The following is a 144,179-nucleotide window of genomic DNA, read 5'->3' as shown; positions in this document are numbered from 1 at the left end:
ACAGCAACTACTTCTCAAAGTTAGATGATTTTAAATCAGTGGTTCTGGATAACTTTCATCTTTGTGTTCTAAAGAACTTGCCAAATTGCTCTCTGGACCATTCATGGTAATTTAAAATAAATATTGGAACAACAGGAACATTTAAGAGGAACATGAAATTAAACGAAGCTCATGTTATACCAACACTGAATGGGACCAGATGGTCCCATTAAGTCTGACACCCCTCTGAAGCAAAATAATGAAATGACTGAAAGGGAGTCAATTAATAAACAATTATAGGAGGATAATCTGACTAATTCTTATCAACATAGTTTTATGGAAAATAAATCCTGTGAAATTAATTTGATATCTTTTGATAAAGGTAATAATATTGATGTAACAGACTTTTATAAAGCATTAGACAGCACTGCATGACATTCTGAATAAGAAACTAGAATGATACAAGAGCAACACAGCATATTTTAAGCAAATTAAACACTGATTAACTGAATTGGCCCCAAACTGTAATTGCAAATGGGAGCTCATCGTTGAGGGGTATGCTTGTATGGTGTTTGACCATGCATATTACTTACTTGGTGAAATATTATGTATGGGCATAAACATATGAACAGTGTCACATAGGTTAAGAGGGGATATGGAATTACCATGGCTTTATAGTTCTAAAACAACTAACAGTGACAAATAATTTCATCAGACACCAATCTGAAGCTGCTCAATACAATAAAATTCTCTCATTTATCCACCTCTCTAAGTTTGGTCAGAATTTACTGTTATGCTAATAAATATTTCTTAACATAGTATACCTTGCTGAAAATTAAACAATGACATTTCCCTCTCTAGGTCCTCAGAAGCTACTTTTTCATAAGATTTTATACCTGGAATGTTTTTGCTCTCTTTTTATTTCATTATTTATTAAGTATGATATTTAGAGATGTGCTCAAATAGGAGCACAGTGTTTTCTTGAACTGACTCTAGACCTGCGTGGCAGCAGTCAAACACATCACTTTCTTTTAAGTGTTTGAGTTTACTAGCAAATATTTCTTTTTCAGAAAGTGTGCCTTTCCCCACATGTTTTAAAGCTCCCTTTTTTCAAGGAACATGAGTCATTTTACTCCGAAAGTGACTTATATCAACACAAATTTGTTTCCTGCTCCACTCTTTCTTGTAAAAAAAAGTATTTTAAGCATGATTTTAGAATTATGAAATGGAAGATATGAAAAGAGCTATTTACATTGAAAGTTAAAGTCCTAGGCACTAGATGTTTCCTTATTTCATTTAAGATGGGAACTGTAGAAGTAATGCTTGGGCTAATGAATAAATGAACCTTCTCTTATAAAGTGCTTAGATTAGAGACTTAGTCTGCTATAAAATTCTATACAGCTAGGAAAGGAATTTGTGATATTGATGGGCTCAGAAGTGCATCAGATTATTTTTTTCTAGAAGTGGGTTTTTCTCTCCCATCATCATTAACATCATCATTATTATTATCATCATTATTATCATTAGTGACTCTGCAAATTAAAATATTTTGTGGAAGGCAGCTTGGCTCCTGTGAAATATAATTCCATGAGTAAACCTGGTTTTATCTTTTCTGCTTAAGATCAGGACAATTGTCTTAAGGAGCAGGAGAATTCTTAGGGAAAGGGAATGCCCAGAGGACATGGTGCACATGCTGTTTGCTACCCTGTTTCTTTCTCAACCATTAATAAAGAGCAGAAAAGCAGTTGTGTAAGGAAGTATTATTGTAGAAACATGCAGCTTCTAGTGCATGTTCCTCCTTTCCATCCTGATTTAATATTTTGGATTCAGCACTGAAGAGCAATAAATGTAAAAATTCACAACAACCTGAAGCAAAAGCGAGCCTGAAAATAACATTGGTGAAGTAATAATTAAAGAAGACAGTATGGGAGAGGGGATATACAGTTAAAACAATTCCACTGCATCTCTATTACTATTTTTAATAAAATCATCTTATACTTTATTAAAAACAGAAGGGTATGTATCTGGTATTGAAGGAATGCATAGTGGAGATGGAAGCAAAATACAGGGCTGGAGTAGCTGTATAGTAGCTGTTAGCCACTCTGTCTGCATGGGGCAAACAAACATAAAATGGCTCAGTAAGCAGTCACTTAACTGCCAGAGTCTATGCCCTGGGTGTCATAGGCCTGGGCCAGTTATGTGTAGCAGTGATGGCAGCTGGGCTGGCAGCAGCTGCATTTGAGCTTACTGCACTCCCTCTAAGTAAGTGCTGGGGGCTGCTGCCTTAGGGCATTTGTACACATGATGGGGGAGAGGTTAGTCCTCAGGGTTTTATTATATGCCCCTAAATTGAAATGTTGGAACACAGAATAAAATTCTGGGGTGCTTGTTCACGTCATGCCATTACCATGTACACGTGATGGAAATTTCACTTTGTGTGTCTTAATGGTGTCACACTGTACACGTGCAAGAGTTGTGGGGTTTTTAAATGAGTTTGCATTGTTGCAAACTAAACTACATCCTGATTCAGTTTAGTTTGCAACACTGATTTAGCTTTTGCAATGATTTAGCTGTTAGCTCACCCCCTGGCCATGGGAGAGGCTGGTACGCTCTGCAGAAAAAAGGATCAGGCCCCTTGCTGCTTCTGCCTTCAGCCAGTGCCTGCGGAAGGTAGAAGCAGTGAGGGGCCCATCCTTGTTTTCTTCCTTTTTTGGTGGAGCCTACCCACCTCTCCCACAGCTGGGGGGTGAGTTACTGGCAGGCTGAGTGGCCCCTGAGCTGCAGGGGGCCCCGGGTCCTTCCCGCCTTGGCAGCAGTACCCCTGGGTCTGCCTGAGCAGGCTGCTAGCAGGTTGGGTGCTGCCCCAGCTCATGGTTGGGAAGAGTTTGATGGGGCTGGGTGCTGTCTCTGAGCTGGAGCAGCCCCTGTCCCACTAGCAGCTCAGCCAGGGAGCCCTGGAGGGTTCTGCTACCATGGAGGGAAGGACTGGCACCCCCCACACCTGAGAGGGCCACTCAGCCTGCTGGCACTTCACCTCTGGGCTGTGGAGGATCCTCTAGAAAGAAAGAAAGGATCAAGCCCCTTGCTGTAACAGAAAAATAAAGCTCCTAATTGAAATGATGGGTTTCTATTAAAAACCCACCATTTCAATTTAGAGGCCACAGAATGCAACCCTTTTTTTTCTTTTGGAGCTGGAGCCTGCCTGTGACTGGGGGGTGAGCTGCCGGTGGGCTGAGTAGACCCTAAACTGCAGGGGGACCATGGTCCTTCCCTCCATGGTGTCAGCACCCCTCAGGGGCCACATGGGCAGGCTGCTAGTGGGCTGGGTGTTGCCCCAGCTGGAAGACAGCACCTGGCCCAATCCAACTGCTCCTCAAGCCTGCCGGCTGGAAGCCTGCCCGGCATTGCTACTCGTGTGGGCTTGGGGAACAGTTAGATTAGGCCACATGCTGCCTCCAAGCTGGGGTAGCACCTGTCCCACTAGCAGCCCACCTGGGTGGCCCTGGAGGGTGCCGCCACTATGGAGAGAAGGACTGGGGCTCCCTGCAGCTCAGGGGCCACTCAGTTTGGCAGCTCACTTCCTGGCCATGGGAAAGGTGGGTAGGCTCTGCCGGCAAAAAAAAAGGGATCTGGCTTCTCACTGCTTTTACTTTCAGTGAGCTCTTGTGGCTGGCTGAATGCCTGAGGTTGCCTGGGAATGGGTTGGCTTGCCCCTGGGGCAGTGCAGGAAGGTAGCAGGAGGGTGGCTGTGTTTGCTGGTGGCCGGAGAAAGCAGCAGGGATGGTGCACAGGGTTTGGGGCCACCCAAGCAGGCTGCTAGCTGACCAGGTGCTACCCCAGCTCGAAGGCATCCAATCCAACACTTCCCTGAACCTGCCCAGGCTTCCAGCACCCTGGTACCATCCCTGCTGCCTTCTCTGGATGCCAGCAAACTCAGCTGCCCTCCTGCCCCCTTCCTGTACTGGCCCAGGGGCAAGCCAGCCTGTTCCCAGATGGTCCCAGCCATCCTGCCAGCCTCAGGAGCTTGCTGAATGCAGAAGCCATGAGGGGCCCGGTCCTTTTTTATTCTTCAGCAGAGCCTGCCCACCTCTCCTATGGCTGGGGGGCAAGCTGACAGTTGCATCATTGCAGTTTGCAACATTGCAAAGTAAACTACATTGGGATGTAGTTTAATTTGCAACAATGCAAACTCATTTAAAACCCCCAAAACTCTTGCACATGCACAGTGTGACACCATTAAGCCACACTAAGTGACATTTTCATCATGTATACACGGTAATGGCATCAGTAGTACAAGCACGCTTAGCCACCAAATTCTCAGTGGGCTACTGCAGTGATCCATGAGGTGCAGCTAACAACACTGCCTTTGCCAAATCCCAAAAGGAACTGGATGCTGTATTTCAGGTCACAGTTCTTTTTGGTCATTGTGTAGATGGACTAACAGAAAAGCATCTACCTAAATTTGCTTCCCTCAGTAACAATCTGCACAAAATGCAGGAGATTTTAGCCTAATATGGAATTCAGGTTACTCTTTCTTAGGAAACCAGCTGAATAGCAGTGAAGTGAGCACAACCAGGGGACCACCTCCTCCTTAATTCTTCCTAATGAAAGTATGGTACTGGCAATTTTACTTGGCTTTTAGCCAGGACCCCTGTACTCTTCTTCCACTGTTAATCTTCATAAGAATTTCAGATTTTATTCAGTCCATAATTTGACTAACATTCCTGAAAGCTTCAGAATATAGTCCACAGATTTTTCTTCTCTTCAGTATCAATGAGGCACCCCTTTCTCATTCCTCCAGTTTTCTCACATAGCATAGGTGGCTTCCTAATATAGAGCTATAGATTGTATTGTATTTGGCAAGCTACAGCTAGAGAGTTTAGACAGATATACAGATAGAGAGGGAAATTAGATATTAGATATAACAGGACTCTGGAGAAACAGAGGTTTTCACAGCATACAATAGTTCAAAATGCTCTTATTTTTGTGTCTTTTAGTGAAGAGACTGCAGAGTTTGATGCACAAGTATTGTATTCTTTCCTTTTCCTGCCCAAATCTTTCTGTTAAAGATTAAAGATGAACCCCTGCTCCCCTATAAAAGCATCTGTAATGCATTCATAACCTCTTGATATGAGGCCTCTGCAAGAATCAATTTTAAATATAGCTAATTCAGTCTTGGTAGGAGATCTTGCGAACTGCTGCAAATGGTAGTCTCTGCAGGTGCAAAAATGATGCTGAAAGTGTTTTTAAAAGGGAACTCTATGACTTAGGATTTCAATGGGATGCTCAGCTGTGACAGACATAATTCACTTAAATAACTGGAAAAATATGGTTATTGCCTTTAGCTAACAATAATTGTATAAAATCATATCTGTAGGTGAATGGGTATTTATAGTAATGCCTATAAATATGAAAGCTCCTTTTCTCTTTACATGTAATTAAAATACTCCAGATCACTCTAGGGCATCACTCTTTCCAAATGTTTAATAATTATCTTAGCCAGCTCCTTTAAATTAAAAAAATAAAAGTGGGACACTTTTGAATAACACTGCCAAAAATATAGAAACATAGCCAACTCTACCGCTTTTATTAGGTTAATAGTTCTAACCCAATTTAGTAACATACTGCTGCTTTTCACAAAGGTTTATACTATTTCATTGAAACCTAGGGTCAAGGTAGATTGATAAATGTTATTAGCATTATGAACAATAATATTTGTTTCCCTAAATGTTCAGGGTCCATTGATATGAAATGAAAAGGGCTTTAATTTCTATCTTTGAATTTTCTTCCCCAAGACAACTAGAACATTGCATAAGAATCCTTTATCTTTAAAACAAAAGAGGTATTTGCTCAAAAATATTCTACATCCTGTACCAACACTCTGCTCTGCAGTTAGTTCCTTCCCCCCTCAAGTTCTATAAATCTGCAGGTTATTACTTATTGACATTACCAATTGTTCCATTGAGAGACTTAATAAAAAAGAGAGAAAGGGCACCCCTGCCAGGCTGTATGATCTTACTCTGTTCTATTTAATCTCTTGTAAGGACTTGATTTGAAAATCCACTCATCTGTTACATATTCTGTGACTCAGTGGTTGTACATGTCTTTTTAGCTGTTATATTTTCTGTTTTATAGGGGAAGAGAAGTTTGGTGTTTACTCTGCCAGCAAGACTTGTAAAAAAGTGGCTTGTCAAAGTTTAGAATATTGACTTACCCATTTCATATTAGGCTTGGTGTGAGATATTAACAGTATTATAGTTTGCAACATTTTATTTTATACAGATTTCTTTGTTACATATTATTATTTATTTATTGGTCCACCACTTGGCCACTGAGGTACAATTAGAATCATATAATTACAGGGAAGTAGGACTGTAGGGGACCTCAGGAGGTTATCTAGGTCAACCTCCTGCTCAAGGCAGGATCATCCCTGTCTGAACTGTGTCTAAACCAAATCTTAAATATTTCTAAGAGCAGAGTTTCTACAGCTTGTCTGGGTACCCTCTTCCGATACTTAACTACTCTTGTTGTTAGAAAATTCTTCAAAATATTCAACCTAAATTTCCCTTGCTGCATTTTGACAGCATTATTCCTTTTCTACCACACCCTCCTGCACAGGGACAGATCTAGAAGGGGTTCAGTGGTATAGCTGCAGCCTGCTTTGGCTGTGTGCCACATGCACAGTGAGCTTTCAAAGCTCTTTAGCATCTATGTGCTGCTCCTGCTATGAACCCCACCTGTGCTGGTAGCTCTACCAGCATGCTGGCTGGTTGGCGTGGTGCTGCATGGGGTCCCTGCTTTCAAACACTATTGCTGCTCTTCTCCTCCCTCATCCCTCTTCACTCCCCACCCCCCAGAACTCATCAGCAGGGAAGAGGATGGGATGGGACAAGTAGCAGCACCAGAGCATCTCCTGGGCTCCAGTGTTGACAGTAACTCCAGTTCTGGCTTTGGCTCTGGTTCCAGCTTCTGAGCTGTATGAAAGCAGAGGCTGAGCTTTCGTGTGGAGTACTCCTCCCCTCCTCTCTCCTGCTGCTGATTTTGAAGGGGGAGTGGAAGAGGAAGACATCGGAGTTTTCTGGAAGCAGGAACTCCAGGTAAACCCATGCTGACTAGCCAGTGAGCTTGCAGAATTCCCAACACATGTGGAGCTCCCAGCAAGAGTTGTGCTGATGTACCCAAGACCTCTGAGAGCTTACTGTCATCCATGATTACAGCAAGGGGTTTAGCTACACCCCCTTTGGCTGTGTGCCATGTGTGGAATGAGCTCTGATCACTGTGCATGCAGTGCACGTGTGGCTGCACACCCCTGTTGTTGCAACCCAGCATCCACCCATGTTCTTTGCATGTAACACCCTTCAGATATTTGAAAACTGTTATCAAATTCCCTCTTAGTCTTCTCTTATCTGGACTAAATAATCCCAATTCTTTTAGGATTTTCTTGCAAGTCATTTTTCCCCAGACCTCTAATCATTTCAGTGCTCTTCAAAGGACTTTCTAAATTGTTCACATCTCTTCTGAAGTTAAGTGCCCAAAACTGGATGTAGGTGAGCCTCGCCACTGCTGAATTGACAGGAAGAATCACTCCCCTTAAGTTGCAAGTGACAGTCCTGTCAATATAGATGTTACTTTACTGAGCTGATTTTCTTAACTTTCTAAATATTTTCCAGCATTCCATAGTTCTTGCCTTTTGTTAAAGGAATTAAGCATATTCTGAAGTTTTTTCATAGATTTCACAGACATCAGGGCTGGAAGGGACGTTGAGAGATCATCGAGTCCAGCCCCCTGCCCAAAGGGCAGGAAGTCAGCTGGGGTCATAGGATCCCACCAAGATAAGCATCCAATCTACTCTTGAAGGTGTTCAGTGTAGGTGCTTGAACCACCTCCGCTGGCAGCCTGTTCCAGACCTTGGGGGCTCGGACAGTAAAGAAATTCTTCCTTATGTCCAGCCTGAAATGGTCTTGCAGGAGTTTGTGACCGTTCGACAAAGTCATCCCTTGGGGCGCTCTGGTGAACAGATGTTCCCCCAGATCCTGGTGGTCACTCCTGATAAACTTATAGGTGGCCATCAGATCACCCCTGAGCCTGAGCTTTTCCAGGCTAAAGAGTCCCATGTCACTCAGCCTATCATCGTAAGATCTGTTTTCCTGACCTCTGATCATGCGCGTGGCTCTCCTCTGGACTCTCTCAAGCTTCTCCACATCCTTTTTGAATTGTGGAGCCCAAAACTGGACGCAGTACTCCAGCTGCGGCCCCACCAAGGCCGAGTACAAGGGGAGAATGACGTCCCGGGATTTGCTCGAGAAGCATCTATGGATGCAAGCCAGCGTTTTGGTCGCTTTATTAGCCGCAGCATCGCATTGCAGGCTCATGTTCATCTTGTGGTCAATGATGACCCCCAAGTCTCTTTCTTCTGTAGTGCTATCCAACGTAGCACTGCCGAGCCTATAAGGATGCTGCAGGCTTTTCCTCCCAAGGTGGAGAACCTTGCATTTTTTGGTGTTAAACACCATGAGGTTCTTGTCTGCCCATTTGCTGAGCTTGTCCAGGTCAGCCTGGATCACCCGCCTATCTTCTGGCATGGATGCTTTGCCCCAAAGTTTGGTGTCATCAGCGAACTTGGCCAGTCCACTCCTGACTCCAATGTCCACATCATTAATGAAGATGTTGAACAGTATGGGTCCCAGGACAGAGCCTTGAGGGACCCCACTGATTACAGGGCACCACAATGAGTGACTGACATCAATTACAACCCTCTGGGTCCGACCATGGAGCCAATTTCCCAGCCAGCGGATCGTGGTGGAGCCAAGGCCACAACTGGGCAGTTTGGCCAAGAGGTGATCATGGGATACCAGATCAAAAGCTTTTTTGAAGTCAAGATATATGACATCAATCTCATCTCCCTCGTCCAGGTGATAGGTCACCTGGTCATAGAAGGAAACGAGATTGGTCAAACAAGACCTACCCACAACAAACCCGTGCTGGCTATCCCTTAGGATGTTAGCCTGGGCCAGTCCATCAAGGATGGCCTCCTTAATTAACTTTTCTAAGATCTTCCCCAGGATAGAAGTCAGGCTAATGGGCCTGTAATTAGCCGGATCCACTCTTCTCCCTTTCTTGAAGATCGGCACCACATTGGCCTTCTTCCAGTCTTCGGGCACTACACCAGAGTGCCAGGAGTTTTCAAAGATCTGTGCCAGGGGCTGGGCTATGACGCTCGCCAGCTCCTTGAGTACCCTGCGGTGCAGATTGTCAGGGCCGGCTGACTTGAAGGTATCCAGCTTCTCAAGGTGTTCCTTCACAAGGTCAGCATTTATGGAGGGTAGGGGATCCCCATTACCCGGATCTTCCTTTCCCATAGCAGGCATGGGCGTCCCATGGGACTGATGAAAGACTGACGCAAAGTACCTATTTAATAGGTTGGCTTTTTCCTGGGCGTCAGTTGTCAGTTGCCCCATCTGGTTTAGCAGGGGTCCAACATTGCCCTTCCTTTTCCTGAGGCTCTCCACATATCTGAAAAAGGACTTTTTGTTGTCCTTGATGCTTGAAGCTAGTTGGAGTTCAGTTGCAGCCTTGGGTTTCCTGGTTTGCTCCCTGCAGGACCGGACCAGTGCAGAATAATCCTCCTTAGAGGTGAATCCCGTCCTCCATCCTTTGTAGGCTTTCCTTTTTAGCTGCAGGATGTCCGCTAGGTCCCTAGAGAGCCAGGAGGGCTACTGTGCCTTCTTGCTGCCTTTCCTCCGTGTTGGAATAGATTTGGCTTGTGCATTGAGGATCGCTTCCTTGAGAAGCAACCACTCTTCTTGAACTCCCATCTCCCATCACCCTGAGTTCATGGTCCCTAAGGGCCTGACCAACAAGCCTCTTGAGCTTGTCAAAGTCGGCTTTTCTGAAGTCAAGGACTTCTGTGTTGCTGACTGACTTGCCAGCTTTATGGCGGATGGTGAAGGTGATCAGCTCATGGTCGCTGTCACCCAGCTTCCCATCGATCACTAGGTCGCTGATTAGGTTGTCCCCCATAGCCAGTACCAGGTCAAGCAGCGCTTTGCCTCTCATTGGCCCATAGACTTCTTGAGTCAGGTAGAGGTCATCCACGCACGAGAGAAAGCTTTGCAACCGCTCGGATTTAGCTGAGTGATCTTCCCACGAGATGTCCGGGTAATTGAAGTCACCCATGACAACCAAGGTCCTGGAGCAAGCGGCCTCAGTCAGTTCCCGGGTGAACTCCTGGTCAAGCTCAGGACTTTGAGTGGGAGGTCTGTAGTAGACTCCCACCGTTGTGTCCCCTGTGCCGTATTCCCCACGAATTTTTGCCCAGAGGGTCTCTAGCTGTCCATGCCGGTCGCCAACATCAGTTTGCAGGGACATGTAGCTTTCCTTGACATAGAGAGCTACACCCCCGCCCCTTTTGTCAACACGATCCCTCCTGTACAGGGTATAGCCCTCTGTACCCATGGTCCAGTCATGGGTGGAGTGCTAGTTAACACTATTACTTCACCATACTTTAACTCAACTAGATTATATGCATTTTTGAAATAGTCTAAAACTTCTATGGATTGAATAATTGGGGAAATAGAATACATTGTTAGCATACACCCTTGTTCATATTGCAACACTCAGATGTTTCATGGTTTATTTACATTGTTTCTTTCTTCAATGTGTTGTTTTTATCAGCTGGAGATCTTGTGAGCCAACATTACATTTTTCAAAAAAACTCTTACTTTATCATGTTGGATATTACCAAAAACCTTCTCAAAATCAACATCAAATTGATAACAACAGACAGAAAATGAAAAAATAAATGGACAGTTCATTGAAAAATTGCATTCCACAGCTTCCAAAACACTGCTATCATATCATTTAATTTTCAAATGGAGATTTACATTTGTGTCCAGTTGATCAGCATAGTTTTAAAGCTTGACACTTCAAACAGGGATGATTTTGAGCATTAGAGTTTGTGCTATAGAAGAATATGGAAAATAGCCACATATCCAAAACTACAAATGGAGAAGTGTTGAGAATAATGGACTTAGAAATACCACAGCTACTTGAAATACTGAATACAAGAATCATATCTTTTTTGTGAATCTGTTTTTGATGAGTGTCAAATAAGCATTTGTGCTATCAAGCAAAATAGAAGGAAAGCCAGGAAGCAGGAGAAGGAGCCAGAAATATGGAAGCATTACAAGGCAGAATGGTATCTATAAAGCGAGAAGAAATGGCACAGCTCAGTGATGATGACCATTAAAAGATGGAAAGTGATGGCTAAGAACCTTTGAATCAAAGATGATACTTGGACAAAATATTATATTATTATTATTATTTAGATTTGGGAAAAAATAATTACCAGAGTAGGAAAAGGGAATGTTGTTGAAACAGTAATTTTATCAGGGAAAATGTTATATTGGAAAAAAATTTGAACTTAAGCTTTTTTTTTATAACTGGATGCCAAATGACACATTTTATTTTAGGTCATCAGTTTCTGAGTCCTCCTGACTGACCATTATCCACTGAGATTCCTTGGCTCAGTTAAGGGGAGAGCTGTAGTGTATTATGTCAAATGTATGGCTGGAAAATATAAAGCATATGAGTAAATGGAAATAAGTTATCCAATACTACTCTTCTGAGCATCATACAACAGCCCCACCCAAAATGAAACTGTTTGTGTTGTATTAGCAAACTTTAGGAATGTTAATGATTGTATTTAGAGTAAAAATACTGAAGTGAAAAGTCTAGGTATTGCCAAATACAGGTTTCCACCACTTTATGCTGTACGTGCCTTCCTGGAAAACCACCATAGCTTGAATTCACATAAAGGGATCCCACTTTACAATGTAACAAATAGGGATACGTTCCAAGACCTTGACTATACTGACTCCCAGACCCATTTCTACCACTTTTACAAGACAATTTTGGCACTCGCCAACAGCAGACGGTACACACAAGCACAGGGAACTATCATAATGGGGATGGCAACTACAGAAACACATAGATTCATAGATTCATAGATTCATAGATGCTAGGGTCGGAAGGGACCTCAATAAATCATTGAGTCTGACCCCCTGCATAAGCAGGAAAGAGTGCTGGGCCTACATTACCCCAGCTAGATACACATCTAGCCTTCGCTTGAAGACCCCCAGGGTAGGGGAGAGTACCACCTCCCTTGGGAGCCCGTTCCAGACCTTGGCCACTCGAACTGTGAAGAAGTTCCTCCTAATATCCAATCTAAATCTGCTCTCTTCTAGCTTGTGGCCATTATTTCTTGTAACCCCCGGGGGGGCCTTGGTGAATAAATACTCACCAATTCCCTTCTGTGCCCCCCGATGAACTTATAGGCAGCCACCAGGTCGCCTCTCAACCTTCTCTTGCGGAGGCTGAAAAGGTCCAGTTTCTCTAGTCTCTCCTCGTAGGGCTTGGCCTGCAGGCCCTTAACCATACGAGTGGGCCTTCTCTGGACCCTCTCCAGATTATCCGCATCCTTCGTGAAGTGCGGCACCCAGAATTGCACGAAGTACTCCAGCTGCGGTCTGACCAGCACCCGATAGAGGGGAAGTATCACCTCCTTGGACCTATTTGTCATGCATCTGCTGATGCACGATAAAGTGCCATTTGCTTTTCTGATGGTTTCGTCACACTGCCGACTCATGTTCATCTTGGAGTCCACTAGGACTCCAAGATCCCTTTCCACTTCCATGCCACCCAGCAGGTCATTTCCTAGGCTGTAGGTGTGCTGGACATTTTTCCTCCCTAGATGCAGCACTTTGCATTTCTCCTTGTTGAACTGCATTCTGTTGTTTTCTGCCCACTTGTCTAACCTGTCCAGGTCTGCTTGCAGCTGCTCCCTGCCCTCCAGCGTGTCCACTTCGCCCCATAGCTTAGTGTCATCTGCAAACTTAGACAGAGTACATTTCACTCCCTCATCCAAGTCGCTGATGAAGACATTAAAGAGTATCGGTCCAAGCACTGAGCCCTGTGGGACCCCACTGCCCACACCCCTCCAGGTCGAAACCGACCCATCCGCCACGACTCTCTGGGTGTGACCCTCCAGCCAATTCTCCACCCACCGGACTGTGCAGTCATCCAAGTCACAGCCCCTTAACTTGTTCACCAGTATGGGGTGGGATACTGTATCAAAGGCCTTCCTGAAGTCCAAGTATAGGACATCCACCCCTCCTCCTGCGTCGAGGCGTTTTGTAACCTGGTCATAAAAAGAGACTAGATTGGTCAGGCACGATCTGCCTGCCACGAACCCATGCTGGTTTCCCCTCAGCATAACTTGCCCTGCCGGCCTCTCACAAATGTGAGCCTTGATAATTTTTTCAAAGACTTTGCCAAGGATGGAGGTGAGACTAACTGGCCTATAGTTGCCTGGGTCCTCCTTCTTGAAAATGGGAACCACATTTGCCCTTTTCCAGTCCTCCGGGACTTGACCCGTGCGCCACGAGCATTCAAATATTCCCGCCAGTGGCTCTGCAATGATGTGGGCCAGTGCCTTCAGTACCCTCGGATGGAGCTCATCCTGGCCTGCCGACTTAAAGGCATCCAGTTCTTCCAAGTGACCCTGCACCACCTCAGGGTCCACGCATGGAAGTCTGGTGCCTTGCTGCTGCCTCCCTACACTCCCAGTGAGAGACTTGTCATGCCTCTCGCTTAGGAACACTGAGGTGAAGAACTCGTTGAGGAGTTCAGCCTTGTCCCCTCTGTCCGTCACCAATTGTTTCTGCCCATTTAGCAGAGGTCCTATTCCTCCCTGGGCCTTCCTTTTACTCCCTATATATCTAAAAAACAATTTTTTATTGTCTTTTACTTGGGTTGCCATCCTCAGCTCCATGGTAGCTTTGGCCTGTCTAACTGCCTCCCTACAAGCACGAGCAGAAGAGGTATATTCCTCTTTGGTGATCTCTCCCTGTTTCCACTTTTTATGTGCTCCCCTTTTGGCCCTTAGTCTGCCCTGGATTTCTCTGGTCAGCCAGGGAAGCCTCCTGGCCCCTTTCCCTCTTTTACCTCTCACGGGGATCGTCTCGCTTTGTGCTCGAAGGATAGTTTCCTTAAGGCACAGCCACCCTTCTTGGGCTCCCATCATTTCAAAACTACTACTCTGTAGTGCGTCCTTCACTAATCGCCTGAGTTCACTGAAATCAGCTTTCCTAAAGTCCAGCACGTTCACCCTACTAGTTACCTTACCCACTCAACGCCTTATGTTGAATTGTATTTTTAGGTGATCACTGTCCCCCAGATGGCTACCGATCTGTAGGTCCCCTACTATGTCATCCCCCATTGCCAATACCAGATCCAGTAAGGCATTCCCCCTAGTGGGACCATGTACCTCCTGCGTCAGGTGGAGGTCCTGTACACAGGTTAGAAACCTGCGTGAGCGGTGGGACTTTGCTGTCTGTGTCTCCCAACAGATGTCCGGGTAGTTTAGGTCCCCCATGACCACCGCCTCTTTAGCTTTTATGGTCTCCGAGAGTTGCCTCAGGAGCCCCAAATCTATTTCTTCCCCTTGATGTGGGGGTCTGTAGCAGACCCCTACCACCAAATCCTTTTCTCCTTGCCCCCCATTTAGCCTAACCCACAGTCCTTCTACTTCCTCATCCTTTGATTCTGTCTTGATGAGGGTTGATGTATATTGCTCCTTAACATAGAGCGCAACCCCTCCCCCCTTTTTCCCCACCCTGTCCTTTCTGTACAATCTATAGCCCTCGATATGTACCGCCCAGTCATGGGATGAATCCCACCAGGTTTCCGTCAGCCCCACTAAGTCATAGGCGTTTAGTGCAACCAGGAGCGCTAGTTCATCCTGCTTGTTCCCCATGCTCCTAGCATTAGTATATAGGCACTTGAGCCCTGCGACTGGTGCCTTTGCTGCCCCCCCGCTCCAAGTCCCAAAGGGCTCTTTGTCTCTTACCTTCTCGTTCCTTACCTGTGCCGTATTGCTGTCCACCCCCTGTCTTTCATGTTCCCAAAGCTCTCTTTCTTCAGGCTGGGCTGTCCTTGTTGGTGCCACCTGGTTTGGTGGTCCACAGCTTCCCCCGCTCTCATCTTCCCCTCCCCCCAACGAGCCTAGTTTAAAGCCCGCCGGAGGAGATCCGCCAACCTGTAAGAAAACACACGCTTACCTTTGGGGGACAGGTGAACCCATCCCAGCTGAGCATGTCCCTCGTTGTAATGTGTGGGTCATTGTCCAGGAAGCCGAAGCCTGCCTCGAGACACCACTGCCGAAGCCGCCAGTTGGTCTCTCGGATGCAGTTCTCATGCCGTCTGCCGCGTCCGTTCACTGGTAGGATGGAAGAGATTACCACCTGTGCACCGAATTCCCTCAGCACGCTGCCCAGAGCCTGGTAGTCCGCCATCAGGTGATCGGGGGTTCTCCTGGCCGCATCATTAGTACCCACATGGACAAGGACCATGGGGTAGTAATCAGTGGGCTTGATCCTGGCCTGGATTACCTCCGTCACATCCCGAATCTTAGCTCCAGGCAGGCAGTAGACCCCTCGTTCTGAAGGGTCCTGGCGACAAATGGGCCCTTCCGCACCTCTCAGGATGGAATCGCCTATGACGAGCACATGTCTCCTCCTCTTCTGGGTCCTCTCGGATCTCTTGATCTGTTTGGAGTGTGAAGAATGTGGCGTTTCTTCCTGCCCAAGGGTTTCCTCCTCCCTTTCCATCTCCTGCAGAGTCGCCAAGGCCTCGTACCTGTTCTCCAGTCGGACTGGAGAAGCTGGTACCTGCTCGCTGCGAGCTGCTCCGGTCCTGGCTGTGACCGTCTGCCACTCTGCTGTGGAGGTCCTTCCCTGGGCTGCTTCTTCCTTGGGTGCCTGGTCCTGCAGGGAAAGGAAATAACTGTCAATTTCCTCCTCCGCCTCCCTGATCCCACTCAGCCTGCTAACCTCCTCCCGGAGCTCCCTCACCTGTGCCTCCAGAGCCCTAAGCCGGGCACCTGCCGGACAGGTGTGGGGGCTCCCAATCTCTGCCCCCCCCGGCCCTGCTGGGGATCCCCCGCAGGCCAGGAGGTAGGGGGACATCAGGCCCCCATGGGCTCAGTCTGGGTGGAGGCCTCAGACCAGCCCCGGTTAGCCTTGTCCCCCCGGGCAGAGGCCCTAGCAGCACTCCTCGTAGACACCATTCTAAGCTGCTGTTTGTAGACCTGTGTGGTGTGTACGTCCTACCCGTACAGGAGTCCCACTCCTGGCCCTCACGGCCCGCCCGCTGGCGCGAATGCCTGCGCAAACGCCGGCGCACTCTTACAGAGCGCGCCTGTTTGCGCGCTCTGTTCGTGCTGCGCGGCTCGGGAGCGCGGCTCCCTACCGGCTCAGCTATATGGGACCCGGGGAGCTTCCCCTCCGGATCCGGCTCAGCTGTGCCGAGGCCCTCCGCCCCACTTACCTTCGGGGGATCAGCTGCTGCTGCCCCCGCTGCCGATTCCTCTACTGCTGCTGCTGCTGCTGCCGCCGCCGCTGCCTCCGGTCAGAAGTTAGTTATGGGGCACACGTGCGTGCGGGACACACGTGTGCCTGATTCCTCTCCTTCCCGCTGCTGCTTCCCGAGTGAGGGAACTACGTCACCCTGCAGCTTTGAAACCTGCGGTTTGAATTACCCGCTCCCGCTCTAACGGCCAATCAGGCACCCTGGTCTACCCCGGTCTCGTTGTTGCAGACAACGAGCGAGGAGCACAGATCCACACAGGAGAGCAGTGCGTGTCACTCCCACAACGCATCACACAAAGCAGCTGACTGTAAGCTTCCACTACACTGATCACGTAAGAGTGAATTTATCTGGCATATAATGAATTTTTGGTATAAAAAGGGTCATTGCATAATAGCGAATTTGCACATACAAAACTCACATAAAGCAATGGAAATCTGTAGACACTAGTTTGCTCTTTCACTATGAAAATAAAATTTCTCTATTTTGACTTTTGGTTCTGCTTTCAGGCCTAAGCCAAACATCAAATTATGAGACTTTCTCATGGGACACAAACTGTGTTTTTGATCAGCACTATTATAGTTATATAGTAACTCTTAGGCCCTCTCTACTCGTTACAGGTATCACACAATTTACTGGGTAATTATGCAATTATCTGGAGATCAGCCACATGTGCAAAGTAGCTATCATGCCATAAAAGGCTCCAACCAGCTATGAAGTTAGACCTCAAAAATGTGTACTATCTTTGCAGTTGGTTGTACCAGGGACCCAGAGTCTCACAGCTGCAGTATACTGCAGATACCAGCAGCAGCGAGGCATGGCTGCTCTGGGGGTGCATGAAACTGCCAGGGCTGAGAGATTGCAGCAGCATGAAATCCCCAGGGCTGAGAAACTTGGGGAGCTCCCAGCCATAGGATTTTGCTTCTTGCTGGTGCAGGGGGAGCAAAGTATGGTGGATCATGCGGTAGATCCCATCCCCATTGTGCTTTCACCTGCACATGTAGAGGGGCCCATAGGATATAATGGCTACTTTCCAGGTTGACAAGAAAGTATTGTCTCTTCCCTGAGGAGCTCACATTTCAAGGATACACAGATAGACAAGACAGAGTTTATGAAGAGGAATTATAAGAGGTGCCTTTCTACACCAACCAATATGATTATCTCAGTTTTTTGGATTCTTGTTTAGAATTTATTGCTGAGTGAAATTAAAAAAAAAGAATGAAACATGAATGGACAAAAACTTGTATCTGTACTTTGTGGTGCTGAATTTGCAGGAATGCTATTTGCTTTCTATTCAAGAGTGTCATGTAAATAACTTGATATGTTCAGTCTGTTTAGGAAGTTCAGCACTTATCTGTGAGAGGCTGATTAAACTGAATAGAAACATTTAATCTGCCCTTAGCTATGGCTGCAACTAAAAATAAGTGTTTTTGTTTTTTATTTTTTAATTCACATTGTGTCAAATATTCTTTCTTTCAAACATGCCTGGTTGGATTTGATTTGGGTCCAGACTGAGTATACTAGGGAGTGATGATACTTATCAATGTAGTTCACACACTACTTAAACTGATTTCACTAAAGCACACACGTCTCCATTATTTTCTTTTCTCTTGTGTCAATATGTTTCCATAATAACTCAGAAATCGTAATACATCAGGCCTAGTTAGTATTTAGAAGATGCAAAGGAAGCATGAAGTTTGGGGTTTGTTTTGTATTTTTAAGATTGAGTCAGCAAAGACAAAAAATAAGCAGGAGAACAAAGCTTTTCTATCCTAGTCTTTTTAGTTCTCACGTTGTTAAAAGAAAAGAAAAGAAGTGAATCATTGCTTGTTCATAAATTCAATAAGTGAATTTAGGTTACAGCTCAGATAAAGTTTCATGAAATTGAGCTTTATCCTCTGATTTTGTACTTTTTTAGCATATTTTGACAAATCTAACAGGAAAGTTAATGCATAATGAATAATTCAGAGCTGTAGTGGCTGTAAAGTTGAGGGCCATGTGTATATATATACATTAAGAGGGAGACCAGTAGCAATGTAATTAACAATTAGCATTGATTAGGGTATGATGACTCAACAGCTCAAAGTGTAACTGTAAGGTGCTTATGGTTTTTTTCTGGTTTTTGCTTTAAAGTGGCTTATCATTTGCAATGCATACTTTCTGATAAAATGTGAAAGAGAAGTGACTGTTCCATCCATCTCTCTCCAGCTCCATCTTGAACTTGTCACTGCTACTCACTTGACCTCACATTTTACAAAAGGCTGCACATTTGGCCTTCATCATCATCATCATCATCATTGTTATTGTTATTATAGCTCCTTAAGATTTTTCCTTTCCATCTTTTGGTAATACCACGAAGGGAAATACTACTATTTATACTACAGCAGTGCCTACAACCATAATCAAAGCTTAATTGGCTCAAGGCATACTTTAAGCAGTAATCCCTGCCCCAGACTGCTTATACTATGATTAGAGCAAGATAGATAAAGGGAATATTGAAACCTATGGAGCCCAAATCCTTTGTGACTGGGAACCTTCTGAGAGCTGGTTATCTCTCCTTGAACTTAAAGGGAACATGCTGTAACCCTAACTGGGAGAATGCTTTCAGCAACTCGGGAATATACTAGAGGTAACCAGAACATTTCCCCTCCCCACAAGAAGAACTTGATGAATTTCAATTAAACTTTCTCCAATTCAGGAATATCACATAAAAAACAGAGTTCAACTCTAGAATAGCCAATAAATTATTGGGCATTCACTTGCAGTTTGACAGACTCATGTTGAATTGTACTGGGTATGAGGCAGAGAGGATCCAGGTTGACTGTCCTAATTACTAGGCTTATACCTACTTTGGAGAGGAGATTGGAGAATAGAAGCTCTGTTTTTCTCTCTGTCCAGGAAACAAATCCAAAGGTCTTAATTTTGTCCCACACAAAACAGTGATTTATTTATTTTTTCCTTATATCTCCATAATTTTTTCAGGATGGGGAAACCATTTATTTCCAAGTCTTTAAATGTACCACATAGCCTAGGCATTTAAGGAACCTTTAACCAGTGGATAATTGACATGGTGGTATGCTGTATATTATGCCCACTCCTTAGGTAAGTACAGCTGTTATATTTACATTGACCTAAGTAGGCACTTGGGAGGTTAAATCAGGCAATGATTTCCTGTTAGATCTAAGTTTGTTCACCTGAGGAGGTGAGCTAACTTAGATTGGGAACAGGTTAACCCAACCTGTCAAATATCTGTATGTATTTGGACCTCAGCTCCAAGTCTCAGAAAGCCCAGCTGCTCATTCCAGCCCCAGGCGGTGTTCTTCCTAACACTCTGACCCTGACCAGGCTACATTAAGAGCCCTGGCCCCCTCCCACCTCAAAAAGGACAACTCCCTGTGAACCCACCAACCTCCCTTGCAGACCTCCCAGCCCCTCTCAGACCTGCTAACCCTCTCCACGGACCCACTAAACTGCTTGATCCAACTTACCCTCCTCCCCACCCCAAGTTACTCTGTTTTTCCTGCTGCATGGCAGATGGGACTGGTGAATAGCTATGTTCAGTGGTCTTGGTCTGTATTCAGATGGCATAAAGCAAGCCATAGACCAGGGCAGTAAAAGCCTATATGCATCCCTTGGCTTTAATATACCCCTTGTGGCATCCTGAAGAAACTAGGTCAGATACATATATCCCTACAGCGGGGGAGTTTGCAGCCAGTATGGGGCTCCTTTGCACGCACAAAAGAGGCCTGGATCTCTGTTGTGACTCTGGACTTTTTCTTCTTGAATAATAAGCCTCTCTGGTTTTAAAGCCGCTGACACCTGCAGCTCCCTCAGGCTTTAGATTGAGTTGTGGATGCTCAGCTCAACTTAATGCTGTTAAGACATTGAACTGACTCTATATTCAGACATAACTTCAGCATCCGACAGCCTAAATATAATCACCTTACATTTTTGCTTGACTGCTAATGCTGACCTTCATCCTGTGGGTCATTTGCATAGAATTTCATCCCCCTAATAGAATTTCACCATCTCCTTTGGCTGAATCTGTGCTCTTTCCCTGCCACTGCCTTCACCTCTAGGTACTGGAGTACAGAGACTACAAGCTTCTCCAGCCGGAACAACAACAACACTAAACAGACTACTCCAAGATCCAGGCAAGACAGGGAAAATGATCAACATCCAGCTCTATTCTCAAATTAAAACAAACTTCATTTCTCATTATTCTCACGTGATTTATCATATGGGTTTGATGGGTCTGTGTGATACTTATCAGCAAAACTGAGAGGCAGTTGTTTGGCTCATTGACTTCCCACCAAGCACTCGGAGCTCTCATATATATGGAATATTTGTGGTTCACTTGGTTGCTATGAAACCCCCCTGAATCCAGGATGCATTAGGTGGCTGCTGGCTTTGTAACCTGAACCAGACCTGGCTTACAAGATCCAAAAATGTGACTATGTAACTGCAAAATAACACAACCTCCCCCTCCAGATAAAACCCAAAACACACACACACACACACACACACACACACAGATTTGATAGTGATCTAAAAATGCAAATGATATCATAAAGTTATGTTCGTTTCTCAAGTCAAGCAAGATACAAATAGCAGAACACACTTGTCTTCTTTTCATTTCACAGCCTACATAAACATATCACAATGGCAGTTCTCAAGTTGTTCAGACATTTTCAGAGTGACCTTTGGGGCTGGAAACTATAGACTACACTGAATTATAATATACAGTCAGTTCACTCCCCTGCCTTTTCAGAGATGCTCAAGGAGCAGAAACCACCCTGTTCCAAAGTGATGAGCACAGAACTTTGGTGGGCGATGCTAGGCATGTGGTAGGGAGCAGAGTGGGTGGACAACAGAGGATCATCATTGTGTAGATTGTCTGATCCTCTCTTCCTGTATGGACTATGTCTGTATGAGAAAGAGAGTGTATGTATGAGTACAAGCATGCCTTAGGGGTCATTAGGGTCTTTTCCAATTCCAGGCACTATGAACTGGCCAGAGAGAAACAATTAGCTTTTCCTCTACTCTGTATGTACTCCCAATAGTGGGGGCTAACTATTTGGCCTGATCTACTTACTCCTTAATGTTATAAAACATAGTCATTATTGGTTGAAATTTGACAGACATCATATTTTTGTTTATTGTGTCTAATGAGCCACATTGCTAACTTTATTTGTAACTACAGTAAACGAGCACAACAATTATAGCTTTCTAACTTTCACAAAGTCATGGTAATTTGTGAACCAGGAACTTCCTTTCTCTAAATCTCAGAGCTCTTTAAATAGCAGTGAATTTCTCATTTGTGAAGTGGTGATTGTATGCAAGGCAATGTCCTGGTCATTATGTGCTCAGCCATGTCTTACATAGGTGTTTGGATTTGTATTAGTGCCAGTTAGTCTGTGATGGGTGTTAATTTAAAGATTTAAATGTTGGCCAGATCGCTATACTTTAATTGAATAGTGCCATGAGACTGAACTGTTGATCCAGAGTGAGACTGCTATCCACAGAGCACAATATGCAAATATAAGCTGCAGTTTAATATAATAACACAAGTAATATTTTTTCTCTGTACATGCGTTTTTTATGAACCAAGATTTCACTTGTATATTTACACTTGGCATAGAGAGAAAGGAAAGAAAATCTATCCTTTTTCTAGTCCATCATTTTGGTGTTTCCAGAGATGTTGCTTAATAACTACAGGCATGGGAAGACTGAACACAGTAGATCTCTATTTAGAGTTCACTAAAATTATTGAGCAAATCACTTTTGTACCAATAATCTTTGTACATCTATTATTCCACCTAAATCAGTATTTACAGTGAAGAAAGGAGGTAAGTCTTGAACTGGAGATGGAAGAGCTGTGGGTCTCATCACCAAAATCCACATATTAATACCAATCCTACTAGCTTGAATCTTGTTCTTTTTCCTTTTCCCAGTAGAATATAATTTAAGAAATATCCCAAGGGCAATGACGTATAGGGAATAATGGGCAAGAACATTTCTGTGGAAACTTATAAGGAACCACATGAAAATTAAGGCAGGAACCACATGAAAATTAAGGCAGAATCCTATTTCACTTTTTATGCCCAAATGGTAGTTACCCACTATGCAACTGCCATTGTTGGTACTTACACATATTTTTCAATCTTACCACATGTATTGCATGGATACATAAATGCCCATGGGCTACTGACCATACACAAGAGGCTGTATACTGGTTGGGCCAATAAAGAGCTCTCTACACTGCCTGACTGCAGGTCCCAACATTATGGTCAGAAGAATGATCCTCCCATATTTTGGACATGGGACTTATCTAATAAGCAGGAGATTCAGGTTCTAGATGCCGCTCTAGATGGGTTCAAACCTACATCACTCTGACTTCCTAGAACAATGCTCTAAACATCAAATACCTCTTTTGAAGCTGAGCCATTGTACCTTGCACTGACAATTTATTAGATAAATGGATGGAGAGATTGGGGGTGGGGGGAGGAGTGGGGTTAATGTGCAGTCATTTAGTATTTGTATAAACTGGGTAGCTATACTAGTACTTGTACAGTAACTGCAATTACTGCATAGCAGCATTGCTAAATGTCTTTTAGGTGAAGCTGATATTTCAGGTGGTTTATTTCACACCCTGTAGGCTCCTCCATGGGACTGTGCCACAGACATTCTGGGCTACTGGCCTCCGTGGCACTATTGGCTATGCCCTGTTGCCCTGCCCTGACTCCTGAGGCTTAGTCAAGTACTGGAAGCCAGGGAAGGTACAGGCCCACCCAACCTGCTGCTGCAGCCAGTGACGGAGGAGCAGCGGCCAGGTGGGAGCCTGGATGGGGCCACATGTTAATCTCTCATGGTCACATGTAGCCCATGGGCTGCCAGTTGGACAGCCAGGGTGTAACCTGTGGCCTGGTAGTTAGGCCACTGTGCTGGGCAAGGGGGGCCTAGAACATGGATATCCTGCTTCCCTACAGACTAAACTAAAACATATAGGAAGATGCTTCTTTGCCTCCAGCATCTAATATCTGCTAGTTACAGACTTTTGTATCCACATTGCCCATGATATAGGATTGTAAATTGTGTTTAAGTGTCAAAAAGTGGCAGTAACACAGCTAAGGTAAATACTTTGGAAGCTCACAGTGAAATAGGGTTCTATTGTTAGTCTTTGGTTCCACAGTCTTAAAGGGCCCGTGGGTTTAGGTGGTAGAACTTCACTAAAGGCAAACCCTGCTTCCAAAATTAGAATAATTCAAGGTAGGTTCATGTGTCAAAATTCACAGAATTCCTTCATCCCTGTGCAAGATTCTAAGTCATCTGTAGTCTTCATTCTTAAAAATAAAGTTCCTAGAAGTTCTAAATTCTTTTTTAGCCCCCTCTTTTCCTAAAAAAAGCCCCTGGAATTTCTGTTAATAAAGACCTTGATTTCATCGATATTTTTCTTACCTTACGCTTGATGATTTAAGAATTAATTCCTGAATAGGTGTTTTCTCTATGTTTTTCAAATGAATGTTCAGTAGAAATGATAAGGCCAATCTCAGTTCTAATCTGAGTAAAGGGATTGTAATGAGATAAATAAAGTTAGCTTAGGCTATCAAAGGGTCTAAAATTATCCCTATTTTTGCACTTTGTCTCTACAGATAATTGAAGATAATGTTAAATGATTAGGTTCAATTTGGGGCCAGGATAGCTTTGAATAAAATCTAACCATTTTCCACAAGGTGAGAACTAGACTATGTTTGCTCTTTTTGCTGATTTTATTTTCTTTCAACAGTTATGTTTAGAGGAAGTAGCAACTAAAGTTGGAAAATACTCTACTACATTTCAAATTCACTTTAACATTTTAAACTGGAATTCTAATTACATGCCTCAACTTTCTGAGTTAAAAATTCTGTTCTTTAACAGAAGGTGGAAGCACAGCCACCTTGAAGAGCCACCTATCGAGGCCATGGTGGGATAGTGCCTTGAGAAGGATGAACTGATTAGCAAAGACAATAGATTTAGGTACCCAGTTTATACAGTGTTAATGGTTTTTCATGTCTGGATACAGGGCTTTTGGTTGTAGCCCTGCTGGTCTAAGGACATAGGCAGGCAAGGTTCTTTGGGTAAATGTGATATCTTTTATTAGAGCAACTGAATAGTTGGAACCTCCCAGATAACATGCATATATTTGCTGCAGTATGAAAAGAAAATCCCTATAGATCGCACACCATTAGTTATGACATAACCCACTTCCTTGGTACCTACAAAGAAAATCCTCAAATAGTTGCAACCCATACTACAAGAAGACCCAAGTCTTACAGAGAACTTTCTAGAACTACCCATCCTAGACATTAAACAAGCACCAAACCTTGCTAACCTTATCACCAGAAGCAAACTCCCTCTGACCCAAACCACACCAAATGGATCCAGACCATGGCAGGACAAGAAATGCAAAACCTACCATGACATCTCCATCACTTCCACAATAACCACATCCCACAACAGAACCATTGCCATTCCTGGATCTTATACCTGCACCTCCAGAAAGGTTACATATCTCATCCAGTGTACCAAATGCCCTGATGGAAAAGTGTAGGAGAAACCAAACAACAACTGCATACCAGAATGAATATACACTGAAAATCTATCAAAGACAAAAATATCCAATTACCTGTGGGTGCACATTTCTCACAAGACAATCACTCCCTGCCTGACCTCTCAGTTCTAATCCTCAAAGGGAACTTACAAGACATCTTTCATAGATGAGCCTTTGAACTTCACTTCATACATCTACTGGATACAAAAGATCATGGACTCAATATAGACATTGGATTTATGACACGTTACAACCTGCCTGACATCTGATTCACCAGGTACCTGACTGAACTTAACATTTACATTCTACACTGCCCCTTTTCCCCTCCCTGTCCCTCCTTCTCTACTCTTTGTTTTCTTAATTTCCAGCTATATACTTTTTCACAGATTTTCTACCTTTTTCTACCTTGGAGAACTCATCACGTAAGCTGGGTCTCCTTTGCTTACCTTTGGCATTCCTTCACCTATTTTCCTCCTTGTTTCCCCCTCTTTCTCTACCCATTGTTTTCCTAATTTCCACCTATTTACATTCTCACTGACCTTCTGCCACACTTCTAGCTTTTTTCATTTTTTGGAGATGTCAGAACAACTGCAGAGTCTCCCTATGCCTGAAGAAGGGTACTTGTGCCTGAAAGCTTTCAAAGAACTTTGTTCCAACTACTCAGTTGGTCTAATAAAACATGTCACATCTACCCAAAAAACCTTGCTGCCTATGTCTAGATACATGGATTCAAATAATTTTACCATTTCAAGTTTCAGTCAAAGCTTATCTTGGTAGTATACTTTTTATTTTTGTATATGCATTTTGATAATGATATCCCAGTTATATGAAAGAATGAGAAGCTAAACATTTCAAAACAATATCCTGCATACTGTGCTTACTGTGTTTAGAGGGAAGTCCTTAAACTGAAGCAAAGTTTCTGTAGTCCTCATTCAGTTAAGGTCTCTTTTCTCCCCCACTAACTCAGGTTAGTTTGATCTTGCCTACTTAACTCACCTACTTTGGAACCTGCCACATCTTATGGTTCACTCTGCGATCAAGTCAGTGAGAGAGTGTTTTGCCCCTGAGAATGAGGCATATCTAAGAGTCTGTAAGCCCTCCTTGAAAACTCTACCTTCTGCTTCACCTTTATATCCACCTCGCCCCTCACTATATTCCCTGGTCCATTGTCAGTCCTCCTGGGCATTGGCCTGCCCCTCATCCCTCGCTGAGTTTCTCCAGCACTGGCCTTTCCTTGGGCCTCCTTGTAGTCCTTAGCCTAGTCTACCAAGCCCTGGTTTTCTCCAAGCATATTAATTCTTAGCTAGACTTCTCTCAGTCTTCTCCAACCAAAACTCTTCTACCCTTTCTTGCTGTTTCTTGCTGTTATATCTCTGAAAAGGCAGGATTTTTTAATTGGAGTCATCTCTCTTACTGAGATTCTCATTTTGAGTCCCTTCCCTCTTTGTAATAGGGAGGGGAAAGAAATAGGGAAAAAAGGGGCCCCCATTATAGAATGTGGTTGTAATTGTTAAAAGATGCTAGATTGACAATGCATGTATTACATGCTTTTGTGAGCTGAGAGTGTTTACTGTCACCTACATAACTAGATTTTTGCTTTGTTTTTAATTAATGAGAAGTTCTGGTCTTCCTTCAGAAGTTTTGTATCTTAATATGAATACTACTTTAATTACAGTTGTACTAGACCAGTTATATTTACTGATAATTTTGAAAAAAAACTGTTTTAACCATTATCTACCTGTAAGAAGAGAGTGTAAATTATTCTCTGTGCACAGATTTTTGAATGGTCATTCCCCACTTTCTCCCCACTCTTCCCCCTCACCCCCCAATTGAGCCTATATTAAAAGTATACAACAGAGTTTTTCAATAAGCTTTTCTCCCATTATTATATGACCAAAAAAATCAAGAATGATTTGTAGGATCCTCTTAGTAGTTTTAGCAGTAACAGACAGTGTTACATTTTTTCCAAGGGGAAAAAAATACTGTGTTGTAATTTTCCTGAATTGACACATTGCAGCAGGAATGAAACACTACAGGCTGAAATTTAGGCTGTGGGCCATGTGGGTGGATACGATTATGAAACTGACAGTAATAGTTTTTAAAAGAAGATTTTGATAAGGTAGGTGACTACACAGATGACAATATTTTATCTTGTAAAACTTTGAATCACTTTTGAGACCAAGGGTAACATTTTCAAAAAAGCTTATTTAATTTAGGAGACTTGTCCATTTTTTTCTAAAGTGACTTAACCACTTTGGAACCAACTATTAATGAATGCCGGTGACAGTTAGATATGTAATATACTTAGGATCTTTAGATGATTTTATCAAATACATATTTGTATCTTTAGGTGTCTAAACTGCTTTGAAAAACTGGGACAAGGTTCTGAAAACATGAATATGTTTGAAAATATTATTTTCAAAACTTCCAAAGAATACTAGGCAAAGAAAGTCAGCTGCTGATGTTGTTAAAGACTTTGGTTTTCTTGAACATTCTTATTGAAATGAACAGAGTTTTAAAAATTGCTCTTGATCTAGTGGAAATGAATCCACATGTTAGAATTTTGCAGTCACAGTTTGACTGAGTTTCTTTTTCACTAGAGTTAGTGTAATTAGTCCCCATTTTTATGCTTGACTATTTTATATGGATTAAGTTAAAAATGGCTGTATGAGGCCTTCAAAAAAGTATGAATTCTTTGAAAGCCCTATAACACACATTCGGTACTTTGAAGATTAAGAGCATAATCTTTGACTGCCTTCAATCAGAATAATAGTTTGCACCAGCTAAGGATCTATCCCTGAATTATTTATTTGTTCACATTGATGATTTTCTTCAAGTTTTCATTGGAGGAGTGCCCTTCACGTCCCATAATTCCCCATGTCTTGAGGGGCCTTAGGGCCATCATATTTTAAGGGAACTTAAAGAAATGGACTCTGTCACTTAAGAACCCTAATTTTCTAGGTGAAAGTGTTTTGGAGCTGTTGCTAAAAGGCATTAAGTCACTGGAATATAATGTTTTATATGAAACATACACAGGTGGAGACAGGGCTGCCATTTAGAATCACTTTCAAACAACAAGATAGAAATCCTGACACCACTCAAGTTAGGCCCAGGATTTCACCACAAATATATGCTATCCATTTATCTTTTAGGGGTATGCATTAATAGCATACTAACATTAAAGAGGAAAATCATAGTGTATGTAACCAATAACTAGAAGTCCATATTGGATCGGCACCAATAAAAGGAAAATTGGCATGGACCATATAGATCCATATTGGATTGGCACTGATGAAAGAAAATCGACATTATTGGCAATTGGCTTTTTTTCACCAGTACAGCCAATAATGTCACTGATAAATGCTGCATGTATGCATGTGGCCAGGAATGCAGCCTGACCAGCAGCATTAAGAGCAGTGCTTGGCTTGTAATTCTTGCGGGGGGCGGGGAGAAGGCGTGCTGCTCTCCAAGCTACAGGGCTGCATATTGGCTATCAGATCAGTATTGGCCGATATAGCTAGATAATAATCGACCATTGGTATCGGCCAAACAAATCTGTATTGGTGCAACCTTATAAATAACCCAATAGGTTATTTATTGTTAACTGGGTGTATAGTGGGGTTACATCTGGTTTATGAATCTCTAAATTACCTAGAGATTTGTTGACTCCGGGTCCAGTTTATTAGATTGCAAACACACCACGTTGTATACAGAGTGGAAAGGGTAAAGCCAACAAAATTCTACTGAACCAAAAATGTCAGAAGTAAATGTAATTACTTCCAAAAATCATATGATACCCCTCTATTCTGAGTAACTATTCATGCCTACCAGCAGTAAAGCTGTTTTAAATTGGAAAACCCATTATTTCTTCAAACTTTCCCTCAACTCTTGTTTCCTTTTACATTCCAAGTGCACTAACGTTCCACTCAAATACACTCTTCATAGCTTTTGCACACTCTTTCCTATGCAGTCATTTCTCACTTCAGTGCTGTCAGGAGGCAATGGTAATTTACTTCTACTTCTTTGTAATTATTCCTCCCTGATTGATATTACTTATTATCAAAATGTTCAGAATGACTTCTTTCCTCGTTTCAGATGAGAGACACAATCAGATACAACTGATAGAAGAAATTAGCTCTCTTCTTGATTGACAAAATATTGCAATCCTAAAATTTTAATTTTTACTAACCACCTAGAATTCATCCCTCATTGGGGAAAAGGATGCTTTCTCCTCTTCTGCATGAATTGAGACTGTAATAATAGTCTTTCCCAAGCCATTTGTGAATACTTTAGCTAATAAGGGCTATTAGTGTAAACATACATCATCAAACATTTTAATCCAGATACAAAAAATATAGATTATCTCTGAAAGCATGCCAAAAAACAGCATTCAGTGTTTCAAGGAGGGGGTATGAAACAAGAGAAGGGAGGAGAATGTCTCTCAGGAATTACTTTCACACTATTATTTTGTTAAAACCTAAACCAGAGCCTTTTCAATTCCATTTTAGTCAATGGGAAGCTTTCCTTTGATTACAACAAGCTTTAGGTCAGGTCTAAAACAATCATGGGATTTGTGCGCATTTTCTTACCTAGAATTTTTGTTGGCAAGACAATCACTTTCAATGGTCCTTGTTAATTTATAAGGTTACTAATTTCAGCTCAGTGGTGTCACAGTTTGCTACTGTGGAAGCATCCCTGATGCTACTGAATTCATCAAGCAGGCAAAAACAAGACAATTGTGATTTTCCACCCCTGCTCAAAAACCCATCACTTGATGCTAACTTCCCAGCTAGTTATTGGCCCATCTCCAATCTCCCCATTTCGAGAAATGTTATTGAATGGATGGTTGCCTAACAGCTTCATGCCATCAGTTTTCTGGACCTTAATCATTCTGGATTTCATCTTGGATATAACACAGAGACTGAGCTCATGGGTCTGGTCAATGGTCTCCTGGAGACCAACAGGAGAAATTGTGCCCTGATGATCCTAGTAGTTCTTTCAGTGACCTTCAGTACAGTTGACTATGAGGTGCTGATAAAGAACAGGACAGTTCTAAATGGATTCTGTTCTTCCCTAGCAGGGAGGTCTCAGAGGAAAGAAATGGGTGAGTGCATGTACTACTATCAGGACCTTACCTGCAGGGTCCCCCAGGGATCCATCTTGTCTTGTCTCCTGATGAATATATATTGAGGTCACTGGGTGAGATTGTGTGGATATTTGGAGTGAGGTGCTGTCAGGGGTAGGCGCTATAAGGCCTGGATTCTCTCTGGCCTGGTATTTTCCCAGTAAATGATATCAAGATGGGGAGAGGTCAATGCTATCTCCCAGCTGCTCTCTGGTGTTATTTTTCTTGCCTGCCAGGACTTTGATCTTCTTTTGTTTAGGAATCTGTTTTTTTTGGGTGAGAAGTCCAGATCTGCTGGAGGAATTTCTTCATGGGGCTCTGCCTCTCCTACACCCCACTCTTACCACTTCCCTGATGTTAATTAGACTTCTTTTTTAGGGGAGACTTACCCTTTCAGCCAATTAAGGGGCCTTTTATAGGCTTCTGGGATCCAGGTCAGGTTCTCTGAATTGATTCCCTGGCAGACAAATCAGCAGGGTGCACCTATTCTACACCACTATCTGCAAAGGGCTTATTTTGTTTCAATAATGTACTAGCATCTTTCCAAGGTGAAGGCAGCTTAAGTCATTTTACACAACTCACAAATCATGTCATGAAGGTACATAGCTGACATCCCTTCCCACATAAGGCCCTAAACAGTATAGGTCCTATATACCCTATGTACCTTCTCCCTTATGCCCCATCATGATTCTTAAGGTCAGCCAAGGCCAATCTCCTACAAGTTCCAAGTTGTCTGGAAAAATGCATGGGATGTCACTCTTCAGCTCTGAAACTCCCACTCTCTTGAGACCTGTTAGAGCCTGAGCCTGGACATCTTTCAGAAGCTCTGTAAGACCCTTCTACTTAGGCAGGTATTTAGCAAACAAAGCTAAGCAGAGAGATTGTTTAGTATTGATATTCTAGTCTTTAAGTTGCTCTCCTGTTTTATAAGTTATTCTGTCCTCTTATTGTAAGTTGTCCTGAGCCTTTGTTGGGAAGGGTGGCTTATGAAGTGAATAAATAAATATAAATCAAATAAATTGCAGAGAAGAAAGCTGTTGCTTGTATGTAAATATCTCAGTGGTCAGTGATTGGAAAGGCAATTCAGAAAATGTATGTAAGAAAAGGATAGCAACAATAAAATATGAAACTTTGAGTTAATACTATGCACTTCTTATTTTTAAAGCACTTGGAAACGTTAACTACTTAATTGTCTGTAAGACATGTATTATAAAAATAGTGATTAGTTCTGAATTTAATAGCAGTATAATATTGCCAGACAAGAAAATAGCTTCTGAGATTGAGATATATTGTACAGAGGCAGTGGTGGCTATTTCTCCAGAAGAGATATCTTTTTTGCTGCTATAGTTCTGAGATCCAGTCAATATTAATTCTTTAGATTTTAGGAAATCTCTCTTCAGCTCACCACTCACCAAATTATCTCAGGAAGCATCTTCTGCTAACTGAAAGGGTTGAGAGCCCTTTGTTTTCTGTCTTACCTTTTACACAAGCAGTACTTTGGGAAACAACATTAGCCACAGAAGAAGTAGACTTCAAATTGAGGGGCAGTTTGAAGAGACTCACCTGCCGTTGGAACACTGTGGACACCAGAACTTTTCATATCTTGGCACTAATAAAGGAGAAAGTTAATATTGGCTCTTGTGGTTTGGTGTCAGGGCACTGTCAGACAGATGGCTCAAACTCATTTTGTCTGCTGTCGCTGGTGAGGGAGCAAAGCCAGGACAAGCAGAGTTGACATGGCTTGTTTTACTCTACGGAGGATAAAGACGGTCAGTGATGTATGACATTGATTACTACCATCTATTTATCCTATCTAGTTCCATGACCTCTAATACTATAGTATTTGGAGGGCAGACTGAAAAAAAAAAAAGGACATAGGTCCCGGAAAGTTAGGCATCGCAAAAACCTAACTTGTGGGCAGCTGGTTCCTGGAGTAGAATCCGAACAGTTCTAATATGCCATCTTGTTTGCAATCTGTAGTGGCCTGGTCCTACTGCTGTGTTTCAATTTCCATGTGAGAGAGATGTCTGGAATTGAATCCTCCCATGATGAGATCCAAGTTGGTGAATAGCTTAGTGAATAGTGTACCACTTTCATTTGGAAAATTATCAGGGTTTTTTGCAAATGGCTTGCTTTGCTATTAGTTTGCAGGGGATAAATGTCTTTCAGAACATTCCTGACATCCCTTTGACCAGTTCAGGTGCTCAGGGGATGTAGAGAGATTGATGTTCTCTGTCCAGTCATCTTCAATCAAGATAATTTAATTTAATCTGAAGGGACAGAAATCAATTAAATGGCAAGAACTCTCAGAACAATGACAGCTCTAGAATGACTGAAATCATGTTAAGTCAAAGAGATTTAAAAAGAGTTAATAAATTGCTTTATTTTAATAAAGCAGGCTTTGAAAGAGCCAGAAGGGTGAGAAGCTTTTTTGTGGGTGCGCCTCTTAAAAACTTCTTCGTAGATGCACAGATGTTTTAAATTCTGAAGGGGTTGTGATGAGCATGTAGTTTGATGTCCCATTGTATTTTGCCAAACATTTTCTGCACCAGGACCAGAACTTTGGGTATAGCTAGAGCACATCATTTAGAAATATTGCCATTTAACGAGCTGTCGGACTCTGAGCTGTGTGCCATTGTGAGCCCACCTGGTATGTTCATCACCTGAGAATCTGGCCCTATAGGTACGCCTCCATTGCAAGCATCAAAGAGCAAACAGTGAGGTATAGTGGGGTATGATAAGACAGCCAGTTATTCTCTCTGTACTGGGCAAGGTTTTTGTTTTTAAATTTCACACATTAAGTTCAACATGTCTCAGTAATTCCAAATCTTAACAAATGTGTACCTTTATACCAAAATCTTATACCAACTGTTGGTGGTACATGTGTTTTTTGTATCTGTGGGCATGCTCAGGTGCCTAAAAGGTGTATTTTAGACTCTTTGGGCAAACTGGTGATGAAGGAAGAACAGGAAGTCACTTATTCAAATAATTTAACTTCTAAATAGACAAGGCAGAGGGTGGAACAAGAAATACTATTATCCCTGGTTTGCAGGTAAGGAAATGAGGAACAGGAGGCAGAGAGCATTTGGATGGATTGGTCTGAAGTACAGATGAAATAAATATCTTCCCATGGCAGAAGTGCCAGTAGTATGTGCTAGTATATGTTTGTTCTATGTCCTAGTATCACTAACCCTTACCTTTATTGTGCTTACTTCTAAGTAAGAGTGAGCCAATCACTTTGGAATAGAAAGTGATATAAATCTTTTCCCCAAATATGAATTATCTTCACAATTAAGAGCTAGGTACCTACAACCCTCATCACCATAATATCTGAATATAGGCAATGAACTGCAGCACTTATTCAGCCACCCATTCCATGAATTTTTCATTAAAAATACTAAAGATGTCTCTATGATACATTTTAGAACAGCATTTTATGCGCTTTACAAAAGATTGCTGAATTTCTCTTGCTCTTACTTTTTAATATAAACCATCCTCCCGATCCATATACACTCTTCAGTCTTTTAGTATGTTTCAGAAATCAAAATTTTCAGAACACCAGCTTATAGGAGATTCCTCATTCTGGTTAAGTCACCTCTGTTACATAGTTTATTATATATTATGATTTAATTTAACAGAAAATTTAACAATGTGTGGAAAAATAAGAACAGACATTTGACAACAGCATTTTCTGAACTACGTGTGTTGGTTTTACTGGGTCTGTGCATCTCAAATATATATAGGTGCCAGCTAGTCTTACTATTTAATAGAACTCCATATCCAAAGGAATCATTAAATCTGAATCAGAATTCCCCTGTCTGTTTTCAGTTTTTGTATCAGCTTATTGACTTTGTAATCTGAAAACTCTTAATCTTTAATGATCTGTATCACATCTGCATAATACTGTCTTCTGAGCTTCTCAACAATACAGAAACATTATGCATATACTGCAGAGCTCTTTTCATACATTCTCCATGCAACAGTGATTTTGTCAAATGCAACCATTTTTACATAAAAACAAGAGTGTAGTGAATTGGGGTAATTGTATTGTTAGGCTGAGCTAATGAGTTTGACACCACTCAGGTACTTCACTGGTGAATTTAGAAACAATAGCCTCTTTCTCCTGGAAGCCAGGGTTTGTTTGTGCTTAGTGGGTATTAAAATACTGATTTGTACCCTTACAACATTATTTCAAGGATTTTCATATCATTAATGTAATCTATGATGTATTTGGCCAATATTGTAGATATAGAGCATGTCTACACATAGCGATTTAAGGCGCTTTAGCCCAATTTAAGGCACATTAAGGGCATGTGCCTACATCTATTCACCCTTAATGCACCTTAAAAATGCAGGTATCAAATTTAGGCACGGATAGCTAAAGTACATTAACACACATGTAGATGCATTAAACACTGCATATGGATTGACTTGAGACTAACTTTAGTCCCATATCAGTCCATGCACATGGCATTAACATGCTTTAATGTGTGAACTCTAGACATGAGCCTAAATTGCCTTAGTTGCACATTAAGCTAATGCACATTAAATTTAGGCACACCTAAATGCACATGTATATGTGCCCATATTGTAGAGCAATGTCATAATTTTAAGCAGCTGTTAAAACAGACTTAAACAGCCACCTGGGTTAGAGCAGCATAAAGAATCCCTAGTGTGGCTACATCTACATGTGAGCTTTACTATGCAGTAGACTGATCTACTGCCCAGTAAAGCATCATCTATAAGTATGTGGCAATTTGGTCCATGTAGACTAATTTACTGTGCTGTCAGACACAAGTACTGTCAGATGATGCAGTAAATTGCTGCATTTAAATGCATGTGTAGACAGTGACTGGCTGGGGCACAAGGGTGCTTCAGTGCAGGACTACCTGGGAGGCTAGCCAAGCAACCCCTCTGCAGCATGTGGAGCCCCAGGGCTGCTCCAATGAGGCTTCATGTGCAGTGGGTGGGCTGGGTAAGGCATGAAGATGCTTCAGTGGAGGGGCTGCTCATGCCTCAGTCAGCTGCTCCTCAGGACTTCAGAGCAGCCAGCCAAGGGCTGCTTGGATGGGGCTCCACATACTGGTCGGGTCCAACAGCTGGTTGGGTCACAAGAGAACTTCAGCACAGGAGCTGCCTGCTTGCTAGCCCTGCACTGAAGCACCCTTCCACCTGAGTCAGGCCCTCCACAGCACACGGAGCCCGGTCATAGCAGCCCTGGGCTGGTAGACTGACCCTCTGGGTCCCCTGCCATTCCAGGCGGCTCCCACTAGGCTTCATGTGCCACATTATCTGGAGTTTTTTGCTCCCATGTGCCCATTCAAATGGGGTGCCCGGGAACACAAATTGCCAAGCAATAAGCTCCGGAGTTGATTTTTATGTATTAATTGCACATGTAGATGTACCCTCTATTCAGGTTTGTGCCAATTCCCTCCCAGTGTATGGAGCTAAACTTTGCAAAAGAGAAAAACAGTCTATCCACTTCATTCCTATATCACAAAATGGACCCTTGGGACCACAAGTATGTGGGAATAATTTAGAGTGAGATCTCATTCCCTCAACTAATGTTCCAATCAGACAGGTTCATAATCAGAGTTTTCAAATGAATTTGGCTTTTTGGCTTCACACTTATGGGTCGTGTCCCCCCCCCCCAATGGCAAATGATTTTTTAGGAACTTTTTCTTTTCCTTTCATCTCATAAAGAATAAAGAATTTTCAGAAAGTAGAATTCTCCTGATGGTTTTGCATGGTCCTGTTGTATTCAAGAGAAAGAATGCTTCCCAAAATCAGGAAGCATGTTTTATGGTTATTCACATGTTTTTAGCAATTTGAGGCACAAGGGTTGGCCATAGATTATTCAGCACTGTTTGAATGTATGCTACACACCTCCAGACAACCCGCCTCTCCTTCTGCCTGACTTGGCTGTTGTTCGAGTTTCAGAAATTTGCCCTTCATTTCATGGGCAATAAATAGGCATTTCCATACAGGGAAAATATTGGTATCTTTATATAAGTGAATAAAAACCATATAGAAATGATGCAATGGAATAGCATACCAATTTTTTGTTTTATTCTTCATATAGTGAACTACTTATATTTAAAATAACTGGTTATAAATATAACATTTATTTTTCCAAGGTAAGAACTGAATATGTGAAAAAGAAATATCATCCACTTGAAGCTGCTTCTCTGTGCTACTGTTGTCTGACCTTACTGCTCTGCCTGTCAAGAGAATAGTGTTTGTTTTACTCTGTTAATCACTGATTTCTTGGGATGATCTTCATTAGATTTAGGATCCTGTGGCATCTGTTTGTGTGAGACCAAAGATCAGGTTGATCCTGTAGATGATCTAGAAGTTACAGTGCCTTTTTTTTTCTTGAATCATTTTATTTCTGTAGAACATAGGAAGAAATAAATAGCCAAAAGTTGCAGAGTAGCATCAAGAGTATGGATGTTTCAAAACCCTTTTTGCATTTGGCAAGAGTGGGCAGCACAAAGCAGCAAAGTATGCCAAAAATATGTTTACTACAGGCTGAGTGAGTGAAACTCTGCCTTATTGCAGCTGTTCCAGCCGCTCCTGAGACAGGAGTGCAAAGCTTGTCCAAACTGATCTCACAGAAAATCTGCAAGTTCAAAAAGGCCTTTCATGAAAAAGGGCCTGTGTGGTCAGAAGCTGCTTTCTTGTATCATATTATACAACAATGCTTACACCTGAAAACCACCCAGGATTGACACGGACCTGGCAGCCTCATCCTGGAACTCTTTCTGCTAGTAAGATGTCCTAGGAAGGAGGAACAAACAAGAACCTGAATTCTTCACAGCGTGCTGAGATAAGAGCTTCTTGGGAATTGCCAAGTGCTAGATTGCTACCCTAAACCCCATAATTTCATGCTCCCTTTCTGTACTCTATTTTTGTTCCAAATGGCTCCCTACCTTGGAATCCACGGCACACTGCTGGGTTAAAAGTGATGGACAGCCTGTATGAAAACCAATCAGTTATTTTGACAGTAGGCTCAACAGAAGTTAAGGCCACCTTTTTTTTAGAAAGCTGGTGTGCAGAGATTTCAGCTGTCAGAGACAAAAAGGATCTGTGGCTCTGTTTTTGATTAATTTATCCCTTTGTTTCATTCCTAGATTCCTAGGACCCTGGCACTTGCTGGAGCAGAATTTTCAGGGCATCTTAAATAACACTGATTTTCTTTTCCGTATGATAGTGTGATTCTGATTCAAATTATATCGATTATTCTATTAAATGCTATATTTCCAATATCTTCTTCAACATGTGAAGATACCATTATTTGATATTCAGATAACACAATCTGTCTTTTAATGGTAAAGTTGGATCATATATAATATAGACTGCTAGCTGGGCAAGTATTGTAATAGGCAATCAATCCTGCCCTAGCTTTTAAGACATTTAGTATGTTCTTAGTTTTCTTTCTTGAAGACTTGGAAATTTAAAGTGTAATTATCAGGGAAATAAAAAGGAAATTTAATTTTTTTAAAGCCAAAATCTGATAGGGCTTTACTGATGGTATAAAAATGGTATTTAAAAGTTTGTTTTATGGGAATTGGCTTATGGGTATATATATACAACTTAGAATGGTTCAGGATGGTTAAATGATAGAGTCTGGGGTTAAATGATTTCTAAGAGTCTGGGTCACATTGTCACACAGTTTCACATAGCCTTGGAAGCAGACAGGCTGTCTAACACAAGGCCAACAGATACTAACACAATCTGGGAACTGAGGACATGTACTGTACACTGCCCATAACACTAGATAAGGTGGTGCCAGCTCACATGGCCTAGAATTTTGATAAGGATATGCATGTGACGGGCTTGGAATGTATTGATGACACAGGACATGGACAGTGTGACGAACACAGATGGACCAACCAGTGATAGCCACAGATGAAGAGTCTCCAGGAGGGAAGGAGAATATAAAAGCAGTCTTGAGAGTAATAAAGGGTCCCTTCTCCCCATCTCCATCACCCAGGAAGGATCCCCAAGGCCACAAGGACAGAGGGCACACCACCAGCCTGTCTCATCCATCCCACTGGAGAGGGGGTGTTGGTCTCGGCATCCCACCTCCAGACTGCTGACATCTGACAGAGAGAAGACTGCATCCTGGCCAGATGTATTTTGACTCTGATGACAGCCCTAAGATTTGGTAGATATACAGAATTGCTTGATTACTTGTATTGCTTCTTTTTGTTATCCCTGTGTATCAATAAATTTCCCTGTGCTCAAATGGAAAGGTCACGGTTGGTCTAAGGACTGATCTAAGTCCCCTGGAACAAGGCCTCTGGGTCTTAAATCCAGAGCCAACATTTGTCCTACAAACACTTACCCATATGAACACCTTTATAGTTCTATCAGGCTCATTGTTAATACTTGGATACCTATATTTAAAGGTACAGATTAGGTGTTTAACTTAATTTAAGTAATGAAAATGTATTAATTACAAGATAACACCGCTCTCTGATCTTTCAGTTTATTCCTCATGGCCTCCAAGCAGTCATATCCCATGTTACATGCTCAGGAAAGGAGAACCAGTTTTACTCAGTGGTCAGTTCAAAGCTTTAGTTTCCTATTGTTTCAGAGATATAAATACAGTTTGAATATATGTTGTGGAGAAAAAGTTGCTAGATCAGTTATATCTTAGATGATGTAATGTGGAGCATGTGGAGCAAGTATATTCGGTGACACAGGAAATTAAAAGCTTGTTCATCATGCAAAAGGGTAAGAATATAGGGGAGCTAGTATCTTATCAACTTCGGTTTGAGATGCCATAGCTACTCATCTTTACTATTGTTGCCAAGTGTTGTTTGCTTGATTTTAAGGACTCAGTGACAAATATCGGTGGTCAGTGGGGCCACAAATGTATGTAAAGACTTCTTTAAATATAAAAAGACACGTCCATGCACTATGTGAACTGTTCACTCATAGTCTGGCACAACTGCTACTGACTGCAATGTACCCAATTTTGTAGCTCATAAATTCAATACCTGATTACAGTACTAATTGTGGCCATTATATCAGATCAGTACTAATCCATGTAGGCACCAACAATGCCTTCACAGGAAGCTCAAACAATGAAACTAAGAAAATCATCTAGTCATAACTATCTAATTTTGCCTCATTTAAATATATCTCAAAGCATTCAAAGGACTCTCAAGCTTTTCTAATCTGCAGATGACTTATTGAAACCATTGGGAAATGACACAGGTAATACAGCAGCAGTCAAAACACAGAGAGTGATGGGAGATACAAGCCCAGCACATTTTAAACTGGGAAAAATAGGTCATACTTTTAGAGCTTTGCTACAGAACTAAATGTGTTTTGTTACAGTTAATGTCAAGACAGTCCTATTATCAAAATTAATGTACTCAAAAATAGTCTTGTATGTTAATGTATGTAACGTACATGTTTAACCTGTATTTAAAAATTTGCAAAAATTAACGTTACATGCACCCCTATTTGTGTGTTCTAGGGCTCTATCACAGCCATAGTTAGAATGTTCTTCCTTATATTAAGTTTAAATTTGCCTTCTTGCATTTTAATCATGTTAGTTCTTGTCTAGTCCAGCCCAGCCCCCCAGGGAGCCCCACGACCGGAGCCATGCGAACAGGCTGTGTAAACAGGCGCTTGAGTTAGTATGGAGTTCGCGCAGGGGAGGGCATGGGAGGGCACGAGACCCTGCCTGCGACCCCCCAGAGTAGTCAGCCCCAGCCGTAGCCAGCCTACCAGAGGCATGACACGGATGGGCACGCGCCACACCCCGAGGGTCCCCTCAGGCTCTGCGGCCCCCCCCATCGGGCACCTCAGAGACGGCCACCCAGATGGAGCCCATGGTTCCGGGCTCCATGCAGATGGAGCCCCTAGCTCTTGGCTGCGGGGGCTGCCTGGCCCTTTTTCAGGCTCTGGGGCCCAGGAGCATGGCCACCTCCCCTTGCGGGGTCTGCTCCCTACTGGGGTCTCTGACGTGCCAGCTGGAGGAGCTCCAGGCCACAGTCCAGAGACTGCGTGCCATCAGGGACTGCGAGCAGGAGATAGACTCCTACTGCCAGGCCCTTCTCCCCCGGGAGCCGCAGGGGAGAGCACCGTCTCCCTCCATGACTAAGGAGGATGTTAGGGGCATGGACCAAGGTGGTCAAGGGCCCCAAGGCCCGCTGCACCAAGGCCCCTCCCTCGCCGGAGCTTAGCAACAGGTTAGCACCTCTTGCAGCCCCAGCAGAGCCTGCTCAGTTGCCAGCTCCCGCAGGCAACCCAGGCTCAACCACAGCTACTGGCCCCGCTCTCCCCAAGTCAAAGCGAAAGGTGTTTGTTGTGGGAGACTCCATCCTGCGGGGCACTGAGGGGGCAATCTGCTGCCCCGACCCCTTAGCCCGGGAAGTCTGCTGCTTCCCTGGGGCCCGCATCCGAGACATTGCGGAGAGGATCCCGCAGCTCCTCCGGCCCACAGACCACTACCCCATGCTCCTTATTCACGTGGGCACCAATGACACAGCTCGGAGCACCCCCAGCCAGGTCATGAGGCACTACAGGGAGTTGGGAGTTGGGAGCGGGGCTTAGGGGTCTGGGAGCTCAGGTGGTGTTTTCATCGATCCTCCCAGTCTCGGGCTATGGGCTGAGGAGGGAGAGGAGGATCCACGCAGTGAACCAAAGACTGCAGAGCTGGTGTCATCGGGAAGGCCTTGGCTTTCATGACCACAGCCCGCTCTTTGGCGAGAGAGGCAGCGAGCTGCTGGGAAGAGATGGCCTTCACCTCTCTCCCCTGGGGAGGAGGCTCTTCTCAGCCAGGCTGGCTGACCTGCTCCACCGGGCTTTAAACTATGACTGCCACTGCTGGCCCACTGAGCGACCCTTGCAAAACCAGCAGACCAAGGCACTTAAGGGAGCCCACCCCTGCCCCAACCCTGGCACAATCTGTGGGCAAGGCAAGAGCCCCTAAGGGCACACTTGCCTGCCTGTACGCTAATGCCAGGAGCCTGGGTAACAAGCAGGAGGAGCTTGTCCTCCTGCTCAGTGCAAAGAATTATGACTTCATTGGGATAACGGAGACCTGGTGGGACCCCACCCATGACTGGACCACCGGTATAGAGGGCTATACCCTGTACAGGAGGGATCGTGTTGACAAAAGGGGCGGGGGTGTAGCTCTCTATGTCAAGGAAAGCTACATGTCCCTACAAGCTGATGTTGGTGACCGGCATGGACAGCTAGAGACCCTCTGGGAAAAAATTCATGGGAAAAACAGCACAGGGGACACAACGGTGGGAGTCTACTACAGACCTCCCACTCAAAGTCCTGAGCTTGACCAGGAGTTCGCCCGGAAACTGACTGAGGCCGCTTGCTCCAGGACCTTGGTTGTCATGGGTGACTTCAATTACCTGGATATCTCGTGGGAAGATCACTCAGCAAAATCTGAGCGGTCGCAAAGCTTTCTCTCGTGCATGGATGACCTCTACCTGACTCAAGAAGTCTATGGGCCAATGAGAGGCAAAGCGCTGCTTGACCTGGTACTGGCTACGGGGGACGACCTAATCGGACCTAGTGATCGATGGGAAGCTGGGTGACAGCGACCACGAGCTGATCACCTTCACCATCCGCCGTAAAGCTGGCAAGTCAGTCAGCAACACAGAAGTCCTTGACTTCAGAAAAGCCGACTTTGACAAGCTCAAGAGGCTAGTCAGTCAGGCCCTCAGGGACCGTGAACTCAGGGAGATGGGAGTTCGAGAAGAGTGGTTGCTTCTCAAGGAAGTGATCCTCAATGCACAAGCTAAATCTATTCCAACATGGAGGAAAGGCAGCAAGAAGGCACAGTAGCCCTCCTGGCTCTCCAGGGACCTAGCGGACCTCCTGCGGCTAAAAAGGAAAGCCTACAAAGGATGGAGGACGGGATTCACCTCCAAGGAGGATTATTCTGCACTGGTCCGGTCCTGCAGGGAGCAAACCAGGAAACCCAAGGCTGCAACTGAACTCCAACTAGCTTCAAGCATCAAGGACAACAAAAAGTCCTTTTTCAGATATGTGGGGAGCCTCAGGAAAAGCAAGGGCAATGTTGGACCCCTGCTAAACCAGATGGGGCAACTGACAACTGACGCCCAGGAAAAAGCCAACCTATTAAATAGGTACTTTGCGTCAGTCTTTCATCAGTCCCATGGGACGCCCATGCCTGCTATGGGACAGGGAGATCCGGGTGATGGGGATCCCCTACCCTCCATAAATGCTGACCTCGTGAAGGAACACCTTGAGAAGCTGGATACCTTCAAGTCAGCCGGCCCTGACAATCTGCACCGCAGGATACTCAAGGAGCTGGCGAGCGTCATAGCCCAGCCCCTGGCACGGATCTTTGAAAACTCCTGGCACTCTGGCATAGTGCCCGAAGACTGGAAGAAGGCCAATGTGGTGCCGATCTTCAAGAAAGGGAAGAGAGTGGATCTGGCTAACTACAGGCCCATTAGCCTGACTTCTATCCTGGGGAAGATCTTAGAAAAGTTTATTAAGGAGGCCATCCTTGAGGGACTGGCCCAGGCTAACATCCTAAGGGATAGCCAGCATGGGTTTGTTGTGGGTAGGTCTTGTTTGACCAATCTCGTTTCCTTCTATGACCAGGTGACCTATCACCTGGACAAGGGAGAAGAGATTGATGTCATATATCTTGACTTCAAAAAAGCCTTTGATCTGGTATCCCACGATCACCTCTTGGCCAGACTGGCCAGTTGTGGCCTTGGCTCCACCACGATCCGCTGGCTGGGAAACTGGCTCCGTGGTTGGACCCAGAGGGTTGTAATCGATGGCAGTCACTCATCGTGGTGCCCTGTGACCATTGGGGTCCCTCAAGGCTCTGTCCTGGGACCCATCCTGTTCAACATCTTCATTAATGATGTGGACATTGGAGTCAGGAGTGGACTGGCCAAGTTCGCCGATGACACCAAACTTTGGGGCAAAGCATCCACGCCAGAAGATAGGCGGGTGATCCAGGCTGACCTGGACAGGCTCAGCAAATGGGCAGATGAGAACCTGATGGTGTTTAACACCGAAAAGTGCAGGGTTCTCCACCTTGGGAGGAAAAACCTGCAGCATCATTATAGGCTCGGCAGTGCTACGTTGGATAGCACTACAGAAGAAAGAGACTTGGGGGTCATCATTGACCACAAGATGAACACGAGCCTCCAATGCGATGCTGCGGCTAGTAAAGCGACCAAAACGCTGGCTTGCATCCATAGATGCTTCTCGAGCAAATCCCGGGACGTCATTCTCCCTTTGTACTCGGCCTTGGTGAGGCCGCAGCTGGAGAACTGCATCCAGTTTTGGGCTCCACAATTCAAAAAGGATGTGGAGAAGCTTGAGAGAGTCCAGAGGAGAGCCACACGCATGATCAGAGGTCAGGAAAACAGATCTTACAATGACAGCCTGAGAGCCATGGGACTCTTTAGCCTGGAAAAGCGCAGGCTCAGGGGTGATCTGATGGCCACCTATAAGTTTATCAGGGGTGACCACCAGGATCTGGGGGAACGTCTGTTCACCAGAGCACCCCGAGGGATGCCGAGGTCGAATGGTCACAAACTCCTGCAAGACCGTTTCAGGCTGGACATAAGGAAGAATTTCTTTACTGTCCGAGCCCCCAAGGTCTGGAACAGTCTGCCAGCGGAGGTGGTTCAAGCACCTACATTGAACACCTTCAAGAGTAAATTGGATGCTTATCTTGCTGGGATCCTATGACGCCAGCTGACTTCCTGCCCTTTGGGCAGGGGGCTGGACTCGATGATCTCCTGAGGTCCCTTCCAGCCCTAATGTCTATGAAATCTATGAAATCTAGTCCTTAGGGGGCATAGAGAACAATTGATAGCCATCTGCTTCATAACTTTGGTTTGTATTTACAGAATGTTCTCAAATCCACTGCATCCTTCTCTGGATAGAATAATCAGTTTTTCCAACTGAACTTGTTTCATGTTTTCAAGATCTCTAATAATTTTAGTAGCTCAGCTCTGGACTCACAAGCTTGCTTAGATCTTCCTTTGTCTGGCCAAAAGTGGGCACAATGTTTCTATTGAGGTTGCAGTGCTGACTGAAATAGAAACCCTTTCTGTGTCTTGCATATATGAAGTCACTTCAAAACAGTTTAAACTAGACTGAATTTCTTATCAGAACATTACAAGCAACAGTCACAAAAGACGCAATAACATTGAGCTACATCACATATAGTTTTACCTCATCCATTGACTCATCACCTTTCCATAGATGGAAATCAAATATATAAGCCATGATTGCTCTTTAACAAATCCATGTTGGTTGTTACTTAATGCACCTGATAGAAGTTAGTGGGGGAACTTAGCTAAATGTCTGGATAAATGCTAGGTTTGGCTCTATCTTAGTTATCTGGCTACCATAGGGATGACTCCTGAATGCCTACATGATGGGATACACAGCTAGACTGTGTTGTTTGTGAACCTTGTTGCACTGATGGAGTAGTCAGTTACATAACTGAAGTGGGCTGCAACAACATCCTAGCAGAGGCAACCTATTTCGGCAGTCTAGACAAAACCAGGAAATCGGGGGATGGGGTTTTGCCAAGTTCAGAGTAACAGGTGAGCCGGCTTACCGACTGTGATATGGCTGGAGGCTCCAGCCATGGCAAGAGGCATGAAGTCTTCCCATCAGCCTCATCCCTTCTTTCCCATGGGAGATGGCAGTGCTACAGCATATACAAGGTAAAACCTCTTACAGCTGCTGCTGGATTGTATCTGGAATGATACTGTAAAAGCCTCAGTTTGGTAGTGACTGTAAAAGCATTATAATTCAGCAGCTGTTGGTAACACAGCAGGGGGAGTGAAGCTGACCAGGAGACTTCTGCCTCTGGTCTGAGTCTCTAGCCCTTGGGTGGGTCTGTGCCAAAGATAGCCCCCTGCCACTACTCCAGCACCCCCATGATTCTGTTCTGGTGTCCCCTCCATAGTCATTCAACTAGGGTTTCATGCCCTGGTCACCCAGCCCTAGTTTTGCTGCTGTACCCTAGATATATCCTCAGGCATTCTGTTGTAGGCAGTATGGAAGATTGTGTTTGGAACAGTTATGATGGGCTATTGACATTAGCCTGAATTATAGTGAAGCCAGTTTTGTTAAACTCATTATATGTAATTACAATTATCATTAATTTTAGTTTAAAAAAAAATAGCACAGATGTTTACCAAAAACATAATGTGACCCCTGTGAAAAGTATAAACCAGTGAATACAGCTGGGGGTAAGTAATGAGAAAAGGAAGAAGAAGAGAATTATTTCTTTTCCCCTGGTGATTCAGTTAGCCTAGTAGACTGCCTAGGTGCAGTAGGATGAACTTGGCATAAATGTTTGTGTAGCCAGAGTAAAATTTGGATAAGTTATCTGCTGTTTGTTATTTTTTTCAGTAAAATTAGAGGCCAATAGAAATGTTGATAGTTGCAGCCATCCTCAGATTAATCCACCACAACATTCTCTCAATTAAGAATTTATGCTCTTTCTGTGTTTAAAAAAAAATCAATATTTTGAAGATATTCTCCAAAATGTGTACAAGTATCAAAGTTCAATTAATTGGTCTGTGGTTCTTTCCCCTTTTTTAAATAACAGCATTATGTTTAACTTCTTCCAGTCTTCCAGGATCTCATCTGTCCTCCCTGAATTCCCACAGAAAATACCCAATCACGTTGCTATTATTTCATCCAAACCCTTTACTATAATAAGACAAATACCATCAGGCTATGATAATTTAACATCTAACTTACATCTTACTTGTCCTTTCCCTACTGGAGGCCGAATACTAACCACCTCCCCCTTTCCTTAAAGGTAATTGTGCTAGTCATCTTTCTTTTTACATTCTTTTGTTAGAATGTTTTTTGTTACTTTAATGTCTGTTGCTCAGTTTGTTTTACTTTTCCTCATTTTACTTACACTACTACTTGCTAAAACTATACTCTTGTATCCATTTTGAGAAATGCAACTTAAGTTTCTTTTTTTACTAAGATTCTTTCTTAAGTTTCAAGTAATTGTAGAGCTCAAGGTTTAGCCAAGCAGGTCTCTTTTCACGTTTCCTTCCATAATATTGAAGTCACATGCTCTTACTATGGGCTTTTCTGTCTGTAATATTGGTTTTAGAAGTAGCACCAACTCTCCTCTATGCCATTTTCCTTAAATTTGCCTCCTGTGGAATGTTGCCTACAAATTCTTACCTGTATCAGAAGAATGTCTCATCAGTTTTTCCATCATTTGTTACATTTTAATATTTCAAATTATTTTTATGTTTAAATATGAGATGCAAATAAGGATTTGGAAAGTTACTATGGAAAAATGTTTTTTAGATTTTTATAAAAAGTATGGATTAAATAGGGAGAACTATTGCATTAGGTCAGAAGAATCAACTAATACCAAATGAATGCTGACTAGCTGGGCAACAGTTCTGCAGAGAAGACTCTAGAGATTATAGTCAATCAACAAATGTCAATGCCATACTGGACTGTTTAAAGAAGAGTGCCATATGTAAGACATGCAAAGGAAGCTGTCCATTCCGCTCAGTACTGGTAGGGCTTCAGCTGCAGTAGCATATCCAGTTTTCAAGAAATATATGACTAATTGGAGAGAGTCCAAAACAGAGCACCAAAAACGTTCAGAGGATGAGAAAATATGGCAGACACGGGGAGTTTGAAACCACTAGATTTTCCGCTGTAGAGAAGACTGAGACAGACATGATAAATGGTTCTCAATATTACTGCAAAGAGGGAATTTATTAACTGTTCTCATGTCCAGTGGAAGCAGAAAAAAAATAATAGGTGTAAATTGAAACAAGGGACAGCTAAGTTAAACGTTAGGAAAACTATCCTTACAGTTGAACAGTTTAAGTACATGAATAGATTTAGATTACATAGACTGTTTGTGAAATCTCCATTATTGGGAGTTGTCTATCTATTTAGGAGCAGCTGATCCTGCTTTTGGGGAAGGGGATTGATTTAAATTACTCTTGAGGTACCTTCCGTTCCTCTGAAAAAAGATAAAAATAAAAAGCGGGGAATGACAAATCAATTTAATTGCTGCTTTTAGGTTTTAAAATTGTTTTTGTCTTCTATATTGGAATGAAAATGAAAACCTGGAATGTTTTCATTAAAAAAAGAATTGCATCAAACAGAAACTAGCAATATCCCCAGCGTTATTTTGCAATGAAAAAAAAACTGTCAAAGCCAAAATACATGAGACAAACTTTGAGAAAATTAAAAGAACTAGTTAGTGTAGACCCTGGACTGAAGAGCATAGGGACTTGAAATGTGGAGTTAAAAGGTGCAAAACTAATCTGGAGTTTTCAACCCAAGTAAGGTGAAGGAAAAAAAATTTAGGGAAGGATACCATATTTAATTGTATAACTAAACACTTAAAACATTGTCAATGAACAGTCTTCCAATAAATAGGGAATTAATTGGTGAGTCTATAGATAACTGAGGAGGCCAATTTGAAATTTGCATGCTCAACTGTAAATGAGGCAAATAGTTTCAGGTGGAAAGAGTAGATCCTGGTGGTGCCAGGTCAGAGCTCTTTCCCTTTTTCTCTCTTGTCTATCTATCTCTATAGTGAAGCAAGTTTGCTTAAAATGATCAATACCTTGTCATTCATCATGGTGCCACTGAAGATGATTCAGTGATGCAGTCTCCCAGGTACTGATATTAAAATTGCATTTTTTGGATTGGCTTTCAAGGGCTGGATTCACAAGATACTGACTGCATAGTCATTACAACGTAGTCATTTACTAGAGCTGTTTGAGGCTTCAGATTGCGCTTCTGATCTGGGGCTGCTTCGGCATCCAAAGCAGCATGCCCAGAATGAAGTGTGGGCTCTTTTAATCTGTCCAAAGTGCTTCAGAAGCTCTGAACAGCTTTGGACCCTGAAAGTGAAAGTTAGAAGAGGTGTGTGTGGGGGGGAAGATTGACATGTGTAGGTGGCCAGTGAGAAGGATTTCTTTCTGGCTGCCTTTCCAATGACAGCGTCCGGGGGGAGGGACCTAGAAACAGCATAAAAGCCTCTGTTCGGAGGTGTGCTGTGCCTTTTGCTCACTTGTTCCCTCTCAGGAACTGAGTGAGAAAGGTATCCTGGCAGACTCAAGCATCTCCGCTGCTCCTTTTTGTTGTTAGAAAGGATTGGGTAAGATTTAGCTTATCTTATGTTAACTATTCAATTACTATTACTATTCATTTCTTTTAATTTATATTTTCTCTTGTTTGTTTGTTTGTTTGTTTTTTGCAAACTTTGAAAAAAGGAAGCTGTGTTTTCCCTGCCAGCATGATCCACCACTGTGGCAGGGAGGCACATAGATTGCGCGCGCGCACGCACACACACACACACACACACACACACACACACACACACTAAATAAGAAAAGTCAGATATTCATAGAAGACGACAGACAGCACACCATTTTTACATAACTCTTAGCACTGAAGCAAACAATCAAAGAAGAGTCCAGTGCATGTACGCAACAGAGGGAATAAATCACACAACACAAAAGGGTTGACAGAGACCTTTTGCAGCCCAGGAAAGATTAATATGAAGTGTTCTGGAAAGGCAGGTGCCAGGTCTTCTGGCAGGGGAGGAAGAAGGGGTAAGGGAAGAGCTAGAGCTGTTCCCCCTCCCAAACACAGGCACATTCTCTTCCCAAGCAGCCATGACATCAGCGCTGCCAGTGGAGGCCAGGAGGTGGGAGCAGTGTCTGCACCTGACATCCCTGCACCTGCTCCACCTCCCCTCAGTCCAGAAGGAGGCACCAGCAGTGGAATCACTGTCTCCTCCACTCCAATGTCATCTCTCAGTGTGAGTGTCCCACTGCCAGAGGAGGAGCTGGAGCTGGAACCAGGGATGCTGAGCGTGCTGGCTCAAGGAATTCTGGGACTGAGGGGGAATCAGAGTTTGTGCTCCACATCCCTCAAGTTTTCCCTTAGACCCAGGTCTCCTCCGGAAAGCAGCACCTCGGAGGAGGCTGAGGTTGTGGAGGCAAGTGGGTCACCTGAGGCAGCTCCTCCTGTTGTTGAGCCTCAGCCTGCTGAGGAGTAGGATAAGGAAGGATCCTAAGCCTCAACCCAGAAGCAGGGGAGTAAGTAGTGTAGTGTGACATCATTTTGAACTGGCAGATGATCCCAGGATTGCCATCTGCCAGCACTGCCAAAGGCACATGAACCTTGGCAAGGATGTGAGACACTTTTCCACCATGGCAATGCTGCTGCATCTGAGGAGGCAGCACCCTCTTGCCCTTCTTACTGCTCAGCCTGGCACCAATGTAAGCATGCTGAAAGAGAAGTCCCCCACTCTCTCTAAAGCCTCCTTCCCCCCCCAAAGCAGAGGCAGGCCAACCTGGACCAGTGGGGGAAAGGTGGACAGAAAAGGGGGTACATTCCCAAGGTGAGTGAGATCACCCAGAGCATTGGGAAGATGCTTGCTCTGGATAACTAGCCTTTCTCCCTAGTTAAGCGGCCAGGGTTCAGGCAGTTCGTAGCACTTCTGGGCCCATTTTACAAAGTTCCTGCATGCACTGCCTTTAGCAGGATGGTGGTGCCCTCCCTGTATGACGCATGCAGGGAGTATTTGAGGGAGGAGTTGCATAAGGCAGGGAAGCAAGTAGCCTTGCACTTCACCTCTGACATCTGGAACAGCCGGGGAGGCAATCATGCCTACCTCTCCCTCACAGGGCACTGGTGCACTCAGTCAGGCAAGCTCTATTGGTAAGCTCTATTGCAAGCTGAGGTGCTGGATGAGTCCCACATGACAAGGGAGATCATGGGGGCCATGAACTGCATCGTGCAGGTGTGGCTCGTTGGGCAGGCTGAGCTCACCCATGGGTTCATAGTCACCGACAATGGGGCCTATATGGTGAAGGCTATCCATGATGCCAACTTTGTGTGCTGTGTGGCACACAGGCTGTACCTAATAGTGAGGGATGCCTTGGAGGGGGACAGGGCTACCAGTGACGGCACCACCACCACTACTACTGCTGCAAGCCAGCTGATTTTGAAATGCAGGAAGGTAGCAGGATTCTTCCACTACAGCAGCAAGGGGGCAAGATGTTGTGGGAGAAACAGGCAGAGCTGAGCATCCTGAAACACAAAATCATGTAAGATATGGAGATTTGGTGGAACTCCAAATACCTGATGCCCAAAAGGTTGGTGGAGCAACCGAAGGCCATCCATGAGATGGCCTTGCTTGGGGAGATTGGGATCAGTGCCCCCCTGAACAGAGCTGAGTTGGGTACCATCTCCCAGATCTTGGTGGTTCTCAAGGCCACCAAGACCCTTAGTACTGGCGATGCCCTCCTTAGCTAGGTGATCCCCCTAGTGAGGGAACTGGAGAACCCAATGGAGAAGTTTCAGGGGATCAATGTTCCTGGCTGGGGCAGGACGCTGTCACCAGGCATGCAGGCACTGGTGAGGCAGCTGATGGAGGGCATCAGGAGACAGCTGTATCCCTTGCAGTCCAGTCCAGTCCACATGATGGTGGGCATGTGCGACCCGAAGGTGAAGGGGAGCATGTGCACTGGCAGCCCCAAAACCCTTGATCACTGGATGCACATGCTTGTGAACAAAGTCAGGGAGGCTGAAGTGCCGAGGCGAGGGGATGTGGAAGAGGGAGATCCACTTTCCCATGCCAGTACTCCCAGCACCAGCACTGGTGCCAACACCAGCACCAGCCAGTCTCCTCCATGCTAGCCACTGCCAATGTGGGCCATGGGCACAGGTTCAATGCTGCGGTCCAAACGCATCAGACCCCAGTCTCAGGGAGGTAGCACCAAGGCTTCAGTGGCTACCTATCTCACTGAGGATGTGGAGCCACTAGACTGCGACCCCTTGGCCTACTGGGCAAGCTGCAGCCAGATGTGGCAGGATCTAGCCACAGTTGCTCAGCAACACCTGTCCTGTCCACCAATCAGTGTTCCAAGCAAGAGGGTGTTCAGCATTGCTGAAGATGTTGTGACATTCCACCATACCTGCTTGGATCCTACCTTAGTGGAGCAGCTGGTGTTCCTAAAGGTGAACCTCCCGCTCCCCAAGCTCCACCTGTAGATGGACCAAGTGCTACCCTCCTTGCTCCATCTGCACCAATTTCCGTTGAGTTTTTTTAAATCTGAGTAATGCCCCGCTCTCAGCTGGAGGGGGCACTAACTGCATCACCAGCCAGCAAGGCAAGAACATGTCCCTGCTGAATTCATTCCCCTGCCAGGATGAACTTGGAGGTATGGGACTGGGCCTATAGGGAAGAAGGAGGCCCCAGGTCCTGTCCTGGGCATGACCACTAAAACTGCACCCTGCCAGGGTAGGGAGGCTTGGTGGGACTGCTGGTGGCACAGCAGCCCCATAAATGCCAGGACCAACAATCCCCTGGTGAAAGGTGGGTAGGAAGCACCATAACCTCCAGCTAATGCATGCATGCACCAAGTCCTGGCTGGGGAACACTCAGATCTGTCATGTCTTTTACAGGCCTGATGCTTGCTGGTTGCAGTGCAGTTGAGGCCCCCAGTGAGCTCAGCTTAGCTGCCTGGGATGCCAGCTTTAGGGTTGAAAACCCCTTTGTCAGGCTGAGGAAGTACCTGCAGTTGGTCCTGGATGGAAGAAATAGTAATGAAGCCAGAGGCTGGCCTGGCCTGCAATGCAGGCAAGAAATCCAGTCAGTGAAAATGGAAATGGAGGCATTGGGGGGTGAGGGACAGGCTGGGGTGGGGGGTAGGGGGGAAAGGGGGATGTAGCAGCACAGGTAAAAGTGCAGAGGGGCCTGGGGTGTTGGATGTCTGGCAGGTCGCAATGTCCCAGAATTCCACTGTGTATATTGAGTCCATGAGTTTCTGTACCTACTACCTAGGAGGCTGATGAAGTGCAGTTCATAGGCCCAGCTCTGAAAAGTGGTTTGCATTGTAATTTATTCTCTCTCAGGCTCAAGCCTGAGAGACTAGAGGCAGAGTGGTTTTTTGGTGAGAAATGTGCCCCCACAGGTAGTTGGGTTTTGTTGTTTTGGATAGATTCTGGCGTGCAGTTTGTGGTGGTACTGGAGATAGTTGGCAGGTTTGGCGTTTTGAACTGTAGGAACATGGCTTCAGTTCTGGTGATGAGGTTAGGTGCTTGTTTGAATGTACAAAGCACTTTTCAGAGCTGGGCCTATGAACTGCACTTCATCAGCCTCCTAGGTAGTAGGTACAGAAACTCATGGACTCAATATACATAGTAGAGTTCTGGCACACTGCAACCTGCTGGACATCTGACACCCCAGGCACCTCTGCACTTTTACCTGTGCTGCTACATCCCCCTTTCCCCTCTACCCCCAACTCCAGCCTGTCTCTCACCCCCTGACACCTCCATTTCCACTGACTGGCTTTCTTGCCTGCATTGCAGGCCAGGCTAGCCTCTGGCTTTTTTAGTATTCCTTCCATCCAGGACCAACTGCAGGTACTTTCTCAGTCTGAGAAAGGGGTTTTCAACCTTAAAGCTTCCAAAGATAATTTTTTAAGTCCTTTTTTTTTATAATACACATATAGACATAAAAACACAAGATAAGCCATCACACATCATGAATAATATCATTTGTCCAACACAACCGAACACCTTTACTTCTTGCTGCCAATTCCTTCATGAAATGACAGGCTCTGTGACAGTTCTGTGTGGGTAACTTGGATGCTGCTGCTGATGCCACTGGTGTTGAACCACTTAAGTTATTTTACCTGTTGTCACATAAAATGATGGACTGGACATGAGGCTGTAGGGAAGGAGACGTCCTCATTGGGGCACACTGCCATGTTGTGCAGAGGCCCCAGCGCCAGGAAGGGCAAACCTTAACGCATGCGCGCGCGCACACACACACACACACACACACACACACACACACAGTGTCAGCCACCCACATCATGATTTTTGCCTGTTAGCAGCTAGAGGTTCAGGGCCCCAGAAGACAGACTCACCTAGCGAGACACACGCACAGCTGGCAGGCTCTGTGGCCTCAGCAGAGGCCACCACCCCTGCAATTTTCAGCCCACTGGGCCTTATCATACACAGGGTCCTCTGTGTCACAAGTTTTGCCTGTCAGCAGCCTGAGGTACAGTTCCCCCCAAACCCCTTCACCTATCTTCTTGAAACTTGGCAGGCTTTGTGGTCTCACCAGGAGCCACTACTCCTGCCGTTTTCACCCCCTGTGGTGTAGCACATGGATGTGACAGGAGTTTTGCTTTCAAGAATTTGGGGTGCAGTTCCTCCAAACCCCTACACCCATCTTCTTAAAACTTGGCAGGCTTCATGATCTCAGCAGAGGCTACTATCCCTGCAAGTTTCACCCAAATCAGAGGCAAAACAACAAAGTTATTGATATTTCATTGACTCCCATAATACCCTATGGCCGGATCTCCAAGGGAGCTCTGAAGCTTCGGAGCTGCTTTGGCCGGATCGAAGCGGTAAACCAATCCGGAGCTCCAGATTGGATCACTGACATCTGAAGCCAAATCAAATGCCTCCCTACTTGCACAGGCCTTATCATTTACCACTTGTATAAACAGGTGCTAAATGACTGCAGTAACCTGAGTTACTGCACTGTAGCACCAATGAACATCTTTTTCATGATGCTACTGTGTACAGTAGCCTAATACTACTGCACAGTAGTGTCATGTTACGGTTGTCATGCAACACTACTGCGCAGTAGTATCAGGCTACTGTGCAGTTAGCATCTCGTGTAAATGTGGCCAAGGAGTCTTTGAATCTCTTTTGCCACCTCCAGAGCAGAGACCACTGGTGAGGTGGGAGCATAGGACTAATTTTAGAAGCCAGTTGTCAGGCATCCTTATGACATGTTGCATCCGATGGAGCTGGTACCATGTTAACATGTCTACAATGCTAGTGGTATTTTCTTGATCCAGAATGAAGAATTGTTCATCCATTGTTCTAATTGATTTGGGGGATTTTCTGAAGACACTGCTGATGGAAATGTTCCAAAGCTTTCAAGTTATTCTGACAAGTCGTCCAAGTTTTACAACCATGCAACAGGGTAGGGATGACAAAAAAATTGGTCTAAGTCCTAATGTCCTGATCATCGAAGATATGATTTTGGATATGTCAAAAGGCAGCACTAGCGGATTCTATCCTGCATTGAATAACATTGTCAATGTTTACTTTTTGGGAAAGGTGACTACTCAGGTAGGGGAAATGTTGAACATTCTCCAAAGATTATCTTCTGGTTGTAATATGTGGTTGGTTGGTCAAGAATGTTGTTTTTTGTGAAGTCGAAAGGAAGTCCAAGTATTTATATGCTCCATAGAAGCAAATCAAGAGTGACTTGAAGCTCTTCAGTTGAGTGGGCACACAAAACATTCATTAGTGTACTAATGGTCAGTAATGGAGGTGTTGATTATCTTGGATTTGAAACATAGCTAGTTGTTGTTAAAGAGATTCCTGTCCATACAATAGTGGATGCCAACTCTAAATGGAAGTCTATCAGCAGTAAGATGTTGAATAGTTGCAAAATAGATGGGAAAGAGTTTTTATGCAATCACTTATCCTTACTTTACTCCACTGAAGGGATCCATTTCCGAGCCATTGCTTAGGATGATTGTTATCATGTCATCATGAAGACGTCTGATAACAGTTACAAATTTTGGCAGATATCCAAGTGTATTAAAGGCACAGGCATTAAGTGTTTAAGTAAATTCTAGGCCTGTGCCTAGAGTGTTTAAGTAAACACTTAGAGCATGTCAGGATGAGTGTGGACGTTTGTTGCCCCAGAGACAAGCAGCAGTAGCACATTTTGTGCAGCTGCTACTTGTCCCCAGGGAATGCCTATGATGTGAGCTTTGGTGTGTAGTAGGTTACCTTGAGTGGGATAGTGGGGGCTGGAGTGAGCAACTGTGCTGGCCCCAGAAGCCTTACTTTAGGTCCTGGGTGTGTCCCAGGGCTCCAGTCATGACAGGAAGCCTATCCAGCATCCAAGGTGTGGCTCTAGCTGGCTAGGCTCTGGTGTTGAGCTGTGCACCACTCCACTTTTTTCATCATGGGATTGTTTGGATCCAGGGATCTCTCAGGATCAACCCCCCATCTGCAAAGTTGCAGCTGCAAGGTAGCAGCATAGGGAATGCCAGGTCTGCAGCACCACATACTACACATCTGCATTTGTCTGAATGTAGCCTTAGAAAGTATATTAGGGAAAAGCAGAGAATCTACGAGGACAGAAAAAATATAGCTCTATAAAGAAAGCTAGGTCTTAGAGGTTACTTTATAGACAATTGACCTCTATGATACAGAAGTAAATCCTTAGAGAGTTGATAAAAGTTAAGAGATACCCAAGTCAGCTCAGGACTGAAAAGCAGTATAATCATGGACCAGAGCTATCTCATTAAAAGCTAGCTTGAGTACCTCAGGTCTCTATATTATGCCACGTAGATAGACCCTAAATAAATACTGTGCCTTTTTTCCATAAGGATGATGATGGTGATGATTACTTGAATAACTACAGATCCATTAGATCAAACTCAATGACATGAAAGCTTTAGAAGAAATTTCAAAGGAAACAATAGCTAAAAACATGGAGGTAAATGACAAGAAGTAAAATGAAGATTTACCTAAGGGAGTTAATATTAGGTTCATAGAAACCTGGGAGCTTTTTTTAAATACTGATATTCATGACAAAGTAGTGAGGTAGACCCCATATATTGGCCTTTTATTACTGTATTTGATATAATGTTACAGGGAAGTTCCTCACAGGTCAGTATTGGGACTGATTTTACTAAATGTCCTTAATTATCTTGGGACAAAAATGTAGGTGTATACAAAGTTGTGTGTGTGTGGGGGGGTGTATAATCAGTACAGAAGAGGATCAGAATATCATACAGGTGGAGCTGGATGATCTTGAGAGCTGCACTAATCAAAATGGAATGAAATGTAATAGTATAAAGTGCAAGCTTTAGTACATAGGTCTTAATCTAAAAAATATTTAGATAACTAACTCCTGTTTTGGGGTTACCACCAAATGAAATTGGTTCGAGCTACATGCCTTTAATAAGTTTGAGGATCTAGGTCTTGGGAGCTAACCACAAAAGGTTTTGCTACTGCCTGGGTACTTATCAGTTGGAAATGACAGAAGTGGGAAAAAATGCAGCTGGATTAGCTGGTCACAGGGGGTGCCTATACATGAGTCTGGAGGCTGCTCTGATGCACAGTAGTTACAGTGAGTCAGAGCAGACTCAATTAAGCAAGTCTGCTGCAGCATGGAAATTACCACACTCCAGCCAGCCTCCACACCTCACATATCAGTGTTTCCACATTTCAAAATGGTGGCAGGGGTGCTTTAACTAAAGCTCATTCGGCAAGCTTTACATCCAATACCCCTGCCACCACAGTTTGAAGTCTGAGGACACTAATACACAAGATGCTCCAGGCACTTCAATTAGAGCAGCTCTCAAAGCTGCTCTAATTTAATTGCTCCCCCCCGCAGTCCAAGAGCATGTTTAAAAACACCCAGGATGATTGTAATTTACTGGTACAAAGCAGCCTTAAAAAGGAAAATGTTACCCTGGAATATAACAGAAAATGTGCTTCCAGTAAAGATTTGAGAAGCATTAATGCCTTTGTACAAGGTACTGATGAGACTGTATTTGAAGTATTGTGTATAATTCTAACTATCCATGATCAGGAAAGACAAAATCAGATTAAAACAGGTGCAGAATAGATTATTAGTGTGATCAGGAAAATGGAGAAACTGAGAGGAGATTAAAAGATATTGGCTTATTTAGGATAGCAAAATGAAGGATAAAAGAGGATATGATTTCTTTTAGTAAATAATTCTAGGAGGTGAACACCAGTGATGGAAAAGCTATTTAAGCTAAAGGAAATATTGGCATAAAAGCAGTTGGGCATTAACTTTCCATAATTAGTTTTAGGAAATAAGGTGCTTTCTAACCATAAGAGGAATGAAATTCTGGAATCGTCTTCCAATAGACAAGAAGCCTGATCAGTCCATTTAATGAATGGTAAAATGTTGCTCATCAAAGAAAAAGACTGCATATGATTACCCAGGAGATCTTTTCTGGTCCTATGCTCTTGTCCTGTGCATTGATTTTACCCCAGATGCCCCAATCTGTTCTAGTTATTTTTCATTCTGGTACTGGTTGCCCACAAATAATTTTCATATTAGCATACCTGCTATAGGCACAATCTCTTTAAGTAAGCAAATTTAGTTCCTTAATCTCTTTGGGTGTGTCTACACATGCAATTAATGTACCTGAATTTTATGTGCAGAAAATACAGGTGTATTAAACCGTGCCCAGGCATGCATTTGAATGTGTACCTATTGGGAGCAGTTCAGTCCAGGGATGCTTCTACCCTGCTTTTTCCCCTGCATCAGCCAGGGGGAGCTTCAGGGTCCCCTGGGTGGCAGCTCCAGATGGGGACAGCTCTCCTAGCCATGTGGGGATTGGGTCTCAACCCAATTTCTGCGTGGTTGGGATGCAGCAGTCCTGGCTGAGAGACAGCTTGACCGGCCACATGGAGATTGGGTCCCATGTGGCTGGGACGCAGCAGTCCTGGCTGCAAGACAGCTCTCCTGGCCATGTGGGTATTGGGACAGGTACTCTCTGCAGGTGGTGCAGCTCCCCCCACCACATTTGGGATTATCCAAGCACCACTTCCACCCCCAGAGCACATGTAAAAAAGTCCTGTATTTCCTGGTACTAGCAAATAGTGCATTGACCTAATTTACTGTGCAGTAAGTCCCACACACATGTAGATGGGGATGCTTTACTGAGCATTAGTTTAGTTTAATGTGCAGTCAAGTGTCTCTTGTTGATGTGCCCACTATGTAGGTAATTCTAAATCTTGAATAATTTTACTTGCCTTTCTTTAAACTTTTTTCTCTGGATTAGTTCCTTAAATGCTAATACAGGCAAATGAAGCATTTTTAATGTTTGTATTTTATGTTCAGTTCCAGGAGTTAGCATTAGCTGGATGTTCAAATAATCCTTCATAGCTGACATTCATCATAAACAAAGTTTCAAGTGATTTGAAGCTAAATAAGACAAAAAAGAAAGTGAAGAACAGTGGAGGGGAAGAGGATTTTTTACATGTGCTTTCCTTAAGATTTGGTGTTCTTTGTAGTTAGGAAACCTCACTACACAAGCACCTCTCTCTCTTCCCTGGCAACCCCTTTTTTCCTTTTAACTGGTCCCAGTACCCTGATAGTTAGCTCTGTCACTGCTTGCTATTAAAGGTGTATTGTTCTTTAAGTAACTATTCCCTGTACATTTAGGGATTTAGTATTGATCTTCTATGAGCACTCATTAGATATCTCTTTCTGTTCCGATGCAGCATCACTGTTAAAAACTTGTTTCTCTCAATCTGTTGCTCAGTGTTTCTCCATCTTATTTCATCATTATCTTGGCAAAAATGTCTTCAGTTTTGCCATATACCTTCTGTGTGCTACTCTATAAAAATCCTTGATAAAAAACACAGACAAATTATGTCCAGCCAGTCTATTTATATATTGAAAAGAGTTTGATAAGAATTGTATTTTCCCAATCCATGTTACATATAGCTCATCAGGTGCATCTGCCCTGGACTCTGTATCTCCAAAGAAAGTGTCTAAATAGCAATTTGCCACAAATTGAAGTCAGGTTGAGAAGTCAATAATTATAGGGTTCATTTATTTTGTTCACATTATGGGTGAGGAGTTGGTAGTGGAACGTAGCCATGGCTTTGTCAACACTCCTGGGTGCTCCATTTTTATGCACTGTGCAGCTTCAGCAGGAGAAATTATGGAGCAATCAGTACAGCTATTGCAATTTTGTCCAGCCCTTATGTAAGCTCTGCAAGGGAGTGTGAAGTCTTTACTTCCTGTGAACTACTGGCTGAAGGACTACAATAGACAGGCAGTATAGTCGAAGGCTCTTAGGACATATTCTATCATTGTGATTTTTACATGAACAGGTTTCAATCAAGACTTCAAGTTGTGCATAGCTCTCTATGTTGTTACAAGGTCATAGTCAGTTAGGAGAAGAGGCCTAGGCACTGCAAGTCCTAGTAGAATCCACAGCTCCAGGTTAGGTGCTTGAGTTGCTTGTGCAATGCATTGGGAGGATCAGCTGCCTTGTACTATGGCCCATGAAATGCAAGTGGTGTCAGAGCTACTAGGAAGTAGAGACTAGAAATCAAGGTTCATAGATACACCTCTTTATAGTCCTGACTTTCAAGTGCCTAAGGTCCAAAGAGTCCAGACACAATCATGGGTTTTCTATATCCAGTTGGTTAATTCTAGGTGGCTTCCTGCACAGCGTATGTGGGTTTATGAAGCACACCTAATTCCTTTAATAGACCATATAAGGTTCTTAGGCACCTATTACTGGATTTTAGATTGCACTCTGGAATTGCAGTGCTTCTAGCATTGCAGCATCTAACATGCTGGTGCCTAAATCTGTTACTTCAGTACCACAGCCAACACTTTTCCACAGAATGCAGAAGTTAGAACAACAGTTGTAACATTTATTTAAAACAAGACACGAGAGAGCAGGATTTGACACAGCTCATAATATGCAGCAACCAATGCTGTTCTTTTAAAGGCCCACCAGTGAAATGAACAAAGGAATTCCCAGGAGACTCCAGATACCTCCAATTAGGCGGCCTACTCCACCCTCATTCTGAGCTACCTAGCTCTCTGAACTCTTCCCCCTCTCAGGCGTTGTCCCCCCAGGACCTTTGGCCACACAGGCCCTGGCCTCACCTCCAAGGCTAGTTGGAAACCCCAGGCCCTCAGCTCTGGGCATCCCTTGTGGTGGGCCTTTTTGATCCTTCTGGTCCTAACCCCAGCATTGACCAGTCAAGGGTGTTTTGAGTCAGGCTTCTGAGCCTCTAGCCCACTCCCTAAATTGGGTCTGCCTTCTTGGCCCTACTATAGAGTAACACTCAGTTGTGGAAGCTGGGGTTATTAAGGCACCCTGACCCACCTTTCACCATGGTGGTGACTAACGTGGCATTTTCTGGGGACTCCTGCACCACTGAGAGCCCCACCAGGCCACCCACTCCCAACGGGGTACAGTTTTAGGTCATGCCCAGGACCAGGAGCCTCCAAACCATCCCCTAAAGCTCCTGCCCTTTCCTCCAGGGATATTGCATTCTGCCTTGCAGCCAAGCAATGTTTGGGCTTAACCTGCCAGCAGAGAATTGCTCTGTTTATATAGGCAGCCAGAGATCTAAAATGGCTGCCACAATCAAGCACCTGCTGGCTGTTTGGCTCAGCCCTTAAAGTGGCAGACACAGTGCCCTGCCACAGTCAGCAATAAGAAGATCAGAGAAAGTGTGGGTCCCTTGCTAAATGGGGGAGGCAACCTACTGACAGATGATGCAGAAAAGGCTGAAGTGTTCAATGCCTTTTTCACCTCAGTCTTGATAGGCAAGGTCAGGCTACCACACCTGGCAATACTGTTTGGGGAGGAGGTGAGCACCCATCAGTGGGAGAAAACAGGTTATGGGCTATTTAGAAAAGCTGGACAAGTCCATGGGTCTGGGCATGATACACCAAAGGGTGCTGAGGGAGTTGGCTAATATGATTGCAGAGCTGCTGGCCATTATCTTTGAAAACTCATGGTGATTAGGAGAGGTCCTGGATGACTAGAAAGGCAAACATAGTTCCCATCTTTAAGAAATGGAATGAGAAGTATCCAGGGAACTACAGGCTGGCCAGCTTCACTTCAGTCCCTTGAAAAATAAATGGAGTAGGTCCTCAAGCAAGTCATTTCTAAGCACTTGGAGAAAAAGAAGGTAATTAACAACAGTCAGCATGGATTCAACAAGGGCAAGTCATGCCTGACCAGCCTAATTGCCTTCTATGAAGAGATAACTGGCTCTGTAGACGCAGGGAGAGCAGTGGACATGATTGTCAAAGATCATAGTCTTTGATTTCAGATGCCGATGGCAAAAGGTCAGATAGCAAAAGGTCAGAAGCTAACGCAACAAACTCTGTAATTGTAATTTATCCCTCTGTATTAACAGTGCTGCATATACACACCCCTGTCTGTGCCTCATTTCAAATTACTTGAGCTCCCATACAAGAGAAAGAAACTGACCTTGACAACTCAGCACGAGAGATATTGGTACCCAAACCAATTTAATGAAGTTGTAAAATTAAATATACTATGCGCACCATCCTGTGACCAAACAGAACCAGTACTACCCAAGTAAAAATAACCCCCCTTTTTATGAAACCTGAGCAAACAAAGAAAGCACAAGTGCCAACTCATTAATTATTCGTGCTAAGTGTATAGTAATTGGTCACCTTTGCCAAATATAACTTTGAAAGAACTTCCGCCCAAAACAGAGAACTGTGTATACACTCAAGAAGAACAGATCATGCACAAATATTATCTATCCGCCTACGTATCTTTCTGGCGTATCCCCGTTTATCTCTTTATCTCTGTCGTAATCTTTCTTATCAAGAGCTCTCGGTAATCTGCAGACTGCAATGGCTTGTGTGAATTGCTCGGAATCTGTAACAAGCAACTCTCTTACCCACCCTGTAAATGCTGGGTAACGTGATATCTACATGCTGTAACTGAATAAATCAACTCCTCTGCCTATGCTGCAGCACATCAGTAGCGTAAGTAAAATAAACCTTTTGTATAACCATACACTGTGTTTAAACCCTCTGACTCCTGCTCACTGTTATAACCCAACTGTCCGGTTATAAATCCCCCTCCTTGCGCCAAGCCGGTCGTGCTGACCCAGGCTCGCAGGTCAAGGGTGCACTGGCATTAGGGGTGCCACAATGATATACCTTGACTTTAGCAAGGCTTGTGATACGGTCTCCCACAACATTCTCATAAGCAAGCTAAGGAAGTATGGGTTGAATTAATGGACTATAAGGTGGATAGAAAACTGGCTGGATCATTGGACTCAAAAGGGTAGTAATCAATGGCTTGATGTCTAGTTTGCATCTGGTATCAAGTGGAGTGCCCAAGAGGTCAATCCTGGAGCTGGTTTTGTTCACTGTCTTCATCAGTGACCTGGAAGATGGAATGCAGTGCACCCTCAGCAAGTTTACAGGTGACACCAAACTGCGGGGAGAAGTTGATATGCTAGACGATAGGGCTAGGATTTGAAGAAATCTCAACAAATTGGAGGATTGGACCAAAATAAATCTCATGAGGTTCAATAAGGACAAGTGTAAAGTCCTGCACTTAGGACAGAACAACCCCATTCACCCCACAGGCTGGGGACCGACTGGCTAAGCAACAACTCTGCAGAAAAGGACCTGGGGGCTACAGTGGACAGTAAGTGGAATATGAGCCAACAGTGTGCCCTTGGTTTGAGAAAGGCTAACAGCATATTGGGCTTCATTAGTAGGAGTGTTGCCAGCAGGTCAAGGGAAGTGATTATTCTCCTCTATTTGGCCCTGTTGAGGCCACATCTGGAGTACAATGTCCAGTTTTAGGACCCCCAGTATAGAAAGGATGTAGACAAATTGGAGGGAGTCCAGCAGAAGGCAACAAGAATGGTTATGGGGCTGGGCTACATGACTTATGAGGAGAGGCTGAGAAAACTGGGCTTCTTTAGTCTGAAGAAGAAAAGACAGGGAGATTTAATAGCAACTTTCGAGTCCCTGAAGGGTGGTTCCATAGAGGATGGAACTAGAAGGGGTGGGCAAAATGGGAGCCAGACTCGATTTCCCAGCAACTCCTGGGGACATCACTGTGTCTGGTTTCCACAGAGACCCCAGGGGGGGTGGGACCATGGCAGTGTGGTGCTGGGGTTTCCATGGAGACTGGCCCAAGCAGCTTTGGCAGGGCACACAGCTGGCAGATGAGCTGCTTTGGGGCTGGGCCTGGATTTTGCAGCAGTGGCAAAATGGTTTGAAGCCAGGGCAGAGCCGTGATCTGCTGCCTGCATGCATGAGTCCTCATAAATCTTGTCTCTGAGGCCTCTGGTATTTTTTGTTGCCCTGCACTAAACTGTTTTCAAATTGTCCATGTCCTTCTTGAAGTGGGGGGCCAAAAATGGGACACAGTACTCAGGGTTAGAAGTACTCACAAGTGCTGAAGAGAGAAGAAGAATTGTTTCCTTTGATTTGCAAGTGACCTTCCTGTTAATACTAGGGGTGTGTGAAGTGGGCTGTATTTGATTTGGATTCAGATTCGGATTCGGCCCAATTCAGGGGACAGTGATTCAATTAATTGATTTGGATCACAATTCCAATTCGATTCAGATGAATCTGAATCTGAAGATTTGATGCTGATTCAGAGAATCAGTGATTCGACCATAGACACAGCTTCAAATGCTTTTTCTGCATTGAGGTACCAGGCATGGCTCATCAACGCTGAGATGGTAGGGTGGATGGATCATCTAAAAGGAGCATGGGGGGGCCTCCACCACTGAGCATGCTGGGGACCCCCCACGCTCCTGTGGAACGCTCCATCTGCCCCATCATTTCATTCATGAACCACCTGATACCTTGAGGTATGTAGAAAAAAACATATAAAGCTATGTCTATGTCTGAATCATCAAATCTTGCCAAATCTCTCCAAATCGATTCAAAGGGTTCTGATTCAATCTGAGGAGCTTAAAAGGTCTCCCAATTCAATTTGGATTTGGAGATTTGGCTGCCGAAGCAGGCTGAATCTCTGCCAAATAGAATCAGTGACTGAAGCTTCTCACAGCCCTAGTTAATACAACTTAGTATGCTGTTGGCATGTTTTAAACAAGAGCACACTGTTGTCTTATATTCAGTTTATTCTGTTTGGCACCTGCAAAGAACAGACATTTTAAGATTACGCTGACTTGATGTAACTCGAGTTTTGTTACACTGTTCTGTTGTGTCAGTGTTTTTGCCTAAACCTGTCCTGTTTGACTTCATGAATGTATTTATACTGTGTGCTTATCCAATATGACAGAGTACATCCATCAGTATAATCTGAACCTGAAATTATGCAGGTTCACAAGTTTTATAAAATCATATATAAAATTTGACTTTGTCTTTTTACATGCTGATTTTTAAAGAATATATTTGTTACAGAAATACAGGTAAAACACACAAAAGCTTTCAAAGATACTAAAGGTGAAACTTGCTGGCCTGAAACATGGTCTTAAATTGGCTGGAAAATGTTCAGTGAAAATTCTCATCAGAAAATCTCCATTAGTCTGAGGGACAGGGTCAATTTCAGCACATTTCTTGTATAGTAAAACATTTGGAGAAAAAAAATTGCAGTTGCCAAAAAGTTCCATGACATTATCAAATCACAAGGTTCTCAGTTTTGTCCAAAATGACTGCTTGCTTTGGAATTTAACTTATTATAATAAAACATCAGCAAGGAAGGGCTATGGCTTCCCTTATACCACTGTGTGACAGAGTAGTTCTGGCTATGATCTATCCCCAGGTAAATAGATTCATAATAAGTCAGTAAAAGTGAAGAGAAGCTCTGGAAACCTGAAACATTAAAAAAGTAAATACCAAAATGAAATGTTTCCAATATATCAAAAGGAAACATTTTGAGATTGCTAATTTGTGAAAATTTTGGAGATTTCAACTTTTTGTTGCGATTCAGAATGAGTGTTTCTTTTTAGTTCAACATTACAGCTGTGTTTTATACAATATAGCTGTTTGTGAGTGTTTCTGAACATTCACATGTGCAGAACAGCTGTGGTAGAATCAGATATGAAAAGCAGCAAGACTTTGATGCAGCAAGACAATGAAGCTTGTGCCTAACTTTTAAGTACAAGGGTAATTCCATCTCAGTTGTAAAATGCTTAACACAGGTTGAGCCTTTCTTGATTTCAGTAGGGCTTAAGGCTAAGAATGTGCTTAAACCCTTTGCTTTATAGAGATGGCAATAAACATGCTAACATGTAAAATTAGGCATATGCTTCAATGCCTTTCTAAATTGGAGACTGACTAAGACCTGCTCAAGGAAACCAACACTAAAACACTCTGTGTGTGTGTGTGTGTGTGTGTGTGTGTGTGTGTGTGTGTGTGTGCACGCGTGTGTGTACGTGTTTTACCAAAATGAAAGGGAAGACACACAGCAGTGATCTGGGATTTTCCCTTCCTTCTTTTCTCCTTGCAATGTTTTCTTTATTAATCCACAGTAGAACAGGAGCATCCGCTGCAGCTTGAAAATGTATTCATGTGTAGGGCTTAAATTACTAGGAATATTTACTGTAGTTTGACAGACCATAAATCATGTGTGCTTGAAAGCAAAATGCACAGGTAACCACTACTAGGGGCAAATTCATCCCTGATAGATCAGATAACAGAATTATATGTAGGATGCATTTGACTCTTACTCCTTTATTAAGTGAGGATTTTATATAGAACAGATTGAGTACAATTTTTAAATTTCAGGAACGAAACTATGGTGCCTAGCTCAACAACTGAAGCACTTTGTAGTTCGTACTGATAATTGGGCATCTAAGTATAATTTAAATGGCTACTGCAAACTAATTTGTGTGACCAGTCTTGGAATTCATTGTCAGAATGAATTAATGAAAATGGCTCTCCGATTTAGTATGAACCAGTCAGTTATGATCGCCACAGACATCAGCTGCACAGGGTACAGCCCATTCACAGAGGAAATGTTCCCTTACTCATTTCCTTCAGGCAGGTGAGCCTTTAAGGTGTCATTACAACAGTAATAACTGGAGTATTGCGTTCAACCTACACATCTGTTTTGAATGGACATTCTAGATTAAACATCTTTATTGGTGATGATACCTGAATGACATCTAAAATAGTAACTACCAATTTGCTTGTTTTATGTGTTACAGGTGTGATGGCAGATATGAGCCATTTAAATCATTCAATCCAGATAATAATTTTCATTTCCTCTCAAAAACTATAACCATTAGAACATCAGCAGCAGGATGATGTATTCATGCCCCATGGGGAATAGGAAGTAGACTCTAGCTCCTTAGTAAGTAACACTGATGTTGAACAACATCTTTTGTATATGCAGGCCTAGATAACCTGCAACCTAGAGTCCTAAAATTGAAAGCATTGGCTGAAGAAATATCTATGTTAATTTTCATTTCATCTTGGAATACCAAAGAAATTCCAGGAGCTTGGAAGAATGTTCATGTTGTTCCAGTATTTTAAAAAGGCAAGCAGAGTGATCCAGACAACTGTAAGAGGATTAACTTCACATCAGTCCTAGCAAAATATACAAAAAGTCTGGCAACAGATTCAATAAATGAAGAATTAGACTTAAATATAATTAATTAAGTCAATATGGATTTACGGAAAATTGGTCTTGACAAACAAGTCTGACTCATGACATTACAGATACGACTGATAAAGATAACTACACAGCAATGATATGCCTGGACTTTGACATTTTTTCTTTTACTGAGTACTATAAAGCAGTCTTATCTTAAAAATTAAATTATAAATTATCAAGTACAAAATACATAACATGAAGAATTGTTTAAAAGAGGGTTTTCATGAATTGTTATTGATAGACAATTTTCACTGAATAGAGCCATTTCTAGTGGAAATTTGCAGGATTAGTAGGAAGCCTTTTACTGCTCATTATTTCGGAAGAAAATATAAAATATTTGGGAATAAAATGCAAGATAAAGATTGCTGGAATGATAAATGAGGGGCTAGATTCATTAAGATAACTTGCACATTTCAAAAACAGAGCACTATTTCCCTTCCTCTGGATATCCTTTAGATGGGGAGGAGAGGAGCTGGATGTACTCTGAGGATTCAAGTGAGATAGACAAATAATACATGTTTTCTGAATTGCTTCAGAGCTTAGACATGAGCCAGGTGCCTAGCTACTTGCTCTGTCATGATATAGTTCATTATGTTTATGCCCAATGCCTACAGTCCCCTGGCACCTAAGTTTAGCTAGTGAAAACTTAGGGGTAAGGGGACTGTAGGAACTTCTGGAGTTAAGCATAAATTTTGTAATTTATGTAGAGGGCATCTAGAGAATTGCCTTTATTTGATACTAAATACACCAAACTGACTTGTTAAAGGATTAAACACATTAACACAACTAATTAAAAAGGTAATGAAGAAATGAAAGAATTCTTCCATCTTAAGTCTTGCAGCCTTCTTTCATTTATAAATTTGCTTGGCTAAATCCACTGTGTTTATGGAAATTAAGGAGTCAATAGTATAGCCAACAGTGGGAAAAGGTTATTAAACTAGTAAATGAAGAAACAGCGCAGAAAGTGAGAACACCATACAAATAAAATTCTGTATCTCAGGAGAGGACCCATAATATATTGACATGTTTGTAGCACTGTGCTTAACTATAAGCACCTGCTTTACAGTACATGCCTTGCTATAAAAGGCAGGTGGCTTTAGTAATGAAAATGCCCACATACAAACAGCAAGGGATTCAAGAGTCACATGTGCTCTCCCTAAAAACTTATACAGAATCTAGTACCTACCTCATATTAAATCAATTTGGTCTATGCTCCTTCCTTTTTCTCCCTCTCCCCACCAAAATGTATGTCATTCAGGCTTGCCCAGAGACAAAGATTGTCTGCATTGCTACTGTTAACAGAGTATCTTCAATCTTGATGTTGACAATTGAAGTCACCAGGATATAAGTTTGTTGGTCATAAATAGGCAGGGATGGGACTGACAACATGGCAGAGAGTGGCATGTATATATTGACAATGATTATGTCATTGGACAGTACTCCATTCTATTGCACGCTGGGAGGTGTTATGTCATTTGGTAGTGTATGGCAAGTCATTTCTGATGAAGGCAGCAAGGCCATGGATCCTTCTGGCTACATGGTCTGCACAGCTGTAGCTAGCTTCATTGTCCACAGCTGCTCTGTATGTGTTTCTTGTAGAAGGATTGCATGGTTTCATTTTCCGGGTGATACATTCCAGAACTGATTGCTTGAGCAAGGTATTGCCTTCAACATTAAGTTGAAGAACAGTCAGATTTTCCTCTCATACACAGGTGAGATTGCTCTGCCTCATCCTTTAGTAGTACATCAGAATTGGAAAAATTGAAAGTCTGATTGCATTGGTAGTGACTTTTAGTTTCATGTTACTGTTACTCACAGGACACACTGCAAGAAGGTAGTTGGCTACTGTCCCAGACAATGCACCCCCAAAGGTAACAACTGCATGTAAAAATTCTCTTATGACTATTTCATCAGCTCCTAATAGCTGGGACAAGGAGAAAGATGTAGCATGATATGAAGTGTAATACTGGCAGTTGGATATCCTATGTGGACCTTCTTCTCCTTGCACTTATTATTACACTGAAATCTAACGGGACAAAGATGAGAAGCACACCCGGGGCATACGTCATGATCTATCAGAAATTCCATGGGGCAGAAACAGCTCCGCTGACAAGGTATAAAAGGGTTAGGGGAACAACTTTTTATAAATCTGGGTTTTGACCAAATCTTTATGTTATCCATTTGAATAGTCTTTTGGTCACTATTGTTGTTCTTTCTTCTTTTTTTTTGCCCCAAACAACATTTTTTCCCACAGATGTATCTTTTCCCCTCTCCTCAAAATTCAATTTTTCATACATAGATCCCAATTATTTTGGTTCAGATACCTTGTCATTGTGCTCCATGGGACTTGTAGAATGGTTACATTCTGTCCCCATCTTCTCCTGCAGAAGTTAGCCTACTCAACCATACTATATCTGCAATGTCACAGAAAATGGCAAGGGCCACAAAGTTCTTATTATGGGACGATAGTATGAGCCAGGTCTGATTAACTGTTTAGCGAGCCCTAGGCAAAAAACTCTTGGGCCCCTACTTAATACTATATATTTATATTACTTTTTCACTCAATAAATACAATATGTAAAATAAGCACAACTGGGCCCTTTCTTCATTTAGGGCCTAGGCATGCGCCTAGTTTGCCTATGTGTTCATAGATTTCATAGACATTAGGGCTGGAAGGGACCTTGGAAGATCATCAAGTCCAGCCCCCTGCCTGAGGCGCAGGAAGTCAGCTAGGGTCAAAGGATCCCAGCAAGATAAATGTTCAATTGAATCTTAAAGGAATCCAGAGTAGGTGCTTGCACCACCTCTAGCGGCAGTCCAGGTCTTGGGGGCTCGGACTGTAAAGAAGTTCTTCCTTATGTCCAGACTGAAATGGTTTTGCAGGAGTCTGTGACCATTTTACCTTGTCATCCCATAAGGTGCTCTGGTGAACAGGTGTTCCCCCAGATCTTGATGAACACCCCTTATATACTTATAGGCAGCCACCAGGTCCCCCCTGAACCTGCGCTTTTCCAGGCTGAAGAGTCCCGTAGCTCTCAGCCTGTCATCATAAGGTCTGTTTTCCTGACCTCTGATCATGCACGTGGCTCTCCTCTGCACCCTCTCAAGCTTTTCCACATCCTTTTTAAATTGTGGAGCCCAGAATTGGATGCAGTACTCCAGCTGTGGCCTCACCAAGGCCCAATACAGTGGGAGGATGATGTGTTAATCTGTCCCTGAATATGACGAGACAATTGCAACATTTTTAAAAGACTTAATTGATTCTGATGAAATAGAGCTTACTGTACATTTATTTGAACTAAACTCAAGAGCAGCAGCTTTATGTGCTAAATGCATAACTGTAATTTAGGATATAGTAGGTTGGTTTAGTCTTCCATTAATAAAATCTTATCCAAATCAGTGAGCTTACTTATCGTTTGGCCACTTACAGAATGGGTTTGGCAGGTTAAAAATTAATTCTCACCGAGTCTTCCTTGGTACTAATAGTGGAATCAATGCTTTGAGGACTTGAATGTGGGGAAAAACAGAAAGATCTGTTGAAGTCAAGCAGGGACACAGAGCTCCTTTACCCATGCCTCCGTTAGTTCTGAATAACGGAAGGAGGGAGAGAGAAATAATGGAATCAGAAGAGACCTTATGATAGGAGCTAATGGAAAGCAAGCTGTGTGACCTGTGTCTATTGAGAAGTAATTGAAGCAAATCTCTAGGCTGAGGTTTTGTGACATTTCATTTGCACATTGAAGGTTGTTTTCTAGTTGTCTTAAAAAAAATCAAACCATTGTATTGAGCTGTGACATAGTTCACTTCATCTACAGATCTCAATACACTTTAGAATAAAGAGTGTCATTAAGTAGATATTACAGTGGGAAACATGGCAGGGTAGAACACAAGGTAAGACAGAAAGTCCCAGGTCCTGCAGCAAGTCAGTTGCAGATTTAGGTATGGAATCCATGTCTTTTGACTCCCTTCTACTGCTTCTGATTCCATTCTGTTACTGTATTTACTGGGCCATAATGCTTTGTTACCTCCATAATAGCTGAAAATAGCCTGCCAATGATGAAGAGATATATAAAAGAACAGGATTGGAGGAGAATTTGAAGTATGCAACCTCCAACATGAATGAAAATTAAAAAGCTTTATTGCCAACATTAGTTTCTGTTTAAAATAAAAAAAGGAAAATGCCTGGAACCCACTTGCTGTCTCATGTATCACAATAACCAGTGGAGAAAAGGTCACCAATCTAATTCTTCATTCAGGCACAGAGAACATTAAAATGTAAGATGCAATGTGAGATATCGTATATAATAATTAGGAAGTAATTATGTCCATATATTTTCCTATAGATTAAGTGACTTTAGACACTATCTGTGCTTCCACTTTAAGAAATGACAGTGGACACTGTTCCTATGGTTACTGGGAGGTAGCATTTACAAATCTCACTAAAGACTATAAAAGGAGCAAGAATCAGTGCAGCTGAAATTGCTGGTTTTTAAAGTCACTTTGGACCACAATATCTATCAGCTACCTTGATGCTGAAGATTTTCCATCTAATCAGTGACAATGTGACTAATTAAACATTTTACATGAGTCATACAGTTTAATTAATTTTGTCAGCTTTTTTTTCCCCCAAAGGTTTGAGATTTAAGATATGTCAAAAGCATCAAGAGGATTTTAATATAGCAAACAAGAGTCTTACCTTAAAAGAAAATAGCTAGAAATAAAGCTTACAGTAGGTTGCTGACAGCAGTGTTAGCATCAGATCAAGACTTTGAGGTAGTTATCCCCATCTGAAAATAGATTTTGCTGAAGTATTATCACGCAGAGTGTGCTTTAATTATTTTCTGAATTTACAGAAACCTTTTTTTATCTTGGAAAAATTTCCATTGGGAAGGAATTGTTATTCCACCAGAAATTTTAATTTAGAGTCAGATTGTCATTCCATTACTTTAAGCATAATACGTTCCTAAGCTCCTAGGCTACCTGATTTGGGGGAACTATATATTTTGCCTATGTTGATGCATTACATAGACTACAGAATCTAAGTTGATTAACAAACTTTTTTGGGTGTATCTAGATTAAACAGGGGCCCTAAATTGAAGTAGTGGGTTTTAAAAAACACCGCTTCAATTTAGGACTGATTAAACCCCCATGTTGTGCACATACCCTGCTGACTTACCTGTCTCTCTGGCAGGGAGGGGAGGGTGAGCTGCCAGCAGGCGGAGTGGGGGCTGGTGCTTCCCTCCATGACAGCACCCGCCTTTAGGCACCCAGCTCAGGCAGTCCTGGGGGACACCACAGCCATGGAGGGAAGCACTGGGCCCCCATGCAGCTCAGGCAGGCTCCGGGGGGTAGGGGGGAGGTGTGGAGATCAGGCTTTCCATTCCTCTTGGGAGGAGCCTGCTTTCCCAGGCTGCTGTCAAGCTGCCTGCAAGCAATGAGAGACCTGGGACCAAATCCCTTTAATATATGGGAGAAGAGGCTTGAACCTAGGTCTTCCATGTGCTGGACAAATGTTCCAAATATTACACCAATGGTGTACATTACCACAAATAGTTTGGAGATGAATTCAGATCTATTAGTGTGACTTGGTAATGGGTTTTGATGGTATAATGGCTGGGGCCTCTTTAGGTCTGTGAGTGGAGCTTGAGCACTTCAAAAAGCAATTTGAATCAAAAAGGCACCTAGGCAGGAATCAGGTATGCAAGTGGCTGCTCCAGATTGGTTCTGAACACTCCCATGAGCTGGACTGGAGTTAATGAAATCCAAAATGGAGGCACAGACTGGATTAGGTGTACAATGGGTGCTTCTAAAAGAGAAGTTTACTGTGGGGTACGCTAATTAGCTCCACAGTAAATGTTTTGGCATCTATACATGCAGGGCTATTAGGATGGAGTAAACTAATAAACTCCACAGCAGTGTAGTACTTGTAAATACAGGTACTACCCTGCAGTAGAGCTTTTTAGTCCACTGCAGCACATGCAGAAGCTGACCTGGCTAGCTGGGGTATAAGGGTGCCTCCTTCCCCAGCCAGTCCCTCCACAGCTTACTGAGTCCCATCAGAGCAGCTCTGGCCTAGTGAGGCCATTCTTCACTCTTCCTCTTGGCAGTTGACAAGAAATTCAGGCCAAAAGAAGAGCAAGGAGAAGGAAACATGACTCTTTATTCCAGTGAGGAGGGCATGTCCTTGAGAGGAAAGGAGCTTGGGAAAAATATCACCTGAGGCCTGTCATTCTGGTGCTCCCTACAAATCTTCACCCAGGACTGATGCACTGCACATCCACTCCTAGCTATGCTACTTCTACAAAGGCAGGCTGCCTTTGGTTTGTTCCCTTAAGAGCCTCTGACTCATATTCTTGTCTGTTCAGTGTCCAAATGTAATAGTTCATTCTCTACCCTTGATGATTAGAACATTCTCTGGAGGAGTGGGGTCTATGGCTTTGAGCCCCTCGAAGGTGAATAGGATGGGCCTAGAATCCAGGACTCCCACATTTTGGGTGGATGCTCTAACCACTAGTCCACTGGACAAAAGATGAATGTCACTGCCATCCTTAATCACCTATCTTAAGAAAAACCAATAAACAGCAATCTGAAAAAAACAACTGTGTTACTGAATCACAGGTGAATGGATTTACCTAACTGAAAGTTTGAGGGAAAAGAGTTCAGGCACACCTCTGTGTTTTAGCATTTCGTACTAAGGTACTCTTTAACTGTGTACAAACTTTCTGAATTTCCCTTTGGAGAATGGCAACTCACCATCCTTTCTATGGAGTATCTCAAGATAAAATTGTTCTTAGGTATGTTTGAAGTGTCTCCATTCACTACGGCAATGTTAGATGCTTAACCCAATAGCATCCAAATACATTTGGTATGTCCCTCTTTTGAGAAGATAATTGCAGGTTAGGGAGTGAGTATCTAGGTTTAGAATCATAGAATCAATGAGTCGGAAGGGACCTAGACAGATCATCTAGTCCAACTCCCTGCCATGGGCAGGAAGCAGCACTGGGAGTGGCAGGGGTTATAAGACCCCAGTCAGGTGCCTATCCAGTCTCCTCTTGAAGATTTCCAGGGAAGGTGAGAGCACCACCTCTCTGGGAAGCCTATTCCAGGCTCTGGCCACCCTTACAGTGAAGTAGTTCTTCCTAATATCTAACCTAAACCTATCCTCCCTCAGCTTGTGGCCATTGTTCCTGGTGACTCCAAGGGGGGCCCTGGTGAACAGACTTTCCCTGAGTCCCTGCTGGTGGCCCCTGATAAAGTTGTAGGAAGCCACAAGATCCCCCCCTCACTCTCTTCTTGTGGAGACTGAAGAGATTCAGGTCCCTCAGCCTCTCCTCATAGGGCTGGCCATGGAGGCCTTCAACCATACAAGTGGCCTCCTCTGGACCCTCTCCAGGTTCTCCACATCCCTCTTGAAGTGCGGTGCCCAGAACTGGACACAGTACTCCAGCTGCGTCCTGACCAGCACCGCATAGAGGGGGAGCAAGACCTCTCTGGACCTGTTAGTGATGCCCCTGTTGATGTATGACAGGCTGCAGTTGGCTTTGCCTATTGCTTTGTCATACTGATGACTCATATCATCCTGGCTCCAAGATCCCTCTCTGCCTCTGTGCTGCCGAGATGGTCAGCTTCGAACCATAATGCTGGTTTCCTCTCCCCAGGTGCAGCACCCTGCACTTGTCCTTGTTGAACCACATCCTGTTTAGATCCGCCCACTTCTCTAACCTATCCAGGTCTGCCTGGATGTGGTCCCTGCCTGCCGGTGTATTCACTTTACCCCACAGCTTGGTGTCATCAGTGAACTTGAACAGGGTGCTCTCCACACCTCGTCCAGGTTGCTAATGAAGATGTTGAACAGCACTGGCCCAAGGACTGAGCCCTGGGGGACTCTGCTGCCTACACCCTCCCAGGTCGACATTGACCCATCCACCACCACCCTCTGGGTTCAACCCTGGAGCCAGTTTATCACCCATGTGACCGTGCATTCGTCAATGCTGCAGTCCCTCAGCTTGCCCACCAGAATTGGGTGGGACACTGTGGCAAAGGCCTTCTGGAAGTCCAAGAAGATGACATCGACTTTCTCCCTCCCATCTAAGCTCTTTGTTACCTGGTCATAGAAAGAGACCAGGTTAGTCAGGCAGGATCGGCCTTGCACAAACCCATGCTGGTTACCCCTCAACATCACTTCCCCTGCAGGGTTCTCACAAATGTGGCCCTTGATAAATTTTTCAAAGACCTTCCCCAGGATAGAACTGAGGCTGACTGGCCTGTAGTTGCCAGGCTCTTCCTTCCTCCCCTTCTTGAAAATAGGGACTACATTGGCCCTTTTCCAGTCCTCAGGAGTCCTCAAACAGCACCAGGAGTCCTCAAACAGCCGTGCCGAAAGCTCCGCAATGACACCAGCCAATTCCCTCAGCACCCGTGGATGAAGGTCATCTGGGCCCACTGACTTGGACACATCTAAGCCCTCCAGGTAATCCTTAACTAGGTCTGAACTAACAGTCGGGGGACTCGCATCCTTCCCGGGCCTCTCTACGCTGCCACCCGAGAGCACCCCATTGTTAGCAGACAGGAACACAGAGGCAAAGAACTTGTTGAAGAGTTCTGCCTTCTCTTGTGAGTCCATCACCAACTGCCATGCCCTGCCATGTAGGGGTCCAATCTTACCCCGAGACCTTTTCTTGCTACCTATATACTTGAAAAAGGACATTTTGTTATCCTTAATCCCAGAAGCTAATCTAAGCTGCAGTGCCTTCCTCACCAAATGTGTACTCCTCCTTTGTCCCTGCCCCCTGCTTCCACTGCCAGTACGCTTTTTTCTTTGCCCTCAGGCCAGCCTGGATAGCTGCGTTCAGCCATGAACGTTTCTTGGACCCTTTTCCCGCCTTCCTGCACAGAGGAATTGTGTCCTGCTGCGCCCCAAGGATAGACTCCCTGAGGAAGGACCACCTTTCCTGGACCCCCATACTAGCTACCCCTGGGCTCCGAGTGCCTCCCTGACTACTGCCCTGAGTACTTCGAAGTTGGCTTTCCTACAGTCAAGCATTTGCGCTGTGCTAGTTACCCTCCCCACCTTTCTTTGAATAGCAAACTGGATCATTTCATGATCAATGTCCCCTAGCCTCCCTTGTACTAGCACCTCCCCCACCAGGTCATCCCCAGAGGCTAACACCAGATCCAGTATGGAGTTTTCCCTGGTGGAGTCGAGTACCTCCTGCACAAGGTGTAGGTCCTGTACGCATGCCAGGAACCTTCGTGGGTGGCTAGACCTGGTCGACTGCTCCTCCCAGTTGATGTCAGGTTAATTCGTATCCCCCATAACCACAACATCATTTGCATGCACGGCCTCCCCCAGCTGCCTGGAGAATTCCAGATCCAGCTCTTCCTCCTGATGTGGTGGCCTGTAGTAAACCCCTACCACCAGATCCCTCTCCCCCTACCCTCCTTGGAGCTTGACCAATGGGGTCTCTGTTAAGCCTTCCTCTGGTCCCATTTGGAAGGTAGAACTAATATACCGTGCCCTAACATAGAGTGCAACCCCCCTACCTTTTTTCCCCTTCCTATCTTTTCTAAACAACCTATAGCCCTCGATGTCTACTGCTCAGTCAAAAGTTTCATCCCACCACGTCTCCACTAGGCCAACCAGATTGATTTTACTACTTGCAAGCAGGAGAGCAAGCTCCTCCTGCTTGTTCCCATCCTTCTTGCATTAGTGAAGTGACACCTTAATTAGTGAAGAGACCCTGGTCACCCCCCACTTCCTGAGAGACAACTGGTCCCTTGGTATATACCTTGGGCAGGTCCTACACCTGGTTGAGTTATCTCTTGCTCCTGTGGATCCCCATCCCCTGACGAACTTAGTTTAAAGCCTGATGGAGGAGGTCAACTAGCCTGTAAGAAAACAAAAGCTTACCTTTGGGGGAGAGATGGAGACCATCACGCCCCAGGATGCCCTCTGCTCTGAAGTGCGGATCATGGTCCAGGAAGCCAAATCCGGCGTGGCGACACTAACTCCGGAGGTGCCAGTTCACCTCACAGATGCAGGCATTCTGCCACTGACGGCCTCCACTAACTGGGAGGAGGGACAAAAAGACCACCTGGGCCCCCAACTCTCTAAACTTGGCCCCCAGAACCATGTAGTCATCCATGATCTGGTCCGGACTATTCTGGGTCGCATCATTGGTTCCCACGTGGATGAGGACCATAAGAAACTAGTCGGAAGGCCAGGTGAGGTCAGTGATCTTCTTTGTGACATCCCCAGTCTTGCCTCCTGGGAGACAGTATACTTCTCTCACATTGGGGTCTGTATGGCAGGTGGGTCCCTCCGTTCCGCTGAGGAGGGAGTCCCCTATGGTGATAACCCAATGTCTCTTCCTCTGGGTCACTGGATGATGCTCAGGAGGTACGGATGCCGGCTTGTTGGTTGAAAGCGTGGCTTCCTCCCTTCTTCCTTCCTCACGCCCAGTCTCCAGCGCTGCCAGGGCTACATACCTGTTCCCCAGTTGTACTGGGGTGACACACACTTTTAGGCATGCACTTAGACAGTTGGAATCCAAACTGTAGTTGGTTTTTTGTTCATGTAGATAAAAGGAAGTCTATGCTACATATTAGTGATAAAAGAACCTCCAAAAGTTAGGCTGGCACAAGCATTTGCTCTATGATTTTCACTGAGTCACAGATGAAGGCATCATTATGGTCATCTAGTCTGACCTCATGCGTAACACAGGGCACGGAAACTTTTTCCTAGTGATTTCTACATCTAGGCCGTAACTTATGTATGAGCTATACCAGAAAGATATTCAGTCTTGATTTTAAAATGACATTCATACTGTATTTCATTTTATATCACATGTATTTATTCCACCTTCTCTGTTCCTTTTAACATAGAATTTTTCTATCCATTTTTTAATTCTGATCTATTTTTCACTCCAACAGAATTTTTCCCTTTATCCCCCTCTGGCTATTGAAGAAAAAAAAAACAGACCACACCTCAGCAGAATGTTAGCTTTCAAGGTGAAATGTCAAGCCCATGATGTTTGAGTGGGTTTTGAAATTAGGCAAAAGTGAGTTTGGCTGTGCCTATATTTTAGCACTGATTGACTGCTGAGTTCAAAATTCATTTACTGGACTTCTGTGAGATGGATGGCTGGCAATGCACATTTCTCTTTCTAAAGTTCTTCAGGCAGACAGTTCTCAGGAAATTCAGTGGCTTCATGTTCTTTCAATCTTGGCTACACAACTGGAGACTAGTTTCCGAACAGTTATTTTTGGACCAACTGTGAATTTACACTGTCATTTAAAAAAGACAGCTGAGTGACATTAACTGTGAACATTGACCATGGACATTCAATAAAGTCTCAAGCTGTTATAGAGCACAAAATCTCTTTTCTAGCTCATACATTCTCATAAATCTCAAGTGCCAGCAAAAGGCAGCACTCAATCAGTACAATAAAGCTGACTCTCCTGGCACAGCTGGAAAAAAAAAAAAACCCTACACAGGACAAAAACCATATGTAAATGCAATGATTGAGGCCTATAAATTCAAATAAATTCATTTAAACTCTCTTGCAAAATTCCTAACATGTTTATTGTCTAAAGTAGATATAATTTTGTATCTGTTTCACAAAATGTTCAGGGCATGTCTGACAGCAACACGTCTTTTATTAAAAAGCAAATTATCAGACTATTGTCTTCTATTAAAAAGCAGATGGTCCTTTGGAGAGCTCTGCAGTAACTGAGGTCCAGAGTCTGATACCTAAACTTTCAATGGGGCTACTGAAACAGTACTACTACAGATTCTGCCACCGTTACTGATGTTGAAAAGTGGTTTCCTTTGCATAGTGATGTTAAAACCAGGAGACCAGAACCTCAACCAGGATAAAACTGGATGAGCTTCACTGATTTAAATTTTTGCATTAAAAAAGACTGTCTAATTTTATCCCAACTACATACTTGTTCCGTTAAAAGATATTGCACTAAGAAATCCTTGCCACTTGATTAAATGAAGCAATTCTGCTATACACCAGCTTAGGATCTCTCCCAGTGAGAGAATCTGCCACGGAAGGAACAACAAAGCATAAGAAAAAATGGCAATGTTTGTTAGTGAAGCGTGATTCAGATTATTTTGTTTTCTTTTATGTAGGAAACATTAAGAGAGCACAAAGTTATCAAAGCATAATATCTAAACTTTATTCATAACATTTATCCTATACCAACTGATGCATAATTAAAACTTCTCTTTGCCTCACATCAGATATTTTAAATAAAATATTTTCAGATTTTTTGGAAAGAAAAGAAAACAGAATGCTTGAAATCACAATTGTGATGATGGAGAAAACAATATAGTGTATATCCTCAACATTTTTATATTGAGGGGGGACCAAAAATGGCATCAGAATTCCCAACTGTTTTTCAAGAGTAGAGTTGTAAGGACTCATCCTTATTCAAACTCAGCTGGTGACCAGAAAGCATTCTCCACTACTCTGATCATGACACTGAGAACAGACGAGGCCAATAAAAGTTAGATTTAACCCAAGAGGTTTCAGTTTGGAACTACTGAAGCTTCTGGCTAAGAACTGGGAACTTCTGTATGGAGCCAGTTGGTCCCCCACGCTTGACCTCTGTTTAAAGGATAAAGATATAGTAAAATACAAAGATGTACAGAAGGAGGCCAGTTGCTCCTCTTTGTTAACTGGAATTAGGATCACTCCTTTTGAGTTTTGTTTTCTGTTTTCCCATGCATTTAAATTCTTTTTAAAAAATGGCAGTTATATGCAGTGTTGAAAACCCTCCAAAACTGAGAATGGTTATTGCATTTCTTCACCTGCTATCCATTAATATTTAATCTACACATGGATAAAATGTCAGCTGAGCTGTCCAAAAACATCTGGATGTTATGGTACCTAACAAATCTAATAGCCACAGCTAATGAGCCTAAAGATGGGGAATGCATTATGTGGTTGCTGTTACAGCCTTCAGCCAATGAATATAAATAGGTTTTCGTTGATCTTTTGTCCTACTAAAATGTAATCCAGTTTATTGAACTGGTGAATTGCATTAACCATTTTGACATTATTTCCTTATAAATCTAACATGGTGTCCTTGTTCTGTTCTTCATCGGCACGTAACACTAGCCAAAAGGAAAGGACAAAAACTCTCAGTATGTACTGGTTCCAAATCACTGAGACCGTTCATTTAAATAGGAAATTTTCTTTGAAGACTGAAGAAATACATGCATTGGGGAGGGGGAAGGGAGAGAGAATAACTTGCAGAAGGCATACTTCATATTCAACAATGCATCCGTCATAGAGTTAAATGTATAAATGAATGAAATTCTTAAATTAATACAGGATATTATTTTATTCAATAAGACTATTTAAGAATGATATGAAACATGAGCAGTTAAATTCTTGATTAAGGAATCGCCAAATGAATAGTTACCTTTATAACCTTTACTCTGCCCTTTATACATATATGTATACATCATGGCCATTCTTTATATAAATTATCTATCTATCTATCTATCTATCTATCTCTACATACATACATATATACATACATACATATATATATAATTGAGTACAATAAAAAAGCCGTTCTAATTTAGTATGCACCTATATGAACATTTTAAATGTATCCATTTGAAAAAACACATAAGCTATTTAATAAATATTAATAAATATTATAGTGTTATTTTTTAAATGAAGGCTGGGGGTTCAAGCCAGGTTCCCTGTATCCATATACTTGTTATACTAATGCTGTTTCTTTTTTATTTTGCAAGTAAATACATGCTTAACTTTCTAATGAGTAAATACATGCTTAACTTTCTACTCGTATGCATCTAGTTATGTAACATAATGGTATGCACAACTTATATGCATAAAGTTATGTGTGTCAGTGACTACAGGATCAGAGCCTAATTCTAGGTCTAGAGTATTATATGTAATCTTTGCTATTTAGATATTCTGAATTATTTTATATGTCTTTAGTTGCTTACAACACATGATTCACAAAGAGGTTTTGTTACTATCAACAGTTTTACTACAATGATGTTCTACGTTTTTCCTTTCCTTTCCTTTCTGTTCCTACCATGTATATTTTATTTTCTGTAAGAGCTGTATTTGCCCTTATGTGTCACTGTAACAGTTTGGATTTCGTATTTTCTCTGCAAGCAGGGTCCCTCTGAAAGTCTTCACCTTAACATTCAGACCCAGACCTTGCCCAGTGCTTGCAAGTGTGTACCTGAGGAATGTAGGTGGGATGGGGTGAGAGAATAAGGCAGAAGGAATAGTAAGAAACTGAATACAATTTCTTGTTCTGATATACAAATAGGAAATACAACATGAAGTCACAGTATTCAGAGACCCATTCCAAATGAACCAAAGTTAGGGTTCCTGGAAAATATTATTTTAATTAGTTACAGCAAATATTGACTTTTTATAAAGATAGACACAGTGGGCATATCTACATGAGATGCTTAATGCTTAGAAGCTAATAACACTGCACAGTATTGCATCACAACACAGACGATGCTAATATACCACTGTGTAGTATTATTAGGCTACTGCACAGTAGCATCTCTAAAAAAGCATTTGCCAGTGCTACTGTGCAGTAATTCTAGTTATTGCACATTTATTTAGTACTTGATTATACAAGTACTAAGTAAAATATTCAGTAACTACTGCACATTAATGAGCATGTAGATGCACCCAGTAACCACGAAAACAAAACAAGTATTGATCTTCAACTCTTCAGCTTCTCAATTTTTTTAGGAAAATAAAGGGAATCTTCCCTGAAAACCAGACATTTTCTGCAGAAAGTTTAATCAGAAAACTATCTATGGAGGTTGGGTGAGGTCCTAGATGATTGGGGAAAAGCAACTATAGTACTTATTTTAAAGAAAAGGAAAAGGAGAATCTATGAAAAAGAGGAATTACAGATCACTCAGTGTGACCTTGATACTAGAAAGAATCATGAAGCAGATCCTCAAGGATTCTATTGTGAAGAACCTAGAGGAGAACAAGTTAATCAGGAACAGTCCGCATGGATTACTGAGAGCAAGCCATGCCTGACCAACCTGATTTTCTTCAATGGGGTGGAAGGGGTGGGGAAGGGTGGTATGCCTTGACTTAAGTACGTCTTTATTGATACTATCATCCATTTTGACACTGTCGTCCATGACATTCATATTAAGAAGCTAAGAAAATATATACTGGATGAAAGTACTATAAGGTGCAAATACAATTTGTTGCATCATCATACTCAATAAGTAATCATCAGTGGCTCAATATCTAATTGGGTGAAGGTATCAAGTATGGCCCCTCAGGGATCTAGCTGGGCCTAGCATTGTTTAATGTCTTTATCATTTAAAATAATAAACACTGGCAAATGCTTTTTTAGAGATGATGGGATTGAATGCATACTTATCAAATTTGCAGATGGCAACAAGTTGGGTGTAACTACAGACACTCAGGAGGGTATATCTAGGATCCAGAATGGCCTGGATAAATCAGAAAGAGGTCCATAATGAACTAGATACAATACATCAAAGTCAAGTGCAAAGTTCTTCACTTGGGACAGAATAATTGCATACAAAAATAAAGACTGGGGAATGCTTGGCTGGGTTGCACTAATTCATAGATGGACGTAGGGGTTACAGTAAAGTATAAACTTAGCCAACATTGCACTCTTGTTGCAAAAAAGCCAACAGCATTGGCTGGGTTGTATTAGCAGAATTTTGCTTGCAAATCAAGGAAAGTAATTCTGCAATTTTATTCAGCACTGGTGAAGTCTCACCTGGAGTACTGTCTGGTTTTGGGTCTCACACTTCAAGAAAGATGTGAACAGACTGGAAAGAGTCCAAATGGAGCAACAAAAATGGGGGGGGAGGTGAAAATCATGCATTATGAGAAATAGTTTTCTTCTTGCCTAATCAAAGGGACTTCAGTCCAGGTCTGCAGAATGCAAACAACTATCAGTTGTAGAAGATATTGGTGGTTTAGGTGGTGTGCTCTTGGATATATTGGCAAAAAGTGAAGGACTCAGAAAACTCAATAGAAATAAGTGGAAGATAAGAGTCAATGATAAAAGAAATTAAAGATGATAGGTTTAAATACCTCATACTTTATTGGAGTATAATTGATCATTTTCTTCTTTAGAGTATATTTTTGAGAAACTAAAAAGGAAAAGAGGGAAAAAGAAGTCTCTTTTACTTCTGTGAAACAAGGCCAGAGGATAGTTAGTCAATAAAACTGCCAGGGAGAGATTATTAAAAGCTGCTGGATGTGTTTTTCTGTATATACAAAGTAATTGGCATATTTATTGCATCTCCATATTTAACTCAGGGTCTGTACTTTTGTACCATTTATACCAAATCAATAGTTTTGGCTACTTAATGGCAAATCTGTTTGCTTCTGTTTTCCTCAGCTTGCATGTGCTGTCAGTACTTCTAAGGAAGAATAATTTATGCAGGAAGTGAAGAAGCTTACTGTGCCAGCCCTTGAAACAACATACTGTATCACCCTAAATAGATCAGTAATATAACCTTGAGCCTGGATCTCTTCTCTATAATTTAACAAAATACAGAATAAACTGATGGAGGTAGAATATTTTCCCCCTCCAAAAATATAAAACTACAGACATGCTTTTTTTATTGCTGCCTTTGAGGATCATCAAGAGATGACAATGACAGATTTTGTCTGCCATCACCAATTTCTGATTTTTCTCCCTTTCCTTCAGAGGCAACCATCCAAATAAAACAACCAAACAAACCCAAAAAGCAAATGAACAACCCTCCCCCCCCGAAGAAATATTAATCTAAATAGTTAATATTATTATACAAAACAAAAATACAAGGAATTATTTTGGGGGAGCCTAGGGGAATATGTGTTGCAAAAGCAATGCTTGGGGAGTACTGATTATGGAGAAGAGTGGTATTGTTTGAGAGAGTTCTATCTGGTGCCAGCCAATGTGGTTTTGGGCCTGCTGGCATGCATAAGGGAAGGAAGAGAGGAGGATGCCTTTAACCTTGAAAAGGATCATCTGTTGCAATGGAGCTTCACTAATTTACCCCAGCTGTAGACCTGGCCCTATGCAAGTTGCCTTTTGAACGTGCTCTGATTGTGTTGCCTTTGTTAGATGGGTGTCTCCAATTTTTGTAAATCAGAGCTAGAAGAGATTGCAGAATACTGGATTTTCCTAATTCAAATGAGGGAGACACCTCTCTTCCCTTCCTTAATTGCAACAGAAGTTAAGTGAAATTTGACAAGAGAATCAGATTATTTTTTAAGAACAGTCTTCCACGAGTATCATTAAGAAGTAAGAATATTAAACTATTCTAGAGCATTGTTTTTAAAACCTTTCTAAAGTAATAGCTCCGATCTACCTTTATGTCTGCTTCTTCCTTTTCAGAATGATTTGTACAATACTGCAAATCGTACATATTTATTTTGTCTTCAGCTTTTGCTAGTTTGAAATTAACATTGGGATGTTTCAAAGATGTGATGTCTTTTTCAGATGTTTAAATTATAGTAATTACAACACCTTCTCACTGCTTGTTACTCTTTGGTCCTTTTTTAATATCTGTGTTGTTTACATGACAGAAAATTTGCTCATAACAGTAAAAAATACACCTTAAAAGGGATAATACACACTGCTTTTTTAGCATTTCATTGCCTGTATATTACCGTTTTGGATGCTGTACTCTTGTTAAATTCTGCAGTGCAACATACGGATAATTTCTTTGTATTTCAATTGCATTCACTATCAAATAACCAGTGGCATTGCTGCCAGAAACGGTTGCCACCTGGTCATAGAAATATAAGAATCTCCTTTGCATTTCTAATGTGACCTGGTTTATATCTTATTGTCAGTATGAGCAATATTCTTTTTGATCTTGCTTTTAAGTAAGCATTTCTGTGTCTTTGTTTCAAGGGTTAATTATTTCTCAGAAGTTGTATAACATACAGTAAAGCTAACTTACTCCTTTTTTATAAGCTATTCCCAGAATGTGATTTGAGACCAGATAACAGTTGCCTGAACACATTTATTCTGGGTAGAAAGCAGAGGTGTGGAAGAAAATGTTAGAATGAGCATGAAGTCTAATTTGAGATAACCACCATTCACTTAATACCTACCTGCCTCCCTGAAATGTTATCCCAAGATGTGCTTTTTCAAAGCTTACAGAATGACCGCCTGGCACTAGCGAGTAAGTGTTTCTGGTATTGTAAATTTCTACCTGAAAATACTGTACTGTTTCCTGTAGACTAAGCTTCTTTGAGTAAAACTAAGGTAAGTATGTCATACATCCAAGGCCGATAGCTGAATGTAATTTACTTCTAGAGTTGGGGAGGTTTAGGCATCTAAAAGTACTTGGGCACCTAAATCCCACTGTAATTTCACAGTTGCAGTGGGATCTAGGTGGCTAAACACCTTAAAGTTCTGGGCTTGCATGGCCAGGTATTCAGCTGAAAATGCCATATATAGGCCTTAAGTGGTGTAGGGGCCTTGTACTAGCTGTCACACACAATGTTGTACAAAATGCTTCTGTTAAGTGGAATATGGAAAGCTAAATTAAACATAAGCAAAGATAGGCAGTTAGTAGGGCTGTGCAAAGCTTCAGTCCCTGATTCGATTTGGCAGAAATTCGGCCCGATTCGGTGGCCAAATCTCTGAATCCGAATCAAAGCAGGAGACTCTTTAATCTCTCCAAATCTAATTGGAACCCTCTGAATTGATTTGAAGAGATTTGGAAAGATTTGGCAATTCAGACATAGACACAGCTTTAAATGTTTTTTCTACATACCTCAAGGTACCAGGCAGCTTATGAATGCTGGGATGGTGAGGTGGATGGAGCATCCCACAGGAGCATGGGGGGCTCCCCTGTGTGCTTGACAGTGGACCAGAAGCACCTCCAGTTCACTTCTGGGTTCGTCAGGGAGCATGCAGGGGGCCCCCTCCTGCCCCCCTGTCTCAGCAGCTGGTGACTCCTGGGTCTGGGGGGGCACCCGGGGTTCCCCCGTGGCCAATCACTAAGCTGGGTGGGGGAATGGGGGGCCCCCAGCACACTCCGTGGTGGACCCAGAAGTGGACTGAAGTACTTGTGATCCACTTCTGGGTTTGCTGCTGAGCACACAGTCTCCCCCACACTCCTGTGGGATGCTCCATCTGCCCCAGCATTGCAGTGTTCATGAGCTGCACCTGGTACCTTGAGGTATGTAAAAAAAACATTTAAAGCTGTTTCTATGCCTGAAACGCTGAATCTCTGAGTCAGCATCAGATCTTTATATTCAGATTCGGCAGAATCGAATTGGGGACAGTGATCTGAATCAACAAATCAAATTGCTGTCTCTGATTTGGGGCAAATCCAAATCTGAATTGAATATGGCCCATTTCACACACCCCTAGTGGTCAGCCTTGTTAGCCTGAAGTCAGACAGAAGGTAGGGTAGAGTTGCACTTTGTGTTTAGTTAGTCTATAAGGCGCAACTCTATCCTACCTTCTGCCTAACACATATATGCCTTAGCATAGCCATGCTAGAGATAGGAGTGAGTGTAGAAAGGCCTCTTTTCCCATAGTATAATTGGTGGGACAAATATAATGAGGCTCTAGGTACTGGGAGGTACAATGCTGCAGATAATTAATGCTGTTTGAAGTGCTACTTGTTGTGAGAGATGTAGGTAGTTCTACACTCACAGCATATGAACTTCTGGAGATGAGGGAGTGCAGACTGCAGATTCCGTACGTTCAAAAGGTTCAATGAAAGATGACACATTTTATAGCCTCCCATCAGTATGGAAATCATTTTGAGTATTGCAGTGTATTCTTTTTTATAGACATCCTACTGAAGTCAGTACTAGTTTTTTCATTAATGTTAAGTCTATAATGGCTTTCAATGCATCGCTCAGGAGCACAGGGTGATCTTCATTCTCTAGCCTTGAACAGCTGTTCACTCCGTATTGTAGCCCAACTTTGTTGTTATTTTTTTTAAATTTAGTTTGTCGATATATTATTTCTTAAATACTGCCAACTTAATGTATCGTGAATACTGTACAAAAATGTAATCATAAGATAATTAAATAAAACCATTCTCCCAAGGGTCTTGAGACAAACCACAATAATTAACAGAATGGATGGAAAGATACCAATCCAAGAAGGAAGCTTTGTTGAACAGGATCTATTGCCTTTAAATTGAAACATTGTATTCAAGTTAAAGACAATCACAGGGGAATCCAGCAGATATATCAAAGGAATGAATTAATCAGAAGTTAGACCAAATACACTTTGCACAAAAAATTGTGTAAATTAGATTGGCGCCCCACAACTAGAAGACTAGCAACTTTTGGATATCCAGGCAACAGTGTTGCTAAGAACACATTTTTATTACCTGCACTTTGCAAGACAGAAGCATCTTATTCTCTTATGTTTAAGACCTTGCTGATCTTGGATTACTGTAATGTGTTCTAGATGTATCTAAACATCAAGGTTTTTCCTTGTTAGAAATAACTTTTATCTTTTACCTTTCAATTTTGTCTGTTCCTAACTTGACCTTCTGTGGAGAGCAGTTCCTTTTTCCTTCATTCCAATGATAGTTTTTGTAACCCTGATAATTTTCATCTAGTAACTCTGCATGTTAGGGGAAAAACAAAATTACCGATTTTAAGTTCTTTTTCCCACTGCAATTTCTCCAACAGTGCTTGTATGGTAGCAATTTCATGGACCACAGCTTTCCAGGGGTGTAACAAAATCTATATAACAATGTGTATTGAGTTTCCATCAAGTTGTAGGTTGTTGCCATATATGAATGGATTTAGTCTTGAAATCTCTCTAAGGTGCAGGTAAGTGTTGACTTCTCCATAATCCAGATAAGGGAAAAATCCTGAATTAGTGACAGAGCCAATCATAGAAGACAGGCTTCTAGGTGTCAAGAAACTTGTGATTTTAATTACAAGGTCACCAACCCTACTGTATTGTATTGTTCACTCCCCTTTCAGGTGAACACTTACGAATCTACAAAAGACAGCAGTGTTGTTATATAATTTTTGGGGGGAAAATAAAGAGCATGAGTGTGTATGCATAAATATGCTTCTAAGATGGTTCTCTCCTACATACTTCTTTTTTTGGATCTCATTTGATGTCCTTTATAACCTAATATATTTTATAGCACTTGCAATGATACTGACTAATAAAACATGAAATCATTGTGTTTGAGACTAAATGAAAATTTTGAAATATTGATCTTTGGGGTTTACTAACTGATGCTTACAAAATTAATACTGGATTTCTCATCCTCTTTTATTTTTGTAAGAGCAATAGTGATTCTGAGTCTTTCCATTTTACTTTTACCTTTTATTTTATGAAAAATTTGACAACCCATTCACACAGTTAAGGAAACTGTTGATTTCATAAAGAATTCATTAAAATAATCTTATGTTGCTTTTGACAGCACAGAGTTGACCTTTTTGCTTATCAGTGATATTTAATGGCCAAAAGTAGATGCCTTAAATCAATTTTTAAATAATAATACTAAAAATTTGAAAGCTAATGTGTTTGTTACACATGAACTCTAAAAGCTCCTAAGCAATTTTTTCTTTCCTGGGCCTCTCAAACTTCTGCAGTAATGGCTACTTGACAAATCCAGTGCAAACACTGAACAGGAAGTGTTAAAGAGCTTTAGTGAGAGTCTGAAGTACTTATGTTCTTCAGCTTTTTAGTATGCTTTGATTATTTTTTCTCTTAACAAATAGACAGTTTTCCTGTTAAGATTTAATTACTTCATGCCTGGAAATCAGCAGCTGAAGAAAATGATAATCCTCTAGAAGATTTAAATGTGCCCTTAGATATGTTGGGAATATTCTGAAATGCAGCATAGATATCAACTATGTTTAAACAGCTGATGTTCAAACAAATCCTTGATATTCAAATGCTGTATACAGAATGCTACAAAAACAAATTGGATTCGATCTAATCTCCGCATACAAGCCTGAGCTGAACTTTTACATGAAAATGTGGTTTTATAATAATATAGGGAAATAGAGACGAAAGGGAAAACAGCATTTTGCATTTTCCCACTGAGGAATTCATGATATCTTGCTGCACAAAGTTCAGTGCTTTCACTACAAGGAGTTTCACCATGGGGATCAGCCTGATGAAGAAGATAGTGAAAAACACAGAGCAGAAAATGTGAAGCTGTGGGAAATGTGTAAAATACATATTGTTTCTCATACTAATGTTGTGAATAAGTAAACAAGGAAGCAACATATACACAGGTTTTTTTGTTGGTAAAGATAACAAAATAGACAAAAATGAAAATCTTGTAAAGTCTGATTAAATATCGATGCAGATTTTATAATTGGACATAAATGATCAGTTAAAAAATTACTTCTTTCTGGAATGTAGAATGGAATTAGATAAACCAGTACTGGACATGTACAGGCGAAGCTACACTAGTCAAGCTACACACAGAACAGGACAGGAAGATCAGAGCAGACCGGCTTTAGGCCACCTTTACAACATCTTGGTCTTGGGTTCAACCCCCCTATAACATTTAGAACAGCTTCAGAGTTCCCAACAAACCCACATTATCAGTACTAATTAGGCTCTTTTAATTGAAAATGGTTCTGTGTGCTCGGAAGTTGGAAAACAAAAAGATAGTATGCCAGGTCTACTCCCTCTGGACCAATATATAGGTATCTGATTAAACCAATTTTGTTTTATTAGTTGAAGTCATTTTATTGAAAATGCCTTCTAAAGGGTCTTTCTTTCTATCACAAGGGAATTTCTTTCTATGATAAATTCTGTACTACCTTGTGCAATAGTCAACACTTTGGAGAAAGTAATAAGAAAATGAGCTTGGCACAGGGTGAACTAAAAACATTTGATATAAACTTGTGTTAATTAAAAGTATTACTTCAAGCTGTCCTAGACTTTATTATTGTGTGATTCTGTTATAAGAACCCTACATTAGAATAACATGCTAAAGGTTACAAACTCAAGCATGGAAAAGGAAATGCCACAATTATAGTTGCCTATACAATCTTAAGCAGAAGGACAGAATCTCACCTTAAAGACCTGCATTCTTCCTGACTTCAGACTAACATGGATAACTACTTCCCCATACAGTCTAAGTCATATTGTTCACATGCACATATTCATTATGATACAGTCTTTAACTTCATGCTTACAAGTGCTTCCCCTCCCTTCACCAACAGGATCTCTGTTTTATTCAGCGCACAGGGAAGTCAATGCCAACTTAATGAGTAGCTGATCATTATTTTATTTGTTTTGTTGAGTGCATGATCCCTTCTGCAATTACACTATTCAAATTCTGTTTTAAAGTAGAATGATTAACTTCCTGAGAGGCTATTCTATGATGCTTGTTACTCAAGTGACTGAGTGCTTCATACACATTAATTTATCTTATAGCATCTCTATATGGTGAAGAGGTGTTGTTATCCCTGTTGTCCAAATGAGGAATAGAAGACAGCAAAGTTGATAAAAAGTGTTCACTGAATTTGGATCTTTGTCTGAGAGGACGAGAACTTGATGTTTCAGAATACATATTATTATAGTACTTTGCATGTGTGAGCCCGAATCGGGGACAGTGATTCAGTTCGTTGATTCAGATCAGTCTCCTGATTCCATTCGGCCAAATCTAAATCTGAAGATTTGGTGCTGATTTGGACATATACACAGCTTTAAATGTTTTCTCTACATATCTTGAGGTGCCAGGCATGTTTTGTGAATGCTGTGATGGTGGGGCGGATGGAGCATCCCACAAGAGTGTGGGTGGGCCCTCCGCATCCTTGGCGGTGAACCCTGAAGTGGACCAGAAGTACTTCCGGTTCACTTCTGGGTCTGCCAATGAGAACTTGCAGGGGGGGGGGGGGTCCCACTCCGTGCCCTCAGGGAGACCTGGCTCCGCCAGACCCAGGAGGCACCTGTTGCCAAGCTGGGGGATGGCTGGGTCCCCTGCTGAACCCAGAAGTGAACCAGAAGTGCTTCTGGTCCACTTTCAGGTCTGCTGTTGACCACGCTGGGGACTTCCCTATGCTCCTCTGGGATGCTCCATCCACCCCAGCATCTCAGCATTCACAAGTCCCCTGGTACCTTGAGGTATGTAGAAAAACATTTAAAGCTGTGTCTATGTTCGAATCTTTCTGAATCTCTCTGAATCAATCTAGAGGGTTCCAGTTTGATTCAGAGAGATTAAAGTCTCTCCTTATTCAATTCGGAGATTTGGCCACCTAATCTGGCCAAATCTCTGCCAAATCGAATCAGCCACCTAAGTTTTGCACAGCGACCTAAGTTCTATACAGTTACAAGCTGATTCAGCCTAGGTAGGTTAGACTAACTTGCAAAGATTGAATAAATTCAGGGTCAGGCTTTTTGAATGTCTGTCCCTAGCCCAGGTGAGACCTGACAGAGAACTCAATAGGTGTGAATACCACAACCACAAATAAGGAACAAAACAAACAAAACCCTAGAGCGGTGGTTCCCAATCTGTGTTATGCAGACAACCTGCAAGTGGTATGTGTTAGCAGATTTATTATAATTGCTTTATGTGACAAAAATTTGCTGGTGGTACTTAAGGTTTCATAGTTTCATAGTGGGTAGGGTTGGAAGGTACCTGAGCAGATCATCAAGTCCAACCCCCTGCCATGGGGTCAAAGAATGCTGGGGTCAAACAACCCTGGCTAGGTGATTATCTAGCCTCCTTTTGAAGACACTGAGGGTAGAAGGGAGCACCCCTTCCCTTGAAAGTTGGTTCTACATCCTAGCCACCCTGACAGTGAAGTAGTGCCTTCTGATACCTAGCCTGAATCTACTCTTGGTCAACCTATGGCTGTTATTCCTCATTACTTCTGGTAGTCCTCAGGGGAACAGGGACTCTCCCATAGCCTGCTGGTCCACCTTGGCCAGTTTGTAGATAGCCACCAGATCCCCTCTCAGCCTTCTTTTGTGGAAGCTGAACAGGTTCAGGTCCCATAGCCTCTGCTCATAGGGCTGGCCTTGCTGTCCCCCAGTTATGCAAGTGGCCTTCCTCTGGACCCTCTCCATGTTGTCCACATCCCTTCTGAAGTGCGGCGCCCAGAACTGGACGCAGTACTCCAACTGTGGCCTGACCAGTGTCACATAGAGGGGAAGGATCACCTCCTTGGACCTGCTCATGATGCATCTCTGGATACGTGACAAGGTGCGGTTAGCCTTCCTGACCACGTCCCCACATTGGCAGCCCATGTTCATTTTGGAATCAATAATGACACCAAGATCCTTTTCTGCCTCTGTGCCGACTAGAAGGGAGTTCCCCAGCCTGTAGGTATGCTGCTGGTTCCTTCTTCCCAGGTGCAGTACCTTGCACTTGTCATTATTGAATCCCATCGTGTTCTCATCCACCCACCCACCCCTGTAACCTGTCTAGATCTAGTTGCCCCCTCCTCCAGCATGCCCACTTCTCCCCACATTTTAGTGTCATCTGTGAATTTGAACAAGATGGTTTTCATCCCCTCATCCAAATCGCTGATGAAGATGTTGAACGTGGCAGGCCTGAGGACCGAGCCCTGGGGGACCCCACTGCCCGCACCCCTCCAGGTCGAAGAAGACCCTTCCGCCACCACTCTCTGGGTGCAGCCCTCCAGCCAATTTGCGACCTATCTGACTATGTAGGAATCTTTTGCTGGAAAAGGATAAAGCCCTTCTGGATGGCAGGGGCCAAGACTTTAGGTACAGGTCTCCTATATTCTGACCAAGCACCTTAACCACTAGGTTTTTGAACTAAAAGCTGGGAGGGCCCATCTCTTGCTCCAGTGTCTAAAAGCCACCATCTGGGCCCCTCTGCAACTAAAATTTCAGGATTTAGCAGTCTTTATGCAGATACCTGGGTGATCAGGGTGCTACTCAACTTCCTAGTCAAAATGCTGTCCTACTGACTTGCATGTTTGCATGCCCAACATTGAATGGTAAAATGTGAATTAAAATATTTTCTTTCTGTGAATATTCTGCAATGGTTGACAAAATGTGTGGCTTCAGCTCTTATAAAAATTAGAATATCTATTCAATTTAAATAGTTATGGCAAATGTATTTAAAAATTTTAAAAGTGATCGAGGACATTGTTTTGAAATGTTTATCCAGATTTATTTTGATTGGTGATCAGAAGGATACATTTAGGCCAGTTTCTTCCCACTTAGAAATCCAAGCATAGGTTCAAGTGTTATTTCAATGGGGCACAGATTTGATCTAGACTCTCTGTAAATGGACAGCTGTTATCAACTGTGAATTATGATCTCACAAACTGTGCATGTGACATGATGTGAAATCCTAGCTGGAGGGAAGCCCACTGGAGCTTTTGCACTGAGTTCAATTGAAAGTAGCTTTTCACCCAGGAGAATAACTTACTCTAATGTTTCTTTTTAAATTTTGATTTATTTTTAGTATTGTACAGAATACATGCAGTGGGTGCATGTACACAAGATGCTTATTGCACATTAGCCTAATATAGTGCAGTAGCATAGTGGTTAAAAATTGCGCTAATAGCCTACCACACAGTGTTATTAGGCTAATACACAGTAGGAGTCACAAAATAACCATGTGGCGGCAGTACTGAGCAGTAACTCTAGTTACTGCGCATTTAGTTAGTACTTTATTAATCAAATACTAAACTAAGTGCCCAGTACCTAAAGCACATTAATGAATGTGTAGACACGCCCAGTTTGTATACAATGTAATTAACATATTATAAAATATATTTGTATAATATGTATAATATAATAACAGTTTGTATAATATGTAATGAAGCAGTCTTTCCCTGCTTTTGTAAAATTCTGTGAGTGTTTCTCTATTGAATAAAATGACATGTTAGTGTAAAGGGGAAAGATTCCTTTTCTCTGAAACTGACCTTGACATGAGTTACACAGAGAAATATATTTATGTAGAAAAAAACTAACAACTCTGAATTTCAGCAAACTCCTGTGTACCTCCAGTCTTTAAAAATAAAGAAAAAAAGGTGGGTTTTGAATTTTATACATCTATATATCTTCACTTTGGGGTTTTATATTAGAAATGACAGTCTCTCAGAGTATGAGTTTGTCACCTAGATGCTCTTCAAAAAAAGCCGAGTGATGTGAATTACACCCTGTCAGAGGAATTAAAGATATTTCCTTCCCATTTGGGGATAATCTTTCAGTCTGGAGACATAGTTTTCTGAAATGAAAATGGATAGATTTTCATATTCTGTGTTATTTATAAAAAGGCATCATACATTCTGCTAGTGCTCAGTTTTCTGAACATAACAGCCTGTCTCTTATGTTTTGAGAGGAAGATGGCCAAGTCACTACGCAGGATATTTTCAAGAAAATGTATATTAAATATCTAAACAGGCTGAATGGTAACTAGTAACAGTCCCATACGTTTCTCCCCAACTCTTGCTTCATTACCTTTTAACAGAAAGTCTTATCTATTGGGTTAAACCATATGGTGTATAATACATGTATGTATTCTATTTTCTACCACACCATGTTACATTATCATGCATGGTTATGTTTGAACAGCACTGGGTTACTGTGCAAGTTGTGAAAAACAGAAACTAAAAGCACCTTTCCATTCAAATGAAGAACTGCACTTGCCATATGGTCTTTAGTGCTGACAAGTAACAGTGGATAATGTGATGCCACTTTGTTTACCTGTACTAGGGCAAATTATGGATTACATTTTGTCCTATGGTATATCTTCACACTTTGTGCAGCTGGCACAGCTTACTTGCATGTGCAATGTCAATATTTTTATGGGGATTTTCCACTTTAACGAATTAGATACAATCTATAGAAAACTTCCTGAGGTCCTTTCTCACTTGAATAGTATTTCTAGGGAAATAGATTTTATGACTGGACAAATGATTGTGCTTTATTTCTTGTGAGTATATGTGGCTTAGAACCAATTCACTGATTTTTATCGTAGGGTCAGAAATGACTGCTGGATCATGTATTCTGATGTCCTGGGTATCACTGGCCATATAATTGCACCATTACAGGTTGCCCCAGTATTGTCTCTAATAACTTGTTTGGACAAAGCATAGCTTGCAAAATATGCATCCAGTGTTGACTTAAAGACATTAAAAGATGAAGAAGCCACCACTCCTTTTGTTAGCTTGCTAGTTGGTTAATCACTGTCATTTGTTAAGAAGTGTGTCTTATTTTTTCTTTTAATAGTGTTCCTACAATGGATTAAGTACTTAGTTTTCAAGTACAAAGTGGAGTAAAAAAGAAGGTGTCATTCTTTGCGGTTTTTTTGTGGGAGGGAGAGGGTGCAGCTACAGCAGGAACCATGTTATACATGGGCAGAAAGTGAAGCTCTTACTGTGCTTGGTCAAAATATGCACCCACAGAGCATGCAGCATTGACATCAATTTACCTAGGAAGGGGGTGGTCTAAGTACTAGGCCCACCTCAGTTTGAGAAGAGTCAAACCCACATCTCCCACTTCTCAGGAGTAAATCTTAATCACCAGACTATAAAATAGACTAAGTTAGGAGTATTTTCCACTTGTCCTATTAAAGATGGCCTGCTGGGCAGCCAAGACTGAAAGAGATAAGGGCAAGAAGGAGAACAAGCAGCAGGAAATGATACAGTAGCCAGTGATGAGGGAATCTCTCAGGAGATAAGAAAAGAAAGAAGACCAGGGTTCTGGTGCCTGCTGGTAGGTCTGTTTGTTCACTTATTATTAGGCATTCGTTGGTTCATACTCCTGAAAGTATGAATTAGGGACAAGAACTCAGGACCTCCACAAAAACCCAGGACCTCCACTAACCAAGGTGTGTTCATTCCTGTTCAATGAAGTCATGCTCCTTCTTGCCTGTTTTCCTTTTCTATCCAACAATGAAATAGTCAAGGTTTCTGCGATTTTTTTCACTGGGCTACATGATTTTCTTTAGGCTTTTGGATCTTGTGAGGACACAGACACCTAATGGGTTGCCCAGAGTTAGATAACTGGGACTAAATCCTGTTTCACCTGCATGTTCATACATTGCACATAAATGGCTGCGTAACTTCAGTTTCTGGTACTCGCATAGGCTTTGGAATCTCTTTGCACTCATGGAGAAATAGAATTCATCTATGTGCATAGCAGCCAGAAGTAAAATAGAGGAGGGATGTCCTTTTCCAGTTTAGTCTCATGTCCGAGTGGTTAGATGACTTACCCAGGGAGCAAGAAGCCCATGCCCTAGGCACATGGAGGTAAAGGATTTAGCCCCTAAACTCAGAGGAGGAACAGAAATTCAAATACACTTTTGAGCTTAACCTTTCCATGGGCTCATTCTAGGCACCTCCCTGCCAAGTATTTGGGTTCTGTGGATGGAAGTAGAGAACCTATGTGCTTAACCTCGTCTTTTCAAATACCCTCCTGGGACAAGGTGACTAACTTTTAAGTACTGCAATACCTAAGTGGAACACTTATGAAAATGATTTAACTCTAGCTCTAAATTCTAGTGTCACTGGGTGTATCTACATGTGCAAACGCTGCTGGGTGGGTTTACTCTAAATTAAACCCACCCTGGGCAGACGTCTACAAGCTCTGGGCTCCCCCTGGGTGCTAGCACAGGGGCTGAGAGGGATAATGGGGCCAGGAGACACCGGTCTTCTGGCAGGGGGCTGGGAGATTGCTCCCTGTACCTGGTGCTGGGACAGGGTCCAGTGGCAGAGCCCAAGAGGGGACAATATCCCCCTGCCCTGGCAGCAGGGAGCTCTCAGTGCTGGCTCCTTGACCAGGGGCAGGAAGCTTGGAAAGAGATTCAGGGGAAGGGCAAGTCCCAGCCCCTGCCCTGATCCATTGGTGGGACAGCTAGCAGTGAGCTCCTGGGGATTCCCTACCTCCCCTGCCGCTCTTTACAAGCCCCATGCCTTGATCACCTGATAAGGCCTGGGGCTGAGAAAAGTCTTCAGGGCTGGGACCTACCCCTGACTGAGGTAGTTCCTGGCCAGCCCTGGGCAGCATGTGGAAAACTGCACATGCAGCCCAGAGCTGGCTGGGGACTGCTCAAAACAGGACAGTCCCCAGCCATCTCCAGGCTGCACAAGCAGACTTCCCTGAACAGCCCGGGGCTGGCCAGGAACTGTCCCAGCCATCTCTTGGTTGGGTAGGGAACTCTCCTTGTGAAGGGAGCTCTGAGTCCCCACTCCATGATCACGGAGCTGGGGCTGGGAACAAGCTCCCTGCTGCTGGGGCAGGAGGACATTGTCCCTTCCTGGGCTCAGGTGGCAGAGCCCACCCTGATAGCAGGCAGCTCCTGGAGGCAAGGAGCAAACTCCTTCCCTCTGCTGCCCAGCTGACTGGGAGCGAATTTGCTCCTGGCTGGTTGTCTACATGTGCCATACTGCACAGTAATTACCTGGCAGTTAATTTTTTACTGCATTGCAGGTAAAAAGTTAACTGCTGTGTAGAGGAAATTACTGTGCAGTATGGGTCAGCACCTGTAGACAGTAACACTATGCAGTAATTAGCTCTAATGACTAAGATACTTGTTGGAATTTATGTGGCATTATCCAAAATTAGAAAAATACTAAACTAATTTAGTTTCTCTGGGTCAAAGGGGCAATACAAAAAAAAACAAAGTGGGCAAACCCAAACCAGTCTCTCATAACAGAATTAGTTCTAAATTCTCAGAGCCAAATTATTTCCCAAATGTGCGTTGAGAGTCTCCAAAATTCGAAATATATTTTGTGTTGCAGTTGAAGTGCTCATGTCAGCCTCCTAACCTAAACATTTCAGCTGATGCTAATCCTCTCTCCTGCTCAAAGCACAGATCCTGAAGTCCACACTTTTTATATTTGCAATGGCTTATTATCTCCCCTGGGGTGTGTCATATGGCCAACAATGGATATTGCAGATAAATGAACAGATTTCCAATTCTTCTCTCTGAAAAAGCTGATCTAGAGGTAAATTACTGAGTATAATTTATGCCATGCATTTGGTGAAATCCTGTGCTTTTGAGCCAGTCACTGCTGCTGTGTAGTCAACAGGGAGTTTTCTTGTTATAGCACATGTAGCTTTACACATTTTCAACTAACTCGGAGAACCGAATACAAAATCTAGCATTCAGGGACATCATGCGGAGTTTTGATATTCCCAGGGTGCTCAGGGTCCAGAAACTGGTGAATAGATTATAATGAAACATAAATATAGTATTTTCATCTCTGACAGATATAATCTTGTGCCAATAAAGTTGTTCACTTTATTTAAAGGAAACCAATATTCATACTGTTCCATCAAAACATCTGAAACTTGGACAATCAAGAAGCATGTCAAGGGAATTGTTATTAAACTCCCTTTATTTTCGCTATCACTTTGACAAAAAAGAGAGAAATGGATTTTTCACATTATATTCACTGAGAAAATGTTTCATGTCTTTTGAAACTTCCAGCTGGTGGGGTAGAGCACTGTAGGTATAGTTTTATTTCCACAGTTGTGGAAAAAGAGCCCCAGGTAGGAAATAGCATAACAGTATGGAAACTGCTTCTATAAAATATGAGAGGCAGCAGTGTAACAGGCCAAGTTGGCACCAGGGGCAAATTGCCCTTCGCATTTTCTGCCTGCCCTGGCTGTGGTTCTTAAAGCAACAGCAGCCTTGAAATCTTTTGGAGTTTTTGGTGTGGCAATGCAGCCAGGGTGTACACTCTGCAGGCGTAGGGGTGAGTTCAGTGCCACTCCTAACTAGATGCCCCTCTTGCCCACCCCTAGTTATACTACTGTTGAGGGTTGCAGTCCTTTGTGGCATATACATGGGAAGATCTAATATTTTGAAAAAGGGGGTGCAGACAGTGTGATTCATAATTGTAACAGAGAGCCTGGGACTCTCTGCTACTTTAAGGGGAGAAAGCTGAAGCCCTGCAGGAGAGATTAGGTCAGGGGTGGACAGTTATTTCAGGCGGAGGGCTGCTTACTAAGTTTTGGTAAGCCATCGAGGGCTGCATGACAGGCAGCCAAGGGCAGATAAGTATTAATTTTCTAGATTTTTTTAGGGGCCCTGCAGGACAGATAGAATGGTCTGGTGGGTGCATTTGGCCTGTGGACTGCATTTTTCCCAACCCTGGACTAGGCACTCCTACAGGTGGGCTGTCCTGGAGACTAGGCAGTGAATCTAAAATGAGGGCACCTGCACCCAACCCTGTGGAAGCTTCTGACCAGAAAGGGGAAGAGCTTGGGAGAAATATAAGACATGGGCAGAGCCAGGGCAAACAGGCTGGGGAAGGAACTCCTGACTAGAAGTCCTGCAAGAAAGAGCCTGATGGGCTGCTGAGCTGCCTTGCAATTACCAGTGAGACTGTGGGAGTTTACAGAGATATAACACAGAACTGCCTCAGAGTTATGCTGATGCCTAGTAAGGGCTGCCCTGAGGGTTTGTTTGCCTACCCTGAGGGTGAGGGAAGATTTTCACTTTTAATATGGCACTGTGCTGTTTTTCTCTTTTGTTGATGTCAGTGAGCCCAGAAGAGAGAGTTTGTGTTGTATCCTGGGAGGGGTGGGGGGTGGGATGACTCTTGTTTAGAGTTCATATTGGTGGTTTGGGTTGGGACTGTGAAAAGTGGATTTTAGATGTCCCATTTTTGCCCTAGGGGCATGTGAGTGCTTTGAACTTTGCTGGAAGCAGGTTCTAGGCAGAGTGAGTACTGAGCTTAAACCACAACAGAGCAGGGGGTGGTAGAGTCCAGAGCCTAGCACAGGGCAGAGACAGGGGCCAGGGACCTGGCACCTGAGATGGGGTCAGGGGCCCAGTAGACAGCATGATGGTATAGTAACACCTGCAAAGCATGGGACATGGTATAGGGGTGAACAGAATCACATATGTGACCAGTGGGGTCCCCCAAGGCTCTGTCCTTGGACCCATATTGTTCAATATCTCCATTGATGATGTGGACATTGTAGTCAAGGGCAGACTGGCTAAGTTCGCCGATGACACCAAACTTTGGGGCAAAGCATCCACACCAAAAGACAGGCGGGTGATCCAGGCTGACCTGGACAGGCTCAGCAAATGGGCGGACAAGAACCTGATGGTGTTTAACACCAAAAATCCAGGGTTCTCCACCTTGGCAAGTAAAACCTGAAGTACCTTATAGGCTCAGCAGTACTATGCTGGCTAGCACTATGGAAGAAAGAGACTTGGGGGTCATCATTGACCACAAGTTGAAAATGAGCTGGCAATGCGATGCTGTGGCTAGTAAAGTAACCAAAATGCTGGCTTGCATCCATAGATGCTTCTCAAGCAAATCCCGGGACATCATTCTGCCCTTTTACTCGGCCTTGGTGAGGCTGCAGCTGGAGTACTGCCTCCAGTTTTGGGCTCCACAATTCAAAAAGGATGTGGAGAAGCTTGAGAGAGTCCAGAGAAGAGCCACGCACATGATCAGAGGTCAGGAAAACAGACCTCACAACAACAGGCTGAGAGCCATGGGGCTCTTTAGCCTGGAAAAGTGCAGGCTCAGGGGTGATCTGATGGCCACCTACAAGTTTATTAGGGGTGACCACCAGGATCTGGGGGAATGTTTATTCACCAGAGTGCCTCAAGAGATGACAAGGTCGAGCGGTCATAAACTACTGCAAGACCGTTTCAGGCTGGACATAAAGAAGAATTTCTTTACTGTCCAAGCCCCCAAGGTCTGGAACAGCCTGCCAGCGGAGGTGGTTCAAGCACCTACATTGAACACCTTCAAGAGCAAATTGGATGCTTATCTTGCTGGGATCCTATTACCCCAGCTGACTTCATGCCCTTTGGGCGGGAGACTGAACTCGATGATCTTCCAAGATCACTTCCAGCCCTAATATCTATGAAATCTATGAAAACTATTAAATATAATTAGCCCTTCGGGCTAATAGGTGCCCTGGGGCACCGATGGCCTGAGGATGCCTACACAGCTTAAGGGTAGGACTGAGGCCAGGGGCATTTAGGAGGGACCTGCTGGCTTACTCTAGGGCTATCAAGACAGCCTCCCTTTCTATACAATAAGTACCTCAAAGTGTGGTAGGTGAGAAGAGTGGAGGTACCCTAGAGGCAGAGCCGGGCATGGGTTATGGGGTCAACCAAGGGACATCATGGCCACCACTGGGGCCCCAAAATGCTAAAATGTTCAAATGTAACAAAACACATTTCTCTCCAGTTAAAAGAAATGAGAGGCTTTACAAATATGCTAGGGGCCTAAGGGTGTATTATTCAGTTTAAGACTGAAATAATGAAATTGGAAGGTGCATTAATTTGCTGCATTATGTATTAAAAGTCTACAAACTAGGCAAAAATAATCAAAAGGTCTTGTTTGATTAGTCCTGTAGTCATTAGAATAGAATGCATAAATGCATTTTTTTTCAGATTCATAAAAAAAATCTAGCCTTCTTGAAGATCCTGGCAGTGTCCACTGCTTTACTGAAGTTATTTCTGTACCTGAGTATATGTTCACCTGAATTAACACAGGAGTGGAAATGTTAATGTTCTTAGCTAGAGTTAAAACAGTTTGTAGATCTGTGATTGTTAGGAGCAGCTGAGAGATAGCAGAATTGCAGAAAAAAGGTAGCTTGATTAATGGAACATCAAGATGGTTAAAAAGAAGAGGGAGTCATTAATAGGACGAGTAGAAGGACGAGTAGAAGCAATCAGGTAGATTATAATGAAACAAGGTCAGCTGAGTCCCTCACTGCCTCCTGAACTGAAATGCTAGTGCCTTGACTAGCTAGTGCCTGCTAGGAAGTCAGTTTTGGGTGTTCAGGAATCAGAAGAGCACAACTGCACTACTGCATCTGCCCCTGGGCATGTAGCAAACTTTGTGGTGAATTGAAATGCATTTCATAAATGACTCTTTGGATGCAGAATCTCGTCAACTAGAAGGCCTACTACAAACAAGCTATCATATGATGTGCGTATCACTTCACTGAGTTGGCCAAAAAGAGCTATGTTCTTTTCTGCAAATGCTTCTGTATTTATCAGTTATGTATATACTGCATTGTTAGACTGTGTATGTATTGTTGATTTTCCAGTTATAGTAGGGCCTGGCTAATTGCAGAGGTGGACATACTTGATATCTTTCCAGCCATCCTCTAGATATTAATCAATGCAGCTTAATGAGATATTTTTATTCTTTCATGACTATATGTAAATTTGTAGTTTGGACATATTTTCAGTACATGGCCAAATGAAGGAAAAGCAACAATTAATGCTTAGTGCCATCATTATATAGCAAATACGAGGTGGTTCAAATTAGGAGGTGAACCTACATTGATGTAAACTAAAGTATCTGCCAACCCCAGAGCCAGGAAGTTGCACCCACTTAGACTTTCTAGATTCCCAATAAGAAATTTAGACCCATTGTTGAATTAGGACTATTCTTTTTGTGTGGACTACACAGGCAATGGCGTTCTTTAGTCTAAAACCATGAATGTGTAGCATGTAAAAGTTGTAATAATAATAGTTCAAGGTATTATGATTACTACTACTATTATCTGTACAGCAGTAGTAATGAGGCCCCATTTTGGATCTATACCTCATTGAATTACTTCATAGGACATTACTAGGCACAAGTCTTATCTGGAAGGACAATGCAATACAATTTAGGACAATACTGTTACAATACCATTACAAAGAATGGTAGATTTTAGATACACAACTATTACAAAGAAAAGGAGAGCAGGAGAAAGTGGTTGAGTTTAAGAAAGTAGTAATAAAACCTGCATTTACAGAAGTTACCAAATTTCTCCTTAATGCTTCAGAATAATTAAAAATGTGCCTTTAAAAATACAAATGTGTGACATCTAGAAGTCATGCTAGAAGGAGCACAAAAGGAGGTTTTGAATATACTTCTTGGTTGTTCTGACTGTGGTAGTTGGAAAGGGAAAGGAAAAGTACAGCTAGGAAAACAAATCAGCAAAGAGTAGACCAGGGTGGTCCAGGGTCAATGACTGCCCATGCTGTGTTGATCTGCTGTCCCTAGGCAGGGAACCGTCATGCTGCCTCTAAGTGTTTGTGAAGTGCAGTGGGGTTGATTTTTGTCTGTGACTGGAGAGTAAGTTCATTTGTGGGCAGGCCTAGGATTTGGAAGAAGGGGTACAGCAGAGTATGGTGCATCATCCCATAACACAATATATATTTTTATCCAATTAAAAGAAAACAGAACCTTTACTAAAATGTTAGGGGGTTAGAGCTATACTAGTTAGCTGATGATCCAAGCAAAAACAAACATAACTGAGTCTGTAGGGGGCTGGCTGTCAGCTCCAAGGTGGAAGACGCACCTGGTGCTAGAGGTGTATAGTTTTACCTGCTCCCGCACCCCAACCTGGCCACAGACAGAACTGCTCCATGCACCCTAATAAGTGATTCCCCAAGACACTTCACCATGGCTCCGGTGATCCTCACTGCCCTTCCCTCACAAATGCTCCTTGGCTCAGTTCTGTTCACTGTTATCTGACATACCCCATGCTCATCCCCAGTCCATCATGGCCCAAACCCACCATCAGATGCCACACTACCACTCCCATCATGCCTCACCGAGTCCTACCCTGCCCCCTCACTGACCCCAGGAATCCACTGCACCATGTACAACCTCATCACACACCAGCCCTCTGACCCCTCACCATCCCTTCACACCCCACTCAGCCCTCCCCTGCCGCTCTGAACATTGAAACCTCACTGAAGCCCCTCACAACCTCCGAGAGCCCCCATTGTGCCCCCAATCCCTTTTACTCCAAACCCCCTTGAGTCCCATTTCACCAACAAAGACACAACACCACCCCCTCCAAGCCCCAGACCCCAACTTCCTCTCACATCTCCCTGACCTCCTAATTCCCCTATCCTCCCCTCACCCCATGCCCCATGGGGTCTCCTTCCCTCCAAAAGCCCCTTGGTTCTTGTGATCCCCCAGCCAGCCCCTGGGAGTCCCTTCCCCATAAAACTTTTCCCAAACCATTCCCTCAACCCCTCACTGCTAATGACCATAGGGCGCAAGGCTCTTACTACCCCACACTGTTTCTTCCCTCCTCACAATATGCCCATAGCCTCCGCTGCCTTCCATCTTCAAGACGCAGAAACAAAAAGTTGGGGTTGAGAGAAAATCCACTCCAGCCATTTATAGCACTCCTACCTGGAGAGAGAAAGCCCTCCAGATACACTTATTCCTGGTTTTTTGCCATCCTGCTTGAATCACTGGTTCAGCTTCTCACAGCCTCCATCATCTGCTACGATGAAGAACCCATGAAACTGTCACTGCAGTAACCTACCTCTTCACCACACCTTTACAACTCTCTCCTGTCTCTGACTGCTGTGCCACTGCATAGCTCAACTTGGTTTTAGCCTTGCCTCTACCTTCCTGCCTTTGATTTGTTGTGTGCTCAAATCCCTTAGGAACAAAAGCCACCCAAGAACGGGTTCCTAAGTAGCAGCACACCTTAATTGGACATGTGGAAGATGGGAAAAGAAACATTACCAATAGTAAAGAACAGACAGGATAATTATAGAAGAAAGGATAGCTTAATTAGAGAAAAATCAATGTTTGTTAATATGTATAGAATTAAGGGATTAGCACAGAAATCACATAGATAATAATGAGCCAAGAAGTCAATTCTTTCAGTTTCAGTGAAAGTTTCCTTAGCTCTGGGAGGAATTTTTAAATAAAAATGAGAGATGCAGTCCCCAAATTATTTAGTATCTTTGTGATTAAAGCCACCCTCTGAAATATAGGAGACCCAGGTTCAGGCCTGCTTTTCCTATTGTCTACTGACCATGAGGCTATTGGGTATCCTGCAGTGGATCTCTATCCCCTCTGCCTGAACAGGCCCACTTTGTATAAGAATTCATTGGAAGAGGGACTTGAAAGAGGTCCACTCAGCTATGAAATTGGTCCCTTCTTTTTCATTCAAATTGCCAATGCAAAACTGGGAGGAACAGGAGAACCATTTCCTTCCCAGATCTGTTCAGTGCTCTCCATTTATGCCTGCTAATGGGAAATGTAAAGGGCCCAAGTCTTTTACCTCTGTCCCCCACGTTTTTCCAGATTAAAACATAATCATATATATGCTTACATAAATTATATATAATATATATTCTATGTTAAAACATAATTATATATATGATTATGTTTTAATCTGGTCATGTATATGCATGTAATATGGTCCATTAATATAGTCATGCATATGAATACAAAAGTTTAAAACAGAAAACTTACCATTTTTTTAATACTGTTTTACTGTTTCAAGCCATTTCTCAAATATTTCTTTAGGCTCTCCCTTGTTTACTTTCCTTCATATTTTGGTTCAGTGATTTATCTTGTGTTCAATTAACTTTATTCTAATCCCTTACTTTACTGCAACCCCCAAAGACAGAAGGCCTACTCCTTTCTAACTGAAGCAATGGCAGTACACCTATTGAAGTCATTGTTACTGAATCAAGCCCCTAATGGTTTAAAAGTAGTCACACTTCACTACTGTTCCTTATAATTAATTCATTAATGGGCTTTTATTTTGCTATCTTAAAGATGAAGCAACCCACAAGAACAGCAGCAAATACTCAGCTTCCAAGCCAGCCATAAAATATCACAACACTGTGAAATGATAACTAAGAAATGAGTTTAAAGAAATATGTTGCTATTACCTGGAAAACTGCAGGAAAATGTAGTGATGATTAATGTCAAGGAAAGAATACATATATTTTTCATCTGTCTTTCTTCAACAGAAAAAAAATGCATACCTACTTATTTACATAACGTAGCACTTCCAAAAAGAGGTCTATGAATAAGACAGAAAAAACAAGTAAACTTTTAATGACAGATTTTAATGCAGAATTAGCTTTTTGTTCCACTTCTTGAAACATGGAAGAGTTTCTTATAAAGGAAGGCACACAGTGTACAAAATTTCCAGTTTTTGTTAAAGGTATATGAAAAACTATGAACTCACAAAATCCCAATACTTTATAATATTTTAAAAAAATACATTATTTCATCATTTTGCATTGTATATTAAAATCAGGCAGTAATGCTAATGTTAAGAGACTATCCCACTTTTCAGACAGATAATTTTTAAAAGAAACTCAACACAACAACTTATCTTTTTCAAAGATTAGGACAGGACAGAGACAGGTTCAAGCTGTCTAGATAATAGCTGGTTATATAAAAGGGACCAAATCAGATTAATATTATGCTGTCAATGTTATAATTGTTCAAGGAGTGGAAGAGGTAGGAAAGCTAGACTTTGGTTTTCTCTTCCTTTGCATTTTATTTGAATTTTTTCTTCTTACATTTCTTCTGACACAGCACCTCACATCTCCTCCCACTCCCTTTTCTTCAGCAATTTCTTTTTATTTGTTGGGCTGTTATCACATGTGGATAATACCAATTTAACCTTCCCTTGTCCTTCTGGTTTTGCTGTATTTCTTTCCCTTCCATATCATTCTTCAATTACAACTACAATAAAAGTCAAAAACTGACAAAATGGTCCATTCTTTTCCAGCTCTCGGGAGAGTAAAACAATAATGTTGAAATTCTTGTCCAATTGTCTGCAATGGGACATTATTTCCTCCCCAGAGGCTATTGTGGAAGATAGTACTCTGTACAATTAAATATCAAAAGAAACAAATGATACAAGTTCCCTCAGTGCAAAAGCTCTGTCCAGTAAAAAGGAATTTAAAAAACACCTGCGGATGAAAGCTAAATTTTAAACATAATGATACTTTCACTTGCATAATTCACTATTTAGTGTTTCTGTGCCTAAATGTACAGGAACAATTTAACTTTATACACTTGCTTTCTAGTACATGTAAAGCAGAACTTGTGAAGAGTGGAGACACTAAAGTGTGAGAGTGCCTCTGAAGTAAAGTTCCTCCGAGTCTTTTGAAATGTGGAGAAGTGGGAAGAGCAAACCATCACTTCTCTAACCCTTCTTCCCCACCCTCTCTTCTTTGCATATGTTCTTCCCTGTCCTTCTTTCTTTAGGGAGGAGAGAGTGAAGGCATTTTCTAGCATAACCTGAAGTGGAGTTTCTGATCAGCTTCCACCACATGGACTGAGGGCAGAATTCTGCAGTGGAAATCTCTGACTACATTAGATTTACTTTCCACCAGGTAAGCAGTACAAAATAAACTTAGAACATAAGAGAAATCATCCAGTATTCGTAGTATATTACAACAGAATAATACCAACCAACAACAGTAAAGAAGGCTTTAAAGTTCAAAATGTTGCTATGCTTGAGTGTCGAACAATGTAGGTGTTAATGCTTTTGCTTGATTTGCAAACATATATGACTGATGAATAGTCACCTATGAGGAACAAGAGAAGTAGCATCTTCTTCATATTGCAGATATGGTCATAAAAGACCATGTTTCTTTGGAACTTCTTTACAACTCAAGACTCTTTGGATCCAAGAGCCTCTTAATTTTTTTAAATATTTTTCCTTCCCATGAAAAAAAAAATAAAGAAAAAAATGTATTCTCATTCAATATGTATTACTTTTGTAAATTATTTATATTTTAAAAGAGAAGTACATACTTTAAATTTATACTATTGAATTTGTAGTCTTATGTTAGTGTATTTTAATGTTATTTGCCATCCCTAGTTTATTTGGTCACCTTTTCTAATAAGGTTACATTCATAAATAATTTATAATGGGCTAATAAATGATTTAATAGATGCTTTAATAAATGTTTAATTAGTTGTTAGAGATCCCAACAGGGCGTTAGGTTGCTTATCACTCTAGTTTATAACTATCTCTAGAATACCTTCAACTGATGTGCTTATAACCATCTATAACACTTACTAGCCATGTCTGAGACATGCTCATAACAGTTATTCATTATTTAGTAATCCTTTATAAACTATTTATAAAATATACTATTACTGTGTCACATTCTCTGTTCCACTGAAGTACTAGCCTATGCAAATAGATTGAAACCCAAGCGTTCAATCAATTTTTTCTATTTGTTTAAATAGTGTCAAGATTTCACTACAGAAGTTTCTCTTATACCTAGGGTTTTTGCACTTGCTATTTTAATTTGGTTCTTTTTTTTTTTCTCTCCAACCCAACACCCAGAATCTGGGGCAGAAACAGAAAGCTGCTCAAACCCATTTCATTGCAACATTTGATTTCCAGGTTTTACTAGAACCGTTATAGCCATACCTAAGATATTCAGCTAGTCAATTTTTTGTACCTTTCCTCCTCTATTGTCTACTTCAATGAAGACTAAAAATTAAATAGTAATAGTAATGTAGTGGGTCATCCTGGTATAATATTCCCCTAAACATCCTGAGTCAAAGCAAAACTTTGTTGAGGAGCGATTTCCTTCCAGATGTCATTGTTGCCATGGTGAAGGCTTCCTGGAATAATAGATAATAGGAGGTACAAGCTTCCATTAGATATCTATTATTTCCTGCTATAAATTTTTTCTATTGTATAGGAATCTTGCACCTATGATAAAATGAAAAAAAAGCCATTACAATTGTAGTAAAACCTAAGTATTAAATAAATAAATAACAAAACTTCAACATTTTGGCAGGGGTATAATCCTTTATGCTTTGAGTCGCAATGGCTTGCTATTAGGAATAAAGTTTATATAGAGGCAGGGTGACTTTTTGTGGTTGTTTTAGGGATCTGGCATTTATCATTGTGTGATAGATAAAAAATGCTCTCACAGCCAAGTGATTAAGCAAATAAAGATGAGAGGAATGGCCGAGGCACTGATTCCAGGGTCTAAAGCACCCTGGCTCTGGAACCTAAGGAAGAGGTGTAGCTTGTTCTTGGAAAACTTTCAAAACTGTAAGTAGCAAGCACTCAAGGCCTTGTTACACATTAAGTATAGGAGATTCCTGAAGCTCTTAACCTCTAGATTGTCCACACATTAACACCTGAAACTAGTTTTAAGCGCCCTGTAGGTGTCTTAAAATTATGCCACTCCAGAGCAGAATTGTCTCTATTCCATGTTACATAGCTCATGTTCTATTTATGTGTGGCCACTACTCAGAGATAAGCTACCCAAGTTTCAGTCCCCCAGCATGCCAGGATGCATTGTCCCCTCTCCCATCCTCCTGTTCTACATGGCATAGATGCTGGCTTTGGTTTTTGCCAGTGGGTGCTTTTATTTATTTATTTATTTTTGCATTCGCGTGCTGAGCCCCACACATACCCAGAAGAGGCAGCATGTTACTTCAACCCAGCTTGCCCAATGTGGCTCGTGGGTGCTAAGCACCCTCTAATTTTTTTCTTGGTAGGAGCTTGAGCCCCAGAGCACCCATGGAGTTGGCACTTATGCTATGTGGACAACCTTTCCACCCCTGAACTCTACTGCCTAGGGGATCAATCTCCCCTCCTGCCCCTGGGGGCATGACATTCCCACTTCTAGGGGTGCAATCCCATGCAAACAGCCTGCAGAGCACATGCCAGCTAGCTAGGTTGTAGGGCATGGGTGGGTCCAGTAGTGGGGGCTAGGGAGGTCGAGTGGGGGAACACAAGGTAGGGGGATGGATTAGGCCCCCATGAGCTGCGGCTTCCTTTCCAGGGCAGTAACTCCCCAAACAGGATCTTCTCTCCCTATTCCCACCTCCCAGCCATATTGGAAAACATGACCAGCACCCTCCTCACCCCAATCCCAAATCACAATTTATAAAAACATCAAACCTTCTTTAATTTACTGCCCCTGTATTTCTTTTTAATTTTTTTAAATTTATATTTTATCTTTCAGTGGCTGACTTCCTTGATTTCAACCACTCACCCCTCATCCCCTTTTTTTTCCACCTCCCATTTCATTAACTCTCTGCCTCCCAGCTTCATATTCTCACTCCTCTCTCCCCACTTCTCCAGCCCACTTCTCATACCTCCTCACCAAAGCAGGGATAGAAGAAGCCTGTCCTGGCTCACCATCCCTATTTTGGCAACTCACAACTATGCAGGTGGGGGACAGTCAGACTTTTTTAGCTTTAAGGTGCAACTATTACAAAATTGAGCTAGCGCTAACAGAAAACAACATTGGAGCAGCTCAAAGTACAATGTGAAACAAGGCCCTGAAATCCCTAACCTTTCACAATGGATTTGTTAAACATGTCACAAAATATTCATATTTAAACAGCTTTACTTTGAGCACAGAATATTCAGGGATGTAACAAGATCCCAAATTGACATAAACTGAGAAACAGATTAGTATATCAATGGAATACATGAATTCTAATATGGCTTACATGTAAATGTAAACGAGCTAAAAGCTATTAATGAAGGAATTTAGACATACTCTGAAAGAAAAATGTGCTGAAGAAATCTTAATGAAGTGATAGTCTATTAAGAGTTAATAGGTTGGAGGTGGGAATGAAATGGGTACGGGGGAAAAGAATGATGAAATGAATTGACCAATTGACTTCACAGTTTTTTACAATTAATAATAAAAGACTATAGAAAATAAAATGGGTGCTTCTTGAAAATTAAAATACAATAAATAGGGTAATGTTGTATGGAAAGGTCATGGTGACTCAATTGAAAACATACCCTTTTTTTTACATCATGGTTTGAACAAGAGACTCACCATAGGCTTAGCCCTCTTATCCTCAGTTTAAATCTCACATTTACCCCTATGCAGACTAGGCTTCTGACAAAATCTTTCTCTTTGTATACAATGCTCACATATTTAAATTGGCTTACAAGCATGCCTAAAACATTATCAGCAACTGAGAGTCACTCTTTCACCAACAGTCTTATACATACCTTCATCTCTTTTTCAGCTTTGCTACTACAGTTTCATCCTTTATGACAGGGGCAGGCAATTATTTTAGGCAGAGGGACGCTTACTGAGTTTTGGCAAGTCATTGAGGGCCACATGACAGGCAGCTGAGGCAGATAAATATTAATTTTCAAAATATTTTAGGGGCCCCGTGGACTGGATAGAATGGTCTGGTGGGCCACATCTGGCCCCCGGGATGCATTTCGCCCACCCCCGCTTTATGACCTGCCTACATCACACCTGTCCAATGCATGACATCTAAGTACCTCTTCTATATACAAAAATGAGAACATGTTCCCCTATAACTAGTCCATCCTCAGAAAATTTCATCCACTTACATTTTAGAGTTCAGCACAAAACTCTCCTCTGTATCTGTTAGTATATGAAGGAAAAAAATATAACTTCCAGAAGACAGGTGAACAAGTGGGTATAAGAAATAGGTAATGCTTTGGGTACAAGGGACAGGCCTCAGTTAGCAGTTAGTCTGAAATCTGAGAACATGCCTGCGACCACCAGGCTTCAATTAGCCGCTCTCGGGCGGCTTTTGATCTACTAGCGGATGTCACGCCCCTTCCGGGCTTGTTTGTCGCCCAGATAGTTCTCTCCTCCCCACGTCGCCAACCCCGTTCTCACCTGCCACAACTTGGTGTTCCTCAGTAAGAGGGGTCAGTTAATGGGTTCCTCGGTGGCCCGGGCTTTGCCCAGCGGTTGCTCACAGGGCTCCACCACCCCTACACCCCAGCCTTACACCACCTTCGGGGAGCTGCCCAGCCTTTATCCCCAGCCTCTCCCATGGGTCACGTTCTCCACACCAAGTCCCGGAGCCAGTGGCTAGAGACCCTGCTTGCCCTCGTGGGCCTGCCCCTACAGCCCTTCGTACCTTGGTCCCTTCTTTCAGGGGTACTTTCCCCACTGGTGCACCCCACCGAGGCTTCCCTCCAGCCCCACCACAGGGATGCTTATCCCTATCTCCTATGCCCCTTTGCTCAGGGTGACAAAACAAAATGAGTATGCACAAACTGACCCGTAACCTATTCCCCATCCCCAAACCCTTATGGGGAGGAATAGCTCTCCTCTCTGCTCGTCACCTCCTGGACTAGCTCCTGTCCATCACTCAACACACTGGGCTCCGGCAGTGATACCCACCCCAATCACAACCCCCTTCAGGGCTGTCCCTGGGTCTTCACTCCCTGGCGTGCCGTCCTCCACATCCCATCATCCCGGCACTCACACCTGGGTCCTGCCGCGTTTCCAGGTACCACTTCAGTTCCCCCTCCACTCGGCCAGCCTGTCACTCCTCTGTTGCCCAGTGAGAGCCTTTGTCGGGGTGCTCCTCTCTCCTCCGCCAGTGTCACCTCCTGCTCGTGGAGTCCGCCCTGCCACCAGCATTGGCCGTAGCTCTGTCTCCTGGCTATCCGCCACCTCCACTGCTGTGGACGCCATTTTTAGTTCTGCTGGCCAGTGTCTGATGCTGATGTCACCGGCCGGCTGTAATTGTACAAAGAGGTGGCTAACGAACTGTGCGGGTTCCTCTTTCCACCCCACGTGCATCTCGTCCCGAGCTGCCGGTGAGTGCTGTGTGTTACTTTGCTTCCCGGGACAATGCCATTAACATGGTTCTTTTTTTTTGCAGAATCTAGTGCAAAGACAGACAGTTGCTTAGAAAAGGGTGGGAGATAAAGTTCTTGAGGTTCTTGAACAGAAGCTAATGAGGCCTAAATATTTAGTAGAGATCTTTGTAACATCTATCAGCTTTTCAGCAGATGTAAATGAGGAAGATGATCATACAGAGGAAGACAGAGAAAAGGGAAAGCCAAACTGCATGGGTCTGCACAGTCCCAGCCTGGCTTTTTGTTGGTGGTGGGTGCACACATGCCTCAAGGCCGATGGCAGGGAAGGGACTGGGACTGCACTGCCATAATAAGCAATGCAGTTCCTTGTAGCTCCCCTGATACCTGCCCCTGGCACACCAACATCTTATAAATCAAGGTTGCAGGTGTTTTTGGCACTCTACCCTACTCTACTCTACTTTATCCTGTAAGCCCCCAGGCTGGATCCCAGTGCCAGTATAGCTGAATCCCAAATGCTCTGATGGACTCCAAGATATGAGGTTCCTGCCTCTGCTCATCTCCTAGCCTATACTTCTTTTGCAGTGCATTTGGAATTTACTAAGCATGCAAGCCTTAAACGTGGGAAACAATCTTACAATTCCCTTTTTCTGTCTTCCAGACTTGTATTCCACCCCCACCAACACACAGAAACACAAACCTTTTCTATCTCTGTTCTACTAATAAACCCAGGAGAGACCAATTCTTGTTCCTCTTTCCTTGACTTAAAGAATACAGGAATAGTCTTAGTATTGTGCTCAAGGAATAAGCAGTGCTTATGTGTGAACTACCTAGAGATTATGTTGATGGAGGGAACCCTCAATTCTCAGATGGCTTTAGTATGGCCAAACACCAACTCTGAAAATCTTCTGGGCAAGTGACTTCTACCTGAACCCCTAGATGAGTGGTCAGATGAATATATGCGTATGCTAAGGATTCTAGAAACATTGTCCTTCCCCCAAAGTGACACAATGGGGGCTGACAGATATGGAAAAACAAACAAAATAGCACTTTACTGGAAGAGGAAGCATGTTTGTTTGACTTGGCTTATCAGAGTCTGTATAGATTAGGTGCTTCAGTGGGGCTTTTTGGGCACATCCACCGCATTGCTAATTTGTAGCATGGTGGGTTTTTTTGATACTGGGAGATTCTGGTGTCAAAAAAAGCTACTGAAAAGAAAAGCAGCAATGTGACATATGGTAGCAGCTTGGGCAACCAGAAAAAGAGCCTAGCCAGGCTCCGAATGCCTGGATCACTGCTGCTGCTGGCCCAGGAGGCCCCTAGGATCCGAGGTAAGGCTGCTGGGGCTAGTCAAGGTGCTGGCCCCAGCCTCCCCTACCCTACTGGGGACAATTTGCCATGTGCCACAGCACACATGCAGGGGTGTGCTTTGGGTCAAATAGCACTGCTATTTTTCCCCTGGGGAATCGCACATGTGCTCATGGGGACACACCCTTCAGCTATTAGATAAAAGCACCAAAAAGTCCCCTGAAGCATGTGATCTATTCAGCTGGGTCAAACTAACCTCTTCTGGGCACGTGCTGCACTCAGTGTGGGGGTGCATTGAGCTAAGAGTTAAGTACTGTTTTTTTTCCTTTTTTTTTTCCACATCTGTAAACAGGTAGCGTGATAGTATTAAATCTACAAATAAAACCCAACTCGTTCTGTTTTCCTTGTCCTAACGACTACATGTTGTAAGAGTTAAGTCTGGAAAGAAAGGAATACCAGATTCAACACCTACCCATCTGCTCTGCTCTGCTCTGCTCTTCTATTTCTGGTCTACATCATGGTATCTGATGTGCCTTTGGAATTTTTGCAAGCTATTTCATTTTTGCATATAGACAAATTTACTTGTTTAACAAAGTTAAAGAGTATGAGACTATTTACACTACAGATAGTTAACAGGCATAACAAGTTAAAAATTGATTTTAGTTTCCTGGAGGTTGAAGAATAACTGAAAACATAGCTATTAGTAGTTCTGGAAAATATTGTTCTAGCTGTAAATCCTAAAGACAATAGCATTAGACAATTGAATTGATGACCTGGAAAATAAGTTCAAATTAAGAAATGTCAGGTTCCAAGGATCCGGAAAGCACAGCAACAAGAGAAACAATATTTTATGATGCATTAAAAAAATGCAGGGAATGAATAATTTTGAACTCTTTCTATGGCATGTGGCAGTGCATTGTATCCATGATAAACCTAATCAGGTAATACCTAGTCAGTGCTTACAGAATGTGCATCTGTTAGAATGAGAAAAATGTTTTTAAATTAGCACATTAATCTGAGTCTTATTTTCAGGGTTCAATACTTTTATAGAGATTAGAGTTCTGTTCTCCTTCAATGTCAGCAATTTATGAAAGCTTTTACAATAATTAAAATAAGAATGAAAAAAAATATGACCCTAGAAGGAGCATTGCTTCATCTTGCCAACCTGAAGATTCTCTGTGGTAGCCTAATGGATACAGCATGTTTATATTTCACATACGAATGTTAACACATTTCTGGAAAAGGGAGTATGCAAGAAATGGAATCAGAGGATACAACATATAACACATGCAACTTTTACCTTTCCTAAAATGAACCCATATTTCCTATGCTGACCCCTCTCTCTTTCAGTACCATCCCTGGAAGATAATTGCCAGTGCCTTACTAGCAAAATGGAATCCTGTACAGTTTGAAGGTTGTATTTGTGTCAAGATTTCTCATCTTTGCCAACTTTACCATACACTGTCCTAAAATAATACTTTGTGTAGCTTTGTCCTACTAGTATTCTTTCCCATGTTCTTGAGCTTGCCATCCACTAATAATTCTTCTTTGTCACATTGGTACATGAACTTAATCTACCAGTATTGTTGCTAACCCTCTGTACTTGCTAGAAAAGTATCACTCATTCTGCTTTCCAGGATTTTCAGTAACATGGTATTGTATATGATTACTGTAAGTGTGATGATTATCTGTGGCTAGTTCTGCTGACACTAGAAACTTGCATGCTTTTCATTCTAGTGAATTCTAAATGAAATATTTGTTATGATTTGAGCATGGCACACTTGCATATTGTTGATAATGTTTAATATTATAGCAGGGCCCAGGTGGGTTCACCACCTGTTGGTGGTCTGTCCTTACCTAACTGCTTTTTTCACCTCCTGAAATACCTAATTGCCTCTCACCTGCCACAGCTTAGCAGTATTTATAATTAGGAAGTAGCCCTTGGTTCCATCAAGGAGAAGCAATTTAAGGTTGCCGCTCTGAGTTCATGTCACTGGGTTGTAGGGCTGTGCGAAGCTTTGGGGACTGATTCAATTCAGAGGAGATTATTCCCAATTCAGCAGCCGAATCTCCAAATCCAAACTGAATAGGGAGACCAATAAAAAGGTCCAAATTGATTCAGAAAGCTTTGGGGAGCTTTGGAGATTCAGGTAGTCCCTGCTCACTGCTACAGGGAGCTGGATCCAGACTCCATGCTGATAAGTAGGGGGCGGTGGGGGGGAGTGCAGGAGGGGGAAGAGGACCATGGAGGGGACCCTTGCTAGGCCCTATCCCTGCCTGCTCCCCCAGCCCCCCCCCGAGTGCTCCTGATCCCTGCCTGCTCTCCCAGCCCCAACAATAGCTGCCCCACCTGGCCCCAGTATCCTGGCTCTGAAAAAAAAAAAATCCCTGCACTCACCATTTGCTGCGGCAGCCAGCAGGGCTTCTGGGGGCTTGTGGCAGAGCCCCACAATACAACAGGGTGCAGAGGGGATCACCCCCCGCACCTGGCAGCAGCTGGTGAGTGCAAGGCTTTTTTATTTTTTAAAGAGCCAGAACACTGGGGCAGGGTGGGGCAGCCATTGACAGGGCTGGGAGAGTGGGCGGGGAATGGGGCCTGTTTGATTTGGAGTTTCAACGGCGGTCAAATATCTGAATCACATGTGGCTGAATTGATTTGGGACAATGATTTGAATCACCAAATCAAATCACTGTCCCCCAAATCAGTTTCATCCAAATCTGAAGTGAATACTAGTCGCTTTGCACAGGCTTACTGGCTTGCCCCTGCCCTAGCCTATGGGGCAGAGGATTCACTCCCAGTGGGCCCTGTTAAGGTCCTCTTTATTGGTATGATGGGCTAGCTGGTAGTGATTTAGCCCAGGGATTTTGAAAGGGTAAAAGATGATTGGAGGGCTAGGGATTCCCTTTCCTCACCAATCAGGACCCAGAGACTCACACTCCATGTCCCCTGATTGGCTCCTTGGGATCACCTGGAGGGGGATAAAAGGGGCAGCGCAGCTGACTCAGGAGAGACCAGCAAGGGACCACAAGGAAGGAATTTCAAAGAGTTGGCCCAGCGGGGCGGAAGCAGTTGCCCCAGAAGCATCCGAAGGAGTAGAACCTGCAGGCAGCAGTTGGACCTTCAGCCATGCGGCCAGCAGGAGAGGCTCCCCAGCTCCAGCAAGGATCTAAGCAGTGACCTGAGAGGTTCCCGGCTGTGCTTTCAGCTCCTTTAATCAGAGGCCAGGCAGCTCAACGTAAGGCTGGGGCTCCTGGAAGGTCAAGAACCCTAGCAGGCTGAACTAGCACCAACACTGGTGGCTGTGTAGCAGTGTTTCTACCTACCATGTGGGAGATCTGAGTTCAAGTCCCTGCTGGGATGATGAGTGAAGTGATAGGGAGAAATTCTTGTTGCAGTGGAAAGGGGTCATTGTGTTGGGAACTTTCCCCCCTCCAGTTACCTAGGTTGTATATTCTTTGTTATTTGAAATCTTGTATTTTGTGCCTTTTATATTTCACCCACCAGTATTGTTCGTTCTGCTGTTTGTGTTTTATATTTTGTTAACCCTGTCTCTTGTCAACTGGTTGAATATGTCTATGATTGTAAGCGTCTAACCTTTATTGAATCCTGCCCCCTCTGGGCATTGTATTGTCCCCTATATCTCTTGGCTTATACTGGTTGTGTTCCCAGTACTGTTCTCTCATTAAAAGGTATATGGTTAAGTCCCCATTAGTGATCTGGCTCTGCTCTATAGGGGGAGGAGGATCCCTACACCTCCCACAGTGCTTGTGCACCTGGTCTGATCCCTTCAATTGGAGAGGGAATACCTCTTGGAGTACCAGCTGGGTTACATTACCCTTGCAGGACTGATCTGTTTCTTCACTGTTTATAGGGTTCTCTAATCTACTGGGCTCCTTAGTGCAATCCTACAGCAGTCCATAGGGCTGAATGCCTTCAAAGCAGTCTTCCAGGGCTTGATAGTCCACAACAACCCATAAACAGAAAACATTCTGTACTCCTGCCAGTGTCTTCAGCAGCCTTAGAGCTTAAGCCCAGAGCATTTTGCCCAAAATCTAAACCAATACTACAGTCAAAATTCATTCCCTTTGAGGTGCCTTCTCTGGTAGCCCTCCATATGCTCGCCTCAATTTTGCTGAGGCTTCTCTCTACTCTGACTCTCTTGGGCTAACTCATAGTTACCTATCATCTCCAGTATCTATGACTTGTAGCAAAGAGATTCTTTTACCTGTGCTGCCAGGACCTGAGTGACTGTTCTTCATAGTTTCATAGTTAGTAGGGTTGGAAGGGACCTGAGCAGATCATCAAGTCTGACCCCCTTCCCTAGAACCCAACTTGTATACCTCCAGGGACTGCCCTTTTGGCCTCCAAGCAATCTTCCTTAAAAGGTGCAATCCCCATTTTTCCACTCTTATGTAAACTCGCTATTAAAGTGGTTAGGTGTTCCACATTACAATATCCTTGTGTGTTGGTGGGTCCACATTACAATGTCCATGTGCATCTGTGTATGTATACATGCATACTAGGACATACGTAGTTATTGGGAAAGTAACGTCTGATGTAGGTATTATAGAACTTTGGGAGCATTTAAAACTGAATCTTAAAAGTTTTACAAATATTAATGTGTGGAACTTGCATATCCTTACTATTTCTAAAAAGGTATGGTTACTGCTATAAGTAAATGTTTTTATAAATAGCCAATATATTATATTAAGCAGGTAAATAAATGCTAAAATATTTAGATGGTAACATAGTTTCTAGGGCTTTGTGTTTTTTCCATGTACTGGAAGTTAGCAGGCATGGTAAGTGAATGCTGAGATGGTGGGGCGGATAGAGTGTCCCACAGGAGCACCAGGAGGGCTAGCATGCGATCGGCAGCATACCTGGAAGTGGACCAGAAGTATTTCTGGTCCACTTCTAGATCCACTGTGGAGCACATGGGGGGCCCCCTCCCAAGCCCTGGCTCAGCAACTGATGCTGCCTGGATCTGGGGAGGCACCCAGGGTCCTCCACAACTGATCACTGAGCCAGGGGAATGCGGGGGGTCTGCCGCTGAACATGCGGGGAATGCCCCTGCACTCCCATGGGATGCTCCATCTGCCCCACCATCTCAGCATTCATGAGCTGCGCCTGGTACCTCAAGGTATATAGAAAACATATAAAACTGTGTCTATGGCTAAATAACTGATTCTCTGAATCAGAATTGAATCTTCAGATTTGGCTGAATTGAAATTGGGGCAGTGATCTGAATCAGCAAATTGAATTGTTGTCCCCCGAATGGGGCTGAATCTGAATCGAATACTGCCCACTTCACCCCCCCCCCAGTAGTTTCACTGTTTTTTTCTGATGTACATGATTGTATGTATGCATGTATAACTAAATGAAGAGATCTATGCCCACATGTAAATGTACGTCTCACAATCATTTTTGAAGTAACTAAATGCTGTACTCTAAAAGATTTCCACTAAATGACATACAAGGACTAATTTTCACACTGGGCTTCATCTGTTTCTGCACAGGTACACTGTATACATGCCAAACCCAAAAACTCTAACCCTGAATGCCATCATGGGACATAGTCCTGTAAATGAGGATTGTGGCCATTATTTGGAAAGGACTGTTTTGTTCATGTATTTCTGTAGTAATGCAGAATGTTTGAGTTATCAGGGAGTCGGGTTTTAGATGTCCTCAGTTCTCTTTGATATAAGGGATCCATCTGGATCTTGTCTAAGCACCCCTTATTTAGGTATTGAAATGACTAAAGATTAGGTACTTGTCCCAGAAACATGAACCAAACAAAAAGGCAGAAGTGTCAAGGCTCCCTTACTAGTCAAGGGACAGAGTTAGGCACTTCCAAATGGCCATTCAGACAGCTTATACACCAAAGGCAGAATCCAATTTCACTGCTAGGAAATGTAAGTGACACTTACTTAGTGGATGCAACTACACATGCTATTTAAGTGATTAAATAAACTCCAGTTTGCACTGGAGTATGCTGTTCCTGGGTGCAACATCTACATGTATGTCAGCGAGCAGCAGTTTGAGCTGGGGTAGAGCAGCCCTGGGCTGGCAGCAGACTCAGGGGATCAGCAACAGGCTCCAGGTGATGGTGCTGGGTGGTGGAGGGCTGGCTGGGGTACAAAAGTGCTAAAGTGCACAGGCATACAGCAGGCAGCTCCTGCACTTTAGTACCCTCATGCCCCATCCAGCCCCTGTCACTGTCTACATGTGCATTTTGGCACAATTAATTACTCCAATGTAAGATAGTATTGTCCCTGATACTACTATATTACAGCAGAGTTAATTAATTTACTGCGCTGTAATACCAGCACATGTGTAGACAGTTGGTGCTTTACTGCGGAGATAATAAGTTAACTCCACAGTAAAGTGCATATGTAGATGTGTCCAGTGCTTAGGTGTGTTATCATTTAACTGCATTCTATTTCAGCTTGCATGGTGGCCTAAATCATATGTCCATGCAAAACTGTAATCAAGCAAAACCCATAGTCAGCAAGTGTTAGATGCTGATCGGAGATGTATGCGACCATGCCAACTTTTACTCAAAGGCTTAGTGATTAAGGATAAGGGAGACTGTGGGCATACCTACATGTGCAATTCATCTAAACCCCAGTACAGTTCATGCCAGAGTTTATTGCCCCCAGTTTATTGTTCCCTGCATTTACATGGGTGCCCGGGACTGCAGCACAATGAGCTGGGTCAGAGCAGCCCTGGCTAGCAGTGGACCCAGGGGGTCAGCTTACCAGCCTGGGGCTCCTCTGACTTCGCTCAATGTGCTGCAAAGGGGCTGGCTACGGCATAAGGGTGCTTCAGTGTGGGGCTAGCTGGCAGGCAGCTCCCGCACTGAAGCATCTCATGCCCCAGCCAACCCTTTCAGCATCTGCATGTGTATTGTGGTGCACTAAATAATGCCACCATAGGATAGTACTTGTGTTGATCTGGTGGGCACCACTGATGTGGAGGGAAGGACAAGAGCTCTCAACAATTCAGGAGTTGCGCAGATCACCCTCTGGCTTTGGGAGAGGCAGGAAGGCTCCACAAAAAAAAAAGGATCAGGCCCCTTGCCACTTCTGCCTTCAGTAGGCAGGCACCTGTTGACAGCAGAAGCAGCAAGGACCCCAATCCTTTTTTTTTTTTTCTGTGGAGCCTGCCTGCTTCTTTTGGGCTGGGGCATGAACTGACAGTGGCAACATCACTGCAAACTAAACTACATCCGCTGTAGCTGACTTTGCAACAATGCAAACTCTTCTAACACCCCCAAAACTGGTGCAGACGTAATGTGTGATGGCATTAAGCTACACATGTGACATTTTCATCATATGTACATCACAATGGCAATCAAATGTACAGGTGCTCCAAACTTCTTTTCCAGGGGACCTGGAAATGATGCCCAGACTGTACCATTTGGAGACCCTTTGAGTATCAGCCCTCCTTACAATAAGTCTTGGAAGACATGACCCTGCCAGGAAGGTATGAGATTAGAGAGAGGAGAAGAAAGCTTTGTTGGTTGGTAAAAGCAAACCTCAAAATCTTAGACTTTCCTTTCAGGAAAAGAAAGTACACACATGGATAGTACACAATATTCTCCAGCTTTCATCACTAGCCTACCACTACCTTACGAAAGAGTGCCTGACTCTCCACTGACAAAGTTCTTTGCATTCCTGCTTCTCCTGTGACACTTCTAACTTTCATAATCTAGTACTGTGTCATAACTTACTGGCATGATTTTATTGTTACACCAGTGTCTGTGGTGATGCATTTGATTTTAAAGAGTTACTAGGTAAAATGCATAAACAGCATTGGGGCAGGGGCTAGAACCTATGGCTCCCTTTCAAGTCCGGCAGCTTTTTGCTTGCTTTCGTCTAGTCTCATGACTCCTTTCTTCTTGGCTGTCTAGTGAACCAATTACAAGAGAAGGGAGTGTGTAAAGTGCTCAGGCTCACAGAGGTTTATGGTTAGGGCACTCAGGGACATAAAAGATTTGAGTTCAGGCCTCTTGAGTCTGAACAAAACACTCAAACTGTAAGACAGTTTGAGGAGGAAGAGCTTTGGCTGCATTTACATGTGCACTTTAATGCACATCAGTTCATTTTAATGTGCTTTAAAGCATCACTTAAAAAAACACTATTTAGTTAACACACATTAAAATAGGCTAACGCACAGTAAGTGTCACTAAAGGCATTTGTACACTTGTGTGCCGCAGTGCCAGGTGCTGCATTTCTATAAATGGTAAAATGCACATCACTGAGAAAATGGCAGCGGTGCATTTTTGAACTAACACATCTGAGGTGTTTTAGTTGAAAAGCACACTGCCACCATTTTCTGCATGCTGACGCACATTTTGCCATTTATAAAATGCATGTGATGCAGTGCTGGGTGCATCGGCTCACATGCTCTACAGACTCAATTAACTGAGTTTGCTCTGATGTGTTCGATTTCTGGCATGTCGGAGCAGGCAAAGGTACATGTATAAATGCCATACTCTTTAGTTAATTAGCATGATGACAGGCTAAATTGCATTTTCCTAGTACCTCACATGGAGGGTGCCTATAGATGAGTGCTGAGGCTGCTCTGACAAACTGGAATTCCAGTTTCAGTTAATTGAGTAGAGTCGATTAATTGAGTCTGCTGGAGTGTGGCAGTTACCACACTTCAGCAGCCTCCTGCGTCTCATGTGTCAGCGTTCCTGAACAAGTTTTAGTTCAAGCACCCCCACTGCCATTTAAGTGAGCAGATGCTGATACAGGAGATGCCACCTCCTCCACCCCAGGAGCACACATAAAAGTGTCCAGAGGTACTAGATTTAATGTGCGTTAACTAAAGCACATCAACACATGAGTAGATGTGCCTACTAAGCCATATATGCATTATATGGTCTGGGGAAAATAGGATTTCAAGTAGTCAGAGACATCATAGCACAGGTTAAAATTCTCCATTGGAATGGATGGAGAGATGTGCCTCCTTCATAACTGGGTATCCATCTCTGGAAGCAGCTAAGTACAACCCACTGAAATGTATGGGAGAACTGTGCCCTCCTGTAGGATAAACTAGGATTCATTTCTAGGAACCTTGCATACACTCACTCCTAACTGAAAGCATAGAAGTACAAAGCTCTCACTGTGTACTTCTAGGCATGCTTCAGTCATGTTCAATGGGGCTCTCCAACAACTTAAGTGGAGCTTAGGCACCATCCTACCTCCGTTCTAGATCTCAGTTCAAGCAGGAGCTAGGCTTCTAGCTGCTTAGACTGGGGTGCAGCTTTGCATGTGTAGATACCTAAATGCAGATTCCTAGAGAACTAGGCAGTTCAAGATGTGGGCACAAAGTTCATTTAGGTATATAGGAGGCTTCCTGGACTGCTGGAGAGGGGGTATTCGGGGTTGCTTTTTATGCCTTAGTTGCTACAGTTTTGCCAAAATCCAATTTAGATGCCTAGTTTTCCAATCTGGATCTGACCCTTTTGCCCTGTAGAATTAGAACAGTGTCCTTAATATTCTCTTGTCCCTAGCTGTTAGTTAGTGCTGAATTATGCCAGCGTATCATCAATTTGGCTTGTCACACTTATAATTTGAAAAGAGGTATTGCATGTAATGACTTAAAAGAAATTACTGCCTTCACGAGTATCACTGCATTATTAATCTGTTACTGAACAGGCATTTTTAGGTGGTTTGCTAAAACAAGCAACAGCAGTCTCCCACACTTTTTTTTTTCCTTTGAGAATTTAAATCTTTTCCCTTAGCCTCTGCATTTCTCTTTGGTTTTAGAAAACTTGTCTATACTTTTGGAAACAGTGAATTACATAGGTAAAAACAAGAAGCATTCATATTACTAGTAAGTTTTTTCCCCCCTTTGTTTTTCAAAGAGAGCAAGATAAAATATCAAGCACATAATATAAATGTTCAAACAATTTATGGCAGTAATAATGGGAAAGAGATACAGACACCCTCCCAAAAGGTTAAGCATAATAAAAAAGTAATAATTAGTTTGCAGCTGATACTACAGCTTTGGAGGAAGTTGCTGGGGCAGATTTTAGCAATGTGGAGCATTCTGAATTTGTTCTTATTTGTTTGTTTTTTATAACAGTCTCTTTTTTTTACTATTATGCATGAATGCAAACAAATGTTGCTGCTGCAGTAGAAGTTAATCATAAAAATAATGGATGATTGATGCTGTACAGAAAATAGAAAATTAAAAATGAAATGATAATACATGAAATAATTTCTTATAATTATTTCCACTCTTTCTCTTCCTGTCCCTGTTTTGCTAGCTTTTACCATTTTCTCCATGTCAAATCAGATGTTCCTCTGAAATAGGGTATATTAAGATCAGAAATCACAGATGAGTCAGAACACAGAGAAAGAGCACATGGGTTCAGGGAGGCAAGACCAGCAGCCTCATGGCTTAGTCCTTTTATAGTTTACAAAACAGGCCTAAAAGAAATACAGAAAACCTGATGATGTGGTTAATGCACCTAGGACCACCTATCCATAGGCCAGATATTATAACTATGATAGCGACTATTGCAGCACTGAGCTATCATTGAGTGACTGCAGGGCATTTGGGCTTAGGACACCTAAAAGAAAGCTGCAGTGTAGATAGAGAAGACTAAGTCCAGAAACATAGACTTATTGTCAGATGGCATTGACCACAATGGATCTTGGAGGATTTGGAACTTAGTTACTTCCAGAACAAGAAGGTCATTAACTCCACAGGATAGAAATGACAATGCAAGTCTATGAGAAGCAGTGCATGGTTCCTGGTCTCTTTTGGAAGTAAGCTGCACTGCACTGCCCACGGACTTATTTACTTCACAGCTATTCATTTCCTATTGACTCTTTGCCAAAAATAACTGGTCTCAGCATTCAAATGTTTTCCTTGTGGCACAACGTCAGTGGGAACATGACCACTGACAGCAATTCTCTTAAAAGTCTGTCGAGAGAGATAGTTTCGGATGTTGCTATGATGCATCCCAGAAGGCCTTAATGATAAGGAACAGAATTGTAATTAGATAAGGAATTTGTTCAGAGCATGGGGATTGACACTCTCTAATACTCATTCAGGAAGCTTTAGTAAGCTCTTTGCTCTGTTCAAACTTAATTGATCCTATCAAACATTCCTGTTACTAAGCAGCTTGGCAGGCAGCTGGAATCCTGCACTAGACCCGAGCACTGAAAACCCCCAAAGCAACTCTAAGCTCCTGTTTACCGGAGGTATTCTACTCTATCTGTAAGGGCTCTGCTCCCAGAACTTTTCTTCCATCTCCCACAACTCATGCTCCTATATCCTGCTTCCCATTACTCAGAGCTCCTCCCAATCTCTTCTCAATCCTCTGATTACTAATAATTTTATAAATCCTAAATGGGAACAAGTCACAAACCTGTACCAGCCTCCTTAATACCGTTTAAAGAACGGTACCGCTGAAGAGCTTTCAAGACATCAATGATGGAGAGCTGCATAGGAGCTCAGATCGTTCTGTAGCACTGAATTATGGAATCCGTTAGCATTACAGTACTATTTTTTTCTTTCTGCATTTACCTATATACCTAAGATACAACCTAGAAAGAGGAACAATTTTGTGAAGTAATTTTCTAGGAAAAAAAATACCAAGGAAACTCAAAACTGTCAATATTGTAGACGGGATGAAAAAACAGAAGAAACTATGAGATAACCCACTGAGCTGGTAGAAACTGGGGATATGTCTACACAGTAATCATATACCTAATCTAGTATTTAACTAGGTGTGTACCATACTAGTAAAGGGTCTGCAGACAGCTACCATACTGCTTAGGAATGGCTGCAAAATAGGGTCAAAAGGCAAAATAATTTGGCTTGCAGTGGCCACATCTACATGAGATGCTTACTGTACAATAGCTTGTTACTACTGCGCAGTAGCTCCTTACTACTGTGCAGTAGCATCACTGGGCACAAACCCTGATAGGACTCTACTGTGCAGTAATAACAATTATGCTAGTACAATAACACCAGTTACTGCACAGTCATTTAATTGGTTATGCAAGTTTTGTTCAATGTTCAAGTATTGCAATATACAGGGTTTCCAACCAAAGATTTTTTTTTATTGGCAATCTGTAGACTTTTACTGACAACCAATCTTTTTTTATACTTATATGTGTTTTTACTGTCAATAAAAAAAAACCTTAGGCTGGCAGTCCTGCATTATGGCTGCAATATACGCCTTAGTGCCCCCACCACAAGGGTCTCCTACTCACCCTACACCCTGACACACCTGACGGCCCTCTCCATCATGCCCCCTCCCCCCCCAACTTTCAACCTGACCAACCTCCAACCTAACCCATGGTACCCCTGACCCGGCATGGATCCCCAGCCCCAAAGGTCTATCTCTGTCCTATTCAGCCCAGGGATGCATGACCCTGGATACCTTTGGTGCAAGTATTGAGCAGGCTGGCACCGAGTACTATTCTTTCTCAGATACCAGGCAGAGATGCTCTCTCGCTTTTGAGCATTGACAATTGTATTTAGCTTCCTTCCAATGTGGATCTTGAAATGAGCTCAGTGTTTCTTAACTTTTTATGGGCAGCTCAGTTGTTCTTAAAGACAAATTTTGAGTCCGGTGCCTTTTTGGGTTTTTTTAAACAGATCATGCAAAATTTTATGGATAGTTATTAACCCTGGCAATATACCAAATCTATTATTTCAGTCTTAGATCCCCAGACCTCTGCTTTACCTGGGCAAAACAGAGACACAAAACTCAAATTGTTTTTTGCAATCACTAAATAGGGTTTACTGCTCAAATAACGTGGCAAAAGTCATGCATTTTATTTTACCCTGAATTCTTGTACCAAATAGAACCCTGATGCACTGCCTTTACTTGACCTTGCTTTTCAGATTTTTGAAATGTATTGTCTCTGGCTTTGAGTGTTCTCTCTTTAAGCAATGTGATATAGGTCACTTACGTTAACGAACATTATCTTAGTTTAGCCCAAGGTTATCCTTTTATTCTTTGATGCATATGTTTTCTGTTACTTACACCATTATATGTCATTCATTCTGCAGTTAAACAATGCCTCCTTATAAATTATTCTTCAAGAGAACACCTGTCTGTAATCTTATTACTTCAGGGTCTCTGTCTGCGATCATGATCCATTAAAACTTAATGGCTTCTAATAGCTGAATTTCATAGTGTTTTGGCAAGTGAAGTTTATGAAACAAGTGACTCTCACCATAGAAACAGTTTTGCTTTTCTTTTCTAGATTCTCTCCAGGTGGACTTTGGCTTCCTTTGCCCCATCATTTCATTTGCTGCTTCTCCTTGGTAGATAAATGTTATGTCAAACTGGATAGTGGAAAGATGGAATACTTAAAAGGGCTATGGAAGAACTTAAATATGAAATACAAGGAAAACATATATGAGAACCACCACTGTTTTAGAGATACAAAGATTATTCTGAGTGAACTCAGTAGCAGACATACCCTGCTCTTATCAGAAGGTGTCAGTATTGCCCATGGGCATTACTATGGAATTAGGCTGAACAAATGAAAGATCATGGGTCATTCATGAACTCTGATAGAATCCGTTACAGATACCAATTTACCTTCTAGCTGCTAAGATGCCTTTCAACACCTGCACATCTGGACCCAACAGTATTTCTGGATGCTAATTAGGCCCTGGGAGATTTACACTGCACACTATTATACAGAATGTTTTTTAAAACTGGCACTAGACTAGGTGGTGATAGCAGGAGCAAGGGGAATACATTTAACAGCAATACATGCTTTTTTATGCTGCTGCTATCTGAGCTGACAATTATTAAAAGTATTAAAATATATTCAAGTTTGGTTTACCTGGGAAATAATAAATGTGTTCTTTACTGTTTCTTAACGTACAGCTGTCCATGCTGAAAACATGCTGTTGGAAAAATAAATCTGGGCAGTGCTTCAAAATTCATTTGGAACTCACCTTTCTGTCTCCCATTTTCTCTTCTAAGTCCTTTAGACATTGTTCCCTTCAGCTGGAAGGAAAGGAAATGCAGAAAGCTCATTCCAAGAGCTACAAGGTATACAAAATACAAGCCAAACAAATCCATTTTGTTCCCAATGGTGCAATTTAACTCTTTCTCCCCAGAGATGAGATACTGTATATGAAAAGTAAATCTGTCAACTGAGAAGCAAAGGTCTGGAAATTCATTAACACATCAATGAGAAAAGTGTTTTGGATATCAGCTGTTTTATTACATTTGTTTTTCATGTTCCTTAATGGTGGGTGCTTGCAATAAGCATTATATTTACTTTATCCACTATACTTTGCTAACTCTATGTTTTAAAAAATTTACATTATAAAAGAAAAAATTACATCAACAAGGTAAAATGGATACAGGATCAAGCTAGACTTACCATTTACATCAACCACAGACTAGCAAAATTAACTGTCTGACTGACTTTTACACTGATTAGATAAGATATTAAAATGAATCCTTGCATTCGCTTATACTGAATAATACTTTTGCACTGCATTAATTCCTTGAGAAACAAATGGAGCAGAAGGAGTTTGTTATATAGACATTTTGACTTTGGTTATCCTCTTTCCTACAGTCTTGATCAAATTATTTCTAAAACCTGGGAGAATTTTTGTTGAATTGCCTGTTAAACATCCTGATCTTCTACACAGTGTCCATGTTTCCGATTAAAAGCTTTATCCTTCTACAAGTGAAATCTTTGGCAAAACTCCCACATTTTCAATGAGAATGGGATACCACCTGAATGTTTTCTGCATCTTGGATTATATGGATATGTTGGTATCTTTCATGTCTTTAGCTTTCTTAGGAGATTATTACCCATCTCATACCTCAGAAAAAAAATGATTCTTGGGTTTCCCCAAACCGTATCAGAACATTGTTTCATTTATAATGTCCGAAAGTGGCTAACATCTGTCCTCCAGATGCTGTACTAGCTGCATATAACCAGCAACATAATCTTTCTTATGGGACTGAAGTAGAAAATATTTTTAATTTGACCCTTTTGGTGATCATTTTATGTCTTGAAGCAGGAGATCTAATTAAATTAAACCACGGATATGGTTGAACCACAGATGTGTGACTACAAATATGTTTATGCACAAAACTTTTAAAACTATAGAGAATTTGACTCTGGCCAAAGTGACAATATATTTTTGGACAAATCTTCAGGCCCTTGCTTGGTTACATTTTATTATTTATGCAGTTCTCTTGACTGGTGGAAACTAAGGCTTAGAGTTGAAAGACCAGAAGAATTAGCTGCTCTAACCCCCTGCACAGACACAGGATTCATTATTCCTTAATCCAAACCATACTAATCCTTGTACATTGCTTCTTGACAATTTCCAGTGAAGGAGATGTCACAACTTGCACAGGTATCTTATTACATTGTCCTTCTGTTCTTGCAGTTAAGAAGGTTTTCCTGAAATTTGATTTTAAATCTGCTTTCTTGTAGTTTAAACCCATGGAAAATAAAAATATCCTTTGGATCTGCGGGGAGATGTTTTCTATGCTTCTAGAAGCTTTCATTAGTTTCCCTTTGCTTTAAGCAGAGGAAGGAAAGAGGAAGCAAAGAGTGAATGTGCTAGGGGAGGAATAATCATGCGAATTGAAGGGAAAATACATATACACCCTTTCCTCTCCAGCACTAGTGACTTCCCCAAGAAAAAAATAATACAATAAAAGGTGACATTACCTTTGTAGGTCTCTGCTAGAGCAGTAATTAGTCACTTCAATAAAGTGACTTAATCCAGGAAGTAGGATTTAGGAATGTGAAAGAACCAAAATGGCAGGAAAAACCTACCTTTGTTTTGTTTGGGGTTTTTTTTAATGCCAATCAAGTACTGTGGCATGCTTCCTCTATTAGGTTAATGTCTATTTACACTGCATTTGGGTGGCTCAGTCAGGGAATATCCTGCCTTGAGCAGGAGAGTAAACTAGAGGACCTCACCAGGTCCCGTACAGCTATTCTTTCTTACATATAATGAGGCCAGAGCAAAACCCTGGACTAAAACAGTCTCAGTCATAAGATCAAGGCACATCATCCCCTGAACAAGCAGCATTTGCAACAAGCCCAGAGCAGGATCCTGGTCTTAGCTGGTCAGAGGGAGGCAATCAGGACAGCCAATGCCCTGGAGCCACAGACATCAGGCCCCTCTCCCTCCAGTATTGTGGTCAGGGCAAAGGTGAACATTTCATCTCTTGGTCCTCTGTGCACTTCCTTGTTTGTTCTCTATTTTTTGGCTCCTGGCTGCAACACTGGTAGGATCCCTGGCACTCCCTGATACTGTTTTCTTGCTTTGATTCTGGTTCAGATTCTAGGTTTGTCTTTTAACTTCTTACCCTGGCTTTGCCACTGCCTTTAGTTCCACTTTCAGCAACAAACCCCTCCATACCCCAGCTCCTGGAAACCAACCTGAATTACATCTGTACCTCAGGTACACAGCCACTAGGTCAGCCTGCCTATGCCCCAGTCCCTAACAACTTCCAAAGTTATTGGATCCAAGATAAATGGGTTACTATCAGTTGTGAGGCAGAAGGCCAGCCCTGAGAACAGAGACAAGGAAGCACCTTGCTTTGGCAAAGCCAATGCCTGTGAAGTTATTTGAGGCACCCAAGTCATCCAGGGCCAGTTGCTGCATGGTGGATGTGGGATGGAAAAAGTGTACTGTTATCAGCAGTGGAAAAGGGCAGCAGCTTATGGCAACTTCTGCTCCAGAGATCAGGAGCACAGGATGAAAAGAGGGGCAAGTTAGGCACCTGAAGCACAGGTACAGTCCAGATTTTCCAAGGGCACAGTCCAGTTTCTCAGGGAGTGGGGTGCAGAGAGGTATGGTACCAGAGCTAGAACAAGGAGCGTAATTGAAGTCAAGACATAATGCACTCAAAAACCTGAGGCAGAGACAGGGAAAGCCAACATTTTAACTAGGATCAGAAACCGAAAGCCAGAGCTGGAGGTTAAACAAGAATCAAGAGCAGAAAACCAGAGGCAAGGGATGCCAAGGGTCCTAAAAGAATCAGAAGCTAGAGTCAAAAACCAGAACCTGCAAGGAAGTGCACAGAGCACTAGAAATAAGATTTTATTTTTTCTTTTGCCTTTGCCCAGACAAGACTATTGTGGGCTGCATCTGAATTTAAGGGCTGGAGTGGGTGGTGCTTGTGGCTTCAGGGGACTGGCTTCCTTAGCCCAGCTGGGACCAGGGTGTTGCTCTGGGATTGCTCCAGGTGGTGCTTGTTCAGGGGATGAATTGTCCTGAACTTCTAATTGGGAATGGCTGGGTCAGGGTTATGCTCTGGACTTATTACTCTATGATCATCTGATCACAGTGACTGCAGCTTGTGTAAACATAACAGAAAATATTACACTAGGTAGTTGGACTGATAGTGGAACAGCCCTGGGAACCCAGCACAAACTACCTACCTAAGTATATATACACCCAGCTTCTGTGGTGGTTTGGATAGCCTGTGCTGAGCTCTGGGCTTCCATGGCTACACTCCTGATAGTATCCAAACTAGCTTGGCTATTTCTGATGTGGTGCAGACATACTTTGTATTTCACAGATGCTCCTTATTTACATGTAAAATTGGGGCTAAGAAGCATAAAACTGCTCGCAAGGGAATGAAATCATTGTTGCATTATAAGGATAATGGAGTTATATTGCTCTAGGTGTTGCCCAAATTTGATGTCACAGTTTGGCCTCAGTCACTAATAATGCTTCTTGTTATTTGCTTTATATTATTGCTATTAACACTGAACAGAGCAGCTTTTGTCAGAGACCTCAAGAGAAACAAGGGTAAGACAGGGGAAAAAAGTCACACAGAACTGAAGTAATTTGTACCAGGTCATAAAGCAAATCAGTGCGTAACCTATCAAATCAAATCCAAAGGTCCCGAGTCACAGCCTACAAATCCTGTTCACTGGATCATGTTGATTCTGTTTCACAGAGCTCAGGTACATATTTAGCATAACTATTTCTAGGCAGCAGCCTAAAAAGGTTTCTATTATTTATTTGAATTAAGATTCTGTCTTATCATGATCCTAATCACCATGTATAACTTTAATCAGTCTATTTTTTACTTAACATCTGTGTGAAAGGCTGCTTCCCACACTAGCTGCATGCTAACTTGTTACAGTGCCACCATGTTGGGGATGCTATTCTTATATAATTACTGCCTTTAACAGATGGTAGAACTGGGAACGATGCTAGTTCATTAGTTATAATAGGTCCTTGCAAATTATTAGAAATCTAGATATTCTTCTTTCCCCTTATGTAGTATGCATAAAACATTTTTTTTTCATTCACTTCAGTGGACCCTCTGCAGTTCCCTTTTTCAGCAAAGATGTCGTAAATCTGTATATCAGGGAGAAATTCCTACTAGTATACAGGTTATGCTAAGACTGACTGGCAGTGGACAGACTTCCATCTACCTTATCCATGTTTTAACTTTGTTAAACTACAAGCAGGAGAAGAAGACTAGCGTAACACTCTGTAGAGATGCTGGTGCACGCTGTGTGAGAAATTAACTATGGTAATGTGATTTTTTAAAAAATATTTTCTGCACAAATATGTTGCTACATTTCCTCTTCAGCTGCTGCTTTGACCCTTAACTAAAAAATAAAAACCAAGCCAAACAAAGGAGGGTAGGGAAAGCTGAGGATTGTATCAAGGGTAGTGTGAGACTGAAGTGTGACACATGGCAGCCCACACAATATTGATAACTCTGCTAGAAAACAATTTGCATGTCATGACTTGCTTTCTTCAGTCCCCATCATCTCTTACTCCTGAACTATTCTCTAATTGTACTTTATTGAATGAGTGGTCAGGCTAATCAGAATTAGAACACCTCTGAGTGAAACTTTGCCCTTTGCAAAAAAGTTTAGATGTTGTTTTAATACTGTTCCCTAAAGCTGTATGGAAGGAAAAGAGGACTATTTGAAGGTAATTTGGTTTTAATATGCATTATCAACACAAATACAAAAGAGAAGAGAAGCTCTTTCCTCTACAATTGCTTTTCTATTTGATGGCTAGCTAAGGCAATGGCAACTTTGCCCAAGTTGCTGAAAAAATAAAAATGGAAAAAAAGAGAGAGATACAGTTATCTGTGTGAGTTGGAAATCAAATAGAAGGTAGGGTAGATTTGCATTTTACTAACCAAAGTAGATTATATATTTATATAGCACAAGCTCACTTCATCATGAGATGCTGTGAACGGATGTGCACATAGTTATGTATGGAGGAGAGAGAAATTTGAATACAGAATCTGAAAAAAGAAGGAACTAGTCTTTTTTGAGGGTTTTGGGGAGAGCTGCTCCAGGTAACATGGTACTTTAAGCTTCTCACTACCTGTATTTCCTGTGGTCATGGCTACTGCTTCCCTGTTGAGCCCATGACTGCTGCCAAGTAAATGAGGCCTGCCAATTTGCCCACACACTTTGAGGGTACAAGTTCATCAATTAAGCAGCATAAATAGGGAGAGCCTGAGACCACTCTGAGCTATCTACAGTATCTAATTGCCAGGCTTGTGTGTGTAGGTGAGCAAGCAAAGCTTATCTTCTTCTTGACAAATCTGTCAACAGAGCCATGACCTCAGTATATGTGAAGGCTTGGCAACAAGCATCATGTTTCATAATCAAGACCTAGAGAGAGATGTTAAATCATGTCTTTGTGCTGCTGTACCCCTAAATTACAAAGTTTCATTTGACAGCATGGACATCTATCTGCTATAATTGGTTCCTCTATGGGTAACTATATAACTATAAGCCCATCTAAGACTACATATGCAGTACCACCATCTGTACAGTATTTCTTGTACAGATTCCTTGGTATCCCAAGATACTCTGTTAATAAATATCTGTGTTGTATTGGGAACTTGTGCCTTTAAGGATTGAGATTCCTAGAGTCTATCCAGGACTATTAATGTTCCCAAAGTAATGTGTGATCGATGTCTATGTTAACAATGTCACTATTAGACTACAGATCTACCAAAGATGGCAATCAGCATTGAAGCCCCATTATGATTCATGGGGCACGTCCCCACATGCAGGGGCATGCGCTTACAACACAACAAATAGTACAGGCACAAATTTGTGCTGCTACGTTTTGCTGCAGTGCACACACCTGCATGTGTATTTTGGTGGGGGCAAATTGCCCCGCTTTGGGGAAACTGCCTTTTCCCTACTCTCCCAGGTCCCAGTGTGCTACAGGAGCCACAGGACAACTAAAGGAGTGGAGACACTCTGGCCGATAGAGTGGAGACACTTTGATCAAGCCTCCATATCTGCCAACGCACACTTCTCTTGCATGTGCTGCACTGCTTTTTTCATGCTGTCTTTTTTTGTGCTACCAAGATTTCCTGATAGAAAGATTTGCTCTTGTTCTGCAAATTTTAATATTCTGGGTGTGCAGTTTGTATCAGCACAAGGAGGTTTGTGGTGCCACAAACCATACATGCCTGCACGTCTGGATGTGGCCATGCTGTTCAAACATTCAGGTAGATACAGTCCCACCCTAAAGAGTTTAAGATGTAAAGTAAAAGTGTGAAAAGTGTGTATGTCAAACAATAGAATGAGAAGGGAGGGAGGACAAAGTTAAGAATATAACAACATTTTGTTCTACAGGATAGCTCGATGGTCATTGCTATTGAAAGGTAATCTTAAAAAGAGCTATTCCAACCTTCCTGCATCCCAACTCACAATCACCGTTGCTTGGCTGAAGAAATTAAGTGGAACAATATCTAGGAAGCAAACATACAGGGACAGATCCGGATGGGTGCAGCAGTGCAAACACACTGCCCTTCTGCCACTGCCGCTGCTATCTGCAGCTATCTGAGTGCAGGGGCAGGCCCAGAGCAGCCCCTGCTCCACTCCAGACACTGGCTGTAGCTGTGTCAGGTGCAGTGGTGGCAAACAGTTTCCACCTTCCAGCACCTGCTCCCTATGCATTTCTTCCACACAGATGTCCATTGCTGGCCAGGAGAAGGACCTATACACTGCCCCCGGGTGCTCCCAACTGACACAAAGACAGGTGGAGCCCTAGATCTGCTTTTGACCTTGTCATGCCTCACGCTGCATGGAGTAGCTGTGGCAGGAGTAGAGCAGAGTCAGGGACAGCAGTGGTGGCACGTGGGTTCTTCCTTCCAGTGCCTGCTCCTGGCTAGCGGGGGATATGAGAGGGAGAGTTGGCAAGGAGCAAGGCTCGAAGGAGGAAACTGTGCTGCCACTGCTGTCACCATCCAAGCCCATTCACCAAGTTACTGCACCCCACAGCTCCCGGTGGGAAAGGAGCAGGAGCAACTGAGCTCTTCCCCTAACCCCGGTCAGCCAGGGACACCAGCAGCGGTGTCAGTGGGGAGTAGTCCAAACAGCACCCATTTTGTGTGCCAGCTCCTTGCCTTGCTCCCGCATATCTTTCAGCAGCCCAGGAGCTCCAGCCATGCCTAACCCCCATTCTTCCATAGTCAGATAGGTTGTGTTCTGCATTCCTTTTAGTAAATCCTAGATGTGCCCATGAAAATAAATGAGTTTCCGGCTTCCCAAGAATTTTAAACTGCAATGAGAGGATGAAGCAAGGTACAGTTGAAGCATTTTTGCTGTATTTGAATCATCCTAGTTCATTCACATGGAACAATTAGATCTTAAGAGCTATTGCCCTTTTGAAATGTTTTACTTTTGAAAGGGCTCCAAATATGTGTCCCCCATTTTGAGGTATAAGCTATTCTGAGATACTTCTACTAAACACCTCTTCCCAGCATTTTTCATTTCATAGAGGATAAAACTCACATTTCCTATCTATTCTAGAGGTGGCATTTCCTAAACGCTAAAGGTAAAATTGATAGAACGGGAGGGAATGATGGATTTTCAAATTATCAACTTCAGCACTATAACTGATATAAGAATCATGAAAATTAACTGAAACAAGCCAGTGAAAAATGTAGTACTGTTTTAAAAATCCAATTTTTCATATTTTGATTACATTTCAATATCTATATATTGAACCTGTTTTAACAGCAGATATTTTCTTTGGCTTCACTAGTAACAAACTATAATAACCTTCAAAAGTAATCTTATTTAAACAAAATGCTTTTTTTAAAGAAAGGAACAGCAGAAATACTTAAAAATTAAGAAAAGTAATTTGACAACCTTGTATATTCACTGCTATGTAAAACTATGTTGGCATGGCCATGGGAGTTGTAAAGGTTAAAAATTGGTAGCTGTGAATCTTGCATACTATTCTGGAATCTCTTATGCTGTCAAACCAGAGGTTATAGAAAGGTAGGTTGATCTTAGTCTAGGAATCTGTAGTATAGTAAGAACCACCCCCATTCATGTGTAAGTCTTGGTCTGGCCTTTCTTCACTCACTACATAAGCACATAATCCTCCAGTAATTAATCAGAGAACTCTTACTTCTTGCAAGATGATAGTTATGCATTACTTCATGGATTCTAAGAACATGTGTATGTGTCTTTACACACACACACACACACACACACACACACACACACACACACACACATATACATATGTATATGTGTATATATATATGCGTGTGTGTGCATGTATGTATGTATATCGACAGATCTTTCCTACAGTGGCACAATCTATTTAATTACATTTAGTATGCATCAGTATATAAGCTTTAATTTCCCCTGTAGATGTATTGCAAAGAATCTTTTACTAATCATTTCCTTTCAGAGGACATACCCTCCCCTCATAGGTTCATGGAAAAGCATCCTTGTCAAATATAAGTTCATTAGAATATTAATTATTTTATAATTGCAAGGCATTGCCTCTGATTTCTTTTCTTGACTGATGAGCTTCACATTTGCTCTGACCTTATCTTAAATCCACTATAACTATTTCTACATTATAATAGACTGCATTAAGATGCCTCATATTATAATATGTAACAAAAATACACTCAGAGAGATGCATGTAACAATGAGACTCAGATATGTATTTCAAGTAAAATTAATAAAAGTTTAGATTTTTATTATGGCCTTCATTTTGAGATCTTAAGAAAAACTGCAACTCTTTTTTCATGTTTGTGAACAATTGCTTATATTAATGGCTAGTTAGACTCCGAACTGACTATTTGGGGAAGACAATATTGATTTACATGCATGTTCCAATAATTACATGTTCAAATGAAGCCTACTGAGTGTATAAGTGAAACTATTTTTAAAAAGTAATAAAACCCTTTCATACAAACCTGGAACAGACTTTAGAGAATACAATAGTAGATAGTTAAGGGAGCTTCAAAAGTGAAGATGTTGGTTTCTATTTACCAAGTCATCAGGGAATTTTTCATAGCCAAAAGAGGAACTGTAAATTTAAGATGTACTGTATCTTATTTAACTTTATAAAACAAAACATTCTTATACCTTTCTTGGAATTTCTTCTCTTTTGATTGCTTTGTTCTCACGAATATAAAAAATATACACACATTTTATATGAATTATGGTTAACCTTTATGACCTATTTTGTTTTAAACTGAAAAAAATATGCAAGCTGAAGTTCATGGTCAGAGAAGACCCTTTATTCCCACTGCTACTTATAATAGATATTGCTATCGGACATAGTCGTTTATCCAAGGATAGAATTTTCTCCCAGGATGAATAATTCTTCCCTAGAATAAAGCTTGGAAAGTTGTCTGGCTTTGAACAGCCTTTGAGGATTTGAATTAATCAGTTTGAAAGTCAGCATTGTGTCAGTCTCAGATGGATATTACTCCCGCAGAAAAAGTCCCCATGAATAGTGCGTTAGACTGCAAAGCTGTCAACTCCCATTCAACATCAACCAGGACTTGGGTGACCTTTGATTAGCCTGGTGTTACCCTGCAGCTAAATGAGTTAGTAGCTATTAAAGATGAAACGCACATACTACCTTGCATTATAAAAGAACATTTAGGATTTATGCAGCTATGCATCAGTTTCTAAACTGATGCACAAAATAGTTACATTATGAAGAAATCCTTCTTTCATATGAATCCAGCAAGGGTAAACATAAAACATGTATTTGCCTATAATGCTTAAAATTAAGGATTTCATAGATTGCAGTTAGATAATATTTCCTACCATCAACTACCTTTCATCCATAAATTTAACTTAGAGGATATTTATTATACTACTAATTTAGAGGAACACTCACTGAAGACTGTGATTTTATATTAGGTCACTAATTGTTTTTTTCATTATAGGTACAGACCTTTAAAAAGCCCAGAGCAGAATTGATCTAAGTTATGTGGTTTTCTGTAAGCAGCATAGTTTAGATTGGTTGTGAACAGAACACACATTCACTCTTTGGTGGGGGGAGGGAAACAAATCTTAGACTGGTTTCCACCATTTTTTAACTCATGCATGTGTGCTGAACTTCTATTCTGAGTATCGACAAGTTTCCAATGATTTATACCAGTAAAAGTGTAATGTCTGTACCTGACCTCAGGTTAAATCCTTTATTCGTTCCTTTTTTTTCTTTTTCTTTTTTTTTTACAACAGCATTTCCACCTCAGCCTGTGGGAGTGTTTTATGCAAAACTAAATGACTTATACAAAACAAAAATAGCAATGCTGGAAAGCTAAGATGCTGCAGCATTTCACCCTTTTATATAATGAAAGTAACTGCAAGGGAATGATGAATGTGTGTGAAATGGGAGACCAGATGAAGAATATTTTGCATTCAAAGCTTGTTTAACTCTACAACTCTACCCCAACTATGTAATTGGTCCAATAAAAAATATCAACCCAAGACACCCTTATCTTTTATGAAATGGAAGCAACTTTGGGACTAAAATGAGTAACAACTCTCAAAATGACTTAAATTGGACTATATGGATGCACAACGTATAATTCGATATTTTCCATGTTGCAGGGATTTTGGTTGTAGCCATGTTGGTCTAAGGATGTAGGCAGGAAAGGTTCTTTGGGTTGATGTCTTTTATTAGACCAACTGATTAGTTGGAAAAAACAGTTCTTTGCAAGCTTTTGGGCACAGACACCCTTCTCCTCTCCCCCCCACACCTTCTTTCCCTCCCCTCCTTCTCTACCCTTTGTCTTTCTAATTTCCATCTATTTACTTTTTCACAAACTGCCTCTCTTGTACCTTGGAGAACTCAACTATAACAATCTACCTTGCTTACTTGGACATTATTTTCCCCTTCCTCTCCCCTCCCTTCTCTACCCATTGTTTTCCTAATTTCCACCTATTTACATTCTCACTGACCTCCTGTCACACTTTTAGCCTCTTTCATTCCTTGGAGATCTCAGAACAGCAGTCTCCCTATGTCTGAAGAAGGGTGCTTGTGCTTAAAAGCTTGCATAGAACTTTTTTCCCAAAAAACATTTTTACTCAGTTGGTCTAATGAAAGATATCTCATCTACCCAAAGAACCTTGCCTGCAACATATAATTCAGCAAATTGCAATTACAATTACAATTACAAACAATTTTGCCATTGTTAATACACAGAGGGGAAACTACTGGTAGTCTCTTCTCTGTCATTTGTTGCTATTTTCATCTGCTCTACTTAGTTGAGATTGTCTGCTGTGCTCTCTCTTCTGATGGTTTTCATGTTGGGGTCCATGTATTGGCATATGCAGTGCATGCCCCAGATATATCCAGGGCTTTTCTCCACTTCTGGTCAAGATGAATGTTAATTTTTGACTTTTCAGACCTCTACATTGCTGGCAACTGTGTCAAATATGGAGAATCTTCCTAGGGTACTTGTTTTCAAAGGCCTCTAGTTTCCTGTATAGAGCTCCAGCACTAATGGTTATATATGAGCATAATATTAGGTTTCTGGTTCTGAACAGTTTTTTACACATTGTTAAATTTGGTATATTCTGTAGATGATGTCCCTTCCTTTGCCATCACTTCTGTCTTAAGGTCTCTGTTGGCCTATTGTTCTATCTTCCTGATGTTTTTGCTTTTTAACATAGTGATACTAGGTGACACCTGGGTTTTCAACTTGTTTGTTTGGCTGGTATTCTTGCCTCAGCTGTCTCCGCATGGCAGTACATTGAGTTGTGGGGATATACCCCAATCATTCCAAGATGCCACTAATCAGGAAGATTCTCTTTTCTTCTGCCTTTGGTGAATAGCTGCGTCAGTTTTGTTAAAGCAGCGACATCAAATGCTTTTAGTGCTTCTGTTGTGAATTGGTCATCTCCTATTGCTTTGTTGTTTTTCACTGTCTTCATTGCTGCCCGTTGCCTGTCTCACTGATGTCTTGGCTGGACCAGTGCTGAAATTAAGTTGTTTAGAGTCACGTGTCATTGGAATTCTGTGTTGAGGTTTTGCTGGCTCCGTTGAGGATTAGGTTGAAATGTTCTCCCCATTTGTGTCATTATTCTACTTCAATGACGAGCATTTTTCCATCTTTGTTTTGACATTTCTATTTGGGGATTTCATGACGTGATGTACAGTTCTATGATTTGCTACAATGGCAGTAGCTACTGGACCCACAAATCTTTCATATCTCTGCTTTCACTGCCTTGTCTGCTATCTTTTCTGCCTCTTTTATCCTCCATAATATTTCCTAGGTTTTATAACTCAGGAGTTTTTACTCTTAGTGATCTTATTTCTTCAATACGTACCACGTGCTTTGCTTTATTTAATTCTTGCTTCATCTGGTATCTATCCCAGGGGTGCTTAATCCCCGAGTGGGTCAGTCCTTGGTGCCATATCATCTGCCTCATGGGGCTTCCTACAGATCTGAAAATTTGGCAGTAGGAGACTGATGGACCTGTAGGAAGTCCTGTGTGCCAAACAGCATGGCTCTGCATGCTGGACCAGGCATCCAGGACATTGTAGGGCCTGATCTGGTTTGTGGGGTCCAATCCCAGCACATGGGGCTGAGCAGAGGTAGTATGGGGCCTGATCTTGGTGCAGAAGGCCAGGTGGAGGTGGTCTGGGACCTTGTGGTCCGATGCTCATGCATGGGGCCCAATCCTGAACTGTAGACTTGGGGAAAGGTAGTATTGGGGCCCAGAGTTTAATCCTAATACAGGGCCCAATTCCGGTGTGTAGGGATGGCACGGGGCTTGATCCTGGCATGGAGGGGCCAAATGAGGCCATGCAGGACCTAACCCAGGCATGCAGGGCCAAATCCTGTATGTGGGGCCTGAACCTGCCCATAAACTAGCCTCTGCACCGCTCATCTGGTCCACAAGGCCAAAAGTTTGAACACCACAGATCTACCCAATTGCAATAGTTTCTGATAACTGCTTATTTTGTTCAGTTACAGTCTGCGTTTCAGCTTCTTCTGTACCTAACAATAAGTCTTTTCAAGTTGACATTTCTCACAATATTCCTTTTTATTTTTTCATTTGTGAATTTTTTTTCAGTTACTTCAACTGTTAATTTTTCTTTCCTAATTTCTGTTTTCAGTTGATGTTTTTCAGCTTTATTTTCACTTTGGCAACGCAAAAATTGTGGTCACTAATGTGTATTGCCTTGTAAGCTTTTGCATCTCATACAGATATCTTGAACCTTGAGTTAATATAGATGTTGTCAATCTGATATTCATGTTGCCCTTTGATATAAGCTCTTTGTATACATCTTCCTGGGGAAATGCGGTGCTTGCAAAAACTAGGCTAGCTCCTGAGTACAATAGTGAGTAACCATTTTTTGTTTGGTGATTCCTAGCCTAGCGGTCTCTTCATTTCTCGGTTGTCACATCCTACTGTGGGATGCATTACCCAACACAAAAAGCAAGTCACATTTTGGTATGCTGACAATTACACTTTGGAGGCAATTTTGCACTTATCTTTTTCCCTGTCATTATGTTCCTCTGCTGACTTAAAGGAAACCAAAACTTGAAGGAAACCAGTGATTTTAAGGCAAAGGCTCTCATAACTCTGCCTCTCACATCTCCCTTCTAATGCTCCATGTGTTGCCAATAATATCACTTACGTATGCATGACTGACATCTTTAGAAATCTGGTTTGGAATCTGGCATGTCCCTGATGCATTGGTTGATGGAGTCCCAGTTGATGAGTGACTTGTCTACAGAGTCTGTCATGATGAGTGCAGTTCTCTCTGAATTCTTGTCATTAAGGCCTGAGTAGATTAGATATTTCTTCTCTTGCTTTAAGCATTTCCTTATCCATACCTGTCAGTCTGCAGTCACTGATGCTTAGGATTTCAAGTTTATCTTCACGATCTGTGAGGATTTTTATGTTTGAAACATTGCTTTCTGTTCCTGTAATCAATGCTGATGTGTTTACTTGCTTCCAAACATTTCAGGGTCCTATCTTTCAGAGTTGGCTTTCACCAGGAGTAGCAAGGGCTGAAAGCAGGTAGGGTTCAGATTTCCTCAGGCCGGAGGATGGAACTGGACATGTGTGTCTCACATTTTGAGTGAATGCTCTAGATATTGAGCGTTTTAATAAAAGGAAGGACATAATTTTCTTTTACTCCTCCAGTCATGTTGTGTTAGGAGGTAGACCACCAGAAACTAACTATAGGAAAGTCTCTCTAGTTCACAGTTAAGCACCTAATTCTTTGGGATGGGTTTTAAATTATATTATTTCCTCAATATTTACTTGTGGTTAGGTTAAGCATATCACTGCTTAGTAGAAAGGATTTTTAACCCCACTTAGAGCATCTTATTGTCCCCACGCGTTGAAAATGAGCCTGTGCGCATGGTTCAGGCTTGTGGGTTCCAAGGGGTGACAGGATGCTCCCAGGTTAGTTGCTGCAGAATTCAGTGTCAGAGTACCCAAGTCCTTCTGGGTGTTTCCCCCTATCATATAGGTGCATATGATGTAACTGAAAGGAAATTTCGTCTCCTACTGTACTATGAACAGATTGTTTCCTCTGCCAGATTTCTGCTTAGAACTCTGTAGAAAGTCTTCAGAAAATCAGTTACGGCGCCAGTTTTGAAATCCAGTATACATAAGGATATTTTAAAAGGCTTCTGTAGGATTTAATGGAACATAAACCTGTTGAATATTGCTTCACACTACCATACTTCTACCTCTGACAGAAGCCAGTGATAACACAGTAGCACAGTTAGATCAACAAATCTGAAGTCTTTGAGTAACCCTTGAAGTCAGCCCCAGCACGGCTTCTGGAGAAGCGGGGAGCCCTGACTCCTTCCAACTCTTTCAGTCACTGACCCTCTCTAGTGGCCATGCTTCGGGGAACTACTTTTCAGGTCAGCTCCTGAAAGAGGAATTTTACTTGTACAAAGTGGAAAGAAGTATATCCCAAGTTCCAAGCATCAAAACAGACAGTTCCCCTTCAATACAGGTGGTTACTGGGGCAAAGGCCACCCAGCTAAAATACTCTGCCCACTCCAAAGGGTTAAACGGTACATCCATTTGCAGTCCAGCCTGCACAGTCCTGAGCATCCCAAGAATTATTCAGCTCTTCTCTCCAGTGTGCCCAGCCCCAGCCTGCTCCTCCATGTCAATTCCCTCTCTTCCGTGGACACCTGTAATCCTACCTTGTTGAAGTGTCACATCGTTGTTGATGGATGTGTCTTCTGTTATGCATACCAGGCAACTCTGGCTCCACTGTCTCTTAACCCCTTATTTCTCCTCCTTAGAAGTTAGTCAGGGAAAGTGAAGCATGCAATGTTATTAGACATGAATACATTTCAAACAGAAATATAACAATAAAATCATAGTTATCACACAGGCCAAGTGCAGATAGTCAAAAACTCGGAGGCTGAATTGATTCAATCACACAGATTAGTTTAAAATGCATAGATTGAACTGATAAGCGAGTGAACAGACATTCTCTTTTGAACCCACAAATGAAGCCACATGTCTGCAGTGGCCCAGGCCAGAAGCCGGGAGGTGCTAGGGCATACCTTCTTGCTTTCCTGGCACAGACAGCTCCAGCCAATGCTAGCCTGCCCATCCTGTAAGGAGGTTTGTGAGGGAGGTGCAAAGCATCCTGGGATACTTGGGGGGCTAAATCCAAACTTAAATCTGGAGGGATCTGGGACAGCAGTTCAATAAACTGATTTAACTTAAATCAGTTAACATCCATTTAGGTTTATCTTAAACTGGTTTTGGCCATTTTGAAAGCAATTTATGTACAATGATCTTCTGTTGTGTTACAGATTTGAACCAGTTTCTGATCACTTATACTGGTTTATGTGTAATTTCTGTCCCTAGCCACAGGGCCAGCTGTTCCTAGCAGGTGAAGGTTTGGGGGTGAGCATGGGTATAGAGGTTAATACCCTATTGACTATCTCTGTTCTGTTTGCCTAACTGAAGTTAAATGATTTCAAAAGTTTTTCAGTTTTTAGAAGGGCTGATCAGCAAAAGGTGTTTGAAAAAAAGGAATGGTTTTACATGAATCAGTCATTAAAATATTTCCCCTTTTTAGCCAAAACTTTTTATATTTGAAATATTGAAGCCAGCTGCTTGTGGAGCTGCTTCTCCTGAAATACATCTTATATCAGAACAACTCTCAAATGATAAAAAATTGGGAGATATACCATCTTTCTACTATTTCTGAGAACTTGTGAAGTTAAGGGTCATTCATTCTTACTAAATGAACATAAATCTGAGATGGAAGTTTATGTCAGTTGGGTTGACAAACAAGAGGGTTATTACTACTAGTGCAGGGTGGATGAAAAGTATGTAAGCGTGTGCACGTGCACATTCATGTACCTATGCAACTATTTAAGGCAGAAGTAAAAGAACTGCTTCTTTTCAACAACAGAATGGCACCAGATGAAGAATGGCCATATGTGACTGCTGCCTGAACAACTTTAATTTGGCATGTTGCAAATTGAAGGCCACAAAAGGGAAGGTTGAAAGGCGCTACATGGGTAAAGCCACTTGGTGGTGTATTAGCAGGAAGAGTTGCAGAAGTAGACCCAAACTGAAACTGGGCAAGAAATGCACCATAAAATTAAAGTAGGTAAAGCTCTTTATTCTCAAAATCTGAGAGTAACTTATGGGATATACAACTGTATTTGTCTGCCCTTTCCTTCACCCCCACATATGGAGGACATCATTCCATATTTTCATCTACTCTGATATTTCTCCCTTTCCACTGTTTTTGGATTTTTGTAATGATTCATTGTGACTTTTTTTTTAGTCTCAATTTTTTTAAACACCTCATTCTTCTAAAAAAGAAATAACAGCTATTATGCAAAACTGCATGATTTTTAATATAGTAGAAAAACACAGCATTTGGCTATGGAAACACAAAACAGGTGGTGATAGATCAGTTCATGTTCTTGTCATCCCAGATTATCATAAGAAGCACTTCCACAGCACTTAATTTCTCAAAACATCCTTT

At 42.4% G+C, this 144,179-nt stretch overlaps 1 long non-coding RNA gene across 1 annotated transcript; it reads left to right on the top strand.

Moving 5' to 3' along the window:
• The first annotated feature begins 38,123 nt into the window (after nt 1-38,123).
• LOC149865851 (uncharacterized) lies at nt 38,124-114,351 on the top strand. The gene is made up of 3 exons (XR_016441792.1): nt 38,124-38,289; nt 106,276-106,403; nt 114,266-114,351. It is a non-coding gene; the product is annotated as an uncharacterized LOC149865851 (long non-coding RNA).
• The last annotated feature ends 29,828 nt before the right edge of the window (nt 114,352-144,179 follow it).

The sequence above is a fragment of the Crocodylus siamensis genome, chromosome 4 (assembly GCF_052110815.1).
Source record: "Crocodylus siamensis isolate JL-2025a chromosome 4, ASM5211081v1, whole genome shotgun sequence".
Lineage (NCBI taxonomy): Eukaryota > Metazoa > Chordata > Crocodylia > Crocodylidae > Crocodylus > Crocodylus siamensis.
This window is presented reverse-complemented; position numbering and strand designations above follow the sequence as displayed.